The sequence below is a fragment of the Ruditapes philippinarum genome, unplaced genomic scaffold (genome assembly GCF_026571515.1).
Source record: "Ruditapes philippinarum isolate M1 unplaced genomic scaffold, ASM2657151v2 ctg382_1_1_1_1, whole genome shotgun sequence".
Lineage (NCBI taxonomy): Eukaryota > Metazoa > Mollusca > Bivalvia > Venerida > Veneridae > Ruditapes > Ruditapes philippinarum.
This window is the reverse complement of record NW_026864643.1, coordinates 54,110-198,288: the sequence shown is the minus strand read 5'-3', so window position 1 is coordinate 198,288 and position 144,179 is coordinate 54,110. Positions and strand designations below refer to the sequence as shown.

The 144,179-nt window shown below is 32.0% G+C and overlaps 6 protein-coding genes across 12 annotated transcripts; 4 read left to right on the top strand and 2 right to left on the bottom strand.

Moving 5' to 3' along the window:
• Window positions 1-31,615: 31,615 nt before the first annotated feature.
• Window positions 31,616-40,608, top strand: LOC132726372 (uncharacterized). Its single transcript, XM_060711693.1, has 4 exons — window positions 31,616-31,862; window positions 37,562-37,804; window positions 38,816-39,286; window positions 39,744-40,608. Exons 1-4 carry the CDS (start codon window positions 31,622-31,624, stop codon window positions 40,529-40,531), a joined length of 1,743 nt encoding a protein of 580 aa, XP_060567676.1. The 5' UTR covers window positions 31,616-31,621; the 3' UTR covers window positions 40,532-40,608.
• Window positions 32,445-35,200, bottom strand: LOC132726371 (serine/threonine-protein kinase PAK 1-like). Its single transcript, XM_060711692.1, has 6 exons — window positions 35,106-35,200; window positions 34,782-34,845; window positions 34,428-34,509; window positions 33,825-33,888; window positions 33,014-33,490; window positions 32,445-32,624 (listed from the first exon to the last, which is right to left on the bottom strand). The coding sequence occupies exons 3-6, from the start codon at window positions 34,447-34,449 to the stop codon at window positions 32,606-32,608; spliced, it is 582 nt and encodes a 193-aa protein (XP_060567675.1). The 5' UTR covers window positions 34,450-34,509; window positions 34,782-34,845; window positions 35,106-35,200; the 3' UTR covers window positions 32,445-32,605.
• A 378-nt stretch (window positions 40,609-40,986) lies between the features above and the next one.
• On the bottom strand, window positions 40,987-47,023 carry LOC132726373 (dnaJ homolog subfamily C member 22-like). The gene is made up of 6 exons (XM_060711694.1): window positions 46,812-47,023; window positions 44,925-45,062; window positions 44,332-44,442; window positions 43,661-43,971; window positions 41,997-42,176; window positions 40,987-41,576 (listed from the first exon to the last, which is right to left on the bottom strand). Exons 1-6 carry the CDS (start codon window positions 46,945-46,947, stop codon window positions 41,109-41,111), a joined length of 1,344 nt encoding a protein of 447 aa, XP_060567677.1. The 5' UTR covers window positions 46,948-47,023; the 3' UTR covers window positions 40,987-41,108.
• Window positions 47,024-54,272: 7,249 nt separating this feature from the next.
• On the top strand, window positions 54,273-57,482 carry LOC132726365 (uncharacterized). The gene is made up of 2 exons (XM_060711676.1): window positions 54,273-54,651; window positions 55,773-57,482. The coding sequence occupies exons 1-2, from the start codon at window positions 54,323-54,325 to the stop codon at window positions 57,127-57,129; spliced, it is 1,686 nt and encodes a 561-aa protein (XP_060567659.1). The 5' UTR covers window positions 54,273-54,322; the 3' UTR covers window positions 57,130-57,482.
• A 6,946-nt stretch (window positions 57,483-64,428) lies between these two features.
• On the top strand, window positions 64,429-96,030 carry LOC132726368 (WD repeat-containing protein 87-like). Of its 2 annotated transcripts, XM_060711683.1 has the most exons (20): window positions 64,429-64,536; window positions 67,816-67,851; window positions 68,821-68,930; window positions 71,179-71,342; window positions 75,336-75,491; window positions 75,759-75,840; window positions 76,660-76,716; window positions 77,570-77,653; window positions 79,523-79,575; window positions 81,080-81,140; window positions 81,590-81,653; window positions 82,306-82,394; window positions 87,643-87,750; window positions 88,556-88,651; window positions 89,649-89,723; window positions 92,174-92,240; window positions 92,914-93,014; window positions 93,839-93,904; window positions 94,582-94,815; window positions 95,305-96,030. In XM_060711683.1, exons 2-20 carry the CDS (start codon window positions 67,830-67,832, stop codon window positions 95,599-95,601), a joined length of 1,986 nt encoding a protein of 661 aa, XP_060567666.1. In that variant the 5' UTR covers window positions 64,429-64,536; window positions 67,816-67,829; the 3' UTR covers window positions 95,602-96,030. The 2 variants fall into 2 exon arrangements, 1 of the variants encoding a protein (XP_060567666.1); XR_009625183.1 differs by lacking the exons at window positions 92,914-93,014; window positions 95,305-96,030 and having other exon boundaries at window positions 94,582-94,720.
• A 2,155-nt stretch (window positions 96,031-98,185) lies between these two features.
• Window positions 98,186-140,496, top strand: LOC132726366 (uncharacterized). Of its 6 annotated transcripts, none has more exons than XM_060711679.1 (22): window positions 98,186-98,245; window positions 98,553-98,668; window positions 112,847-112,922; window positions 113,620-113,669; window positions 114,468-114,721; window positions 118,077-118,133; window positions 118,888-119,100; window positions 119,896-119,993; window positions 120,429-120,503; window positions 121,165-121,449; window positions 122,943-123,081; window positions 123,938-123,985; window positions 128,343-128,491; window positions 128,862-129,061; window positions 130,882-131,053; window positions 131,581-131,709; window positions 133,215-133,328; window positions 133,854-133,926; window positions 134,407-135,102; window positions 136,363-136,405; window positions 137,338-137,430; window positions 139,762-140,496. In XM_060711679.1, exons 1-22 carry the CDS (start codon window positions 98,204-98,206, stop codon window positions 140,357-140,359), a joined length of 3,720 nt encoding a protein of 1,239 aa, XP_060567662.1. In that variant the 5' UTR covers window positions 98,186-98,203; the 3' UTR covers window positions 140,360-140,496. The 6 variants fall into 6 exon arrangements, with proteins under 6 accessions (XP_060567662.1, XP_060567661.1, XP_060567660.1 ...); XM_060711678.1 differs by lacking the exon at window positions 123,938-123,985 and adding an exon at window positions 124,991-125,035 and having other exon boundaries at window positions 139,759-140,495; XM_060711677.1 differs by having other exon boundaries at window positions 139,759-140,495.
• Window positions 140,497-144,179: the final 3,683 nt, after the last annotated feature.

Genomic DNA, 144,179 nt, shown 5'->3' with positions numbered 1-144,179 from the left:
TTCAGTCACTAGCCAGTAGAAGTAAGAAACAGAATGTTCAGTCACTAGACAGTAGAAGTAAGAAACAGAATGTTCAGTCACTAGCCAGTAGAAGTAAGAAACAGAATGTTCAGTCACTAGACAGTAGAAGTAAGAAACAGAATGTTCAGTCACTAGCCAGTAGAAGTAAGAAACAGAATGTTCAGTCACTAGACAGTAGAAGTAAGAAACAGAATGTTCAGTAACTAGCAGGTAGGGGAAGTATCACAATAAGGGGAACTCGCCGAGTGAATTATTTTTTTCAGAGACTTTTACTCTGTTCCTTGAGAATAAACTGACAAAACAAATTAAGTTCAAGAGGGCAGACATTATGTTTATTTGTTTTCATGCTATATTCATTCAATAATTGATAACAATATGCAACAGCGTATGCATGACAATGCAAATTAGACATCTATCGTCAGTTACGAATTAAACCAAACAAATATGATTTTTAATACAAATAATCAAACTTCACTATACAAACAAAACGTCTCCAGTCCGATAAATTGCTATCCGATTAATCAACTTTGTTTAATTTACACATTTTTCGTAGTACCCAATTAGAAATGTTGTGTTTGACCCAAGATATGAAAACGGAACACCTCAAGAACGCCCAAAACAACAATACCGAGCTCTTAAACACAAATGGGTAAAGAAAACCATATCACTGTTAAACAAGTTAAATATATAATTAAAATACATGTCAAAGGTTATATTAAGAGTTATCAGTATCAGTGAATAGTGCAGTGCTAAAAGTTGTTTAACAGTATTGCAAATTGAACAATTACAATAACTAGAGACCTTAAAGGCCGCTTTATATTTAACATATTGCGGTTTCTGTTGGATTAACGTAGGTCAGTGATAAAGCTCATATTCGTTTCATATGTAATTATAACGCCATACTTATTGTTTGTTGACAGATATTTTCTGTACAGATATATCATATTAAGTACTCATAATTCTAAACTTGAATAAAATGTCCTGAATATTTACACTAATATCAAATTATAAAAAGTGCGAATCATTATTTAAAGGTATCTAAATTTTGAGGGCTATGGTTATTTTTTATAACTTTCAGTAATAGTGCTGATGAATTAGAGAAAACATATAAAAGTACAAACAGACAGTACAAATGGAGAATCAGTAAGACAACAGGAATACCTAATTGATTACTAATTAAATAACAGGTAACAAGATACAGTAAGACAAACAAACATACAGGCAGACGAAAAGACAAACAGACAAACAAGCAGACATACAAAAGTAGAAACAGACAGTACAAACGGAGAATGTGGAATACAACAGGGAATTTTCTGAAACATATAGACTGATGCACAATATAATAAGTATTCAAAACAACTTAAAATTAACGGAAGCAAACATGTCTTTTTACCCGTGTGAAAAATCAGATGTTTTATATTTTACACTTACGTATCCGTCAAAACAAATATTACTAAATGACATGTTACCACAAATTGATAAATTAGAGAAAGACAATGCTTTGTAACAAAGAATTAATTTTCAATATTGATTTAGACAAATTATAGTGTCTTTCCAATTAGTTCAATTAAGTGATAAATCTTATTTGTCATTCATATCTGGAAATAGTTTGTGTTCCTATTCCAATGTTAATTTTTACTGATCATTTAAAAATAAGTAGTCATTATAAAAGAAATGGTAAAGGTAAAAACGTTTATTCTTTAGCTTTATTTAGTACTCAGATTCCTAAATTACAAATAAAATCATGCGTTGTTTTAAATAACATGTCTAATACTATTAAGACAAAAAGTTATTTTTAAGCACCACACCTCCAGATTTATGGTTATTTTTCATGACAAATTCGGAAATGTATTTAAAAGTAAAATATTGTGAAATAAACAAAGAAATTAATTTACTAATTGTAAATGGCACTTACAGTCCATGTAAATTATCAAAAAGATGTCAAAATATGCAACAAATAGCCTTTACTGCGTTGGTCACGCAGTAGCAATATGGTGATAAATACTTCATAATCAGTCAATAATCTAGCAAAACATGTAAATTATCTTTACTGGATATAAAAAATATTCTTACTTTTCTTAAAATTCTTACATTTTTCTCAAGTTTGATTTTCTTGAAATATTTTGGATCATCCTGAAGCATGCTGCTACAATACTCTGTAATTTTTTAATTCACAACTGGTAACTCGGTAACCCAATACTCGAGGAATATAACAGAAACTAAACCTCGGTATAAGGTTGCAAATAAGCATTGCTTGTAAAAAGGGTATTTTGAAAACTGTGTTTTATTCTTTAAAGCGACACACCGCCAAAAAAATAATAATACATGTTCAATATTTTTACTGAATATTATCCATTTCACGAACTACTTATCATTGCATGCAAGTCTCAGTGCACACATCGGTCAATCATAGTTACTTTGTATAATGTTCTACTCCATGAAAAATTTCTTTTTATAAAATGTTGATAATGCAAATATGCTTAAGGCGATTCCGCATTGTCAGCCATGATTGATTTTCAGTAAGTGGGTCCAAAACAAATGTAGGCCACTTTGCATATAAAGACAATGTAAAATGACGAATAAATTCCAAAAACACTTCAACGGCTATGTGATAAGGACTTATATATTAAAAACTGAAAATTATAACACTATGAATATTTACTTTGAATGTGCTTAATTTCTGATAACAAAGTATAATTTGATAATAAAACACTATTTTGGTTGATAAATCAATGCCCTACATTTTTGTCATCATGTTACTAATTTGCTTATTTTCATTAATTACATTACTGCATAATACAGTCATTCACACTTAGTATCATTTTCCCGTGAGTGACTGGCACGAGATAAACTTGCAATTTTTACGCTAAATAACCCGTTAGTTTTTGAAAGACAAACAAATGTCAATTATAAATACATGCATTTGTATATAGCTTGTATATGAATATTTCGACGCTTATGTTTTCTCAATAACTTCTGATAAAATATTACAGTCATGTAGATTATTTTACGACCTAATTGTACAATTATGACTATATCTTCAAAATCTCTAAGTTTCTACATGAAAATTTTAGTCTCTGACTGGGACAGTTAAATGAGAGGTTAAATTGGAGACTAACTGTTAATTAAGAGGTTATATTAGAGATAACATTAAAGGTAATATGAACGGTTTTATGAAAGGTTTTATGAGTGGCAATATAGTGGGTCATATTAGAATTAATATAAAGGTTATATGAGAGATTGTAAGGGAGGTTATATGAGAGGCTATATAAGCAAATAAATGAAAGGTTACAAGAAACATTATTATATGTGCAAAAAAAATTCAATCTCCCACCCTCCAGCTCACGTTCAAATGTGTGAAATCTATTGCTGTTAATTACCTCTAACCCAAAGGCACATCAAAAGTGTGGAAAAAAATATGTAAATGAATATAAATGGCCAATAAATAAAGACAGGAAGTATCAATCATGATTCACTTACTGCAAGCGTCCAACAAAATGGACTTTACGTTCTCAGATAGATGCTTGGAAAAAAGATTTTTCTAAATTATATAGTATTATACTATACTTTTTATTTCCACATCAGAAAATGTTAATAAGGAATAGATAAATATGACTAATTGGATTTGTCATCTTAGATATAAGAACAACGTGACTTGAGTAAAGAAGTAAGTATCTTCAGACACCAACAAAATTGAATTGAATGAACAATAAATAGCTTTTGTAGGGAATAAAAGCAGATGAAATGTTATGAAAAAGGACTAAAGCACTTCTGTGTACAGAAAGTATATAGTAAATATTTTGTCGTACGTTTACAAGTACAATGTATACATAATGTTTTCAAATAGTCTAATTCAATTAAATAAAAACAATGTTATGCAAAATTGTATCATGATTGAAACCTATGACTAAAACCTTCTCACCCTAGCCATTACACCAGAATACAAATAGTGAAATTCTTCATCTACATCATCGAAAATGACAATATTTTCCTCAAGGGAAATTAAAATTCGTATGTTTTCGCAAACGCATGAATTTTATGCTTCATTATAATGTAATTACTGTTCTTGTCACTGGAATTAAAGAAAGTATAGCGTCTTAACATGCACAAATGACGTGTAAATTGTCCCTTTTGGAATTTAGTTTCAATGTATAAAATTATGATATTTTAGTATAGGTTTTTCTTTTAAAATTTGAAACAGGTTAAGTACATGAATGTTATGTAAAAGGAGTTAATATATTTTACAAAACTGTGATTACATAATATTCATTTTAAAGCCACTTTGTTTATAATGATTTATGAGAATGAATTGTATGTAAAAATAAATCACTAGATAATCAAACTTCTAATATGAATATCTCTTTTACAATGTACATACCGCAATTTGGTTAACGTTTTACATAAAAGAATAAAATAGTTTCATAATCAATGTTGTCTTTTATTTATATACTTGTCTGCATCTGATATGTAATTAAGCAAACATTTCTTGAACCGAAATGATATCTAGCCAATCGGGTATGTACACAAGAGTACTCAAACAAAGATAATATTTGCTAAATCTGATTTATGTTTATTTTTTAAAAGCAAGTTATTATGGTCTTTTAAATGTGTCTGCAATAAAGTATAAAACATGAATATTATGGAACTTGTATGCTAGATATTGGTTTATTAATTTACAGTTCTTTTATGTCATCTGATAAATGATTAAGTTAATTGTGAAGATCAAAGATAGAAAATGAGTTTATAATATGTTTATGAACACAATATTAAGCTACTTTATTCATATTTTTAAAAAAATGTAAAACAAACGAATACATATTTTGATTCAAATAAAACTACATTAAGCGTGTTTCAAGCTGCTACCTCACTGAATATTTTTGCTCTTGTATATGTTAAGATCTGTTTTTTTTTATCTTCACATTTTGCCTTTTCTGGTGGGCTATACAAAAAATATGTGTGCAATAATTTACATCATCCGCTCACTCCATTTTTTACCACAAAAACATTTATCTCTGAGTATATATCAATAGTATCTTTAGGAGCCCAGTTTATCTATGTAAAATTTTCAGTCTTTTTGACATAAGCAGTTTCTTATCTTATTTCTTCAATTTACGATCTAATCAATGGTATACATCTAATGCCCCTTTGCGTGTTTTTAAGGAAATGCTGATGATCAAATTAACTTATGCTGAGTTTTGACATAAGTAATATAATTTTAAGACAAACTCGTCTATGATATAATTATATAAGTAAATTATTTTCACATTAGATGACAGACAAAATAAGAAAAAATGCATGAAATCGACAATACCTCAGGAAATCGGATATGTTTCGTCTCATATAATTGAATTAAAGTTTAGGATAAATATTTCTTCTCAGAGAAAGTTTATTTTTAAATTATATTATTGCAAATAAAATCTTTAAGAGTTGATGCATTCTTGAATACCCAAGTATTCAGAAAGTGGCACCATGCGTTGACTTTTATGTAGGGTAAATAGTGCGAAAAGGTATTCCTTAAGAACGCCTAAAATCGAAAAGTTGAAGATATTGCTGGGTTGTTGAGCCCGTTCATAGATGGTACTGTAAAGTACATTCTATCGTGCATGCCACAAGTACCGGCGCAGGCAGAAATCGACATTTTAGCTAGTATATTGGCAGTTTTATCCATCTATTGATCTCTTGGGGGGAGATTTTCATCACTCACACTTTGACGGCGTGTAAGTGCATAGCATTTTTATTTCTTAATTACATCTGGTCTATGTGTAGTGATGTACAGAAACACATCTGTTTAATGGCCTTGATATGTCTTAATGTATGGACCTCTATACCTAGACTGACTATCACCACAGCATTGCTCCACGTATAAAGCTTGAATTTTTCAAACATTCTGCAAAATGATGTAATTGCTCGCTTGGAAACATTTAACAAATCATAAAAAGGGATAAAAATTCAATATAAAACAAACTTTCTACAACACATTCTGTAAACAATTGTAATGAAACCGCTACATCACTGACAGGAAATGGCTGACAAGTGGACTAATTGCAAATTCCAATTCAGTGATTGTTAAAACACACACAAAAATAGTTTACGGAAACGTAGAAATTTCATTTGCTGTTAATGGGTGTATTACATATGTGTCATCTATAATTGTAAAAAATGTAAACAGGTTGTTTATTTGAGAAAAAAATGATTTGCATTTTGTTATTCATTGAGTTCAATGTTTGAATCAATGACACATTAATTTGTTATTGGTGTAAATGATATTTTTTTCAGGGAATCGCAAAAAGAAATATTTAAAAGAAGATTTACGGTTTATAACACAACTAGACGGATATACAAAGAAGCGGACAGCCATATAGTAAAAAGAAGCAATTAAACTTTTATCTTGTAAAACCTTTCTGTCCTGAACACATTTCTGTTGGCCATAAAGATATGAAGAAGAAGAAACAAAATCAAGTGAGTTTATCTTATTTTAATTTGAAGGTAGCTGTTTAGATTGTTCAGTGTAAAAATATATAGTATAAATATTTTTCCTGAAAATTTCCGATTTTCGGGATTATCAAATTACTGCAGGTTCAGTTTTATTGAGACTAATGTCGACTTCAGCGGGATTTAAAAATTTTGAAATCAATAAAAATTTGTCACTCACTACGGTCAGTTTGTTTCATAATGGTCACGTGACATTTGCCGGACATAATCGACATATTTTGCCAAAAGGATTTAAGTTAAAGAAAGAAAATAACAGTTGTTAATTATCTCCCTTGTAAAACTTCAATAATGACAACATATGATAAGATATTTGATTACGTGCCTTTATATTAAAGAATAACAGCTATTTAACTGTTATAACTATTCACTTTTTTCTATAAAAGCATAACATGACAGGTACGTGTTCCCGGCTTGTATGATATGATTGATTGGTGAAATTATCCTTTTATTTCAAAATAGTTTTAGAATAACTTCATAACTGTAAATCGGCGTCAATTTGATTTAAACCTACTCAATTAGCTTTCACAGAAGCATATCAAACTCAATTTTTTTCCCTGAAGTGTAACTTAAATGTATTATTATAACCAATGTTAAATCTTATTGAACTATTTACACCAATTAATTCCGTATAACGCACAAGAGAAAATATCATAAACGAATTACATAATTGACTTAATTTGCTTTTAAATTTATGCAATTTTGGATCAATAACAATTAACATTAATAGGCAGCCATAAAATGAGGTTGTTTTCTATAGCAAAAAGAAATATATTAGCTATTTTAGATGCAAATTTAAGCAAATTGGAATAGAAATGTTTTTTTTTAATCTGATTATCGTATCATAGGCTTTGCTAGAAAACAAAAATAGATATCACAAAGGCTTTGTGAATATTATGACATTAACGGCTCTGATACAATTTCAAACTGATTGGATAATGTAATTTCAATGTCAACCAATCAGTGTTTGAAAAACGAATTCGCTTATTTGAGTTGTGTATCACTTCTGCTTTGTGCTTTTACGAGGTTATCCTAAACAAGATTTGTCACAGTTCCACACAATAATTCGCGTTGATCGAGAAATTTGAACTTTTTTTCTTGCAGTGTACATGTATTTATATATATCTGAACTATTTTGTACTATTCATTTGTAATCAAAATCATCGTGTTCAAAAATTTAAAATGATTTAAAAAAACATATTTTATTGTTTTGGTAAGACTACTTATTTAAATTAATTCTTGTGGTGCATGACATTTCATTGTTTCGATGATAATGGTTTGGAATATTTGCTTTCGAATTATAATTTTTAGTATCCTGATATTACGAGTTTGAAAAGAAAATTTATGTCATTTTTAAGGTGCATTTGGCATTTTACAAGGGGTTATAATTAGATTAACATGTAGAGTAAATTATCACCATACAGTACGACATTCTAGCGTAAGTATACAGATAAATTGCCAGCATTAATTCCTGCGTGTGTATTTTTGTCATTTATGTCGCGATGTTGAAGGTATAAGTCACTGTTGTTCACTGATGTCATTTGTGATATCTAAAGCCATTAAAGCCATTCATAAGCTGTAAATTCAAAAATAATTTTTATCTTTATATGCGTTTATTTAGTTTTAGCGCTGAATTTGACAAAATCACTTTGCAGCGAATTGAGACCAATTTTGTTTTTAAATGTAACGCAAATTAAACAACCTAGCATAGCTAATCTACTTACAATAATTTCTAATATAGAGAAAGAAGAATACCTAAAGAATGCCCAAAACGGCAAAATTGAAAATGCTTCAGGCTCGGTTTGATTTAGCTTGTTCAATGTTTTAACTGGAAAGTACAAGCTACCGATTTAGACAGAATTCAACTTTTTAACACAAATGGTGAAATTATGAATTTTAAAAACATCCGTAGATGTGTTCATATGGCGGTTAGACACATTTTCTGCTTTACCCAACAGTAAAAATGATTTGTTTGTTAGCTTTTTTGTTGTTTTTTTGTTGTTTTTTTTTTTGTTGTTTTTTTTTCATTGAAATGTTTGTATGCACAAATCAAATCGGATCTCTTAAATACCATTGGTATATATGGATAGCATGCCTCTTAAATATCATTTGACACCATGCCAACATTTAACACAGTTTTTATTTCGATATATGTTCAGGGTAACGTGAAGATTGATAAAAATTCGAGTTCTATGGCGTTTATTTTAGAACGTTCAATGTGACACTTCAATGCCATTCCATGAACAACGCCTTTATTTCACAACAACAGTAATTTGCGTTCCCTAAACGAGACAACAATGGGCAAAATTTAACAACAAAAGATTAATTTTGACAAGCAATCAATAATTAAATTAAATGTTCACGTATGTTACATGACTTTTTTCTAACCTTTTTACTAAAATGATTCTAGCATATATTTTTCTTTGATATTTTTTTCATTTAGTTTGCCTTAAAGTAACTTTAAGATTTATTCAGAATCCTTTCATTTAATTTTGATAATGCATTTGAATCAGTTATTGTGTTTTATTCATATGACCAATTCAAATTGAATTTTCTTAAGTCTAGAAATAATAACCTTCGGAACGTTGCATTTCCATTTAAATGTTAAATCTAATCAGACATTTTTTCCTCGAGAAATTATCTTCCTAATACAAGTCAAATCCTTTACAATTGACCCACAATGTGTAATAGACAAAAGTATTTAAATTTTGCTAAGTGCCTTAGAAATAGAGTGTCTAAGAAAATATACAGACTTCTTAAAGTACACAAGTTTTTGTTTTATAAATGCAAACGTTTATGGTTAATTGCACTTTAATATGGAATGGCGAGACAAGCCGAGGCTTATTTCTTGTGTAACTTTCGGCGAATAAGATTCATTTATTTCTTCTGACTAGAATTATTTATTCTTGTATAATTATATAAACTCTTTCCTAATATGTCACTTACCTCTTTCATTAATTGATTCAATGTTACAAAGATCTTATCATAACTCAAACTCAAGTCTTGTGTAATTGATTGGTAAGAAACAGCAGGATCACCATAAGGGGAACTCGCCGAGTGTATTTTCCACAGAATTTTACTCTGTTTCTTGAGAATAAACTGACACAACAAATTAAGTTCAAGAGGGCAGACATAATGTTCATTTGTTTTCGTTCTATGTTAATTCAATAACTGTTAACAATTTAAAATAATATCAAATTATAAAAGGTGCGAATCATTATTTAACGGTATCTTAATTTTGAGGGCTATGGTTATTTTTTATAACTTTCAGTAAGAGTGCTGATGAATTAGAGAAAACATAAAAAAAGTACAAACAGGCAGTACAAATGGAGAATCAGTAAGACAACATGAATACCTAATTGATTACTAAATTAATAACAGGTAACAAGATACAGTAAGACAAACAAACATACAGGCAGACGAAAAGACAAACAGACAAACAAGCAGACATACAAAAGTAGAAACAGACAGTACAAACGGAGAATGTGGGCTACAACAGGGAATTTTCTGAAACATATAGACTAGTGCACAATAAAATAAGTATTCATATAAACTTAAAATTAACGGAAGCAAACATGTCTTTTTACCCGTGTGAAAAATTAGATGTTTTATATTTTACACTAACCTTTCCGTCAAAACAAGTATTACTAAATGACATGTTACCACCAAATTGATAAATTAAAGTAAGACAATGCTATTTTTGTAAACAAAGAATTAATTTTCAATATTTATTTAGACTAATTATAGTATATTTTCAATTAGTTCAATTAATTAATTATATGTCATTCATATCTGGAAAAAGTTTGCTTTCCTGTTCCAGTGACTATTTCTACTGATCACATTAAAATAAGTTGTCACTATAAAAGAAATGTTAAAGGTAAAAACGTTTATTGTTTACTAGCTTTATTTAGTACTCAGATTCCTAAATTACAAATAAAATCATAGGTTGTTGTAAATAACATGTCTAATACTATTAAGACAAAAAGTTATTTTTAAGCCTCCACATTTATGGTTATTTTTCATGACAAATTCGGAAATGTGATTAAAAGAGGAATATTGTGAAATAAACAAAGAAATTAATTTACGTATTGTAAATGGCACTTACAGTCCATATAAATTATCAAAAGGAGGTCAAAATATGCAACAAATAGCCTTTACTGCGTTGGTCACGCAGTAGCAATATGGTGATAAATACTTCATAATCAGTCAATAGTCTAGCACAACATGTAAATTATCTTTACTGGATATAAAAATATTCTAACTTTTCTTAAAATTCTTACATTTTTCTCAAGTTTGATTTTCTTGAAATATTTTGGATCATCCGGAAGCATACTGCTACAATACTCTGTACATTTTTTAATTCACAATTGGTACTTAGGTAACCCAATACTTGAGGAATATTACAGTAACTAAACTGCGACATAAGTTTGCAAATAAGCTTTGCTTGTAAAAAGGGTATTTTGAAAACTGTGTTTTATTCTTTAAAGCGATACAGCACTAAAAAATAAAAATACATGTTCAATATTTTTACTGTTCATTATCCATGTCGAGAACTACTTATCATGCCATGCAAGTCTCAGTGCACACATCGGTCAATCATAGTTACTTTGTATTATGATTACTCCATTTAAAATTTCTTTTTATAATATGTTGATAATGCAAATTTGCTTAAGGCGATTCCGCATTGTCAGCCATGATTGATTTTCAGTAAGTGGGACCAACACGAATATAGGCCACTTTGCATATAAAGACAATGTCAAATTATGGACAAATTCGAAAAACACTTCAACGGCCATGTGATAAGGACTTATATATTAAAAACTTAAAATTATAACAATATGAATATTTACTTTGAATGTGCTTAATTTCTGATAACCAAGTATAATTTGTTATTTATTATTTATGGGGAGGGTCAAATGACGTATATGACTGTTTGTAGATGGGTTGGTCGATTTAAGTAGGGACACCAGCAGCTGAAAGATGCTGCTCACACAGGCCGCCCTGCAACAACAACGACAAAACATAACATTGAAAGAATTCGACATATCCTGAAGAAAGACGCAAGGTACACTGTCAGGCAGTTAGCTAAACTTTAGCACGGGTTCATTGTATTTTGAAGAAACATCTTGGGCCTAGTAAGATTAATGCTAGGTGATTATCACATTTACTAACTGACGACCAAAAGAGTTCTTCCCGAGTTGAAAAGGCCAACCTTTGTTGAAAAAATACCCGAAATGCAGCAAAAAGGCTTCTCACAAACTTCTCACCCTAGTCATTACACCAGAAGACAAATAGTGAAATTCTTCATCAACATCATCGAAAATAACAATATTTTCCTCAAGGGAAATTAAAATTCGTATGTTTTCGCAAACGCATGAATTTTATGCCTCATTATATAGAGGATATTTGTTTAGTTCAGTGTGAGATCGAAATATATTTCACCGAGTGAGCAGCAAAAGGTATATTTCACGAGTGGCGCAGCCACGAGTGACATATGAACTTTTGGTGTTCACAAGGTGAAATATATTTCGATCTTACACTAAACTAAACAAATTTTCTTTTTATTATATGCATTGAAACGTTTTTAAAAGACATTAAACCTAATACTGAATGAAAAGCGCGCCAAATAATAATACAACGTGACGTCATTTACGACGTCACGTCATTAAGTTGGTACCCAGTACTGTGCACGCTTGTATTTCACTGAAACAACGTAAGGGGCTTAAATTCAAAACAGTGAAATTATCAAAGTGGTAATTTCACTGTTTCAAACAGTGAAATTACCAGTTTTATATCACTGATATATTTCTATAAACCACCGAAAAGCATGTAATAAAATATAATAACTGTTCTTGTCACTGGAATGTAAGAAAGTATAGCGTCTTAACATGCACAAATTTCGTGTAAATTGTCCCTTTTGGAACTTAGTTTCAATGTATAAAATTATGATATTTTAGTATAGATTTTTGTTTTAAAATTTGTAACATGTTAAGTACATGAATGTTATGTAAAAGGAGTTAATATATTTTACAAAACCTTGATTACATAATATTCATTTTAAAGCCACTTTGTTTATAATGAGAATGAATTGTATGTAAAAATAAATCACTAGATAATCAAACTTCTAATATGAATATCTGTTTTACAATGTACATACCGCAATTTGGTTAACGCTTTACATAAAAGGATAAAATAGTTTCATAATCAATGTTGTCTTTTATTTATATATTTGTCTGCATCTGATATGTAATTAAGTAAACATTTCTTGAACCGAAATGATATCTAGCCAATCGGGTATGTACACAAGAGTACTCAAACAAAGATAATATTTGCTGAATCTGATTTATGTTTATTTTTTAAAAGCAAGTTATTATGGTCTTTTAAATATGTCTGCAATAAAGTATAAAACATGAATATTATGGAACTTGTATGCTAGATATTGATTTATTATTTACAGTTTTTTTATGTCATCTGATAAATGATTAAGTTAATTGTGAAGATCAAAGATAGAAAATGAGTTTATAATATGTTTATGAACACAATGTTTAGCTATATTATTCATATTAAAAAAAAAATGTAAAACAAACAAATACATATTTTGATTCAAATAAAACTACATTTAAGCGTGTTTCAAGCTGCTACCTCACTAAATATTTTGCTCTTGTATATGTTTAGATCTGTATTTTTTATCTTCTTTTTTTTTTTTTTTTTTTTTTTTTGTCTCTACATTTTGCCTTTTCTGGTGGACAATACAAATAATATGTGATCAATAATTCACATCATTCGCTCACTCCATTTTTGACCACAAAAATCATTTATCTCTGAGTATATATCAATAATATTATTAGGGGCCCAGTTAATCTATGTAAAATTTTCAAATTTAATGTTTTCAGTCTTTTTGACATAAGCAGTTTCTTATCTTATTGTGTAAATTTTCGATATAATCAATGGTATATATCTAATGCAACTTTTCCGTGTTTTTAGGAAATGATAATCAAATTACATTATGTTGAGCTTTGACATATGTAATTTAATTTTAAGACATACTCGTCTATTATATGATTATATAATTGAATTATTTTCGAATTAAATGACAGACAAAATAAGAAAACACTGCATGAAATCGACAAAACAGCCAAGACAATACCTCAGGCAATCGGATATGAAACGTTTTGTCTCATATAATTGAATTAAAGTTTATGATAAATATTTCTTCTCGGACAAAGTTTATTTTAGAATTATATTATTGCAAATAAAATCCCCCTTCTGCCTGAGGTGTTGTCTTTTAGAGTTGATGCATTGTTGAATATCCAAGAAGTATTAAGAATCTGGCACCATGCGTTGACATTTATGTAGGGTAAATAGTGCAAAAAGTATTCCTTAAGAACGCCTAAAATCGAAAAGTTGAAGATATTGCTGAGTTGTTGAGCCCGTTCATAGATGGTACTGGAAAGTGCATTCTATCGTGCATGCCCCAAGCTCCGGCGCAGGCAGAAATCGACATTTTAGCTAGTACATTGGCAGTGTTTTACCCATCTATCGATCTCTTGGGGATAGATTTTCACCACTCACACTTTGACGGCGTGTAAGTGCATAGCATTTTGATTTCTTAATTACATCTGGTCTATGTGTAGTGATGTACAAAACCACATCATTTTAATATCCTTTATATGACTTAATGCCTGAACCTCTATACCTATTACAACTGAATCATTGGTCCACATGTAAAGCTTGAATTTCTCAAACATTCTGCAAAATGATATAAGTGCTTGCTTGAAAACATTTAACAAATCATAAAAAGGAATAAAAATACAAAGTGAAAAATGGTTTGCAACACACATTTTGTAAACAATTGTAATGAAACCACTAGCATGTTTTCCGAATCGCTACATCACAGACAGGAAATGGCTGACAAGTGGACTAATTGCAAATTCCAATTCAGTGATTGTTAAAGCACACACAAAAATATAGTTTACGGAAACGTAGAAATTTCATTTGCTGTAAATGGGTGTATTACAAATGTTCCATCTATTGTAAAAATGTAAACATGTTGTTTATTTGAGAAGATATTGATTTGCACTTTTGTTATACATTGACTTCAATGTTTGCATTAATAATACATCAATTTGTTATTGATATTAATGACATTTTTTTTCTCAGGGAATCGCAAGAAAATCATTTAATTTAATTATAATAAAAGAAGATTGACGGTTTATTACACAACTAGACCGATATACAAAGGAGTGGACAACCACATAGTAAACAAAGGAGGTATCAAACTTTTAGTTTTGTAAAACAATACCGTCCTGAACACATTTCTTTTCGCCATAAATATATGGAAAAATATATTAAGTGACTTTATGTTCTTTTAATTTGAAGGTAGCTGTTTAGGCTGCTCTGAGCAAAAATATATTTTCCTAAAATATTCCGAATTTCATGATTATAAGAATGTTGCAGGTTCAGTTTGATTGAGTCAAATACCGCTTTCAGCGGGATTTTAAAATTTGGAAAGCATTAAAAGCCACACATATTAATTAGTACGTTACGTAATGGCCATGTGACATTTGTCGGACATATATTAATTAATCAAAAGTATCTTCATGTTAAAGCATTTGTTTTGCCGTCCAAATTCGCTTTCATAATCGACACATTTTACCGAAACGATTTAATGCAGTATTCTTTTTTAAAGATTGTTATTACCTTTCTCGAATAACGTCAATATTGACAACATATTATGGCTTCATATTGAAGGAAGTGATCACAGATTTTATGACGTGTCTTTATATTATAGTATAAACTGCTATCATACTGATATATCTATTTACTTTTTTCTATAAAAGCATAAAGTGACAGGTGCGTGTTTCCGGCTTGTATGATATGATTGATTTGGTTAAAAAAGTAATGAATATTATTAGAATTATTCATAACTTCATAACTGTTACAGTCAAATATATAATTATAATTGATGACTATATTTTTATAATTTATAATGTACAAAAAGCATATATGTTACTGTGTATTTTTCACAACCCTCATTTCCAAGAAAACACGATGTAAATTATTATTTGCTTTCTTATGGCATTACGTTTGACATCGTTGTCAATTTGAAATTTTAACCTACTCAATTAGCTTTCACGGAAACACATCAAACTCAAATTAGTTTCCCTGAAGTCTAACTTAGATGTGTTAAATGTATTATTACAAGCAATGTTAAATCTTAATGAACTATTTACACCAATCAATTCTGTATTACGCACAAGAGAAAATATTAGAAACGGATAACATGATTGACATAATTTGCTTTTCAACTTATGCAATTTTGGATAAATAACGATTAATATTAATAGGCAGTCGTAAAACTTTGTTGTTTTCTATAGCAAAAAGAAAAAAATAGCTATTTTGAAACTCAAATTGGAATAGAAATGTTTATCCTATCATAGGCTTTGCTAGAAAACAAAAATAGATATCACAAAGGCTTTGTGAATATCATAACATTAACGGCTCTGATCTAATTTCAAATTGATTGGTTAATGCAATTTCAATATCAACCAATCAGTGTTTGAGTTGCATATCACTTCCGCTTTGTGGTTTTACGAGGTTATCTTCAACAAGATTTGTCACAGTTCCACACAAAAATTCGCGTTGATCGAGAAATTTGAACTTTTTTTCCTGCAATGTACATGTATTTCTATATATCTAAAATATTGTACTATTCATTTGTAATCAAACGCATCGTTTTCAAAAGCTTAAAATGATTTAAAAGAACATATTTTATTGTTTTGTTAAGAATACTTATTTAAATTAACTTATGTGGTGCATGACATTTCAATATTTCGATGATAATTGTTCGGAATATTTGCTTTGGAATCTATAATTTTTAGTATCCTGATATTACCAGTTTGCCAAGAAAATGTATGTTATTTTAAGGTGCATATGACACTTTACTATAGCTATGTGGAGTAAAATATCAGCATACAGCACGACATTCTAGCGTAAGTATACAAATAAAGTGACAGTATCATTTCCTTCATGTGTATTTTTGTCACTTATGTCGTGATGTTGAAGGTGTTAGTCACTGTTGTTCCCTGATGACATTTGCGATATCTAAAGCCATTCATAAGATGTAAATTCAAAAATATTTTCTTATATGCGTTTATTTAATTTTAGCGCTGAAATTGACAAAATTACTTTGTTTGCAGCAAATTGAGCCAATTTTGGTTTCCTTAAGGTAAAACAAATCAAATAACCTAAGCTATAGTTTATGTAAAAGTAATTACAAGATTATTCAGAATATTTTTGTATGTTTTATTTCACTTTTTGTGTTGCAATTGACACAGTTATTATATTTAATTCCAATGATCTATTCCAGCGAATACAAATTGGATTTTCAGCAGGAACAACCGTCGGAACGTTGCATTTCCATTTTAACAATAAATCTAATCGGACATTTTTCCCGGAGAAATTATTTACTTAACACCAGTCAAATTCTTTACGATGGACTTAGCAATATTGTGAAATAGACAAAAGTTATTCCATTTCGCTAAGCCCCTTAGAAATAAAGTGTCTAAGAAAACTACCAAACTTCTTAAATTATACAAGTGTATTTTAACAAATGCAAGCGCTTAAGGGACTTTGCACTTTATTTTTAAAATGGATGGCGGAGCTATATTTTCTTGCGTTACTGTCGGCGAATGAGATTCATTTCTTTTTCTGACTAGGAATTAATTGTACTTATATCTCAATAAGTTTAATGATAAAAAGCGTGACAACGATTCATAATTCGCGAAATCTATATGCATTATTATGATACGGGTTTTTTATAACAAATAATACAAACATCATTATAAACCCTTTAAACCATATCATAGTGCTAAGTATTTGAGGCATATTGGAGTAGTGTCCTTTCAAAAACTCTTTTGCAAGGAAAAAAGACCTTGCCAAGCACCGAAATTAAACTAAAGAAATTACGAAGTTTTATTTTTCATAGTTATCATGAATTAGTTCAGCCTTCATTACGATATAAACTGTCAATGACACGCTCGTCCTTAAAACTGTGAATATTAGACACATGTGAGTTATTAATAGATTATAGAATTTAGAATATTTTCTCTTTTTTTTCTTTCAAAGCATTGATTGAATTGTAGCCTTACAATGTGGCGTCATTATTTTGTTTGCAACGAATTTAATTCAATTTAAATAACACTTCTTGAAAATTATGCAAATTTCATGGTCAAGAAACAAATTATCTCTGGTTCAATAAATAGCTAACCTATTTACCAACTTTGCATAAATACATTTTCTGCTTGACCCTATCTGAAATTGATGTGTTTTTCTCTATTGAAATGTCTGTTGGCACAACAAAATGCGGAGCTCTCAATGCCATTGGTATCGTAGACCAGTTTTCATGCACATGCGCACCACGTTGGAGATATGCTTTTGACTTATGTGATATTTGAGAAATGGAAATTTTAGATTTAGTTCTAAATAACAAAAATACTTTGGAAGAATGAATAAGACTTTAAAATAATTTTTATATAGTTCATTATATATACGCACAAGTAAGCCAATCAGTTAAAACATGACAAGAAGATATCAAGTTGACACATTTGAAGAGAAAAGGGAATAACATTACATGTTTAATGGATATGTAATTGAAGATATGAAAATTATTTCTTAAGGGCCTAAAATCCCTTGATCATATAAAAACTAGTAAAAACAGCATAAACATTTTTATATTGATCTTTATGCAGGATATATGAAATTCTCATTTTAATCTGTAGATTAAATTAAAATTGTCATTTCAGTTTGACATTAAAATGTAAATAATGATAACAATAATTAGAGTACAAAATTAAATGAATAATAAAACAATTTTAAATGAAAAAAAATCATTTAGAATTACATGTAATACAAAATTAAAATAATGATATTTGCGCAATGAATGTTATCAATGCAAAAATATACAGATGAAATTAGATTATAACAATTGTCCAGTTCTCGTAACGTTGGACCCCAAAGTTAAAAGAAAATACAAGTACAATTAAAGTAAAATGAAAACTTAAGAATACACACAGATAGAAAACAGTAGTATTAATACATGTACAAAATACATTAATTATATTTTCGCAATAATTTTTATGAACATTAAGCAAACATATTTAAGATAAATTTAGATTTAACAGTATATTCAAACCATCTGAATATTAAACAAAGTCAATCATGTATATAATAAAGATATATGTTCAAAACCAGTTTTCGAATTTGATACATGAAACCATTTTTTTCAATTTGAACATATGAAATAGTTTTAAAAAAAGGAAATATCAAAGGTCGCTTTATATGTGAAATTTGTGCCCTTTCCTGTTTTTGTTTGGTGTCCACCTGGGCTCCTTGTCGTTGGTCATTGTTGCTGGGTCGTGTGGGGGTTGTGTTCGTTGTACGCCGCCTTTTCTTGTTGCTCTTTTTTGTCATATTTGAACCTGTTGCCGCCTCGTTTGGAGGATTAAACTTGTCTATGTTTCCTGAGATAGATAAATGCAAGCTACCATTCATACACCCTAGCACCGACCTAAGCAAAACTTAAAACGTAAACAAAAAGAAATTATGTTTGATTGAGAATTTAGATACATTTCGCAGATGGCGGTTGTGTTTGAACGTTCAATGTAACACTTTTGTGTTATTCTTTACAAGTGGCGTCCGTGGCCGAGTGGTTAAGGTCGTTGACTTCAAACCACTTGCCCCTAACCGTTGTGGGCTCGAATCCCGACAGGGAATTTGGATTTTTTCATGTGAGGAAGCTATCCAGCTAGCCTACGGAACGTCAGTGGTTCTACTCAGGTACCGTTCGTGCCTAAAATAATACACGGAAAGGCACCTGAGGTCTTCCTCCACCAGTAAAGCTGGAAAGTCGCCATATCAACTATACTGTGTCGATGTGACATAAAACACAATAAAACAAACAAACAATCATTTTATTACAACAGCAGTATTGGCTCCGAGTAAAAGAGTTTGTGCTCAAAACGCGACAATAATTTGCAATAAAATTCAAGAATTGATCCATAACGAAGCAAGACACCTATAAATTGGATTAGCTTAAATCCAACAGAAACAACTTTTGAAATGTTGTATTTCAATTTCAACGTTTAATTTAATAAAACATTTTTACCAGAAGATTATCATTATCTGCTTAATGCAAGTCAACTTTGCTGTAGACTAACGAATATTGTGTAATAGTCATCAAGTAATTCGTTAATAATCTATCTAAGAAACAGAGAGTCTAAGGGAATTCCTAAGCTTCTTTTATTACGTAATTTAACAAATGCAAGATATAATTTTACAAATGAAAGAACCTATGGAAAAATTGCACTTTAATTTTGGTGAGGCTTTAATTCCTGCGTAACTGTCGCTGAACAAAATTGATGATTTATTTACTCATTTTTTATAAATACTCACTAACCTGTTTCATAACATATCAAAATAACAGGAGCCCACCGGTTTTAGTATCAAGAAAACAGGGGTCCACCGAATTTAGAATGAGACTGATGGCAAACGATATACCATGCTTCCATTTCATAAGCCATTATATGGTTTTAGGAGAATGAAATGAGGGAAACAAATTCAATTCCAGATGGGTGTCTTTATGGTGAGTTGGTGTCATTTTACGCTAATTCAATGACTAGAGCCACCATAAGTATTCTGTGTTGGTCACTGACAAATGTCTTTGAAATTTACCGTTAATTAGATGATGTATAGTGTTGCCTTATATAAATTAACTGTACTCCGGTGTCTAGAACAATCAATCTTTTCCTATCCTATTTCTCTTAAGAAAACTGTTGCCATAATTCAATATGTTTCAAAAATAAAAAAACAAATAAATATGTAAAAATATTTTGCCGTCGGCCTAATAACCAAGCATTCTACTGTTTTATTAACCTTATTAACAGTATTGTTGTAAATGTCATCAAATATTGTTCATAAATTAACATTTTAAACGGAAAACCCCACGGTAACGCTAAAGTTCGTATACGAATTTTAACATGCAAATGAAGACTATAATCAGTTCATGTATGTGCTACGTCACAGTGTTATAGTTGATATACAGAACACAGCAAATACGATATTTTCATGTGCATACACACTTTAACCGTTTCAGCTTCACGGTGCACTTGGCATAGCGTTCAGGAAAGAGTAATCATCTCGTAAAAATATTAAATTTGTATAAAAACAACCGTTACAAAGCGTAAATATACCGTTATATTAGGACTGACAAAATAACAGACAAAATAATTCAATTTCGTTAATTAGAAACAGAGTATCTAAGAGAGTTTCCAAGCTTCTTTTATTGCATAATGCTAGTTTTACAAATGCAAGATTCAAGAACCTATGGAAATGTGCACTTTAATTTAAAATGGCGACGCTTAAATTCTTGCGTAACTGTCGCCGAATAAAATTGATGATTTATTTTTACTCAAGTATACGAGTATACTCAAAAGCACTTTCACAATATGTCACTAACCTGTTTCATTACATATCAAGATAATAGGTGCCCACCGGTTTTAGAATGAGACTAATGGCAAACGATATACCATGCTTCCATTTCATAAGCCATTATAGGGTTTTAGGAGATTGAAATGAAGGAAACAAATTCAATTCAAGATTGGTGTCTTAATGGTGAGTTGTTGTTATTTTACGCTAATTCAATGACTAGATCCAACATAAGTATTCTGTGTTGGTCACTGACAAATGTCTCTCTAACTTATCATTAATTAAATGATGGTGTTGCCTTATATAAATAAACTGTACTCCGGTGTCTAGATCAATCAACCTTTCCCTATCCTATTTCTCTTTAAAAAAAACTGTTGCCATAATTCAATATGTTTCAAAAATAAAAAAAAATTTAATCGGAATCGGTGATTCAAAATGGCAACAGATAAGAAAGATGATTTCTTTGTTTGTCTCATTTGACCATACTTTAAATGTGTTTATTTAGAAGGAACTACGTACGATATTATTATAGAACCAAATACATGCTTTAAATGTATTTTTTTTATTTATTTTTTTTTTCACATTGCTTCACGTCTACAGATCATTTGTATTGTTGTTGCTTCTGTTGCTGTTATTATTATTGTTTATTCATTTATCATTATAATTATTACTTACATAATTTAATTATATGTTTTGATATTAACTGAGCTTTAGATAAGTATAGAAATAAATAATATAAATTTTAAGTATTCGAGTAAAAGTTAAATAAAACATTATGAAGAACGTCTTCAAGCACTACATATTCCTTTATTCTTTGTCACAACTATTGAGTTAGTGTGCTTTTGTTTGTTTGATTTTTTGAGGGAGGGGTTGTTGTTGTTGTTGTTTTTTTTTTGTTTTTTGTTTTTTGTTTTTGTTTTTTTGTTAATATACATGTAATTTTTATGTTCTTTTTTGTCTTTTTGTAGTTTTTTTTTCTTTTTCTTGGGGGTGATTTTTTATTTTTTTTGTGATTTTCATTTACTGACATCGCAAAGTTGTAAATGAGCCAAATTGTTTTCAAGTATTTGTTGATAAGATATTTTCCACAAGTTCAGTTTTACATCAGCAGATACACAGTTCAATCAATACCAATTTACGACCAAATAATTATTATGCTGAATACAAATTTCTTACAGTGGTCAACAACCCAAAAGTGGTATGTCCAATGAATAATCAATTTATTTCTTAACTTTGCGTAAACGCATTGTCTGCTTGACCCGTTGAAAAGGGTGCTTGTTCTTTTTTCTTCACTGATATGTATGCATATTTGATTTGCATATGTTTTTGTAAATTATACAAACTGAGTGTTATTGTCAATAAATTGAATTGAATTGCATTGACGTTTTGGCACGAGTAGTAGGGCATGGACGCATGACTGATTTTAAAAAAGCAAACGTAAATATGCGTAAGAAAAAACTGTGGTTATAAAATGTGAACAAATAATTTATAGCATTTATTAAACAACACAGTTTTCAGGCTTGTATAAATCTTCAAAGTGTGCGTCTGCTTAAAAGCTATGTTGATTTCTGGTAGCAAATATGATGGTTAATACACAGCAGAATAGTTGAACGATAATTGCTAATTGAAAATATGCTACCGTACATAAACATAACAATTTTTACCGAAGGATCTGTCGGTAATGCATATGAAGTTGCTGGGTGTGAACATTATTGTTAATTTCTTGTTCTTACATTATTCATTTAACATTAAACATACAAAAGAAAGATACACGGTATTGATGGACTTGCAGAAGCCGAAAACATAAGACTATTTCCAGAAGTGCACAATATCATCAAAAGTAGTAGAAGATTTACCTTATTTTGTTTACACATGAACTATATTTATTTTCATATTTAGATGCTGCAAATCGAGGTGTGGTGCGTTTATTCTAGTGGCAAATTGTTAATGGCATATATTTTTTTCAATTTTATCTTATTCAGTCATTTTGTAATTTCCTTTGTTTTTTTAGATTAAGCGATTTCTTTTTACCAGTTAAAATACATGAAACTAATATCGCTTATCATATAAATATCTCAGAATTTCTAAAAACCACAGTTACTAACTATGTTACCATTAAGCCAACAATCTAGACCTTTAGGGGAGGACCCTAGATAATGTTGGTATAACTTTTGGTCCAACCCTTTTGTATGTACATTACATTAATGCTTATGATAATGATGTTAGATTGTGTAAATTTATCATGTACTAAATATACAATTAAATATTATTAAACATAAAAAGGAGAGAAAGATACCTAAAATCTATATTCAAGGTAATCAGTGGTAAATTTTCAAAAAAAATTTAAAGTGTTTTCAAAAATCCGATGAACACTGTTTCGTTGGATTTCAGTATTATACTCAGTGACTCGGTGAACAGTGAGACCTGTAAACAAAGGCCATAAAAAGGTACCAAATATGGTCATTATAGACAAGTGGGCTTTATTTGGAGGTTACTTTTTTATTTTTAAATTATTGAAGGGTTGTAACAGAGTGATCTTTATTTACCGGGCGACCTTTATTAGGGATGGTCTGACAGTACAGGTTTTTCATTGGTATTTGACAAAACTGTGACAGGTATCAGGAATGATATTTGGAGGAACAGTTTTGACTACTGTTCCGCAAATACCAATGAAAGAACTGTTTTATTACTTAAATTGCTTTGCAACCAAACTATAATTTATATTGCAAAAATATACTAATAACATTTTTGCAACTGTTTTCATTGTAAACTGTTTACAACTGAATCCTATAGACGTTTGATTTTCTAAACAAAAACACTACCGTACTTATGCTGAGCGACGTTCGATTACCGAAATGTGGCGGGTGGCTTATGAATACATGAATCTGCGGATGTTTCAAAATTCAAAATTGTACCAGTTCATAGTAAATGTTGAATTTTGCTTAAGCCGGTGCTAGGAGGGCGTGGACGGTAGTTTGCACTTAACAATACCGTCTATGAACAGGCTCAATCAAACCGAGCCTGCAACATTTTCAATTATGCCGTGTCGGGTTCTTATTTTCTCTATTTTATCGGAAATACCCGTTGACAGGGGTAAAACAGTTGGTCAACACTTCATTTTATCTCTGCGCATGCACAATATTTCAGCGGTTCAAATTAACAGTTGTAAATAAGGAATTAATTTCTAAATAAGAATTTAGATAATAATGAACATTGTTACGGGCGGTCTAAGTAAAAATCAGTGAACATTTCTCAGAGTGATGCGAAGGTTACCAGTTATTCAGTGTAGCGAATATAGAAAAGTTACTTCCCCTTAATGAGTAAACACCATTTGTATACAATCAAAACAAATTGTTCCAGACGTGAATTCTTGTAAATTGTACCTGTAAGTTGATATCAAATATGTTTGATGATGTTGCTTGATTTAATTACCTTTTGCTTTTCAATCTGGAGTTCTTAGAAGTTGTCGGTTATGTTATTAATGTATAAAAAGGTAAGATTATCTTTATTTTGGCGATGGTTCCCGAGTCATGTAATTATGTACAAAAGTAACGCATATTGAAAAGGTAAGCAGTATTTGATTCAATGATAGTAATATATTCAAGCGTTTACAAGATATGGAAGACGACAGAGGGCGCAAGCAGTCCCGAGCCAATATATAAGGCAGGTGAATGTGAGAAATTGAGCCGAGTGGTTAAAGTCGTTGACTTGAGATCACAGGGCCCTCACCACTGTAGGTTCGATCCTCACTCGGGTCGAAATCTTTCATGTGAGGAAGCCATCCAGCTGGCTTACGGAAGGTCGGTGGTTCTACCCAGGTGCCCGCTCGTGCCTGAAATAATGCCCGGAGGGGCACCTGGGGTCTTCCTCCACCAATAAAGCTGGAAAAAAATCGACGAAAAATCTCGGCGGGACACTCTAGGATGACCCGACTTGAGTGTACGGTCGCCCATATGGGCTTTCCGGCGGCGACCTTAAATAAACGCATCAAAAAAAAAAATTGAGAGTTGGTGTTTTGGCAGCGTGTTGAACAGTCGACAATCCTAAATGCTATACCTACTTTTTATATTCTTAGTTGCACAGTGCATAGCGCTGTGATAAGGCTGAGAAATATTAAGTAGAAAGAAAGCAAGGATTAAAGATTAATAAAGGAAGATTAAGAATTATTTTATTAGTAGAGATATAGAGATCGAGAAAGAGAGAACGTATATATATAAATAGTATTTCAAAGGATATTAATTTAATAAATTGTTTAATAGGTATAGAAATCATTATTCGTTTTTCAATTAAAAGACAAGGTAGTCTCGAGGAAAATTATATCTTTATATTTAATTCAATTTGGTAATTCATGCACATTTATTAAGCAATATAAATCGTTGGCCTTCAATCAAATAATCATAAGGAAAAGAAGCCAGAGGAAAATTTAGTATCATACAGGTATAAGCTCGGTGCACGTTACACCAGATATTCAGTATAGTGAGTGATACAATATTCAACGAAATTTTTTGCACAATCTATCATTAACCATTCGACCTTATCAAACATTAAAGACATAGAAAAATGACAATTCGACTTCATGCAGGCATCACGTTTGGGCCTCCTCTTTTCGAAAAGAGGAAAAAAGAATGCCCTCCTGTAAACTCCTAATTTCTTAGGGTCTTGCAGTCCTGACATGTTCCACCTGCATATCTACAACAAAGAACAAGCTTCTGTCAATATAACAATGACGAACTAATCATCTATTACATAAGTTAAAAAAAAACAATTTATATCTTCACATTTATCGTAACAGGCATCTAATATTCTCTCCATTATTTTAAACGTTACAAAATTCATGTTTGCCCTTTCTAGAGAAGTATTTAGTATTTAATATTTATTCATTTCTGTGTCCTTAAGTACTGATTATTGATACTACTGATTTCATTGAATTTGACCAATTCCTCCAGAAATCCAAGGCCTACAGATCAGGAAGGGCGACGGAATGCATTAAAGAATATCAAATTTAGTATAAAACATTACTGATGGACAAATCTAATTACCCTATAACCCTTGTAACTAAAAGGTTCCATTTAACCAGAACAAAAAAAACGAAAATGGTCAGTCAATATGTGTTGTGAAATGGGCACTATAGTATAATGTTATTAAACATGTTTAAGATAAAAGGATGTCCTCATGTTGAGAGCTGATAGTTTGACTTACTTATTCTTAATTATTGAACAAAATTCTCAAAATGCTTTGCAGGTTTGAAAGAAATGAAATGCTTGTCAGAGAATACGAGTCGTATCTGACTCGTCAAAATAGTTTTTCTCAAAATCAAACAGAAATGTCAAAATGCTTGCGTATTACATTTAGTCAGGAAACGGGGATGCTTAAGGTTTGTAATGTCATTTCAATAAGCTTTTCAAACATTTAGTGAATTTTTCTGTTGTGCGGTTACTTTAAAAAAAAATATTCGCTACAGTTTGATATGTGTTGTTGGTGTTGGTGGTGTTGTTGTTGTTGTTGTTGTTGTTGTTGTTGTTGTTCGATAACTCATTTTGATGTTTCTTTTAATTTATTCAAAATTTTGTTGCATAGTAAATATTTGTTGAAAAAAATACATGTTGAAATTGTGTCAGATTATTCAGAAGATGTCTCTGTTATCTTATTAATTAATATTATTACCCCTCACTATTTTGTAATGTCATTTTCCCATAGACCACTGGGAGTTATTCTTACTGTTCCACATGACCAGGAAATTTGTATTGTAACATAGGTATCAGTACTTTTTAACAGTATAAAATTTGGTCAAATGTTTTTGTGTGTGTGTTGTTTTTGTTTTTGTTTTTTAAATGAATGGCCGCCAATTTGTCTTCTCGATTCAGCCTCTTTTTTTTTTCTAAGTTCACCACGAAGGGAGATTCGTGGGGCATCCTCAGAGTGATTAAAACTACCAGAAAATGTAGTTGTTTAGCACTCTACAGAATGCTTTTCGCTTCCAAAATATCTTTTGGTTGAATAGCCAAAAAGCAAAAATCAGTTTTCATCGAAGCTATTGCAATGTAATAATTAAATGTATGTGTCGGAACAACCAGACGATTAAAGCATGCAACAATTGATTATTTAACGAAATTTATCCGGAAAACATGACAGAAATCAGTGTAAGAATCGCACAAAAATTAATATTGAGCCGCGTCACGACAAAACTAACATAATGCGTTGTCGACATGCATGGATCCAGACCAGCCTGCGCTTCCGCATGCTGTTCGCTTACCAACTCTATTACAAGTAGAGAAACAGCGAACAGCATGGATCCTGATCAGACTGCGCGGATGCGCAGGCTGGTCTGGATCCATGCTGGTGGCAAACGCACTATGTTGGTTTTGTCGTGACGCGACTCATATTCAATTTAATTTTGAGTCTCTTTTATCATTAACTTTTGCAATTTTTTATCATTAGTGTTTCTTTTGATTTATATAAGAAATTCAAATAATATATTTTTATGATTCTTGACGTAAGTGGAGTTCCTTTAAACCTTCCCACAAGAATTCATTTCCATGATTAGTAATCATGATGAATTGTTACGGCTAATTCGCATTTCCAAACTGACAAATGAACAAAGACACGTTGCCATATACTGTCCCCAATCCTCCTGTTGAAATATGAAACAAAACAGCTCAAGTGATTAATCAAGGCACGTCAACACGTCACAATTATTTCATTATTTGTTGATATAATATTTTTCAGTGGCATGTGTGGCTCTCTCAAAGGACTTGCATGTAATTCACTACACATCTATACCACTGATGATGCTATATATTAGTTGTCATGAGAAACGTCGTTGTATATATCGTCTTGCATTCTGAATGAGCTAATCGTGTAATGGGATGTCCAGAATGTCATGAAATATTGTTGATGGTGTATTTTGTTTTTATATTGTAGTTTTATTTACTGGGGGTTTTGTTTCTTTTTCTTTCTTTTTTTTGTTCGGCCGAAGGCCGTCTGTCTAATATTAGTTTGACTCCCTGTAAAATTTACAGGGAAGAACTGAATATAAGATTTTTTTTCGTTTTTCGTTTTGATTACTTGTTGTCGTTTTGTTGGGGTTTTTTTGTGTTGTTATTATTTGCTGTTGTTGTTGTTGTTGCTGCTGTTGTTGTTTTGTTGTTCTTGTCGTTGTTGTTTTTAAAATGGTTTTGTTTTGTTTTTATTGTGTGGGGGGAGGTGTTTGTTTTGTTTTTTTGATTTTATTTTTTTTTTTTTTTTTTTTTTTTGGGGGGGGGTGTTTTTGCTGAGTTTTTTTTTTGTTTTTATACTTATCAAAAAACGACATAAAAAATTAATTTTGAATGGCAAAACTATTCTACCGACGAACAAAGACAACAAAGTGGCTTATGGAGAGTAAAAAAATATCGGAGGTTCGATTCTAAAGCACATACTTATACACTACTACACTTGAAGAAATAATCATTATTCCTCAGCCTTGTTCAAATGAATGTTTAATTAATTGATTAATTAATTAATTAATTAATTAATTAATTAATTAATTATCAATTATGTAAAAAAAATTGCCATCTAGTCTACAGTCCGCATACTGAAAAAAGAGTCAATTATTTCCTCAACGTTGTTCAACTAAATTTTCATCTAGAACAGATAAACCAAATTTGTTGTACTCGTATGCCTCAATCAGTCTTTAACAGAATTTCTAACATTTCGTAAGCTAGCATATACATAAATTGAAACGCGGATTCGAACCAAAGGTTATTGGACAACTTGTTTTTAAAAAGTTTGAGATAAAAAAATTCTAAATCCCCCTTTGTTAAAAAGAAAACAAGCCCATTTTTATAATGTTTTAGTTTTACAATTATATAAACTTTATTCAAAAAATTATAAATAATTTAAAACACCGGCCCTTCGGCCTATAATCGCTTTACCACAGTGCACTTTTTTTCAACGTATTCATGTACATATGGACACTTTTTGAACTCTTTTAAGTTAGAAGGGTATTTTCTGTCCGGTAAAAACTTGAAATTCGCCCTTTTTAGAGATTTTAGCATACAGATTGTGCAAGTCACCAATAATTGTCGTATTTGTACTTTCAAAACCAGTGACTAAAACCACCTCAAGAATATAGCGACAACTATCAGACCAAACCTTACATTTTTAGTTGTTTTACATCCGAACAAATAAAAAGTAAAATATCTTGTTTGGCCCCTTTGTTAGTGGAATGCCTGCTTTTAATAACTGTTTAAATTTGTCTGTTACTGTTGTTACTTCTTATATTTCTTTTTGGGGGGTGGGGCGGTGTGTGGTTGATTTTGTTGTTGTTGTTGGTGGTGGTGGTGGGGGTGGGGGTGGTGATGGTGTTGTTGTTGTTAATCAGTGTTCAATCCAGTTCTTTAAAATGGGGAATTCATGTTCTTTGTTAGAATTTTTTTCATTATTTTTCATTGATTACTTTTGGGTGACCCTTGGCAGAACACTGGGAGGTTGATGATAAGCAAATACAACAGAATTATTCCTCGGGTATTTGCCTTCTATCTATACTCTAGGAAAATAATAAATATACAAGTACACTGTATTAGCTGTGTGGCTTCTTCCAACCTCCGGGGCACCGTCAAGGGATGTTTGTTTGATATAAAATACCGACTCAATTTACTGAATTGTCAAACCAATTGCTTTATATGTCTTTTATAGCGTCCACATGGATTTGTTATATATCAACGATATATAAAATGGTCGTTTAAAAAAGCAATTGTATCAAGAAGAGGACAAGCGTTAGCATGATTGGGAGTTAAGCGTCTGATTTTTTTTTTAATATAGGAATTCATTTATCAAATTTGATTGATTGTTACTGACCCCTGTGGTCATCTGTCAAAGTATAAGCATTGAAATAATACAGAGAAAAAGAATGCCCATTTGCCAAAGTAATTTGTGAACCAAGTGCCACTTTCATACCAAGGATAGCTAAAGACGTACCAAGGTAAATAAATCTTGCTCCATTCAGAAATGAACCTGAAGTAGAGTTTTCTCCCATTTTAAGATTAAAGCTCTGGTACAGATGCTTGGTTTTGGTTATTACAAATGTTCTGCATTTTACTTATCAGGTTATAGCTTTTAACAAGATTCAAGATTTTATTCAATCAAACCAGAAGGTCATAAACCCATGTGGTACATATATTACAAATAAATTTTGAACAATATATAATATTACAAAATATACATGCATAATATCTGAACATACCTCTACATGTATCTAGTATATGTACACAATCATTTTAGTCTCTCATAAATTATCAAAGTATCTCCTGTTATAATCATTTGAAGTTATAAATACCTGGATTACCTGGTTATGGTGTTATTTTATTACTCTCTAGTAAGTTTTAAAAATTTTAAAAAAAACATTGATTGTAAAAAACATTTGAAAAAGAAGTATGAATTTAAAAATTTAAATTAAAATAAAAAAGGTTCACTTCTTATATTTCCCATATGGGGTTTTTGGCAAAGTTTTGGGGTTTAATTCCCAAAAAAAAATTCCCACGCCAAAACATCAAACATCAATACAGGCCCACAAAGCTTTTTGGGGGGTTCATCCCAAATTAAAAAGAAGGTACAGCCCCTTTTGTACAACCCCCTTAGATTTTCACCCCCCTGCCCTAACCCCTTTACCAACCCCATACCACCCTCCCCGCCGCCATGCCTCGCCCCAAAAGGATTAAACACAATATTAATGAAAAAAAAAACTATGGGTTTTAAAAGAAAAGGGATATTATTCAAACTTTTGGGTCCGCATGTGAATAATATAAGAAAGAATACGAATAACACTAAAATACCTTATTTAATGCTCTGATTCACGTTAATTAAAAAGTTTTAAATCGAAAACTTTAAAGAAAAAAAAATACAAAAATAAATCAAAGTTCATAGGTGTTGTCTACCTTAGTTCAATGATTACGTTAAATAAGTGGTACGCTTCCTAATCAGCACGATTTTCACGTGTGAATGGCCACATTGTTCTTATTTCAAATACGTGAAACCAAATAGCATTGTACATTACATTTTAGCCTATACTTCATTCATATAGAATTTAATTTATGGCCTAGTTCTTTTACTTTTAGTACATATATTGTTTCAAATATTTGGGAATTTGGAACAGGTATTTAAAAGGAACGTAAGTGTTCTTTTATCTTTTATAGATATTCAAAACGATAAGAAGTATTATCTTATTGCTATTGATATTTTTGGATTTTTTAAAAGGTCAATTTATTTTATTTTAAAGTGAAGAATAATAAGAATCATTTTAAGTTTTATGCTTTTATCTTAAACTGTATATGGAATAAGTGAATTCTTTTCCATTTTTTAATGTATTTTGCACTAAAAAAGTTGTGAACCTTTATAAAAGAAAATAATTTGAGCTGTTTAATGGCGAATACAATTATTTATTGACCTAGGAAAAATTAAAAAGCGAATCGCTAGATCGGATAATGAAATGTTATATACAAATTGAAACTATTTTAAACAGTTTAACCTTAAACTAAATTTACATCTTCACACATAGAGGACATGTTTAACTTTACTTCATACTTTTATATTTGATAGATATTAGAAATCGAAAAAAAAAACAAAGAATATATTTTAGAAAAAAAGTGTCATGGCGGCACGTAAGAAGCTTTCGTCACGAAAGGAGCCACGTCTGCATACTATTCAACCGACTGACAGGACGGCAGAGTCTACCGCCAAATTCTTGGCAAAATGGCCGACACGGTGTTTGGATCATGAAGAGGTTATCTCCCGTTATTGTCTTGACCACGATCAGCTGCTATGTGACGTCTGCTCTATGAGTGTACACAATAGATGTAACGAAGTTATGAGTCTGGATGAAGCGTCAAAAGGTAGGGCATAATTTCATTGTGTCCGTCTATACGTGTATATTCATGTGATAATTGTTACATCAACTTTTTATATCACAGTACGTTGTAACGTCGTTTTTTAATTGGATAATCGTGACATTAATATAGTTTTATACACACGCCTGTTGTCATTTTATGAAGAAATCTCAGATGCCTGCTGTGTTATAAGTTCGTTTTTAAATATTTCTGACAGGTTATATGGCCGTATATAAATGGTTGTTTGCAATATTTCCAAACATAGAACAACGAGTAACATTATCTAATTTTAGATTTATGATTACGTACAGTGTCATCAAGAAAATAAGAAAATAGTGAAAACAACGATCTGTATATTTCAGGCATTTATAACGTTTGTGAAAAACATCATTCACAATAAAAAAACAACATATATATAATGCTTGTGTCTATCAATTATAAATGTATCAACATATCTAAGAAGATGACTTGGTATTTTTCTTAACGATCTCAGCAATTACTGGAACTGAGTGAACGTTTAAGAACACGTGGTTCAAAAGGTCACGTGCTGTGGCTCGATCACTTGCATCAACAACAAGACACGCGCCCAGGAAAGATTTCAGTTCGTCAGATAGTTGTTCATACTTCTGTATACTTGGTCCTTCGTTTCTTGCAATAAGTTTAAATATCTGGTTTGGTTCCTCATTTATGTAGGGTGCTTCCCCGTCAATCATTTCAATCAAGGTGATTCCCAAGCTCCATATGTCGATTTAAAAATCGTACGGTTTCCTGCAAAATAAGGGAGGTAACTCTATTAGAAACTCAGACAACTGCGAATAATTCTCAGCAAAGTTCAATTTGATATTGTTTTTTTTTTATACAGACCTTATGTTTGGTTATCTGGTGTGAATATTATGTTTACATGCGCGGATTTTCTATGATTTTTTGTAAGTTGCTAATAAAATTGTTCTATATGCATGAATATGCTGTGATAACTTCTTCGGTGCATTTTTTCTATTTTAATTTAAATTAAAGATTTTCTTTTATTTTAAATGTCCATTACTAAAACTCTATAGAAAGTAAACTGAACAAAAGAAATTTTGAATATCATCGTTTAAATTTTAAAAGTAGGTATATTGTGTACAAGTAAAGTAAAATTCTAATAGTCCAATTTTTACCTTGTTACAACTTCCGGTGCCATCCATCGAGGTGTGCCAACCCTATCATTTTTCTTGTCATCCTGATCATAGATAAAACTGGTACCAAAGTCGGCAATTTTAACAATTCCAAAGATATCCACCATAATATTGCTGCTCTTCAGATCCCTGTGCACCATGTTCTCGCCGTGTAAATAATCCAAACCTTTCACGAACTGCTTAGATATGTAACAAATATGTTCCTCCTTCAAAGAGACGCTTTTCGTAATCTTTTTCAGTGTACATCCTTGTACGTACTCCATAACTAACCAGAACTTGTTCACCGCTTCCACATAGATGGCATCTAAGGCCATTACTACATTCTCATGATTGATTTTCTTCATTATGGTGATCTCGTTGACAAGCATTGTAAAAGCTTGCTTTTCTACCTCCATAACCTTAATAGCTACCTTGCACGAGAACAGGTTTGCCCTGGCCAGAATCACGTGACCAAAAGATCTGCAAAATATTACATGAAAATTGTATATATAAAATATGCGGTAAAGCCGCTGCACTAGAAGGACCTAAATTTCCGATTGCACTCGCATTTCACACATATGTATATTAATGTAATTAGTGAGGTATTTGTAAAAAGTAAAATAGCCCATGTATCTTCGAGTAGTGCATGTAAACCGTGATATCTATAGAAACGACATGGTCTTGTCCTCAAAATACTTTAAGCTATACTTCCTTGCTTTTAGTACATTTAACCCACAAAAAGACAGACAGACAGACAAACAAACAGACAGACATATTTGCTCTCATAATGCATTAATATGATGACGGTACTTACCCGGAGCCTAACAGCTTGATTGGTGTATATTTTTCTTTAGGATCCCCGCCACACGACAAATATCCTAACAATAAATAATGTATATTAATGATGATAATGACACTGATGATTTTAACAAATATACATGTATATATTTGAATACCACAAGGGATTTATCAGGCAAATTTATTACTGAAAAAAAAATTGTAAACTTATTTAGATAAATTTTATAAGCTCTTTAATAGAGCAATCGTTTTCGACATTCATTATTATTATTATTATTATTATTATTGTTATTATTATTATTATTATTATTATTATTATTATTATTATTATTATTATTATTATCATTATTGTTATTATTATTATTATTATATAAATCTTAGAGCGACCAATGACATTCCAAGATGTCTGAAATTCTGAAAACGGCCAATAAAAAATCCAGCTTTTATTCATTTCTTTTCATTGTATTTCACCGGAAGTCAGGGTGAAAACAAACAGTGTCTGGCCGAAAAGAAATATATTCAACTTCTTGTCATGTTCAAATGATTTGTATTTGTTATATCTTTTTTGGAAACAATAATCTTTCAGTGTGATAATATAGAATATATATTGCTAACTTACTTAACATTTTACGACATAGCATGTCAGCAGCTCCTAGCTGTACGTGTGACTTTGATTTCTTAGAAGATGCTGTTGTAATGTCCTAAAATCAAATTAACATATAAACTATATATATTATTATACTATAAATCAGTATTTATTTTTTAAAATACCGGCTGACGTTTTGAGTTGGTCGAAATAGCATTCAATGGTGATATATACAAAGAGAATTGTACATTTATATGCATATTATCACAACAAATAATATATTATATTTAACCACCAGAATTACGATTTATTATATGAAAAAAAGAATTATTTAATATATGCAATATAATTGTTTGATTAAAAATAGCAATCTATCGAAAATTGTACCTTTGTTTGTATGTGGGAAGTGTTCTTCGTTGAAACTTGCTTGTCATCCAACTTTGCTGAATGGCTGAAAAATAGCCCAAAAAAATCATATCTCATTATTTTGTTCGATTTGATTTGATGTACTCTTTGAAATATTATAGAAACAAATTTGCAACTAAATGTACATTATTTATTTTAGATTTATATTATTTATTTTTGCGAGGAGGAAGGGCGTGTTGTTAGTTGGATTATTAGGTTGTTATTATTGTTATAGTTGTTGTTGTTGTTATGTTGTTGTTGTTGTTGTTGTTGTTGTTGTTGTTGTTGTAACAATTATTTCATTACCTTGTATGTAAAGATGACCGCTGGTAGACATTGAGGATTCCGAAAATGGAATCATCATCGTCATCATCTAAATGGTCTAAGGCTGGTAACTCTGTAATGAAACCAAAGTTTTAGTAAATTATAACATCTTAGTTTGGTGAAGGTCCTCAGAACATACATGTACACTGTAGAGACAAACCTGTGTTAAACACATCCATTCAATTACTTAAACAAACTAACCTCCAAATAACGACCACTTATCTATAAAGACCATGTTCAGCCCTTCCTTTGGATAGCCTTATCTACAGGTTTGACTGTATATTCTTTTCACTCATGCTTTCAATAAACAATAATAATTCTAACACTCATGTGATTTTGTCACTATAGACATAGAAGGTAAAAAACTGGTGTTAAACTGCCAATAAACACCGGATAGGGACTACTTGGATATGCGCTGTTATGTTTTCACCCTCGATTGTATAGTTTGCAAAGCATTTTAAAGCAACAATAAAAAGCATTTTTATTTATATTTTCAGTTCGTATAATGCTTTCTTTTCATACAATACCGAAATAATATCTCACATACACTCATGCCACGTATTAGATCCATATCAGTTAATAAATATTTTGACAAAACGGCGCCAATCCGTTTAAGCAGCGTAATGACGTCATCCTAAGTATAAACGGCCTTCGTGGTCGTGGCCTTCGTGGTCAATTCCTACGCATCAAAACTCCAAACCGGTGTTAAATAGCCGATATACACCTCTCAGGCCGATGTTATTTCTTAAATATATCTTTCTCCAAAATATATATATAAAGATTCAAACGTTATATAATGATTATAATAGTAGTAATAATAATAATAATAATCATAATAATAATAAAAATAATATCTTTATTTAAAGATGGTAACATAATTATGAAGATATAACATCGTAAAAAAACAAAACATATCTTAATTTTTAATGTGGCCTTCTAAACAATATATGAAGGTAAACATATGAAGATATACTATCATCAAACAATTACAACTTTTTCATTTGTCAGTTAAGATTTGGTCCCATAACAAACATAATTTGATTGTTTTGACAAACGATCCTTTTAGATATTTAATATGATTCATACACATTTCATTTACACATAATTTAACAAATGTACATGCATACTTAGTAATATAACATCATGACAGAGTTATGGAGATATTAATTTGATCTGCAAGATATGTTTGTTTTTTTGTTTTGTTTGTTGTTGTTGTTTTTTTTCATTTATTATAAAAGTTTCAGAGAAATAGAAGAACGGATATTTAGTGATATTCTATTCAAAATCTTGCAACAAAAAGTCTTTTTACCATAGTTTATGAGGTGTTTAGGTATAACTGTGTCATTATGTGATTCAGATCTTATATTGTGAATTTTATTGCTGGAGAAAGTCAAAATTTAAGATATATAAGAAGGGGCTAGGTTATTTCAAACTTTATGAATCAGAATCTCATGAAATCACATCGGTCATTGAACGACATCCACCCAAGATCTTTCAGTATATCTTGATTTCTTATTCAAGGTGTTTTCGTTTAAAATAATCTTTGCAGCTCTTATTTGTATTTTACCTATTTTATTTAAAGACATTAAATTTTCTTTGCTCCTGCACATTTACAGGGGCAGTGACCGATATTCTTCATTTAATTAAATAACTTTTACATATACTCATCATTTATATGAATTCATGGTTTAACAATATATATCCCAGAAATTTCTTAACCTCACGGGGGCGTACACATAATGTAAAATTTTATTATTTAACAATTTAAATTTGTTTTCGCTTTAGTTTTAACTTATAAATCGTTTAATAACTTACCTTTTGTACAGCCTCTATCCATATTTCTATTGTTTGGTTGAAAATATAACCAACCGTAACATTTCTGAATACATCTTTTGTCCTATAAATACTTTGTAATATTTTCTTTGACTTCAAATTTGACTGCCCCGTTCTGTATACTGATGCGCTTTGTTTTGACGTCGTTTCTATTCACAGTCCTTAACGTCAATGACGTCATAAACGTTCGGCGTCACAAACGTCTACTTGCTTTTGTACTCAAAGAGTTTCGTTCACATATCTCATGTGGGACAAAACAAAACATAGAATCTTCAAACAAATAATCTTGGAATCGTTTTAGCCAAAAATATGTGTTGTCATTTTGGCAATTGGGCCATATACTATGTTTCATTGGCTAATCTTTTAATTATTTGAAACAATAATGTAAAGTTTTGAAATCTAAAACCAATTAATATCTGTTGTAAATGTTCTTTTGCAGTCGCCGTGTGCTTTTTTAATACATGAAAGGTTAGGAAAGTCACCGAGTTTTCACATTACAGTAAGGACGGAATCTTTCCTTATGTGACTTCCAAATTTCACGGAAAGTGCCGACTATTGCAGAGTTTTCACGAACATGATTGGTACATATCTCTTATATTTAACAGGTATCAGGGGAGGTAGAGAGTGTACACTTATAGAAGCAGGGATCAAAAAATTGGTGACAAAATACGAGCAGATGCATAAGGAACAGTCTGATATCCTGAGTAATTTGGCCGCACAAGAGAAGGAATTCATACGCGATGTGAAGTTGTTTAGAAATGAGCTGAATGCAATGTTAGATCGTCTGGAGAATGCAGTGATGGCCAAGAAAGACAACTACACAACGAGGAGACGAGATACTGTAAAAGGTGGGGGTTATAATCTCAAAATTATCTAAATGTCCACACCAAGTGTTTTTATTTCGTGTGGGTGCGTGCGCGCAATCGTACGTGCGTGGATGCGTGCTCGTGTGCGTGCTTGTCTATATTTTATTAACTGAAAACATAATGATTGTAATTATTTGAAAACATTATTATTGTAATTTTCATATCTCAAATATTCGGAGGCTTATGTATAATATCAGTTCTATAAAAAGTTTAGTTTTACAGTATAAATTCCGCAAAGCAAAACAAAACTTTTTTGTTATTGTTAAAAGGTGTCGCTCTGAAAAAGGTCAAAATTGTTGTTTTCTTTTGGACGAATTGAGGGGTTGTTTATATACAGAGTGTCTCTCTGCAGAGAGTACACTATGTTTTTAACAAAAATTAAGTTAATCACAAGGGCGTGACCATTTTGTATATGGGAGTTTATTTGTTGTGTGTTTATATTCATACACAAATTTAATAAGACAGTTTTAATTATTGTTTTAGCACAGCGCTTATGATCATCCACGAAATTGAACCTTAAGAAACTTTGAAATTGGATGAACATCTTTGAGTTTTATTCTATCAGAATAGTGGACCATGTCTATGTCCAAATATGTTACAGCCGAGGAAAAGGCAACAACATCAAATACATATAGAAAGATAAGAAACAAAATCATAAAATTATTGTAGCTGATTTGTGTCATTTCGTATTAACGCTCCTTGTTGTGAATTGCGAAAACACAATAAAACGACAGCGAAATTAGAACTTATTGTTGACTTTTTCATACGGCACCCCGCGGAGTGTAAATACAACATGGCACAACATAGCACAAATCAGCCGTTAAAAAATGCCGTTCTTTCAAGTTGTTCAAATGGACTTTTATTTGAATTTCCCTGAACAAAGTTAAAACATTTTATGTCATTTGTGAATCATATCTAATTTTCTTTTATAGATATTTTCATATGTTTATCTGAGTACAAGTGTATTATTTTTTGTTCTGACTTCGTATACAGAGCACAAGCAGATATGTAAGACGGCGATGACAACGCTAGACAACTACAAGAAAGATTTAGACCGTACCTACCTTGGCCCAGACGAGGAAAACTTATTTGTTGCCTTGAAAAAATCAAAGGTTGTCTTGAGCAAATACGAAGAACAGCTCAAAACCATAGCGTCAGCACCGAAGAAAGTGTTCTTGACATTTGAACCGAATAAAATAATCGGGAAATTCTTCCTCTCCCTGAAAGACTTCGGTGAAATGAAAGCAGACCAGTCTGCAAAAGAACCACTTCCGGTAGTCGAATCGAAGCCAGCTGAACGTAGAGCAAGCGTCGCAAGTGTTCAGTTTAGTGACAGAAATAGTGCAACTGCAGGAGATAGGTCTGAAAGAGGGAGAACTCGACTAAGTTTACCAAATATAGAATCGACCTTCCAAGAAATCGAACTTCACCCGCATATGAAGACGCGGAAACCGATCTTTGTAGGTAAGGAAAATACGAAATGAAATGCTTACGTTGGTTACTTTTTCTATGGCCTTCAAAGGCGGCTTTTCAGTAAAATTGTGTTTCACTCAAATACCGATATTCCGTTTTAGTTTTGAATAATGGCTTCTATCTAAATTAATATCAAACCTTTTTTTACATTGATTTATATCTGTTTTAAAATTGATTTCATTTGGAGTTTAAAAAAATTTTACCACAAAAATATGAGATTATGGACGTATTACATTTTTAACGAAACAAGGGCGATGGCATGTGACACCAGTACTGGTGGGTTCCAGGAAGCAGTCTCGAAATAAACTTAAATTAGCTGAAATAACTTGTTTTACATTCGAGCAAAACTTAACGTGTTCAAACAAATTTAAGCAAAAAAACACAATACGGTTCATCGCATACAGTAATAGCTTAAGCTTTTATTAAGATATCATTTATTGTTTTCTAGGTGAAATTTCTGTTCAGTTAGATACGGATTCAGAACTGCCCTATATTACCGGATGTTCATTTATGGCAGACGACAACGTTGTTTTAGTGGATGAAGCTAATAAAAATGTCAAGTTCTTTAACCCTGCCCTAAAACCTATTTCGGTATATAAGCTTCCAGCCCCGCCACATGACGTAGCACCAATCAAAATCCAGCAGATTGTCGTGACCATTCCAACAGAACGAAGCTTGCAATTTATGGAAGTAGGAAAAACGCTTGTTCTCAGGAAGAAAGTACCTTTGGATATAGAGTGTTACGGAATCACGTGCTATAATCATGAACTATTCGTCACTTCCGGTTTTTCAAGCGATCGGGAGATACAAATTGTGTCCTTGAATGGTGAAGTCCGGAAGAGGGTACGGCCGGGTATAGCGGATTTGAGATACCCTTTATACATTGTCGTAGATCCTAGATTTCGGACAGTTTTTGTCTCGGATTACAACCACGGAGTTGTCGGTCTTGATGTCAACACAGGGGAGGTTAAATTCAAGTGCAAAGACACTGATGTTCATGGTTACTATAAAGGAGTGACCGTTGGACACAAAGGTTATATTTATGTTTGCACGTGGAATTTACATGGGGTTAGTAGGACACACCTTGATGGGCGTGGTTTAGAGACGATTATTCCAATGCCGGGAAAAGATGGACGGAAACCTCATGCGATAGCTTTTAGTAAGAAATCCGAACGTGTGCTTATAACAATGTGTGGTGGTAAACGAGGATGTCTACTAGTATACAGATATCAGTAAAATAGTTGTGACAAACAAAAACGAATATCTTGATATAGACCTCTTAAGACCGATAAAATTGACCTCAGGGTAGAATAAGAAAATATACATGGAAGAAACGAAATCAACAATCTGAGCCCTATTCAGATAATATGATAAATTATATTTGTCAGCCTATTAAAGAAAAATCTGCTTAATAATGATATTTTGCTCTGATTTTTTTTTAATGATTCAGTTTTGTTAAATTGTTTTCGTTCATAATAGAGAATTTAAATCGAAATAGGTAATGAATATTTCTGAAGATTTTACATACTCCGGTGCCCATTTATGTATGACATTACGTTTGGAGAGGCATTTCGGGGTCTTCATATGAAAAAGTCCATGATCGAGATAGACGGCTTTAAACTACTAAAGGTTTTATAGCCAATACCAAACTGTTAATCTATATTTGAAATACCTATATTCACCTGACGCTTTTATTTACATATCGTTTTATTCAGTTAAAACATAAAATGTATAATAAATATAATAAATAACTGTTAAGTACAATTCTATAGTTCAATAGGTGCAAATCTTTGGACTAGATGTTTTATTTGCTCTACAATTCCCCGCAATCATCACGATCACATGCTGATTCATTTTGGACATCATCTTCATCATTATTATTGTAATCTTTACCATCTTTACTTGTGTCAATTACATTACTATCTACGTCATCATAATCTTCATATTCTCTCTGTTCACTATCCCCATTGTAATAATCTTGACTATCATCGACATTGTCTTCTGTGTTTATGTCATCATTGTCTGTGTCGACGTCACTAGTTTCTGTAACAATTATAGTTTCTGATTGGTCAGAATCAGACCACGTGTTTTTCCGTTCTCGTCTGCTTTTCAATTTACTCAGCATACCGCATGCTTTCTGTATATCAATGAACTTCTTTTCGGCTGCCTCTTTTTCGGTTTCGTTTGCTCTCGTAAAGCGGTCTGGGTGCCATTTACTTGATATTTTACGACAATGCGAGTTTACCTCTTTCTGTGAAGGATACTTTTCAAATCCAAGGACCTGTGGGAATAAAATATTTATGTATTTAAAATAGATGTTACTACATTTGTTATACTCTCTATACTGTAATATATAGTTTTACTTCCTTTAACCAAAGTGATGCCCTTTCTCACTAAACGAGTAGAACCATAGATTTTCTTAAATTTTCTTTAACATTATTAAAAAGTGACTGCTTAAACAAATGATACATTTATTGTGATTTTTTTTAAATGAAAGTAAATATTGGATAGCTGTAGACAGAATTGTGAGTGTCGTAACAGAATGAGATTTTCATAACTGGAAATGACCCACGAACCGCCATGTTACAAAGCGGTTACGCGTACTTCCTTTTTTCTAGCTATGGTTTACCAACGTCACAAATACAAGATTACGTCATAACTTATATAATTATATTATATAATTCAAGACGGTTAAACTTACTTCAAACGCCCAGGAATCTCTCTGGGGATCGGATATTTCCGCCAACCTGCTCAGCATCTGGTATTGGCACACATCCATACTGTATACCTTCAAACATGGCAGAAGATCCTGTGCTACTTCGCGTGCCTCGTCCCACGGCTGAGTTCGAGCAAAATTGTACACAGCTTCACGTAAATGTATCTGAAAACATATGTACATTTATTAAATGCTTATTAATGAAATAATCAGAAATATTGATGAAATAAACTGCGTATTTTCATTTTCCGTATTTTCACTGTAAACATTTATTTTTTCACTGCAGTGAATCATATTTTCCGTATAATCACTAGTGTCTTTCAAATTGTAATGTCAAAAAGGAGAGAAAATGTATATAAAATAAAAAAACAAGCTTTTTTTCTATAAAAACAGGATTTAATTTCATCTTTTGCAATGAAATATGATAATTTTCACTCGATGAAAATAAATCCTTTATCTATAAAAAAAAATCTTAAATATTGATTGTTTGTTAGTTTGAGTATTTTTATTGCTAATGTCGTTATATAATTGTGGCTAGTTAGCAAAAAATAGTAACATAATGACTGAAAAAAATACTACATTTTATCATTTTTCTACTTTAAAAATACATTTTATTTACATTGATGATGCTACAATTATCGTTATTGTTGTTCTGTTCTTTTTTTAACAATGAAACTGTTGTTTTTATTGTCGTTGTTCTTTGTTATTAAGTTTGTAGAAATGCTACAAGAAGTACACATTTTATTGGTCATTTTTATGAACATTTCATGAGTATATTCACGCTTCGACTTTCAAGTTTGTTATATTTCTCTTTTTTATGTGCAACTTACAAAATGCAAACTCATTAAAGTTATCTACCTTTATGAATATACAAAACATTGTTATTATTGCCACAGAGATAGACATGCATCTACATTTATATGTCTCTATTATTAAGAAGTAGTAAAACGTTCAATCTTGTCAGAAATTAACAACTTAACAAGTTTTTTCTTCAAGATAAAAGACATTTTGTGACCAGTACGTAAAAATTCTGGCAAACCGGACAATCGAATTATGATTTTCTTTTTCGTTCCCATCTCACGTAAGAGTTTAATCAAGACTAGAGTCTTCTGGACAACAAAGCGTAGAAAACCTGCTTACAAATAACAAACTGTATTTCTCAGATATTTACGAAAGGAATTGACACGTTATTAAGAAATGTAATAGTAATTAATTTGAAGACATAAGAAAAGACTTCATATTATACGTCATATTTTTGCATGCCAGCATCTCTTTTTATAAAAAAAAATGTTTAATTTCTTGCAGAATGATTCGCGATTGAACCTTATATTTGCATGATATAATCAATACAGAATCTCTTGTGAGTGGTCGCCGTGTTCCGTTTATTCTCGTGCTTATATCGATCAGATAAGCGTCTTTGAGATCGAGAACAACGAAATATTTTGTTAACTGAACGTTTCCCTGATAAAAATAAGATACGGAAAAAAAGACAAAGCAGACCAAACTTAAGACTTAAGCTCCATATTGCTTATTCAGAACACCTCATTGATTACTCGAAGTCCTTCACTTTAATATGTCGGAACGGGTCGAAAGATTGCTTTCGATTAGATTTCATTGAAATGGATAGGAAAGGTTTTATATTGACTTACTCTTGTCCCATTCAATGTATTCACCGTCACGTTGTGGTACATGTTGGACGTCCATAAACTAAGATATAGCAGGAGACCCAATCCAACACAAGCACCTGTTTTCAAATAGCCAATCAGCGTCCTCGGTTTTGACTTCGTAACCCATCGGGAATACTCGGAACTTACATACGACGCTACGATAACGCAGAGCATGGTATAGAGCGTTCGTCGGTTATACAGAAAGAAAGCAGTTGGAAATGTTGCAACTGCGGCTACAAGTGGCTGCAATAATGGTGCTTCTTGTGGCCCTATGTTTGAAGCAAGATGTACGCCTGAAAATGAGAAAATAATAACGTTTAAAATGAGCAAAATATATTCATAGTATGTCCTGTCATTAACATTTAGTTCAGAAAATTTAAGGACACAAAATCGTTGAGAAAAGCATGTTAATAATTCTCTTATATAAACAACTATATTTCCGAATTAATTACATGCTCTTTTAACATAGATCAAACTTCTTTTGAAAAGTTACATTCTTGCAATTTTTATATTTTTTGATATTCCGTTTAATATGTGTAAAAAGTGTGATTTTTTTATGGATCGGTTTAGTTACATGATAATATAAGCTATATAATTTATTTTCAATCTAAACATATCAATGCAAGGTTAAATAGAAGTTTACTTCTACTTACCCACAGAAGCCCCTATTGCCGCTAAAATGTGTGAGAGATAAGGACCGTACCATGCCTCTACCGTGTAATACTCCGGTACAGAATTTATCATAAGCCCACCAAGCTGGTGACCTGAAATGTGCAATTAAATACTTCTATAAATTCCTTTTGAACATATGTTTAAACACCAATTCAGTAGCAAAATAGAAAAAATTATACTTCAATTTGTTATATACTTATAAATGAAATATTGATAAATACTCATGAAATAAAATGCGTATTTTCATTTTCCGTATTTTCACAGTAAAAATTTATTTTTCACTGCAGTGAAACATATTTTCCGTATTTTCACTGGTGTCTTGCCGGACTACTTTCTGGAAAATGCAAATTACCGACAATGCCCCCTACCTAGCACCAGCTTAAGCAGAATTCAACATTTAAACATGAAAATGGTGAAATTTTGAATTTCGAAACATCCGCAGATGTGCTCATATACGGCGGTTATCATGGAACCTTTAAAGTGACACAGTAGTGCCATTCCACGAAAAGCGGCGTATGGCTCCCAAGTAATAGAAAACTTAGAATATAACAATGGATCTATATAACAGACATACCTATCATAAGCTGACTTCCTAGAACAACCAGATTGAAGCTCGGCTTCGGATTATGCGTTCTCACAACTTTCATACGTTCCTTGTAAAATTTCCCCTCGTTGGCCTCATCAACGTACTCCTTCAATCTTGTTGCCTCGGCTGAAAAACAACATTATAACAGACATGTAGAAATTAGTTTAATGAATTCATGCCTCATTCTTGTTATTAAAGGGACTCCACCATGGCTATTTGACATGCAGGGACTGGAATTATTTTTCCGAGATTTGTTTTACATTTGGTATAGGTCAGTACCAATAACGTGTGTGCGAAATTTGCAGATTTTTCCATTTTAAGTGCTTTACTTGTGATATTAAGAACTTCATTTCAAAGTTTATGTTTTTAGGCTTTGTGACCTCCGTGAAGATATTTTTGATAATCAACGTACACAGAGTAGTGGTGGGCGGCGATTTTCGAAGGCAAAAATGTTTGGTTATTTTTTTGTTGTTGTTTTTTTTTTTTTCAAGAAATAAGTTACTTTAAACATATATCTAAAAATCATTTGCTAATACTTAAATGGCAACGAACTATTTTATAACGTGTGCATACACACTTATATTGTTGTTGTTGTTGCTGCTGTTGTTCTTGTTGTTCTTGTTGTTGGGCACGTGCAAGAGGAACAAACGACATCAGACGACTTATCGCCATCCCAAAAATAGCACAGTTGCTTGCCCGCAAATATGTTACATGTTCATGAATGATGTCATTTATAAAATTACTCTAATAAAGAATAAATAAAGACACCAATGCATAAGGGATCAGTAGATAAAATGACACTAAATCACTCATGAAACGTGTAATTTTTTTTTTTTAAGTTTTTTTTTTTTGCAAAACCTTATTATAAATGTCCTTTGCATAAGATTGTTTTGGCTTTTCATATCTTAATCTATATACAAATATTTTTTCAGGAATATGACTGTTATAAGTTAGTATAACAAGTTAAGAAAACTGAAATTAATATAATATATGAGCCGCGTCACGACAAAACGAACATAATGGGTTTGCGACCAGCATGGATCCAGACCAGCCTGCGCATCCGCGCAGTCTGATCAGGATCCATGCTGTTCGCTTACAAACCCTATAGCAAGCAGAAAAACTGATAGCGAACAGCATTGATCCTGATCAGACTGCGCGGATGCCCAGGCTTGTCTGGATCCATGCTGGTCGCAAACCCATTATGTTGGTTTTGTCGAGACGCGGCTCATATAATTAAATGAAACAGTTTCGTTTAAGAAATTGAATTTATTTATTTCATTTCCAATAGGCTAATAAGCCCATGAGGACAACATATTACAAACATACTATATATGACATGACAGAGTAATGCATGATAATGATAATAATACATCTCTTTTTCAAATATTTGAAATATAGGAGAAGGTTGAAACTAAACCTTAAAATAACTTCTCCAATAGAGGAGAAACAATTATTCAATACAATACATTATAATATATATGCAATCATGGGAATAGTACTCCAATTTTTAGTCAACCTTTATCGAAATCGAAAACAAAAATAGAAATAGAAGTGAAAGAAGAAAAAACATGTACATGTAGTATATTAATTAAGGATAACTTGGGACCTAGCCTCTTTCCATTCAGTTTATACTATTATATGTTCAGAAAAGCATTGACTTACGTAATCGAGTGACATTTGAGTATAATAAATATGTGAAATACAAACTGTAATGTATTTTGCGAATACGAAAATTGAATGAATTATTGCGCTGTTTTCTACATACATTTCGTAATACTCTGAACTACAAGTTTTCTTTCGCTCTGTATGTGTTTTCTGGTCATAAATTCCCTCTAAAAAGGCACGAACAAAATGAATATATTCTGAAATACTCACTTAACCATCCGATCACCATTCCACCCCATGTAACTAGCCATATAAAACAATGTTGTGGCCGGTTTAGGTATAGATGATGTAAGCCAAATATTCCACCGAAAAACCATAGTATATAAGTAATTGTTAAATTTGCCATTTTATTTCTTCAATTTTAACACTTTTTCCGTTTTTATTTAAAAAATTACAAAACTTTTAATACAAAAATCACGTGATACACCGTGTCTCATTCAATCGTTTATTAACAAGTTTAACACGGTAAAGGTTGAAACACGGAAGCATTTCGGGAAAATCCTTAGATGTCTTGCCCGGGGTGATTTTGAAAGGTTAAATTTATTGCACACACCGGTTTGATAAATTTGTCAACTTTTGACAGTTTACCGGTTGATATTGTTTTAAATCACATGAGCTAAAGACTGTTACCATTCTTTTCCGCAACTAGCCAGATTTATGTCTTAAATACAAAAGAAAAATATATTGGAATCGTTCTTTTTAGAAAATATATTATATTGCTTATATTTGAGTCTGTACGCGCACTTAAAGCAGCACGCCTCCAGATTCATGCTAATTTTCATGAACAATTTGAAATTGTATTTGAATGTGTAATATCGTGAAGAAACCAAAAGGAAGCAATTTAAACATTATCAATGGCACTTACAAACCACGTAAATTACCAAAAAGTGGTCAAAATATGCATAAGTGAACGCAGTAGAAATGTAGTTGTAAATACTGAAAAATCAGTCATTAATGGCACATAATAATTATGTAAAATATTACTTGCATCTTGAAACTTTTTACTTTTCCTCACATCTTAGTACATTTTCTCAAGTTTGATTTTATTGAAATATTTTGACTCATCTGGAGGCATGTAGCTTTAACAGTTCAGTGAGTACACTTCCATTACTTCTTACATGAAAGTGAGCGATTGTGAAACATTCGACCGATAATCAGCTCATCTATGTACACATATTTTAAATATTTAATCTTACAAATGCTTACAAACATAAAATATGAAACTTAGTCATTCTTTAAAGAGACGCCACTGAGGCTGTTTTTACATGAAGGGACCGAAGAAACGTGTATTGTTGTATAACTGGATTTAGGTCTGGGCCAATAACTCGTGCACACAATATCAGATCATTCACTCGTTCCGTTTACTAGGGCATACATGTGATATCTCCCTATTTACGAGGAAGACTCCCTATTTTGGTTGTCAAATTTTCAGATATTTTTTTCTAAAATAAGGGGTGTTTTCACAAAATTATAAGATCTCCCTCTTTTTCATTTCAAAATTTCCTTTTATATCTATTGTAAATTCTAAAATCTCCCTCTTTTTGAAGTAAATTCTCCCACTTGAAAAAATATCACATGTATGCTAGGGATAATGAATTTTATTGCGGAAATTGAACACAAAATGAAAAACGTTTCAAAGCTTTTCACTCAAGTCGGCCCAAACATTCGCAAAATAAATCGATAATAGATATAGATTTCGGGTATTTTTCATATATGTTATCTTTTGCATAGTTTTTCATTTTGCGCGTGATTGTGTATCAGTTGATTTGTGAAAGAATTTATTCTTTTATCATTTTAGGCTATTGCACTTTAGAACTATTCTTATTTTTCTTTAGCTGTTAGACTGCTAGGCTGCAAGGCTGCCAACTCCAGGCTGTTAGACTGCTAGGCTGCAAGGCTGCCAACTCCAGGCTGTTAGACTGCTAGGCTGCAAGGCTGCCAACTCCAGGCTGTTAGACTGCTAGGCTGCAAGGCTGCCAACTCCAGGCTGTTAGACTGCTAGGCTGCAAGGCTGCCAACTCCAGGCTGTTAGACTGCTAGGCTGCAAGGCTGCCAACTCCAGGCTGTTAGACTGCTAGGCTGCAAGGCTGCCAACTCCAGGCTGTTAGACTGCTAGGCTGCAAGGCTGCCAACTCCAGGCTGTTAGACTGCTAGGCTGCCAACTCCAGGCTGTTAGACTGCTAGGCTGCCAACTCCAGGCTGTTAGACTGCTAGGCTGCCAACTCCAGGCTGTTAGACTGCTAGGCTGCCAACTCCAGGCTGTTAGACTGCTAGGCTGCCAACTCCAGGCTGTTAGACTGCTAGGCTGCCAACTCCAGGCTGTTAGACTGCTAGGCTGCCAACTCCAGGCTGTTAGACTGCTAGGCTGCCAACTCCAGGCTGTTAGACTGCTAGGTGCCAACTCCAGGCTGTTAGACTGCTAGGCTGCCAACTCCAGACTGTTAGACTGCTAGGCTGCCAACTCCAGACTGTTAGACTGCTAGGCTGCAAACTTCACGAACATTGATCGATTTGGGTAAAACTCTTCATGTATTAATGAAAGTTCGATGGTTTGTTTGGTTTTTTTTTGTTTTTTTGTTTTTTTTTGTTTTTTTTTTTTATTTGTTTTTTTTTTCTTATATGGATGTGTGCAACATAAGAACGGAGCATACGAATTATAAACGAGAAAGAACTTTATTAAATAGCCTGTATGATAATACGGTATTTTTTTAGACAAAGGGAAGTAATCCGTATAAAAATGTTATTGATATATTTTCTAGATTTCTTTCCCTTGAGGTTTATAAATTGATCTTTTGGTTGTATATTCTTTAATCGCTTTATGTTTTCCCATAAAAATGTAAGTCATGGTAATTCAACCCACGATGAAGCATAACAATACAATAACCAGTGTCATCTCATGTATCAATTATTTAATACACTTTTATTTACTTTGTTTAACAATTTTTGATTTCTTTGCCATTATCAACATTTAGTTGTCAATTGAAGACGGCATGAATTCCGTGATTTCATGAATTTTTGTTGAGAGAAATAGACAAAGTCGTCCATAATGCTATACTATAACTCTAATACATTGTTTCTCAAATGTTTTCAATATCAACTAAATTTATTCATATCACTTTATTTATAACATTTTTAAAGGCACCAAATATATTCCTCCACCAACACAGATAAAAACGCAATAGCGCTATTCCTCCGCCATTGCACATTATTTATTTTTATTTTATACAGAATTTATTTTTGCTCGATTATCTGGGAAGTTACAAGCTTATGGACACACTCTCGAACTTGTTAAGACTTAGCAATGAGTGCAAAGTTGCTTGCTCAAGGAAATAACAGATTTGTCCCTGACGGAGTTTGAAACCACGACGAGCAATCAGTAGAGGCGTTAACCACTCGGCCACACCGCCATTTTAACGAAAACTTTAACGAAATGTTTTCTTTATCACAAAAACGGACGAATTCGGCATTAATGGTAATCCTCCTGGTAAATTCCCGGATGTTCTTACAATAATGCCTTGATTGTCTGGTACCCTGTTCGTACACCATATGCCATGATCGACCCCTCTACTAATACCCAACCTTCCAAAAGATGACATAATACTTTGTCTTTTAATATTTTTCGGCATGCTATCTTTGTCTAACAACGTGTGATTTCTTGAGGCTTTGTTCCTGGAATGGCTCTTGAAACAACTTCCACACAAGTAGTCCCCGCACTCATTACAGTATCCATGGGCTTCTTCCTCAACGTCCTCAAGTCCACAAGGGTCACAATAAATCATTTCCTTCGTTGGCATACTGTCTTTATCCAGTAACCTATGGTTCCGCGAGGCTTTATTCTTAGGGTGATTTTTGTAACAGTCACTACATAGATATTCTTCACAGTTAACGCAATAACCAGTTACTTCTGCCTCGTCTCCCGCGGTGCTGCACGGGTCACATTTGTACTGAACGTCTTCCTCCGAATCCTTACAAACTGAAGAACTGCGACTGATATCAACACGGTCGCCGCACGCGCTTGCTAGGTTACCCCTCGCGCCACTCTCTTCCTCTGAGCTCTTAAAGAATGATGGTTCCCTGCTTATTGAGTTGCTTTCCGTAACTTCCGTAAAATTCTGATTACCGGCCATTTTATATAACTTTTAGAGCGACGTTAAGCTCTAGTATTCGCGTTCCTATATTTATGTCACTTAATTCTAAACTTCAAAACGTTTGGATTTTTCCCCTGTTCTATAACATGTACTTGGTATATAAGAATTAAGGTTTAAACATGTAAAATCGTTTGATCAATATATTCTCCACTTAAACGATTGTTCAATACTTTCAAACATGTAGTTCTATGTTTAAACAAATCAGTACATCTCAGCGAACCGTATGATTTGACCGTTTCAAATTATGAAGAGAAAAATACAATACATTATATATGCAAAAATCGATTGTAAAAAATAAAACTTCGGTTATTTCCGTGGTCTTCGTCAAGTATACAACCGTAAAACTTCGGCTATTTACGTGTGTTCTATGTAATTGCTTTATATACAGGTACTATAGCAAGCACAATATGTTACAATTTATCTCTTATATACATATATATGATCATATATTCTTTTTTTTGAAAGTTATATTGTAGGAGTTATCTAGATTAGTTTTACCATAATATTAAAAAAAGATGAAAATAAAATAATGACAGGGATTTGCAGCCAGTGATCCAGTGGATGCAGAATCTGTTTATTTAAAGGTAATAATTCAGGGTGTCCAAGCACTTGTTAAAGATGTCCAATCGACAGACTGTTGAACGCGTTAAAATCCAAATAAATTGTATATTTGTTATTCCCAGCACATATACTAAAAATATATATCAATAAGACTTAACGAACTTTTGAGCAATATGAGATTTCAGCGTCTATAATACTATGCATATTGTATTTTAATTGTTGTTTTACTATAATAATGAAAAAATCACCCACAATTCTGTTCAATGAATTCATTTATAAAGTTTTTTCATGATAATATTCATTCATTCGTTCATTCACGCATGTTGTTCGTTCGTTCACTCACTCACTCACTCACTCACTCAGTCACTCATTTATTTCACTATAAATAAACATGCATTTGTACTTTTGATTAATGTAAAATTGCTTAAGATTTTTCTCGTTTGAAAAGTTCCGTAACCATTTTTGCTTATATTGATTAAGACCGTCTGTTTACACGTGCTTTACGTGGCTCGTTCAGAACGTACCAGTGCACATGTTCCGACAGTATTTGCGCACGGAGTTTTCGTGCAGGCTGTATCAACTGTTTTTTAAATCCTTCATGTATACACGATGTAATCTCCTGGCAGAATCGTTGCAAGTTCATATTCAAATATCAAATACATTTGTACATTTGTAAATAAAAGAGAGTTTCGCCATGTTGCGATTTCGAAAACATCCTTAAACTAGAAAAGTTTTAAGTAATACATTACACTGTATTATTAGTTTACATATTATAAAAATAATATATGTGTATTAACAGAGAGATGTTATGCACGAGACGGAGTATAAATAAAAGCTTTGTTATTATTATTATTATTATTATTGTTATTTTTATTACTTTTAATATTATTATTATTATTATTATTTTATAAAAAGTTATTTAAATGACCTTTGATATATAATCATAACTTTCTACAAAAATAACAGTAGCGGTTTATGTAACCAAAGGAATTCATGCATTATCCATGAAGAGCAGACATAGCTATGTGTAGGACGCATATTTTAAACGATTTTAAAAACTTAAAGTACAAATATAAGAATTAAATAATTCTTGTGTCATCATATTCTCTGGGGAATTTTCAAACAGTTCACTATTTAAAAAATACTAACACATTGGAACACTGCTTGCTTATTATTATGTTTTAATTGTCTCTAATAATATTTAGTCATCTCAAATTAAGTAATTAGTTTTTACCGATACTTTTATATTTGAATTCTAAAGATATTTCGGGAGGATCTTCAACAACGAAAATATCTTATTTCACGTGCTGCACGGGACTTGATCAGAACGATCCGGAACACGTGTTCACCTCTGGTATCGTATTTTTTTTATAGCTTTCCCAGCATTTCACGCTATTTAATCCGTTATTTGAATATGATTCGGCATGATAATTTTACGAATATTTGCATGATCACAAAATAAAGAAATTTGTGAAAAGGGAAATACTATTTACTATACTTGCTATTCGAGTTTTGTTTTGTTTTATTATTATTATTATTATTATTATTATTATTATTATTATTATTATTATTATTATTATTATTATTATTATGTTTGGCTGGTTTGTTGGTTTGTTATTGTTGTTGTTTGTTTGTTGTTGTTTGTTTGCTGTTTTTGTAGCTGTTTTTTTTTCTTTAATTTTTTTTTTGTTATTTTTTTATTTTGGGTGGGGGGAATGGGCAGTCTTGCCATATCTAATCAGAGACATAGATAACAGAGATAGGCAACTTCCTAACCAGTAAAAATATCACGCGTTTCTGCTAAACTTAAAACTTGTAGCAAGTAAAACTTATTAACCAGATATCAAAATCAGGAAAATAATACATTTTCTGGAAGCTTATGCATTTGTCTATGACTGCAGGTAAAAATATTTACAGTTCCCATTTAAATAAATGATACATCAATTTTTAAAGAGCACTACCTATTAATTTTTGTTACAAAACTATTCATTTGACAAAAAAAACAGGCTCAGTGTGTATGTTCTGCTATGTTTTTCTAAGTGAAAGGCATGGAAAGTTACCAATATTTTAACATGCAGCAATAGATAAAAGATTTACCTTTCAAATGGAATATAATATTAAAGGATCAAATGTACATCTATTACCTTTCAAATGGAATATAATATTAAAGGATCAAATGTACATCTATTAAGTTTTATTTGCTACAAAATGCCTATTTTTTCACTTTTTTGATAGGCATGAGTGATATTTCAATGGAATATATAGGAGCTGCTTATCTCTGTTATCTATGTCTCTGATTTAATCATCCAGGCAAAAATCATTTCTGTAGTAAACTGTAAAGTTTTGTTTGTGTTTTTTTTTTAAAGATTGGTCAGTAATATAACCGTATAGGTATAATGTATGTGGGGGCGTCGAGGTAGGGTTTTGTTATAGTCATTTATATAATTACACCAGAGTTAAAATGGTAGAGAAATATACCATATGCATGCATTACGTTCCATAAAATAACAGTGATGAGGAAATTCTAGCTTTGTCAAAGACCATGTTACTTTTTTTAATGGTACCTCATCATTTTATTGTTGCTATTTTAAATGTTGTTAAATGTTGCTGTTGTTGTTGTTGTTGCTGCTGCTGCTGCTGTTGTTGTTGTTGTTGTTGTTGCTGCTGCTGCTGTCGTCGTCGTCGTCGTTGTAGGATTTCTCCTTCTTCTTATCATTACCATCATCAACATTAATATTACAGTATTTTAAACCATACCATAAAATGCATGTATATCTATACATATAACTATAGAATACATTTATAATTCAATAAATGTTAATTTAATACGGATACTCTGTACTAAGTGGATTTTCATGCGACACTCGACGCAGGTTAACCGCCACTTTAGTTTTATAATGTTCAATAAAGCGCTATGATATAATAAAAACGTATCTAATTTTAAACGGACAGAGTTTATCCAGATATCTCCGTAATCAGGAAGTAAACCTTCCTTTAAAAACTGTGTTAAAAATGGAGGTATACGGACGTAAATTAACAGACATGGGTTCGGACGAAGCTTTTGAATATCCGTGCACGTTGTGTGCTAAAGATAAGAAGAATGTGGCTGCCAGTAAATACTGCGTAGAATGTGATGAAAATTTATGTAAAACTTGTTTGGATCACCATAGTAGATTTCCTGTAACAAAAGGTCACCAAATTGTTGAAGTTCAAAGTTTGACTGGTAAGCGACTCGAGCTGCCTAGTCAAAGATGTGAGAAGCATGGTGGTAAAGTTATAGATGAATACTGCCAGGGACATGATAAAGTCGGATGTTCAACTTGTATGAATGTTGACCACAGGTAGCTTCTTGTGTTATCTTTGTTGTTTCTACTTTCGGTTTCATATCATGGCCATTATTTAAAGCAGCATGCCTACAGATGCATACTAATTTTTATGAAAATTTTGAAAATGTATTAAAAACTAAATTATTGTCAAGTAAACAAAATAACATTAATTTTGCAAATTATAAACAGTATTTACAATCCATGTTAATTACCAAAAAGATGTAAAAACATGCAAAAATAGCCCTAACCAGTAGAAACATGGTGATAAATACTGTAAAATCGCACATGACATGTAAATTATTATTTCAATCTTGAATGTATTTACTTTAAAAATCTAAGTACATTTTTTCACAAGTTTGATGTTCTTCAAATGTATTGGCTCATCTGGAGGCATCCACTGTTAAATTCTAAGACTTTTAAATGTTTATTTTTAGTTACCTAATCTTTACAAATCCTTGAATATAAGAAAGACTGGTCAATCTACATGTATTTGACCGGTTTTGTGATTGTCCGTTCAATTATGGTACGGCAAGGTACAGAGTATAGACTGCTGAAGTTAAGTTATGGGAAGTAAACATTGTGCTATTAGTTAAACTCAATATAGCAGTTACTTCCCCTCAGGACCTCTCGATAGTAAACGTCCTAGTTGTAGCTATTGCTTTTTTTGTTTGGTGTTGATTATAATTGGAAGAAAAATAGAAAGAAAAACAAATAGAAAAGGCCTCCGCGATAGACTAGTTACCTCTGCTGACTTTAAAAGTTGCGGATTCGAATCCCGCCAGAGACTTATAAGTCTTTCATGTGCAGTAAGCCTACAGTTTACTCAATTAACCACCCGAGACGACAGAAATAGATCTATATCGAAACCGTCGCAGTTCGAATTTCATAAACTAAAAGTAGTCTTATGCCTTCCTTTCTCCGCTCTGGTGACCTATCCAGTTTACGGTTCGGTTCCCTACTGAGTACCTTGTCAGCGCGACTGGGTCATGTCTGTGACTGCGTTCTATGAACGTCGCGTTGCCTTGTTTATCTCTGTTCTCATTTTTTATGATCTTTACAGTGTCATCCAACCCATATGAATTTCTTAAAAGAGATACACTAGTTAGTAAGTTGTTCAATGTTTCTTTCCATTTCAGTCGCTGTGAAGGAATTAACTTCATACCAAGTTTAGTGAAGAAATTCGAAACATCTCACGAGCTACAAAGGCTTGAGAACGCCATTGAGTCGATACATACTAGCTCTCAAGGTTTAAAAAGCAGGAAACAGAATGATCTTAAAAGAATACAACAAGAAAGAAGTCAATTGCTTCAGGAAATAAAATCAGAACGGCAAAAAATCAATGACAAGTTAGATAAGATGGAAGAAGCACTTCTTCAAAAAGTGCGCAATACATTTGATGTAAAGGAGAAAAATGTTGTATCAACTATTCACGAAATTGATGGGACAATCACGTCGCTGGATGAAAATCTGCAGAGGGTCAAGGCAGCTAGATGTGAAAACGATTCTGAGAAGTATGTTCAGTTGAAAATGGGACTTGAAAGAAAGAAACTGGACGAAAGTAATTTGAAACTTCTCGATAAAACGAAAACAGAGGAGACAATGCGGCTTGAGCCTGCAAATCAAATAACTGAACAAAACATCATAGGGCGGGTTATTAAACATAAGGCAGTCGAATCTGTAAAGCTACATGGTACATTTGATATACATCTCGACGATGATAAGGAGATATGCTGCATTCATGACATGTGCATATGTTCAGATGGAACTATGATCATGCTAGATTACAACAATAAACGCATCAAAAAGGTGGACACATCCTATAAAGTTATTTACGTCCTGAATGTCGCCGATACGCCCGCATGCGTTTGTCAGGTCAACGAATCCTTACTGGCTGTCACTCTAATAAATGAGAAGAAAGTTCAATTCGTGACTCAGAAAAGTCCAATGAAGCTAGAAACATCATTCAGTGTAGGTGACAGATGTAGGGGTATTGCGTTCAAGGACAGGTTACTTTATGTGTCTTGTGGCGGGTCAAAAAATAAATCATACAAAGAAGGTGTTGGTCATCTGGAAGTCTACTCTATATCTGGATCAATTGTGACGTCATTCTACGGAAAGATCGAATATCCTTTATTTATATCAGCACCGAGTTGGAGTCCAGAGTTGTTCATCGGTGACCACAGAAGAGGGATTGTATCATTAGACAGTAACAGAAACTTGAAAGATATTGTTTTATACCAAGCACCTGACTTTCAAGAACCTCAAGGTATTTGCTGGTTGGACAAAGACACGCTGTGTGTTGCCTTCTATGTGTCACATACAGTAGTTCAGATGTCAAGAGACGGGCTGTTCAAGAAAACACTCCTCACAGAAAAAGATGGAATAAAGAAACCATACAGTTTATGCTTTGATGAAAAAACATCACGACTTGTAGTCTCCTTCAACAAAAGCAACACTATTAAAGTTTTCACGTTGGACTTTGGTACAAAATGAAAATCTTAAAAGAAGGGCTAAAATTCTGTTTGGAAATTGATAATGGATTATGGGCGTTACTGTTCAGATGACCTGTGTTTATCATATGTTTCAGACGAAAAAATCTTGTATCACCCATTGTATATTGATAACTGTAATACACTTTTGCCGAACATTTTGTTGATAGTATAATTTAAATTTACTTTTGCTGTGCTTGTATCATTTATAAAAGACTAGTTGACAATTATATATACATGTAGTTGCTGTGCTTCATATTATTCTAAACAGTTTATGTTCAAAAACATTATCCATATAACAGTCAACAATCATTGTTGTAGTCATAGCAGAAATATTAAATAAAATAAATAACCGACCATACATTGTCGTCGATTGTATGCATATTGCATTGTCATATACAGTTGAGTTCACACTAAAGGTTACACAAAGTGCACTAGGAGTGCACTAGATGTGCACTACTAGTGCACTTCAAAGTGCACTAGTAGTGCACTACTAGTGCACTTCATAAGTGCACTTTGTAGTGCACCAGACCTTTTATATTGTATTAGGCATTTACCTTTTATTTCAATGAAAAGCCATTTGACTTATACGAAAAGATGGATAAATATAGATATCTGTATAAAAGTTTTTCATAATAAATTTGAAGTTGTGATTTTGTAAAATATGGCGTAAAATATTAGAACAATAATTTTTCAAAGTCATTAATGTTACTGATTTTGTACTTTAAAACTTAATTGTTAGAATGAGTAAATATAAATAATTGTAACTTTAATGATGATATAAGACAAAATTAATTGATATTTAATATGATTCTATTTTATTATAATCTGGTATTGAAATATGAAACATTGAAATGCTAATTAACCAAAACTCAGACAGTCAGTTTTTGTTGTTGTTGTTTTGGTGTTTTTTTGTTTTTTGTTGTTTTTTTTTGGGGGGGGGGGGGCAAATTATACCAACTAATTATTTTTGATCTTAACTTATGGTTGATTTAGTTAAAGGTAATGATTTTAAACATTAATAGCCTTTAATACATTAAAGAATAATTATGTTTATAATTGGCCTAAATTTTGACAATTTTATCTCATTTATAATCTCCCTTACCTACTCAAACTGAGAATTACCTAAGATTAATATAAATGATATATATTATTCTGAAAATAAATATTTATATATAATGGTGGTATGATATGTGTGGATTAAGTATTGATTTGTACCTGTGGGACACTAGTATACTTTAACTGACATGGATTATTAACAAAAAGATTAGAAAATTTTTCCATTTTTTTTTAGATGACACCAATCTTTTTTTCTTTTTTACATGCATTGTAACATTATTATGCAATGTGATTATTTTTTTTTAGTTTATTATAAAATGCAAATATATTTCAGTTTTCTTTTTGTACTACTTGTAATGAAATTTATTTGCACCAACATCTAGAGAATACAGAATTTTCATTGCCTACTTATATTTATCATCTGCCTTTTGTTATTAACCCTGAGGGGCTCTGTTATCAGCAGGGTACTATATTAAAACACCAATACACAGCATGACATTTGACACTTTAATCTTTGCTCATGTATGATATTTTATTTTTAAAAAAACAGATCTGCAAAAGGAAGTTGCAAAAGTTTTATAATCATGTATTTAAAATTTTTAGAAAATTCCACTTCAAAGACAATAATGACAATAATATCTAAATGCGTTTATGCCGTAATGATTATTTTTTACATTTGATAATACAAAATTATAGTCCTTTATCTATGTCTTACATGTACTTTGGACATTTTAAATAAATATTGCATACATATGCATAGTTGTTATTTACAAAAGTAATCCTTTAAACATTTAATTTTTAATATAGAAATCTTGAATAAAGTTATCAATTTTATTTATTTCATGGACAATTTTTAATAATTTATATTTTTAAAAAGTATGCAAGCATTGCATGGTTGAAAAATATAATACCACAGTGTATGGATTGTTTTAAATCAGTGAATTAATATTCTCTTTCAATCTTGAACATGAGAAATTGCCTCTTAAGTTATATATTATTATGTAGAATGGCAAGAAATGTGGATAAATGGATAAATATAGAAAATTCCGCTTTAGAGACATATAATAATCTAATATGCATTTATGCCATTATGATTTTTTTTTAGTGTTTATGATTAATACAAAAATTATGGTCATTTATCTATAGGACTAACTAGCCTGAGTGCCAACCTCTAATGTATCAAAAGGCTTAAATGTCTAACATGCATTTTGAGAAAACCAGGGAATTTCAATGCATACTTATAATCTGCAAAAATGACTGTTCTTTTGTTATACCCTGAGGCCCTCTTATCAGCAGGAGAGTGGTATAATGAAAACAGTCACTCTCCGAAAATACCAATACACAGCATTGACTTGAGATTTCCCTTTTTCAATAAAAGTATTCCTTTATACATTAAATTTTTAATATTGAAATCATGAATAAAGTTATCAAATTTATTTATTTTATGGATAATATTTTAATTATTTATATTTTTAAATCATATGCAAGCATTACGCAGTTGAAAACTAAATTATCACAGTATATTGATTGTTTTAAAATCAATGTATTAATATTCTCTTTCAATATTGAACACGAGGAATTGTCTCTAAGTTATACATTACAAAAATAATATTTTAGCTCAAATATAAACCTTTCCTTGACTTGTTTGAGCTTATGAAAAAAAGTTTATGTTGTTACAAACTAAATTAATTTTACTGTACACTAGAAAAATTGAAATACATGGCCATTAAAAAAAGCTTTAAAAACACTTATTTAATTATCCATTACGGAGCATATTTAAATTTAACCTTATTAATTATATAAGTTTGATTTTAAGGGGTATTATTTTACACTTAAAGTTACATAATGGTAATAAAAATATGATTACAATAAAAAAAAATAATTTTAAGCTTTAACATGATATCACCTAAAATGTTAAAACTGCTGATTTTAAAATTTACTTCTTTACATTCATGAATAGGTCATATATACCCAAAGTGTTTTTTTCTTACAGCAGCTTAACAATGAATGCCCCCTGTCACTTGATATAAACCATTTAGTTGTCACCTTCCCTGGCCAGACTGGTCATATGGTCTAGTGCACTAGTAGTGCACATGGTGTGCACTTCTAGTTCAGCTCTAGTGCACTAGAAGTGCACAAGGGTGGGAAGTTTAGTGTGAACTCAACTGTATGATATCAAAATTCCAACTATATAATGAGTTATACAGAATTTAAAGAAAAAGCAATATCAAATTTGAAATTAATCATGGTCCGCCTCATCTGGAGTCACGGTCCGCCCTGTCAAAAAATATGGTCCGCCCTGACTAAACATAATGTCCGCCCTAGTACAGTCCGCCCTGTCTCATGGTCCGCACTGTCCTACGACCGTTATACATCCCAAGTGTATTTTATGTTAAATGAAGGTCCATAAAAAAGCAGCTTTCGCTGTCGAGTACGGAACCGTAATTTTAAAGTACAAAGTGGTGTAATTTACCTCCATGCAATTTGCACGGAGTATTAGCCAAAGGTATGAATTTTGAGCCAAAAGTAGGTCACTGTACGGCGGCCAATAAGAACCTTAATGTACAGTAACCTAAGACAATATGAAAAAGAGGAGGTAGCCATGAAAATGGCTGTTGGTGCCAAGCAAAGAGCCTGCCTTTCAAATCGTCGTCAATCTTTGTTTTTTGGGCTCATGCACAATTTTCTCGTAGTCCCTATCTACTTATAGGGCCACACCCCTTGACTTTAGTCAAGACATCGGCAGCTGTTTAAGTTGTATATAGGTTGCGATAAAAACTTATCTCCCTACCGACGAATGGGTTTTTTTTGTCTTTAGGGCCTACCCTTTAATTTATGTACAACAACAGCGCTCGGATCTTAACCAGTCAACATGTCCTTGGTGATAAATCAGCCGAACTCTAAATTTTCTGCCGATGCCCTGTGCTTTCTATGCGACGTGCACGTACCGAGGGGAAGAGAGAGATGTTGTTACACATCCATGTGTGTATGTATGTATTCTGTGTTTAATGAGGTCCATTCTCCCATTAAGACACAAAAATCAGCTTCCGCTGTCGAGTACAGACCCAAGATATGTCACCAGTCATGCCCTTAAATGGTTAATTTTGAAGCAAAAGGTGGTGATAATTTTCCACAGAGTTTAAGTCAAACCAAAAGTAGGTCACTGTACGGCGGCCAATAAGAACCTAATTGCTTAGTAAACATTGACAGTTTGAAAAGGAGGTAGCCCTGAAAAGAGCTGTTTGTACCAAGCAAAAGGTCTGCCTTTTAAGCCGTCGCTCTTTGTGCTAGGGGATCACGCACCCTAGCACACCTTCCTCGTCGTTCTTCCTACTTTGTAGGGCCACTCCCCTCGGCTTTAGTCAGAACATCGGCAGCTGGTCTCAAGTTGGAATATGCTATTTATGAACAATTTATGTATCTAAATTATGTAATTTTAACTCAATTTTATCTAATTCTTCTTTGTGTACATGATTGCTACAATTAGGTCACGCGCATTTCATTAACCAATGAAAACTTACTATTTCATTTGACAGCGTATTGGCGATATTTTTTTTTTAAGTATATTGAAATTTAGTTAAAATGCGTATACATTTGTACATGTGACATTAAATATATGACAATCGTTATTTAATAACTGGAATTCGATGTTTCAACTTGTTTGGAATACTTTCTTACCATTGGCAAGCAGCTAAACGTAAGTTTACTCGTGGTGGATTTTGGAAATTTCGTGGCAAAAAATATGTCGACCTGGGAATGTTAAGGCTATTTTTCACGTTTGATAGTTCATTTATTGTAAATGAGGATAGATGGCTAAAAAAATTAACTGTAACTGAAAGATATATCTTTTTTGCAATGTTTACACGTTCAAATATGAAAATATGTCATATTATAAAAAATGCCAGAGCAAAATGTTGGTCGTGTCAGTGAAATCGCTACGGCAAGTTATATACCTTGTATATATATTTATATAGAAAATTAACGGGTGCTGGATGGTAATTTTGTTCTTGATGATCAGTGGGTGATTATTTTACGATAATTTGACCGTTATTAGCATGGCAAATGTGCTGAACGACTGCAATATATATAAAGTGTTTTTATCATCAATTTTTGTTGTAACTAAATTATGACGCAAATGTCATAAATAAATATAATATAACGTTGTAAGTTTACTAACTCAACTTAAAAAATTTACATTTATTCCAACATAATTCATTACAGTAAGGCACAGAAGGATGAACACTTGTGCAGGACGTGCGAACTTGGGATTATACATGCTTCTACCTTTACTTAAGAGGGAGGCACATGTTGTGGACCTTCAAATTCGTCTCGTTTTTCAGCATCTCTTGACAAGTCTTCTTCGTAAAAGATACGCTTGTATCCATGGAGCCTTATTCCGCGCCTGGGACAAGTACGAAGATGACTTCTTCGCAACTACTGAGACTATGACACATTTCAGGAATAGGATCTAACAACTTTCACGACGGGATTTATGAGGACGATTTTTAAGTTTTATATAGCGTGATAAATATAGAATAAAAATAAATTGTTGTTGTTTATTACGTAGAAATCATGGTGTTTTATCTTTAATACTAAGCATGTGTCAATTGTTTATATAGAGATGAATAAAGTATTTAAAAAGATGTGTTGTTTATTACGTACAAAATCATGGTACAATTTTTTCTAATTTTGGTTTAATATTTTTATATGTTGTTTGCTTGTCTTTTTTGTGTATATACTTTAAATTAATTTGATGATAAAATACATTGCTAATTCTTTCTCTTACAGGCTTTATTTTTCTGTGAATTTATTGTCGATTTTATTCCGAATAAAGCACTGTTCCTTACCATTTGTGAATATAAGATAAGATAAGATAAGATAAGTTTTATTTCAAGTCGGCAAGTTTTCAACATTACAACATAAGCTCTAGGAGCTTTTATAACCGACTGTAAATAACATAAAGTATAAGAATCAACAAAGGATAAAACAGCTACAATAAAAAATGATTAGACATGATATATATATCATCACATGCATAAAATAGACATTTTAGGATATGATTATAAAAACGAATCATATGCTAAAAACTAAAAATGATAGTTTACCACCCAAATCTACATCACTAGCAATGTCTAGTATCTAAAAATTTACTTAAAGTTCAATAATATACGCGAGTAAACAATTAAAAATTTAATGAATTATTTAAATAAATAAATAATAAAAATAGCTAAAAAAAACAACAAAAAAACAACATACATTTTTTATATATAATTTAAATATGAAAGACTATGGGTTATCAGACTACACAAAGACAGAAGGTATTAAACATGTAAGTCATTAGTTGAACTCAATTTAACAGCTAGCTTGAGTCATGCTGGAAAAGATAAGCAATTAACAAAAAAACAAAAGCAAAATCAATACAAAGATCACAAATAAAGCAAAATCCTAATCTAGAAACTAATGATAATATTAACATAAGCAGGGAAGAATAGCAAAAACACATTTAAAGCAAGCAAGAAAAAAACAACTGAAGAAGCTAAATGATAAATGTGACCCAAAAGAAAATGTTCATACCCAGAAAAATAAATAAAAAGTGGAGTAAATCAAGATATAGAAGTTAGCTGCAAGCAATACATTTACACTGTTTACCATTCCAGGATGAAATTAACTTTTTAAACTGGGCAAAATTTGAACATTTTCTAAAATTTTCGGGTAGAGTATTCCATAAATATAGTTTGACATAGATAATAAAAAAATGTTTTCATATTTTACAGGCTTCATAGTATATTTGTGTAAATTTTAAATCATTATTTTTTTCGGGTTTTACTTTCATATGATACGTATTAATATATATATTATTAGGCCTTTCTAAGATGTTTGATTACTGAGATCTTTTGTATTATGTTATACCATTTTTATGTAAATATAGTTATTATACTATAGTAATAATAGATAATAGAAACGTTTAAAATAATTTAATATCTTGTCTTTAATTGCATGAAAATGTGTGATAAACCCAGACAATGTGACATTTCAGATATACGATAATAACGGACCTGCCCATTAGACAATAGATATTTTTGCATTATAAAAAAAATCCACAACCTGTTTTATTATATAAGATTAATTAACCGAACCGGTAGTTCGACGAAACCACTCTCACCCCAGTCGGGCTCTGTGGAACCATACTCAGGGCGATAAAAGGATAATTCAGTGGGATGTACCGGATACATTATGTACGGCATTTAGTGACACTGAGTATCCACGGTGCTTACGTCATGATACAGAAGAAAAATGGCGGTAATTTTTTCAAAGAAAAGACGATGTGTAACTCACTGTTGAAATAAAAAAGGTTTGGTATAAAAATAACGTATAAGAATCCTCTCCACTATTCAAATTCTATTGTACGATAAATGATGTGCCCTTAGCAAGATTGTTTACATTTTCATAGGTGGCGCGATAGCTCAGTTGGCTGTCCACTGGCTTCACTCCTGAGGTCCATGGTTCGAAACTTCGATCGTGGGAAACACACATAAGAAATCCAGGCAGGTTTTTTTCCCCACATGTTGGGGAAGCAGCCCAGCCCTTAATTTTGGGGAAAAATTACATAAAATATTTGCAAAAGGGGAAGAAAAAAACTTGATGTAAATTCAATTTTTGGGCAAAACTGAATGATTTTAAAGAAATTTTCTTTGGGGAGGCAGCCCTATCCCAGCCCCTGTTATTATAAGGAAAAAAGGCCCTGCCAGGTAATTCTCGCATGTATTAGTGCTATATACTGGACATTTAAAAGAACCAAGAGGTCTTTTCAATAAGAGCTAAGCCTAAGGGCTGGTTCCCGGATTCCCTTGTATTTCATAGCTTTCTCTGAACTGACTAGTCTATAGTCATGACTACGTCCCTGCGAGGGGTTTAACATTTATGAAACATAGATAGATTTTTTTGTCTGACTGATCAGATGATGTCATGTGATTGTGTGAACAGATGAACTGCATTCTAAAACATGTAAACTTTGCCCGTTAAAGAGAATAAAATTTTGTTTTTCAATTTATCAACTCTAGTTTATAATATACGTAAGTCACATTGCCATTATTGTGAAAAGACCTTAGGGTGTTTTTATAATGTGACACGATACAAACGGTATGCTGATGACAATGCCATAGTAAAGGGCTATCAATAATTGAGCCAGGATTCTGGCCTGCTCTTATTCAATCATTCATGTAGAATGCCATAGAGTAAACTAAAGATAAGCATATGATTATAAAAAAATATATATTGTCAATGTCTAAAAAATTGGGGTGTATCTCAATTTGCACATTTTGTTTGAACTTGGATGGTCTGATAGAGTACGGTACGACCTTAACAGAAAAAAGTCACTCCATATTCATTTCAGATATGTAATGTTGCCATTTTGTGTTCAAGAAAATGCAAACATAAGTGTCATAGCTTTAATGACACACTAAGGCTCCCACGTTAACAATTTTTTGTAAACGTTTACACGATTGCTAAGAACTGAAACGATACCGTTTAAACAGTGGTATCTCTATGTACTATATACACCATGCATTTGAGTCGCCAAATGATGTCTTACTTTCTATTTTAAATACATGTACAAATAAAGAATGTTCAGGGCTCATCACGATTGAGTCAGCACACATTTTCTGCATTGTATCCCCATTTTTTACCAAAAATGTATTACAGTACTGGACACGCGAAACCCGCAAAAGTCGCGTTATGCCGCGAGTGTAGTCTATGACGCGACGGGACACTACGCGGTAAAACATCGCCGCGTGCAAGTTCGCCGAATTTCATGGCTGTTCACGAAAATGGCCGCGATGTATCGCCGTAATTTACGGCGAATCTTCAGCAATAATTGTAGTAGAAACGTTTACGAATGAAAATCGAAACGAATCCGTTTAAATGTGTAAACGTGGGGGCCTTACTTGTCATACAGTAACAAAGTTAATGTTGAAAATCTAAGGATTTTAGAAGTACGGTCGGTTAAACGTTTACAATGTATCTTGTCTCTGTTTAATCAGTCAGCATTTTTTCTAACCATAACACCCCTATCATGTATCATTATTTTCCAATAAGTAAATAAAAAACATAATTTTACTTATGCCCAAATATTAACCTTGTAAGTAATCCATTTTTATTTACTTAAGAAAATTTGTGCCACAAGATTTTACAAGATTATCCAAGTGTAAACAAAATCTGGGAATTTTATGGAGATGTTAAGGTCAATTGGCCATGCTGTTTTTTATTCCAAAACAAGACTATGAATATCTATTGATCGATTTGGATACCCGTGTCAGCAAATGCAAAAAATTGCTATTTCCTTCGCTTAAAAAGATAATTTGGACTATCATTCAACCTTTTTCTTATTTATCAGTTTAATCGAGTAAATGCCCAAAACTAGGGCTGTCATTGATGGAAAATTTTGTATCGATTTATCGAGAGACAAATATTGACGATACATCGATATATCGACTTTGACAATAGATACAATGAAAAACATTTATATATGTGTTATAAATTGGGATCATGGTGTTATGCATGTTTGTATTACACATTACAAACACTACAATCTACCAGAAGTTTTTTTTTCTCTGTTATTCTTGTCAACGAAAGTTCAAGTTAACCAAGAAAACTAGAAAAAAAAAAGACTTCTCTTATAAGCCAAAATAGAGAGGTATATTAACAAACAGAAATAAAAAATTTTTTTAGCTTGTGTGTATCGATATTGTATCGGATGATGAATATCGATGATATATCGATATCGCGATAATCAATGAGAGCCCTACCCAAAACGGGGAAAATACATGATAAACCAGGGTCTTTGATTTTTATAAAATCATGGATGAATGGGAATTTTGCGACAGTATTTCTGATAATTTCATATTTTCAGGACAAAGGTTTTTTTGAAGCTGAATGTATTAAAATGTGTCTAACAGTCAGGCCATATGCAAAAGACTAAAATAGAAACACTGAGACAGCCTCAATAATTCCTAAGATAGTAAAATTGGTTAAATAGAGTTTCTTGCATTGCACATCAATTGTTCCCAGTCTTCTTATTCATATTGAAGTCGAGTGATGAAACATTACTTTGTACTTTACTTGCATGTGAAATACATGCAACTTATGAATACATGCAAGCATGATGATATTTGTATGAGATACATCAAAAGTTAAACCATCTAAATATATTATGATGTTTCTTTAGAATTGAAAAATTCCTGTTTGAATTAAACTTACATATTAAGTGGTACGTCTCCTTTGTCAGGGGTAACTCAAATTGGAAATTTTTCGTGAGTCTTCAAAGAGAAATGAAGAGGTTGAAAATGTGCATCATTATTTTCAGTCTTTTTTAAAATATAATTATTTATTATATCAATGAGTGAAGAAATTATTAAAAAATTAAAACAAAACATTTTGTTAAATTCTGATTGGCTTCTTCAAATACTAAATATCAAAACAACATGCAGTTTGTACATGTATTATTTATTTATTTCTGTCTTTATTTATTTATCTATATTAATTTATCTTTATAATTATTTGTTTATTTGATTTGATTTCAAATTTTATTTTGTTTTATTTTATTTTTTTATTTTTTTTATCTTATTTATTTCAGATCACAAACAGAAAATGAAACAGTTTGACACTATTGGTAATATTTGCATTTTTTACATTAATCTTTGACCTTTGATGTGAAAATAGACTTTGACTATTATAGAACTAAAAAAAATTATCTTCAATTATATTCTGCAGTGCCTTTTTTCACAAGTAGGGGAAAGGACCTTTCCCTTAAATTTGGGGAATTAAATGGTATATTTGTAAATGTGGGAAAAAAAACCTTGATGTAAATTAAATTACAGGGAAATTGCATGGTTTTAAAGAATTTTCAAGAGGGGGAGTAGCCCATAAAAGGTCCTGTTATAGAAGGAATAAAAGCAGCGTTTTTTTTCTCTACTTTGGGAATGGTGCCTGTACCAGACTGATTGGGGAAAAATGCGTTATTTTGAATTAAATTGGGATTTTTTTCATGCATTTTGTCAGCTACAATTAAGATTAGTCATCATGAATAAAAACAGCTTACAGCTTCCACTGTCCAGGTAGAACTATTGAGTGGTGATTTGTATGAAAATATTGTATTAAAATGATTTCAGAGAAATCACTTGGCCTTGTGGCAATTTTGAACAGCAATTTTGGGAATTTAAACATTGGAAATTGGGAATTTTAATGTCTATTTTCTATTGGGAACAGTACCGTTTTAGGGTAGTAGTTATATAAAGAAAAAAAACACTGAAAAGACACGATTTGTTTTATATTTATTAAGTTTAATAATGCTTAACTAACCAGCATTTAATTATTAAAATTTTTTTTTGTGATTTCTGGTTTAGAAACCTAGGATGCAGTATGTTATATGGCATGACTTTATATTTATGTTATATGGCATGACTTTATAGTGCTATGGTTATGTACCAAAAGTAGGATTTGACATTGATATTGAGAAACTAAAAAAAAAACTTTAGACCACATGACTAGAAACGTACCAGTGTTTAAAACAAATATGCTTTCAAAGAAAGTCTTTTTTTATGCTTTTTGTTTATTAACATCCCTTTGTGTTGGTTTGTAGCAAGATGGGATAAGCTGAAAAGTTGGAGGGTTTTGAGTGACGAGATTGAGGACAAACTAAAGGCAGCGGAAAAGTCTGATCATGGAATGACGCTTGATATTGGACCACAGGTTTGTATTGTTTGGATTTTTTTACTTTTTTTTTCTTTTATTATTTCAGAATATTATAATGATATCATATCATATTTCATGTTTTGTGTTTTCATGTTTTGTGTTTTCATGTTTTGTGTTTTCATGTTTTGTATTTTCATGTATATATTTTGAAAATTACACTGTATAACCATGGTGTAAACTATGTTTATTTTGTAAATTATGTTTTTGAGGCCTACATTGCAGATTGGGTAACCAAATGTGTAGCCTTGTTAAAAAGACTTAAATTACTTACTTACTTTCTTACTTACTTGCAGCTTAATTAGCTTACTTACCTTTAATACTTACAGACAGACATACTTACTGACTGACTGACTTACTTACTGACTAGTAGCAGGGCTCCAGATAAGATGCGTATGTGCCTAAATTACGCATGAAAATCACAGGTTTACGACATACTATCAAAATTTCAAGCGTCAAAAACGCACAAGAATTTGTGATTATGTTATGAACAACATTTCTCCTGCTTAACCAAAACTTAAACTTATTGCTGATCATAAGTGTGAGAGTAAGTTTTGTAGAGTTTGCCTCATTTTTTGCTCTTTGAAAATATCAAAGTGAAATCAATTTTGCCTAAAATACTAAATCCCAAACAGCAGAGGATGAATTAATTTACTACCCACCCATATGTGGCCTGTAAGCCAATCAGAGCGTCTCTATTACGGAAGTGAGAACATACAAAAAGCGTAAACAAAACTGCAAATACTCATGGACTTAAAAAAATTATCTGGAGCCCTGGGGTGCGTTTCATAAAGAATCTTAGGACCGATTTTAGTCGTAAGTGCAAAACTGTGATAAAACTGCGTTTCAAGAAAAGTCCTAAGTACAATCTTAGGACTAAACTTAGGACTATTCCTATAGGTGCCTCAGGGCACTCCTAACTTTTGTCTTAAGTCATAAAAACAAAAACAAGTGCTGAAAAAACATTGCAGCTCCTGTTTTATTCTCAATATGTTAAAATAAAGGGCATTTATAAGTGAAGAAAAGGATTTTAATACCTGTAATATTAAAAAAAAATTTGTTATAAAAATTTTACACTGATTCAATATGAATTATAATAAGTATTGGTTACGTGTATATGACTTAATTAAATATTTTTAAGGTAAATAAAACTTTTGTTAAAATAAACATGTTCATTTTTGCTAACCAGTGTGTTGATATGTTTTATTAATTAGTAAATCTATACTACTCATAGTATATAGGCCTATGACTGACATTGTGACTGATATGGCTTTGCCGGACTTAGTTTGGCGTATGTTTTATTTTCAAGATTCAGTAATTTTTAATACTTACATATTATATATAAAATTCAAACACGCTTCACATTATTCCCCTATATAAACAGATAAAGCAGTCAAGTGCATTAGTCATAAATAATTATGCATGGCATGGAAAAGGAAAGATAACACATAATATAAAGTCAGAAATGACGTCATATAAACCAAATGACGTAAGATAAATTACTTCAATGCATAATAATGTTCAACATGTTTTTATTGATTATCTTTTTTATTACCATGTTAGAATGGAAATAGATATTATCTTTTCTTACATTACAGTAAAATAATATACGGTTAATCGTTCAAATGCTTTGTAATAAATAACTCCGTTATCGGCGTTTGTTAGTACATTTATACTAGAAGCATTATTCTACAATACTTCACTCAAATGTCTCATAAATATTAAGAGGATATTTTACATTTGAGTAAAATATGGAATATTTTTTTCAAGAAAGTATGCAATTTAAGAATGATTTTAAAGGAAAGTAAAAAATTGTTCGTGCTCAAGGTTACAATTATAACATTAATGATATGAAGGAGATTAGAAGTAAGTTAATACATAAGAAATATTAATGTATATTTTTACACAATGTCAATTTTACAGCATTTTTATATTTAATCATCCGCCATTCTATTTCACATGACAATGACATATTCTACAGGATATGGAACAAGTGAATATTTTTATCTCCATTAGGAAGATTTTGTTATAAGTAAAAACTTAGGACTATTCCTAAGTAGAGTTAAGACAGTTTCTTGAAACGCTCCTAAGTGCAATCTTATTCCAGTCCTAACTTTAGTCTTATGTTTTAGACTTACGATTCTTTATGAAACGCACCCCAGTTGTAGTAGGGATTATTTTTACATTTTTTTTTATCTTAAAGTGACTAAAGTCAATACAATACAATACTTTTTTGTTTTCTCCACAGCTTTTGTATACATTGCGTCACCCTAGTTCATTGAAATGTATGCATCACTCATCTTCAAAACTTGGAGAAATGTTCACCTGCCACTATAACAAGGGGGCTGTACAAGGGGTTCGTGTGTGGCTTGTCGAAACAAAGGACAAAGAAGGGGCTTGCAAGAATAAAGGGTAAGTTGTAATGCAGGAAGGATTTAATTCAGACTTAAAAATAATATCCATACACAATTTAATTTTCAACCTTATTTATATAGTTTTTTCAATGCTGGTTACCCCCAGGTATACATTCCGCAGGTAAAAGATAGAAAAGTTTTAGTTTTTTTGTGTGGTGCTGAAATGTGTTTTTTTTTTTTTAAATTCCAAACTGTAATTGTTAAAGCAAAAAAATGTATTTTTCTCCAATTTTCTTAATATGGTTTATAAATTTCTTTGATCTGTAAGTTTTATTTTGTGCTTTGGTAGTATGGATTAGAGCCTTAGTAGTTAAAATAAAATGTAATATCTTAAACCCTTAACCCCGCTGGCTGAATCTGTGCACTGAATTCGCTTTGTCATGAATTTGGAACAGTTTATTTGAAGTTTTAGAGATTTTAGTTGATAAGAGCTGACCATGCTCATGGCAAAGGCCGATCATTCAATGGTTCATTCAGCAGCAATATTTCACCATATATAACAGAGGCCTATAAAGTCTACTTCCCAAATTTTCATTCAAATGTATGTAGTTTTCCCTAACCAGCTTTTTTTGGTTCCCAAATTTGAAATTTTCCCAAAATCAAGAGGCTAAGGCCTCTTCCCTATGAAGTGTGAAAAACTACTGCAGCAGGTTAAAAATACCATAGCAGCATGACATATATATTGTTGCTTTTTCACTAAGGAGACCATAAGCAAATTTTAGCTTTTTGATATTAAACATCATGAAATAACACTGGACAGTTTGAAATACAACTTTTGGCACGAGTATTTAGTTATATAAATCATTTTATCTATTACTATTGAAGATAAACAGTATGAATTAGTTTTGTTCCCAAACTTCCGTGACCAGGTGTCGCGTGAAAATTACACAGGATATTTACTATAACAGTCTTCACGAAAAACTTTAAAAAGCACAGGACATTTGGGCCAGTAAAATTTCAAATCTTACTGGACCTGGTGATTTTTAGCCGGACCAAATACATAGATAGGTAACAAATTGATGGGTAAAGGAAAACACTTTATCATGCTTCCCTTAATAATTTTGAAAGAAGCATAATACTTCTTGTATTCTAGGCCATATGTTGACAGATTTGAAAAATCTATAAGGCTCAAATGTTTAGGCAAAATTGACTAGCATTGAACAAGAACAACACAATTTGCTTCAAACAAATCACTTTCACACAAAATATTAACTTAACTCAATTATCACAAAATCATAGCTAAATAAAGACCATGATAAACAATGGTTTAATTTCTGTAACTGTACGGTGTGGTACGGAAAATATCCAAGAAAAAAAGGACGGCCTCCATTACTCAATACAATTTAGACATCTCTAGCTGTGTTTTGAACAATTAGGACAGAACTGATGGGTTTCATTTGCAATTAAAAGGCTAAAATATCAATCTTTTAGATAACCCTGCCTCATTATTATACCCCCAAAAACAAAGTTTGGGGGGGTATATAGGAGTCACCCGGTGGTCGGTCGGTCGGTTGGTCGGTCGGTCGGTCGGTCCAGACGTCCGTTGCATTTTCCTTGTCCGGAGCATAACTTGAAAACTTATGGTTGGAATTCAATATAACTACATACAATGGTCAAGCACATTGAGAGGAAGTGCAGTGCACAAGAACCATAACTCTATCTTGACTAATTACAGAGTTATTGCCCTTTGTTACTTTTCCTTGTCCGGGGCATAACTTGAAAACTATTGGTTGGAATTCAAAACAACTTGATACAATTGTCAAACACAATAAGGGGAAGTGCAGTGCACAAGAACCATAACTCTATCTAAAGTAATTACAGAGTTATTGCCCTTTGTTGCTTTTCCATTGCTTTTTTTTTTTGTCCGTTGTATTTTCCTTGTCCGGAGCATAACTTGAAGACTAATGGTTCGAATTCAATATAACTACATACAATGGTCAAGCACATTGAGAGGAAGTGCAGTGCGTAAGAAACATAACTCTATCTTGACTTATTACAGAGTTATTGCCCTTTGTTACTTTTCCTTGTCCGTGGCATAACTTGAAAACTACTGGTTGGAATTCAAAACAACTTCATACAATTGTCAAACACAATAAGGGGAAATGCAGTGCACAATAACCATAACTCTATCTAAAGTAATTACAGAGTTATTGCCCTTTGTTGCTTTTCCATTGCTTTTTTTTTTGTCCGTTGTATTTTCCTTGTCCGGAGCATAACTTGAAGACTAATGGTTCGAATTCAATATAACTACATACAATGGTCAAGCACATTGAGAGGAAGTGCAGTGCGTAAGAAACAGAACTCTATCTTGACTTATTACAGAGTTATTGCCCTTTGTTACTTTTCCTTGTCCGTGGCATAACTTGAAAACTACTGGTTGGAATTCAAAACAACTTCATACAATTGTCAAACACAGTAAGGGGAAGTGCAGTGCACAAGAACCATAATTCTATGTAAAGTAATTACAGAGTTATTGCCCTTTGTTGTTTTTCAATTGCCTTCTTTTTATTGTCCGGAGCATAACTTGAAGACTAATGGTTGGAATTTAATATAACTACATACAATGGTCAAGCACATTGAGAGGAAGTGCAGTGCATAAGAACCATAACTCTATCTAAAGTAAGTACAGAGTTATTGCCCTTTATTACTTTTCCATTGCTTTCTTTTGTCCAGACCATAACTTGAAGACTAATTGTTGGAATTCATTATAACTTCATACAATGGTCCAGCACATTGAGAGGAAGTGCAGTGCACAAGAACCATAACTCCTTTTGACTTATTACAGAGTTACTGCCCTTTGTTTCTTTTCCTTGTCCAGAGCATGACTTTTAAACTACTGGTTGGAATTCAAAACAACTTCATACAATGGTCAAGCACAATAAGGGGAAGTGCAGTGCACAATAACCATAACTCCATCTTGACTAATTACAGAGTTATTGCCCTTTGTTACTTTTCCATTGCTTTCTTTTGTCCGGACCATAACTTGAAGACTTACTGTTGGAATTCATTATAACTTCATACAATGGACAAGCACATTGAGAGGAAGTGCAGTGCATAAGAACCATAACTCCATCTTGACTTATTACAGAGTTACTGCCCTTTGTTACTTTTCCTTGTCCAGAGCATGACTTGAAAACTACTGGTTGGAATTCAAAACAATTTCATACAATGGTCAAGCACAATAAGGAAAAGTGCAGTGCACAAGAACCATAACTCCAGCTTGACTAATTACAGAGTTACTGCCCTTTGATACTTTTTCTTGTCCGGAGCATAACTTAAAACGTATTGGTTGGAATTCAAAACAACTTCATACAATGGTCAAGCACAATAAGAGGAAGTGCAGTAATAAGAACTATAACTCTATCTTCAGTATTTGTAGAGTTATTGCCCTTTGTTCTTTTTCTTTGTCTTTCTGGACTTATTACAGAGTAATTCAATTAAACTTCATCAATGGCCAACCACATTGAAAGGAAATGCAACATACATGAACCACAATTATCTTTAATTGCCCACAACCATAACTCTATGTTTCAATTCTTTTACAAGGTATTCTGTAACTAGTAACATCCTCATTTCTGAAGCAGACTTGTGGGGGTATTAATCACATTTAGTGATAGTTCTAGTTTTTGATGAATTTTTCTTATAATATTTTTTCATGGCCAAAAATCTACTGGCCCGTCGGACCACCAACTTTGAAATAATCACTGGACCGATGCTAAATTTAGTGGCCTCGGGCCTCGGACTGGCGTTAATTTCGAAGACTGCTATAATCGCCATTTCTTTTGTTTCCCCTTTTGTAACGACACTCTTAAACATCAAAGGCTTGAAATTTTGTTATTAAATTGAAACTCATTCATGTCAGTCAAAGTTTTTACAGGAGTCCCTTCAACTTAGACTTACTGAAATTCTACTGTATATCATTTTTTCAATATTTCAGGTTCAAATTAAATTATGAGATAACGTGCATGACATAATTATGTGTCTATTTCAGGTTTGAGATAGATTGTGAGATTTTGTGTATGACATACGTGTCTAAACACAGGGTATACCTAGTATTCTCTTCTGATCTGACTCTTCGGGTGTTTACAGACGCTCGCAGTAATTTTGTGGAAATTGATCGTGTAACTTGTATGGCAACAATCTTATGGTGAGTTATTGATATAAACTTTTAATGTCTCAGCTGTGTCTCCATGTCTCTTCCATAGTTTAACAGTTCAGTTCTACCTTGGCACAAATACTAGATTCTAAATCAGTTTGTGTTTTGCTTGGGAATGGTACCCCTTTATATAAAATTCATGACATGCTGCTTTTTGGTGTTAAGCTAATTCTTCAATTATTTCCAGTGTCATACTTTAGAATGAAACATATATGTCAAGTTTAAAATGCACAAGTACCCAATTTTTTATATTACCAGTTTGATATACAACAAATGGGAGGATGAGGTGTATGCAGGAGGTGCAGGTTTTATAGAGGAGTGGAAGGTCGTAGGAGCTGAGGTATGTCCAGTCTCTGCCTTAAATTTTTCTATTTTAAAATAGCTCGACTATTCAAAGGATAGGGAGAGCTATTGTACTCACCCAAGTGCCTGCCTCACACTTTGTTTAAGTTTATGTTTGCCAGTTTTGGTATCTCTAAAACTACTAAATAGAATGGCTTTAAACTACACACACTTATTTCAAAGCATAATAGGAGGGTCCAATGCCGATAACTCTTGCAGTGATTTTTCTCACTTAATTGGAAAGAGGCCTTAGCCTCTTGATTTTGGGAAAAATTATCGCTAAAATTGCTAATTTGGGAAGTAAAAAAGCAGGTTTAAGTTCAGATTTTTGGGAAAACTGCATTATTTTAAAGAAAATTTCAATTGGGAAGAGGCCCTTTTTCTTGACATTGATTTTGACAGATTTATGGCCCCTTTTGAACTTGGAAAATTCTACATAATCAAGTTTTTTTTATCAAGGACTGAGAATAGTCGAGCATGCTGTCCTACATACAGCTCTTGTTACCTATGGTCCTAATGGAGTTATCTATATTGAAGGTTGCTACTTAGCTATAAATTGTTGTATATATTTACACAAGATTTAAACTTTTATCATCTTGCACACAGAACAGTCAAAGCACTAGCTAGTAAGCTAAAACGTACTTTCCTCAAATTTCAAGTTTGACTGAAGTAATGCACTGAGAGATATCTCTGAGGTCCTCCTCCATCCAGTAATACTAGAAAGTTGCTGTTTGACATTGACAATAGTGAAAGAAAATAAAATAAAGAAATGTTGTTTTTGAACCCTCGGTAAGAATTTGTCTCTGTTTGTTTACAGCATGCAGCTTCAGTGGTTCCAGGAAAGAAGTTTTTCACTGATCTTACTATAAATGATGTAAGTAAATTGTTTGATATTGATTGTTAATGTCCCTGTGCACTATAGAAGCTTGATGACCTTGATGTTAATTACCACCTTTTACATAAACATATTAGTTAACAAACTTATTATCAGGTAAAAAGGAACCACTTGTTTGCGACTGTAGGTATAATTTCTTGCACCATTGGTCTGATTACCTTTAATAAGGGGCGTCAGTGGCTGATTGGTTAAGGTTGTTGACATCAAACCGCTGCAGATTCAAGCCACACAAGCATTGTTGCAGTCCTCATGTGAGAACGCTATCCAGGTAGCTTACGAAACGTTGGCGGTTCTACTAAGGTACCCTTTTGTGTCTAAAATAATGTCCAGGGGGGCACATAAGCTCTTCCTCAACCAGTAAAGCTGGAAAATCCCCATATGACCTATACTGTGTTGGTGCGATGTAAAACCAACCAAAAAAAAATAGCTTCCTCGTATCAAAGTCCCTGGTTGAATTTGAACAAAGAACCTTAAGAATCCTGGCATTGCCGAGTGGTAATCCCGTCAGACTGGTATTTATTATCTAACAATTGCTGGCCAGGAGGGTTAAATTATCCTTCATCAGGGGGCAAGTCGTTGTTTCCATGAGCAAGAAACTTTAGATACACTCTTTGCATAGTATTGGTTTGTTCCAGGGATGGATTCAAGACTGTTTCAATAAGTTTATAGCTTCCAAAACAATGGAACTAAAATAAATTTACTAATAACTTTAATACTTATGGCAGGAAATTTCAAATGCTTTACTAACTTTTCTCAAATTGTCTCTTTTTTTAAGTGTTTGATGGATGGGACTTTGAAGTATTTCAGTGTATTAAAATTGCGTTTATTTCAGTGGATACGGAACATCAAAATTTTGAAAGAAAATAATCATATTATAGCACAACATGGTAATGGTTTGTGTGTTATAAACTTTAAGGTAAGCCAGAAATTTTTCTTTGCATTCAAGATATAGGCTTATAATCTATAAGGAGAAATTACAGTGATTTTCTTAAAAATTTTGCTCTGCGGCTTTCTGAAGGGTAAAAATATAGAGCAATCAATAGATCAAAGAAGTGATCTTTGATTCTAATCCAAATAACAGCTTTATACTTATTGATTGATTGTAAATCAGATTACCCTCGGTACTTTTGCTTCTTATTTATGCAGTGATCATGATAAAAAAATACTCATTACTAATGCTTCTAAAAGGCTGAACTGACCATGACAAATTATTGAATTTTTGTCCAATTGTAATAATTTTGTTACTTATGTACAGATTTGATTTATAGCTTGATTCTAAGACATAGACATATGCTTGCATCTGTTACTTAGTTTTTATTGGATACAAAATTACATGTATGATGTATTGGATACAAAATTACATGTATGATATTTTGGATACCAAATTACATTTATGATATATTGGATACAGTATAACATTTATGATATATTGGATACAGTATTACATGTATGATGTATTGGATACAAAATTACATGTATGATATTTTGGATACCAAATTACATTTATGATATATTGGATACCAAATTACATTTATGATATATTGGATACAGTATTACATGTATGATGTATTGGATACAAAATTACATGTATGATATTTTGGATACAAAATTACATGTATGATATATTGGATACAATATTACATTTATGATATATTGGATACCAAATTACATGTATGATATATTGGATACAGTATTACATTTATGATATATTGGATACAGTATTACATTTATGATATATTGGATACAGTATTACATGTATGATATATTGGATACAGTATTACATGTATGATATATTGGATACAGTATTACATTTATGATATATTGGATACAGTATTACATTTATGATATATTGGATACCAAATTACATTTATGATATATTGGATACAGTATTACATGTATGATATATTGGATACAGTATTACATTTATGATATATTGGATACAGTATTACATTTATGATATATTGGATACCAAATTACATTTATGATATATTGGATACAGTATTACATGTATGATATATTGGATACAGTATTACATTTATGATATATTGGATACAGTATTACATGTATGATATATTGGATACAATATTACATTTATGATATATTGGATACCAAATTACATTTATGATATATTGGATACAGTATTACATGAATGATATTTTGGATACCAAATTACATTTATGATATATTGGATACAGTATTACATGTATGATATATTGGATACAGTATTACATGTATGATATATTGGATACAGTATTACATGTATGATATATTGGATACAGTATTACATGTATGATATATTGGATACCAAATTACATTTATGATATATTGGATACAGTATTACATGTATGATATATTGGATACAGTATTACATGTATGATATATTGGATACAGTATTACATTTATGATATATTGGATACAGTATTACATGTATGATATATTGGATACCAAATTACATTTATGATGTATTGGATACAGTATTACATTTATGATATATTGGATACAGTATTACATGTATGATATATTGGATACAGTATTACATTTATGATATATTGGATACAGTATTACATGTATGATATATTGGATACAGTATTACATATATGATATATTGGATACAATATTACATTTATGATATATTGGATACAATATTACATTTATGATATAATAAATATTTGATACAATAATACAATTATGATATATTGGATACAATATGACATTAATTATATTGGATACAATATTATATTTATGATAGTTGGGTTCATTTGCTCACTTGGTATTTATATTGTAGACAAGGAAACAGATGCACAGACTGCCAAACAGACATGATGGTCCACTAACATGGTAAATAGTTTCTGCTTTGTCATTTTGGGTACATCCATTACAACATCTGTTTAATCCTTATCACAATCGATATCTGAAATGAACTTTTCTACTTTCTATATGGACAATATGGACTAATAAAATCTGTCATATGTTGCGGTTTGGATTGGAATATCCATGGGCGGGTTCCCGAGGGACAGATATTCTGATCCAAACCGCAAACAAATATCAGATACTTTTTCTTGCATAAATTTCTACCAATTATTCCATTATATTTTAAACTTTTTACCATAATAATATGGAAATTTATGTCATTACACCCGTAACTATTTTCTTACAACAGCGTATGAAAATACAACTTAAATCATAACATTAAAATTTCGTCATCCTAAGCATGCCATATTGTGCAGCATGCGACTCATCTGGCAGATGAAATGTTTGGCATGGGTGAAACTAATGGAAATGCCAACGTGATATGCAAGAAAAACTGTCAGTTTTTGGGAAAGTTTGTAGAAATTAGATATTGATGGAATGAGAAACAGTGCAGACCATGATAAGGATGTGACGGCTGGTCAGCACTGGTCACACAAAGTAGAATCAGTTGTCACTAGCTAATTAAGAGTGAAATGGTTACAAACCATAATGAGTTGCTAAACATTGACTTGTACTTCAGTGTATTATTTCCTAAATTAAATGATAATTTCATACAGTCTGCAATTAGCTGCTCACTTTAAGCTTTATTACATTAAGGTGATTCCGCATTGTCAGCCATTTTCACTAAGTCATAGTGTGCAAAGTGAAAGTACGCCTATTTGCATATAAAGCAAAACATTACATTCCACTGCACGACAACAAACTTTAAAAGTGATTTTACCATTCATGAAATGGACATAAAACCTTGCCACAGATTTTTACTTGGTCTTAAGAAATTCAGCGCATTCAAGGAAGTTTATCGTTTAACATTGTGAGCTTTGTCTTTATATGAAAAATGGCACTTTCACAGTGATTTTCCTGCTTATATAACAGACTCTGATAAAATGCCTTTTCCCAATTGACATTTTCTTTAAAATCTGGCAGTTTTCCCAGAAATCTGAACTTAAACCTGCTTTTTATTTCCCAAGTGAGCAATTTTAGCGATAATTTTTTTTCACAAAATCAAGAGGCTAAGGCTTCTTTCCAATTAAGTGAGAAACATCACTGTTTCACTTTGCAGTACCCACTTGGTGAAAGTCGAACATAGCTGACAATGCGGCATCACCTTAAAACATAATAAGGTCAATAATGGTATATACCATAGGTATCAAATTTAAAACTTGACAAGTCCATGTTATAAATTAAGCAGTGTTTCTATGAAACGCAGCCCTGGTCATACTAACAATTAGCTGCTCACTTAAAGCTTTTTTTGCATTAAAACATGATAAGGTCAATAATGTATAATGTATCATGTTTAAAACTGTTATACATGTAGATTTAGATTTAAGATTGTAATACTAAAAGATAATATGTGTCTTGTTATCTGTTTCAGTTGTTGTTATTACCATCCAAATGACTTTCTGATAACTGGGGGATCTGACGGTAAAATTAAGGTTAGTATTTCTGTGAAGATGTTAAAGAATTATACAGATTAACATAATTACAATAATCATACTTTCTTACGTAATATCTGTCAAATATTAAGGAGTTTAATGGCTACAATACTGAATATATTTAATCAAAATACTGCATGATTGAAAAATAGGAACAAGTATATGAGACTGTACAGTTGAATTTCATACTATATTAGTGATTAAGTTAGCAATGTGGAAATATGGGCGAACTGACAAAAATTCCTAAGTTTCCTCTAGTGTAAATATCAACCAACCTATCATTAAACTCTACCCTTGCAGGATTCGCTAATATTTCCTCATGTGAAATGTCAGAAATTATAAATTCACTAACTTTTCGACATACGGAAATATCCACTCATACAGTAATTGCCAAATTTTGTTCATTGATATGGTAACAGCTAAGGAAATTTTCACATTGTATTATTCAGGTATTTAATGGAACAGCCTTCAATCTACTGCATGCATTTATAGGGCATAATGGACTTATTTCAGGTAATCTTTACTCATCATTTGTACCCTCCCTTCATATCTTAATAATGCTTTTAACTGCATTAACAAGATATTATACAAGAAATAGATGATTTCAGTTCAGCTCAGTTGATTGGCAATCAGCAACAATTTTTTATGCCTTTGGCCATTTACAATAGTTTAGTTATCGCCCTTTCCTTTTGTTATGCCTTTTGTAACTGGCTTGTAAATTTCCAAGGCTCGAAATTTTGTCACATGCAATGACAGTATGCATATATCTCTGATGAGACCGATTCATGAGTCAAAGTCCTGATGTGTCAAAGTTTTTACGCAAGTCCCTTCAAGTTCAAGTTCTACTGTATTTACATCTTATGGCAACGAAAGTAAATCACATGTAAACCAAGATATAACATTTATAATGAACCTTGTTATTTATTATAAACCAGTCTTTGTATTTAAACTATAAATTTCAACAGTATCTTATGCTAATTGACTTATGACTATTTCAAATATTCAAACTATAAATTTTAACAGTATTTTATGTAAATTGTACCTCTTTGTATTTAAACTATAAATTTCAACAGTATCTTATGCTAATTGACTTATGACTATTTCAAATATTCAAACTATAAATTTTAACAGTATTTTATGGTTAATTGTTTTGTGACTATTTCAGATATTCAGCCGCAGATAAAAGATGCACTACTATTCTCCTCCTCACATGACGGTACTGTAAGGATCTGGCGAGTTGATAGCATGCAACTTGTACGTTACATTTGAATCATTCTGTGTGGGTCCTAAATATATATAAAAGCTACATGCCTCCATATTAGTCAAAATATTTAAAAAAAAAAAAAACTTTAGAAAAATGTACTTAGGTTTTAAAAAAAATAATCAGGTTCAAGTAATTTATATATGTTGCAATTAATGACAGATTGGTAAATAAGATTACCTGGGTTGTATTAAATGCTGTTTGCAATGTGTAAATTACTTTTTTTGTCCCTGGCACAATATTTTACCTTTAAATACATTTTCATGAATATTTGCATGAACATGGAGGCATGCTTCTTTAAAGTCAATTTTGACAGAAAATTGTTTTTTAATTGTTGGTTTAATGTTTGACATGTGTTACATACGCTTAAAAAAATTATTCAACCCTAGAATGGCTAGGAATTTCAGGGTGTAAAAAATTTGCTGACAACCAGTGTAAATTTTAAGGACGTCTTTGAATTGCCCTTTATCACAGGTGCTTGAAACAAACTTTAAAGTTTTATATGGGCTATATACACTATAATAAGATATCTTTATATACATATATAGACCGGTTATGTAAAATATTTGATTATGTGACTAGCCCCTGTGCCCTTTATTAGAGGTGTAATTTAGGCTGCTTGAAATTAAAATGATATGTTGGGAAGGTATCACATTGAGTCTGTATCATGGTAAGTTATAACTGCAGATAAATTGGTGACATCAACTTGCAATCTGTATTGTTTTAGGTTTTTGATTTATGAAATATACTTTCGAACAATTCTTGACGAAGCAGGACAGGTTTGTTAATTTGTTAATATACAAATTTAGTGATGACAAGACTATTATTTTTACATTCTAAAAGGATTCTTAAACTTTTACAAGCCCCCCCCCCCCCCCCCCCCCCCCCCCCCCCCCCCCCCCCCCCGGGTGTAAAAAAGTCCATGCTTTTCCAGGAATTTCCATGGAAAATAAGAGGCTGGAGTATTGGGAACGAAATTTTCACAGCCTTTTCCAGCCTGACGCTGAGAAAAAAATGGGCTCGAAAAAACAGGGAAAAAACATGGAACATTTTCCATGCTGCATGGAATATTTTTCCATGTTTTCCATGGAAAAGCATGGACTTTATTCCATGCTTTTCCATGTACAATGGAGTATTGCGAACAAAAGTATGGATTTTTTTTCCAGGGTATTCCATGTGTCTGCTAACCATAGAGGCTGGACTTTTTACCATGGTAAAATAGTCCAGCCTTGATGGAATAACATGGAAAAAAATCCAGCCTAATTCCAGCATCCCTGAATGTTCTTAAAATGTAAAATTCTCTGATGGAATTCAGCACAGGAATGTTTGAGGTGGAATTTTTATTAGTTTAAAATGATCACATATTTCTTTCACAAAATTTAATACATATCCTTTAGTCCAAATACAGAATAGAACATCCTACATTCACTATAGCACAAACAGTTTTTTTCCAGCTGCAGGTTTGGTAGGTTCTGGTTGTCTTAGAATCCAACACTTTGCTTTTAGCAATTATTTTGCTCTTAATCTGTCAATGAGAAACTGTTTTATCTTAAATTTGTTTAAAGTGTTTCTGATTATTTAAATTACTATTTCTTTTATCGATGTCCATTTTTAGTCCTCTGCCTGTGTTTTCTAGAACTTCTTGTGGTTGTGCTTACCTTTAAAGGTAAAATTCATAATAAATTAAACACAGATGTGGTAATGAACTATGTTTTATTGCATATTATACAAATATGGACTTTTTAGCTGTTGAATATGATGTGATATGTACTGAAAAAATTAATATTGACCGAGGCGATAGCCGAGGTCAATATTAATTTTTCAGTACATATCACATCATATTCAACAGCTAAAAAGTACATATCTGTTTTATTATATAATTTATAAATAGCTTTTATATGGCTTATCACATCTGCCATTGCATACAACGGAAATCATTATTTTTCTCAGCTTGTCTACTGTTTCCATAATTTGGCCCTTTCCATTGGCATGCTAATCCCATTGTTCTTAAAAATGTAAAACGGTAACTAAAATAGACTAATTTGACTCTTATGTACACCCCACTCAACGTTTTTAGTATATAAAATATAGAATAATAACAACAAACTTGGCGTGATGTCACGTCAAAGTCTCGTGTCTTTTTAGGGATTTCCAGAAAATCTATTTTTAGAGAGAAAAAACGGTAAAAAATATACTCTGAGAATCTATTTTCAGGAAAAAATCAGTGAATATATTCTGATATTGACCTGTCATTTTTTTTTTTTACAAAATTTGCTTCTTAGCCAATCATAAAAGGCATTTCAAAGCTATTTATAGATTATATAATAAACACAATTATTATATAGAAATCATTGAATAATTTATATTTTACAGATTATACATGTATAGATTAAAAACAATTATCAGAAAAACAAATGCATGAAGCTGAAAATATAAAAACAACCTTGATCTCTTATAAAGTACAAATGCTTGATATATTATATATATAACCTGTTTTCATGCAATTGATGTAAACTTAAGGTTTATTAAAATACCGTGTATTCTGTTGTATATTGGCATCCTTGTCCCAGGTGATCCTGCATTGTATCATACCAATACTAAACACTTTAAAATCGTTAAAACAAAACAATGTATCCAAAACTGCTAAAATATCAAGTACATCCTCTGTAATTTGCAACATCTTTGCTGACCCAGAATATCTTAGAATTCAAAATTTACAACAGTTTACTGGCACACAGCAGTCTATCATTATGTAAAGCCAGGTTAATCTACTCATCATTTTTAACTTTTATTCTATTGAGCGTTAAAGAAAATATCAAAATAGCTAATAAGATATATAAATTTTTTACAAGATCAATTAACAAATTTTTACAATATTTTTGTACAAAAAAGATTGCAATGTCCATTTCTAGACACATTCTGCATATGAAATTTATAAATGTTATCTCTCCCCAAATAATCACATGGAACAGCCTGATCTGTCGGAATGACCAGGTGGAGTAAATTTAGTCTTGCACAGATGGTGGGCAAATGCTGGCTCAATGAGTTTTTATCAGAGCTCTGATCTGTGTAGTGTAAAATCTCAGTGGATGTAGTATTTATTTTTCCTAAATATTGATCAATTTAATAAAGAATATATGAGATTCTTTCATGCACTGTTTTGTTTTGTTTGTTTATTTTATTTATTTATTTAATTGTTATCCAAAAACATTGAAATTCTTAGAATTTAAAAATAGCAAGCAATGCAAATCCAATCTTGATTTATTATAGTGTGCTGAATGATTTAATCACAGACTTTAATTAATTTATAGTTCAACATTAAAGCCTGTAATTACGTGGATATTATTTCATTGTACATAACTTCATGTAGATTTATTTCAATAATTAAATATGTATTTTGGAGCAATCAATTCATTTACGTCTTTAGCATAGACATTTTTTTCTGAGATCCCTTTTTCCAAAACTACATGAAATGCTATAAAGTGTCAAAATTTCAAACCATTTACAGTTAACTTGCATTAAAATAATGTCATGATTGTATATTTTCTTTCGTAAAATTAACAATATTGACTGAAGATATATAAAGTAAATTTCTTGTTGATAATTTTTTCCAGCCATACTTGGAGAAAGGTTTAAAACACAATTTCCAACGCATCAAAAAAAATCTAAGCTAATCAACCTTTCCTATTGCGATATGGAAGTAAAGTCCATGGTTTTCCAGTCTTTTACCACAAATGTCCAGCCAATTTCCAGCCTATAGCCTTCGATCTGAAGCTAACACTGTTCTAAAAATAGATTTTACCTAATCACCACTACATCACCTGTACTGACTTTCGGACAAGGGATTAAGGAGTACACATTATACATTTGATGTTAATTCAGCGGTATATTTACTGTGTTTACCATGCAATTATTTCAAGAAATTGTAGAATGCAAACAAGTTGGAAATTGAATTTAGTGTGAAAAGATAAGGGACAACTACCAAACCAACCTTTTACTTTTTTTAAAGTTAAATTTAAACAATAATGTCACAATCTGCTCTGGTCTCTATATACATCTTTACACCCTTGTCAAGTAAAACAAACCAGTAATTGGCGATGATTTTAACAACCAAAATATTTTGTTTGTGAGACATAAAAAAAAAAAAACAATGTATTTTTATTGTCTATATAGTAAACAGTGTATGGTAAATCACGGACACTTCAATTGTCAATTCAATTTATAAAATATACATGACAAGCATCATGTACGTATACATTTTTTCTGATAACAAATAAATACTAAAATCTCGGCATTTTTATTAAGGTGAAAAATAGGAAAATGCAGAGTTTTGGCTTATTCTAAAATTATTTACAGACATTAAGATATTAATCAGTTAATCTAATTCACTCATAGCACTTTTGTGGATAGCATTCATGACTTCTCCAATCTGCGTATTGATAAAAACAAATTTTTGTAACGGTAATACCTGGGACAGAAAGATACTCTTTCAATTTTAGTCCAATTTCTTAAAAATCATACCATATTCATAATCACCATTATCATAATTTTTGATAAACAGTGAAAAAAAAAACAAATTGCCAAGCGCCGCATTTTTCTCAATATTGACATCAGCAGGAAAGTATTGCCCCAAAGTTTTATTTCTTTTTCACCATTTCATCTTTATTTTCCTGTATGGTTTTAAACCATCTCAATCATGCTTTACGAAAGTTTAACTTCCAGGAACATCATTTCCATTGAGAGAAATGTGAATAAAAGATCTCTTTAACATTACATGTTGTATAATTCTACATGTAGATTAACCAGTTTTCTTGTCCGAAAGTTATCGATATGTGGCTATTTTTAGCACAGGTCTCTTATCAGTGACGTATACGATGCTTATCTCAGATCGTTCCCTATTCTAGCAATGCTGGAAATGGCTGGACAAAAAAAGTCCATTTAGCATGGAAAAAATACCAATTTTCCATGAATTTCCATGGAATTCCATGCTTTTCCATAGTTTTCCAGGGTTTACCAGCCTCTCTTCCAGGCTTACCCTGGAAAATCTACACCCGGGCATTGCGCCTCAGAAATCATTAGTCAGTATAATTGCCCAGGTTGTCCCACAGCACAGCCTGTTATTCCCAGAATTCACTTTATAAATACCATGACGACATAATAAAGAAAATGCTTCAGTAAAAAAATCAGATTTTCCCAGCCCTTAAGTGTATTTTTACATTTTTTGAATATTTCTATTTACAGTTTATGAGTCTTGACATTGGAGAGAAAGTTTATCACATGGCGTTGCTTAGCAACACAGAATTTTATTTCTATACAGAAAAAAACATTATGATTTACAGCTGTCACCAGGTAAATATGAAATTGTTCAAACACGGTATTTAAAATGACTTTAGCAAAATGTCATTGAGAACTTTATTGAACACCTCTTTCTGTACAATGCAGGGACTTACTTATGATACCCTCACAAATGAAATTTAGGGGGGTATATAGGAGTCAGCTTGTCGGTCAGTCAGTCGGTTGGCTTCATGGTTTTTAGAGTTTTGAATGAGTTAATGTAATCAAACTTGGTATATAGCAACCTTATGTGAAAAACCCCATTGAAATTGCTTTTAGACTTCCTTGGGTCAAGAAAGACCTAAGAATAGTAAAAGAGTTCCCGGACGATAACTAGAGTAAGGAATGAGATATTGTAATAAAACTTGGCATTTTAGCAAGTTTATCAAAAAGAACTAGCTAGGGATTGTTGTTGAACTCCCTAGGTTCAAAGTCAAGGTCACAGTTACTAAAAATAGAAAAACGGTTTCTGGAAGAAAGGCAATTAATTGTAATAATTATTGGTACACTAATGAAACCTCATATGATAAAGGTTGAGTTCAAATTTTGCTTCGTTGTTGGTGGGGGGTATGAATCACCTTTAGTGATAGCTCTAGTTTGATTTGTACTCGGCTATTCAAACCATTGTCTTATGGAGAAGCCAGGTCTTAATTGATACCAGATGTTCATAATAGAGAATGGAAAATGCACTTTAATGTACTTTAATACAGATCCATTAATTTCTTTTTGTAACATAACAATAATGTTACTTCGGAAAATAAAATTGTGTTTAACTTATTATTTATGTCGTAATTTTATGATATATTTTTTTATTGTATAGTTCTATGAATTCTTTGCTCCTGTGGAATCAGAAACTAAAAGGTTAATGTGCTGTAGAGCCAAAGACCGACCTAGCCGAATATTGGCCTCAACTGAGGTACTTGAGTTTCTTTCAATTTTATGTAGCCAGTACTTTTTATTCAGACTTTCTCACAGCCATAATCTTACAAGGGTAAAGTCTGCAAAACAGACTGCAAAAAGGCAAAATTGATACAAAAATTTAAATACTTTTTATTTGCCTAAATGTTCTTTGGGACATATTATTGTATAGCATTGTTTGTCTGTCTGTATGTCTGTAGACATTTTAGTCAGGAGGATAATTATCTTTTGAAGGATATTAATGATTGTGTGTATATTTGCCATGTAAATATGCTGTATCAAAACACAGATTAAGTTGAATATTTGCTGCCATCAACACATTATTGATGCAAGTTATCTCACCTTTTTTTAGTTAATTCAGCCGCGTCACGACAAAACCAACATAATGGGTTTGCCACCAGCATGGATCAAGACCAGCCTGCGCATCCGCGCAGTCTGATCAGGATCCATGCTGTTCCCTTACAAACTCTACAACAAGTAGAGAATTTTGATAGCGAACAGCATGAATCCTGACCAGACTGCGCGAATGCGCAGGCTGGTCTGGATCCATGCTGGTCGCAAACCCATTATGTTGGTTTTGTCATGACGCTGCTCATTATTGTGAAATTGTTGGTTTCCGTTAGATAACTTGAAGTTATTTCACTGACTGTTTCTATATTTAAATGCAAGTGGGTTATGTCAAAACAAAGGCCAACTTTTTTTTCTTTTTGCAATCAATTTATTTATTATTGAGAAAGTTATGCCCCTTAATATGCAAATTTTCTGTGAAATTATATTTTGAAAGGGACTCTACTAAGGTTTTTTTGACATGAAGGCCGGACTGAAAATAATTTTTGAAGATTTATGTTCCATTTGATGTTTTCTTTTTGGCTTTTGGACCTGAGTGGAGTTCCTTTAAATGTGAGTTAATTTTGTTTTTCAGTAATTACTCACTAAATCTTATAACAATTATTGGTATAAAAGGTAAATTTTCTTTGTGATATATTATATTACAGGATGGAAGTGTACGTTTATTCTCACCAATTACTGGTCTGACCTTGACCATCATCTATCCCATGCCATCCTTCCAGGTAACCTTAATTTTATGATAATATCTATTTCATGTTTTGTCAACTTTTTGAGATTAAATGTTTTTTTTTATTAAATACTTATAAATGAAATGTTGAGAAATATTGATGAAATAAAGTGCTTATTTTTATTTTCTGTATTTTACTTGTAAAAAAATATTTTTCACTGCAGTGAAATATATTTTCCATATTTTCACTGGTGTCTTGTCAGACTACACTTACGAACTTTCGCTATACGTGAACGACACTAAGTAACTGGCTTTTTCAAATAAAAAAATTTAGACAAACACATTAAAACAATACACATTTAATTTCATATAGTTTTCCTATATATTTTTTTTAAACTGTGTCAAAAAAATTCTCAAAATTTTTTATGATTTTAAATTTGTTTTCATGATGACAGCAAAGCTGTGGTTTTTTTTTACTTTTGGGTTTAGAAAATTCATTTGTTTCCTAAATTATATGTTTACCTAGAACCATATATTATAGAAAGCAAATTTAAACAAAGGGAAAAAAAAATGTCCGTTTCTGTACAAAAAAACCCAAAAATAAAAACAAATCTTTTTTAAAGTCCCTTTTCCCGGGTTTATTTGAAAGGGGGAATAATTTGGTAATTTTAAAAGGGAAACGGATTATCTTTCACTGGAAGATGGCGAATACTATGCACGTTTGTAATGACTACTTACTAAATTCAGCCAATATACAAAATTGAATTTGAATTTTTCTTCCTTTTCATAAGTTTAAAAAGGAGAAAAACGCTCTGATACTTTGATGTTTTATATTTACTATCTGCCAATAAGAATTCATTTGGTTGAACCAATATGCATGTATTATTAGTTATAAAGATTTTGTTGACAGGTTATATGACCCTATATAGATGGTTGTTTGTATAGTGGAAAGGGAAATATTGCAAACAACCATTTATATATGGCCATCTAATATAACCTGTCAAGAATACTAGTAAACAATTTATCAATTCATAATTCAGCAAATTTTTTAGAGAAAAAGAAAATTTGTTTAAAAAATTGACAGCAGGTGTGTTTATTTAACAAATAAAACATGGCCTTGAGGGCAATATGCAAGTTTACGGACTGATTGGTCAGACTGAGGAAGGTATATGGCCCAAAGTGTAGCTGAGGTATATGGCCCGAAGCGCAGCTGAGGTTTATGGCCCGAAGTGTAGCTGAGGTATATGGCCTGAAGTGCAGCTGAGGTATATGGCCCGAAGTGTAGCTGAGGTATATGGCCCGAAGTGTAGCTGAGGTATATGGCCCGAATTGCAGCTGAGGTATATGGCCCGAAGTGTAGCTGAGGTATATGGCCCGAGGTCTGACCAACCAGTCTGTAAACTTCCATTTTGCGTGAAAGGCCATGTTTTATTTGTTATATTATACCGAATCTAAATCCTTTCATCCCTTTTGTTGCTGTCAGTTTTACTATAATTTGCTTTCAAATAATAATTTATTTGTTCAGTGTGTGAAATATTTCAAACCCTAGTCAGATTTTTTTATTCTTATTTTCAAGAGATACAGCAAAAAAAAAATCATGCTCTTCTTTTGTTTTTCAATTTTTGTTAATCAAATTAAACAGGCGGAAAAAAGCCTGAACTTTAAGATTTTCATAAACTGTATAAATAAAATTTATATTCAATTTAAAGACAATCATGATTTGAGCCGTGTCATGACAAAACCAACATAATGTGTTTGCACCAGCATGGATCCAGACCAGCCTGCGCATCCGCGCAGTCTGATCAGGATCCATGCTGTTCGCTTACAAACCCTATAACATGTAGAAAAACTGATGGCGAACAGCATGGATCCTGATCAGACTGCGCGGATGTGCAGGCTGGTCTTGATCCATGCTGGTCGCAAACCCATTATGTTGGTTTTGTCGTGACGCGGCTCATTTTTCGTCATCATGTAATAAATTTATGTGCAAACATAGCAATAAATTCAGTAAAATGAACCATTTAACAACAAAGTAAAATATTATACCTCATATGCATACGCCCTTCTATATTTAATATGACGTCATCCAGTCCATATAAGAATTATGGACTGCCCCCCGGTCTGTATGCGGTTTATGGACCGGATGACATCATATTAAATATAGAAGGGTGTATGCAATTGAGGTATAATATAAAACTATATAAAAGTTTCGGTTATACGATTTAAAGCGATGTTACAAATGTGCGGTATTATATGGTAACTTACTTCTCATATGTCATACCATTACTACTTTCAAGTTTAAAAATGGTCAAGGGTGCTGTCCACAAGACGAATCTTGTTTCAAATCAGCGGTCAAAATTAGCAAAAAAACTGGAAAATTGCCTGACTTGCTTGTGAATTTCAGTACTGATTTCTATGACTGAACCATGACTTCTGTTTCTATTTTAGTGGTTATAGTTCATTAAAGAATTTGAATAATATGCTTGTAAATCTGTATTTTTCTAGGTGTTAATGTCTTTTGCCTATGACATCCATCAGGAGAAGTTACACACTGTGTTAACAGGGGGAAAAGGTATCTTATATTTATAGTTATAATCAAATTTTACATTAACGCTACTCTGGTTTTAACAGTATCATTATGTTTATAACAGCTATACAAAGATATTTAAATTCTGAGTTTTCTTTCTGTAATTCTTGGACATTCCCCCCCCCCCCACACCCCAAGATGCTTCATTGTTATAGAACAAGCTTTTATATGGAGGAATGAAGTGACAGAATGTTTACCTGAGGGATGAAGGTCCAAGAGTTCATTTCTGTGTGTATTCTATGCTAAATGAGGGTTCAGGCACTGAAAGTACGACCCCAGAGTTCATTTCTTGCATTTTGCTACTTTTTATGCTGGAATCTTTTCTCTTATTCACACTGCTGCCTTCTCACTTTCACCCTCTCTTTCTCTTCTAACATGTATCTTTAACATTAACCCTTTACCTATTGAATTTATAAATTGGATTTGCCTAAATTTGAATTTTCAAACAGTCTATTCAAAATTTAAGGGATTTCAATATCAAAATATAAAAAATAGGCATTCCAACAGTATAGAGCCTGGTCACACTGGTGTGCAGGCTAGCCAGGTTTTATATTTGTGACAAAGGCTACCAACAGGTTAAGGTTTAAAAACAACTATACCTTCTTCTATCTATCTGTTTTTTGTTTCTCACTCTCTCTTTCATTCTTTCCAATATAAGTTATTGTTTACAACACTGCAACAAACCCGTGCAAAGCAGTAGAACTGTGGGTACCTAAAACTGAGGATGAACATGTCAACATCTTACTTCTAGTTACCGTGGTAAGTTAATTCTTCATTCAACTCAGCTGAGATATATACAGTAGAACTTCGGTAAGTCGAAGCTTAAGGGACTTGTGTAAATAAAATTTTGACACATTAGGACCTCTGCTCATGAATGGGTCTCATCTGAGATATAAGCATACTGTCATTTCATATGTCCGTCCGTCTGTCTGTCTGTCTGTCTGTCCTATTCTCTTTGTCTACGTTTTAAGCTCAATATGTAAACCATTGGTAGCTGGTTGAGTGCTCCCGGGATTTCTTTGTGATGATTGATCTTGAACCTTGTGTATTTAAGTGATCATTTGTCTCTGACAACTGATTTAGAAATCAGGTTTAATTAAAAAATAGTGTGACTTCTCCAATGGTTATGTCCCTTTGTTGTCTTTTCACGAAGACTATAATTATATCTCAGTAACCTGAGGCTGAAAGTCATTGAAACCAAAGAAAAGGTTTCACATTTTCAACTTTTAAAGTGCTTTTTGCACACTTTCAGTACAGTCAATATCTTTCAAGAAAGTTTGTTTAAATATGTTGTTTTTTTTTTTTTTTGCTCTTTGTTTTTTTTTTTTGCTTTTTGCAAAACACAGATAAAAAACTGCCCTTTCCGAAAAACGTTAATGTATGTTTAACAAACACTTTAATATGCGCAAAATATATGTTTAGCACACTTATTTTGGCAAGGGCGCTCACCTAGAAGGGCTTAAAGCATTGCTTGTTACCAGCATATTATCATTTTTATTATTATAAATTCTTGGGTGGAAGTACATGTTACATACACACACACAGGCTAAGTTTTCAGATTTTTTTTATGTTTTTTCTTTCAGGAATTTCCATGTGAAGACGGGACGGATGTTGATAATTTGGTGTTTGCTGGGCTCAAAAATGGACAAGTGAGATAATTTTTTAATTATCTAAACTATAACTGCATTAATAAGCAACACTCTTGCCACTGTTATTTGTCTCATGAATATCTTCGGCTTCAAATTTGGATCTCTGCCAGTTTATATTTTAACCTGCTGGAACCAAAAGTGATAAGGCTTTTACAGCAGTTTAGAGTCAGGCCAACCTGCATTATCTGTGCATTCTAAACTGTTGGTAGCTCAGTTTTTATATTTTAATACTGATATCCCTGACACTTGAAACTGACGGTTCAAAATTAGAAGCTGGGCAAATACATTACACAAATTGGAAAGTTTTTAACAGGAGTGAAAGCTGAAAGTATATTATAAGTCTGTTTTAAGCTGTATAGATACGCAAAAAACACATTCTGTTTATATAAAAATGTTGGAATATTACAGAATACAGAAAACAATTTAAACCATTTAAGGTTGTTTTATACATTTCAGCACACATAAGTATGTGAATGATGCTGCATAATCAGGACTTTTTCACAGTCAGAAGAAGGGGTCATTCATAAAATGTGATATTTTGCAAAAGTGAAAGAAAAAACTTTATATTTCAGCACTGTTTTAAAGAGCAGTGAATTAATCTTACTTTTTTTGTAATAATCTATTTTTAGATTTTATTATGAATCTATTTTTAGATTTTATTATGAATCTATTTTTAGATTTTATTATGCGATGCAGTAGTGTGCTCTATGGAAGATCCTGTTCAGGCACACGAGGGCTCTATAGTCTGTCTGCAAAACTGCCTACATTCACCGGACACCGGACATTTTGGTAGCAGTGATACCGTTGGCGTGATTATATCCGGTGGGACAGACAAATATGTTAAAATTTGGAACTTACAGATCATATCGGATGATAGAAGGCCTATCATAAATCTTTGTCAAGTTTTAAAGGTAAAAATGTATCTTACTTACAGTTCTTAATTTAGACAGACATCATGGTTTCACCCCTTTTCCAGATGTTTGTACTTGTCAAGTGTCGTGTGGCAGCTGTAAAAAGTTGCCCCGTGATTTTCTCTGTAAACCTTCATTTCAGATTTAGCTCCCCTAGTTGTTTTTCTCTGTAAACCTTCATTTTAGATTTATCGCCCCTAGGTATATATCTCTGTTTATATTCATTTAGAGTTATCTCCCCTAAGTGTATCTCTGTTAATATTAATTTTAGATTTATCTCCCCTAGGTGTATATCTCTATAATTCATTTATGATTTATCGCCCCTAGGTGTATATCTGTTAATATTCATTTATGATTCATCTCCCCTAGGTGTATATCTCTGTTAATATTCATTTTAGATTTATCTCTCCTGGATGAATATCTCTATAAATATTCATATTAGACTTGTCTCCCTTAGTTAGATATCCCTTATGTTAATGTTTATTTCAGATTTATCTCCCTTCAGTACCATTACACATCAGTATGTACTCAACAAATGTGTGGGTTGCCACACAAACAGTATCAAAAAAGGGACATAACTCTTGTAAACTTGTGATGTACAAGTTGATTCAGATGGGAAGCTCAAAGACAATGGCCAGTAAACAGTTATTACAGAAGAAGTTTGTGCTGATTGCTCATCAAGTAACACACCATGAAGATGAGGATCATACAGGGGAGGTAAGTGTTGGTAAAGATGCAAAGGGAGGTAAATACAAGCAAAACTCATCGGAGGTAAATCTTAGCTAAGGTTCAAGGGAGGTAAATGTCAACAAAAGTCAAGGGAGGTAAATATCAGCAAAAATGTGTAAGGAGAGGTTAATGTGAGCAAAGATGCAAGGGAGGTAAATATCAGCAAAAGTCATGGGATCCAACTGGTACTAAGCTAAGGTGTAAGGGAGGTAAATATGAGCAAAGATGCAAGGGAAGGTAAATTTGAGCATTGTTGCAAGGGAGGTAAATATGAGCAAAGATGCAAGGGAGGTTAATGTGAGCAAAGATGCAAGGGAGGTAAATGTTAGCTATAAAATGCAAGAGGAGGTAAATGTGAGCTATAAGATGCAAGGGGAGGTAAATGTGAGCAAAGATGCAAGGGAGGTAAATGTCAGCAAAAAGTTCAAGGGGAGATAAATGTGAGCAAAGGTGCAAGGGAAGTAAATGTGAGCTTAGGTGCAAGGGAGGTTAATGTGAGCAAAGCTGCAAGGGAGGTAAATGAAAGCAAAGATGCAAGGGGAGGTAAATGTGAGCTTAGGTGCAAGGGAGGTAAATGTAAGAAAAAAGCAGGGGGAGGTAAATGTTAGCTAAGGTGCAACAGGGTTGCCAGCAGACTTGAAAAGTCAGGGAAATCTGATATTTTTTCAAGGTCAGGGAATTTTGAAAATTGGTCAGTGAAGAATAAAAATCCTAAAAAGTCAGGGAAAAGTCAGGGAAAAATAATTTTGAAGAATTTTCCTTATATGTATAAAGTAAAAACTGGAAAAAAAACATGTTCACCTCTTTTAAGAGCTAGAGCTTAGATATTAAGCATGTAACATCTTCAGTGAGTGTCTACCAATTTTGTACAAATAAAGTCATTGGGTCAAAATTTGCCCAGTCAAGGGGGTCATTGATTTTCTTATATGTTTATATAAACTTAAAAATTCTTGTAACAAACCCAAAAGAGCTAGAGTTTAGATATTAAGCATGAAACATTTTCTAGTCTGTGTCTACCAAGTTTGTTCAAATAAAAGTCCTTGGGTCAAAATAAGCGCCACCCCAGGGGGTTACTGATTTTCCTTTTATGTTCATAGTAAAAAAAACAAAACAATATCTTCTTTGAAAACCCCAAAGAGGTAGAGCTGTGATATTTGGCATGAAACATCTTTTAGTAAGTGTCTACCAAGTTTGTTAAAATAAAAGCCCTGGGGTCAAAACTGGTCCAGTCATGGGGGTCATTAATTTTCCTTATATGTATATATATAAAAAACTAAAAAGTCTTCTTTTAAAAAAACAAAAGAGCTAGAGCTTAGATATTTGGCATGAAACATTTTCCAATGGGTGTTAACCAACTTTGTTCAAATAAAAGCCCTGGGGTCAAAATTATTCTTGTTCATGGAGAGTTTTTATATTCAGATGAGTAATTTCAGGGCCATCATGACCCTCTTGTTATTAATTATATTGGCTATGGCAGTATTCTGTAGCTCAAGATAATAGTTTTGCTTCAGACTTGATCTTATCAAAAACATTTTACTGAACACAAAATACCAAACTTAGATGTATAAAGCATATTTTATTGACCATATTGTTAAAAGCATTAAAAAAACCAACAAAAAACTTATGGGTGCAGGGCTTTTATTCACAGGTTGGGGAAGCAGCCCTGCCATTAATTTTGGGGATACATTAATGGTATATTTGCTAAAGGGGAAGAAAAAACTTGATGTAAATTATATTTTGTGGGAAAACTGCATGATTTTATAGAATTTCTTTTTGGGGAAACAGTCCTATAATGGCCCCTGCTATAGAAGGAAAAAAAGCCCTGGGGTGAATTGGACGGCTGTAGGGGAGGTGGAGACTGTTTAAGTTTGGTAGTTTTAGTCATTGAAAAACATAATTTGGTCAGGGAAAAGTCAGGGAATTTTATTTATCTATGATGCTGGCAACCCTGTGCAAGGGATGTAAATGTGAGAAAAGATGCAAGGGGAGGTAAATTTGAGCTATAAGGTGTAAAGGAGGTAAATGTAAGCAAAGATGCGAGGGAAGTAATTGTGATCAAAGATGCAGGGGAAGTAAATGTAAGCTAAGGTGCAAGGGAGGTAAGTGTGAGTAAAGATGCAGGGGAGGTTAATGTGAGCAAAAGGTGCAGGGGAGGTAAATGTTAGCTAAGGTGCAAGGGAGATAAATGTCAGCAAAAGGTGCAGGGGAGGTAAATGTTAGCTAAGGTGCAAGGGAGGTAAGTGGTGGCTAAAATGCAAGGGAGGTAAATGTCGGCAAAAGGTGCAAGGGAGATAAATGTAAGCTAAGGTGCAAGGGAGGTAAGTGTTGGCTAAGATGCAAGGGAGGTAAATGTCAGCAAAAGTCAAGGGAAGTAAATGTCTGCAAAAGTCAATATTAGGTTTTAAAATATAAGTTAGGTCATGCAAAGGGAAAGAAAAGTGTCAACAAAAGGAAAGGAACTAGTTTGGCAAAGGTGAAAGGGGAGATTAGTGCACCCCCACAGAAAGGGGAGAAAAGGGTCTCACTAAAAATTTTTTGAATTCACGTATTTGTTTAAATTCAGATAATGTGTTTTATTCTAAAAAAAAGTTTTTAATTTATTGTTTCTTCTTTTTTTTTCTTTAATTTTCCAGTTACACCCCTTGATTTATGCCCTCTCATGAATGTTGTGATGACGTCGGGGAAAGATGGATATGTCAAGGTAACATAGTATAGTTATAGTATAATCGTAGTCATATTGTATCAAATTCAGTTTTGATAATTAATGCTCTGATACAAAACTTATCTTTTCTTTAACACTAACCTTGCTAAGGGTTTGGGAATGTCCATTGCAAGCACATTTTTGACTAGCTAGTAAGTATACATATAAATAAAAACCCTTTCTTTTCAATGTACCCAGACACGCCCACCTGAAGTTCTTGTAAAAGACAAGTGTCCCAGAAATTGGTGCAAAATATTTGTCATGTAATGTAAAAGATTATTTTTGAAACTATCTGAAATCTTATCAGGTATGGAGCAACCAGAATGAATTAATAAGAGAGATGAATTTTGCCACGCCAATCTACGCATCATGTTTTGCGAATGAACGAGGAGACATTCTGGTTGGATTTGGTACACACATATGGTAAGTTATGATTATAAAACATCAATAGTCTTGCTCCGAAATTAAGATAATTTGGGTTTTCCCAGGGACTCCTGGGGGTACAAACAAACTTTTTTTATTTACATTTACAGCTTTGAAAATAAGTACAACAGGTTGACTTATCTTTTGTGACCAGTAGTGCACCATGATGCTTTAGTGGTAAAAGTTTGTTTGTACTGGGGGAGGGATAACCCGCTGAGTTGCGGATAACATCTATTACATAAGAACAACTGTTACAAATTGAAAGCAGGGCATGTCCATATTACAAAATGTATCATTGCCAGCATTTGATGTTGAACTTTTTTCTTTCACAATGGTCTTTAATTCTTACCCTCTGCTGGAAATGAGGGTGATGATTAAAGGCCCATTATGCCTCAGAAATGCTTTGGATGGAGAAGATAAATTGTTTAGGTAATTGGCCAATGAGTAATTTTTTGGAAAAAATAATAAATGTACACTAAAAATATTATGCTTTTGATAAAATAAAAACAATTTCTTAGGCAAAATGTGACTTTAAAGATTCTGTAACACAAACCATTTATGGTTTTCTATCATAAATATGATGCTCAAATTAAGATTTATCAATATTGTAAGTTCCAAAAATCATTATTTATAAAGATATTACCGAATTTAACATTTCATGTAAATAAAGGGAAGTAATAAGAAATTTATTTTCTATTATAAAGTCTTAGTCAAATTTAATAACAAGCTTATTCTAGCAGTGTAACATAAATCCTGATCAGACTGTTTATTAATATGTAACCTTCTTAACTTTAGTACTTTGATATTCAGAAATCCCTTAAACTCTTCTACACCCAATTTAAGCGTAGCAAGTTTATTATTTTAAATATAGTCGGCTGAGATGTTTAACTTTTATCTATTACAATGGATTTTAATTTAGGGAACATATTCGAACCCACACGAGCGTTTCTGATCTTATTCGGTATCATTTAATATCGGGATTCCCGCAAACAAAAGCATGCATTGTCCACTTAAAATTTTGTAGCTCGGATAAAATGATTAATGTCCATGTAAATTATATAGTTTTGATACTGTTCATTGTCGTTGTTGAGCCATTGAATTGTTCAAGTGCCGTAGATAGGAATATATTTGTGATTTATTAAATTTTGTTGAATAAATATTAAAGGGTACGGCTGAAAATATCTTCACCTAAGTACAGTTATGGGTCATCTCCCATTAAATTTATGTAAGGATTTTCTACACTTAGGAAACAACATCAGATCTGCGCCCTGACAAAACCAAATTAAACGTTTGCACCATATTGATCCAGACCAACTTTTTCACATCCCGCAAAACTGATCAGGGTCCATCGTTTCCCATCAGTTTCTCTACTTGTAATATGGTTGGTAAGCAAACAGCATGGATCCTGATCAGACTGCACAGATGCGCAGGCTGGTCTGGATCTATGCTGGTCGCAAATGCACTATGTTGGTTTTGTCATGGCGCGGCTCATATGGTTTCCAACTTTCTAGTTGTGATTAACTAGATATGATTTATGCAATTATGTTGATTAATAGGGGTGCTCTTGTGTACATTAATGTCATTAGAATTAAATAATAATTATGTTATTCTACTACTATTAATCACAACAAAATTACATGAAAATTGCAGACTAGGTTTGATTGAGTCTGTACATGAGGAATGATGAAAAAGTTGAATAACCCTCACGCCCCCTAGCACCGGCTTAAGTGGTAATCAAACTTTAGCACTTGAAAGTGCTGGAATCCATGATCCCAAAGGACCAGAAAAATACAACAACACTGAAGTGAAGTACGGGAAAAGTCCAGTTTAGATATTTAGCTTGATAACGATTTAAGGAAGTTATATTATTCCATTATTATAATGTGCAATTCACGTTGCATGCAATTTACGTTGCTGAATTGCCTAGAGGTAAAAATTTCTTAAAATGCTTATTTTACAGTAATGTTTTTATGATTTATTTAAAGATAAACAAGTTAAACATTATTATAATTATTTCTCTGATAGAATGGATGTGGTGTAAAAAAGGGAAATTTAAACTCTAAAAAAGGTAACATGCTTTCTTATATGACTAAAAGGTTATTTCTTTCAAAAAAAAATTCCAATTAAGTTGTGTTCAAAACCCTTGATAAGAACTGCAAGATCAAATGAAAAGAAAAAGAAACTTTTAAAAAGCAAAATAAAGATTTTTTTTCCTTTAGATTAAATGATTTTGTTACACTTTAATTAATAATACGTATCAATGCATCAAAATCTTTCATTGATATAATAAAGACAACTTTTACCAGTGAAATATACAATTTTTATTTTCAATGATTTTGTTTTGTATCAAGTTTATTTGAAATTTTGGTACATGCTTTTAATATGTTTGAAAATCAATTAGCGGTAGGCTGAATTGCGTTAGACACTCTACGGTTATGATGTTTACATTTAGTAATAACACCTAAATTATATTTGCTTTTGTCGGGAGGAAAAACACTTTTAGACTCTACTTAATAAAGAAAAAAAAAATCTTTTAAACTCTCCCTGTAAGAAGGGATATCAACTTATCAAGTACTCAAAGGTGTATTTTATATTCGGTCCAGATATGTATTGTCAGATAATGTATTGTTGAAAGCTTAAATTTTGTTGCTTTTTTCCCCGCTTATCTTTCTAATTGACTTAAAATGACTAAACAAAAAAATTCTTTTTTGTAAAAAATTAAGGGAATAAAAAATTATAAATATATACACTACATGTTATTTCCTGATATTATTTCATGAGTATAATTATAAATGCACATGATATTTTGTTACAGGAAGGTTGATTTAAATCATGGAAATAAAGGAACATAAAATTTTATTGTTACAAACTTTTTTTTCTCATTAATTTATCCGCTTTCACTAGACTTGTTTTTTAAAAATCTCTTGACCATGTTCACAGCCATAAAGTCTAACCAGACCCGACTCTTAGGGGGAAAATATTTATGTTTCATCTGATACTTGAAATAATGAACTGAAGGGCACCTGGGGTCTTCCTCCGCCAGTAAAATATGATCTAAACTGTGTTGGTGTGATGTAAAACCCAACAAAAAAATAAAAAAGATTCTTAGCTTCTTCACATGAAAATCCCTGGTTGAATTCGAACCTAGAGCAATTAGCCCCAAAAGAAAGCAATTAATTTAATTTTAATTTAACTAAGGACCAAAGTCTTAAGTAAACAATTCTTCGTGTTTAAAACCCCATTTAATTGGCAAGACACATTCTTAAATATTAAAACAATAAAACAATAAGGAGACACGCAAATCTTTGTTACAGTTGTTTACTATATTTAAATATTTGATGCTAAACAGAAGTATCTCCTGAGTTCTTGGATATAGAGATACAGTAGTTTTGACACAAGTCCATGCAAATTTTCTTCTGATTGACTGGTAGTGATAAAAAATTGATAAATATTGATAAAAAATTACCAAATATCATGTCCAAAAAGGATTGACTCGGGCTCTTCTAAGATTAATTAAAGATACGAGCTTGCAATATACAATAGATAGACATGCCATAATCAACGGTTAATCTCCCACTTGACCCTGATCATGCATATCTAATTGAGACAGATCTTTTTTTTTGTCTATGTTTTTTAATTTACCCATTGTGATTGAAACCACTGTTTCAATATTAAAAGGTTTATGTGATAAGTTAGTTGATGTATTTTAGTATATTCGGAAAGGACTTTATCTTAACAGTGAGTCGATCTACACTAATTGTTCAATTTTTATATCACATATTCTGATAATAGTATTAAATTTTATGATGAAGGGATGTTATATTTGATAAAAAGTAATTCTTTGGTAGTGGAAATGAACTTGCTGTAATTGACAATGATGAAATCATGTGGTAAAGTGAAAATAATAGATTTGGTGAAATTGACTGTGGTAAAGTGAATAGAATAGATTTTGTGAAATTAAATTGCTGAAAGTGATTGGATTTGGTAAAATAACATGTCATTAGGTAAATAAATTTCAAAACAAAATGGGTGTGGTGAATTGAATGATAATAGTGAAATGTTATGTTATTGCTGGTTGGCTGAATTTTTTTTTAGGTAAAAGCTCAATAAACAAATTTAAAAAAAAATAAGAGAGAATCAAAACTAAAATTAGAAAGTCGAAATTTAAAGAAAAATTACTGTATGATTTATATTTTCTATTAGTACAAATTGTGACAATTTACAACACCTTTCTAAACTCATAAAGTTTTAATGCATCAATCAAGAGACGGTGGCTGGCATTTAATTTGGAGGCAAATAATTTAATTTTTGTTTAAATTTTGTTAAGAATAAATACATTAAACCTTTGCAGTATAACATTTGACCCTGGGATGATGTCTGACGTTTGCATATAACCCATAATTATGATCACCTTATCAAATTGCTTAAATATTTATTCTCTAGATTTGTTGCTATTTTTAGGGTTGCACTTTTCCCGTCCAATTCTTCACTTCAAGATTTAACAATCAGGATTTTTCAATCAAAGTTGTCTAAATATTTCTTCAACAAGTGTAAAGGCTGTTTATGTTTGACCAGTTAAAAATTAGAAAGTAACAAAAACATTGATAAAGCTTGGGCGGACGTTCCCATGTCAATATTTACTTAACTTTAAAGTATTAAAATTTATACGTAAGCACCCCTGATGTAACAGAATGATAAATATTAATATAGTTTATACAGTACTTTATAAACTATGAGATTTGTTATATTTTAACTGTAACCAGTAATTTTTTAAGGCTGATTTGGTTGCAGAAATGTACCCCATTTTTGTTTCTGTAAAACATTTACCACCAGAAAAATATCTCACACACAAAAGGGACATTTATTCTTTTGAGAACCCCTTTTTAAAAAAAAAAAAAAATAAGGGCTTGAAATGATAATGTTTAGAGGAACAGTCTCTTACAAGTTACATTGTGATATTACAATTTGAAACTCACTACAAACCCTGCCATCATTATTAATAATCACCTGGGTCAAAGGTAAAGGTATAATGTTGTTGTTAAAGTCTTTGACTTCAAGCTACTTTACCCCCTCCCTCCTGGTTCAAATCTCCCCTGGGGACTTTGAATTCATTCATGTATGGAAGCTAGCTATTCAGATAGCTTATGGAACATTGATGGTTCTACTCAGACGCCTGTTTGTGCCTGAAATAATGCACAGAAGGGCACATGAGGTCTTCCCCCCCCACCAGTAAAGGTGAAAAGTTGCCATATGACCTGTATTGTGTTAGTTTGCCTGCAAAAATGTACTAACTATTTTTATTACATGAATAAGTTTCATTAAAATATACAGTACCTGGGTAGGTATTTTTGAACCTTCATTAAGTTAATAATCAGAAATTTATCAAATGCTAGTTTTATAGTAATTCACAGGTATAGTTATTATGTTATAAATATTTGATTTTTTATACGATATATGAATAAAAGTACTTTAAATATAGAATAAAAAACACTTTAAAATCACTTTTAACATATTTGTTTTGATCTTAAACATTGTAAAATCCATGTACAGTACATAAAAATAAAACTTACATTATAAGTGTATATTAATGTACAATATTTCAACTTTTATTAAACTTTAAAGGCCCACCATGATCAAAATTGATTTAAAGAAATTTTTCGACTAAACTAATTTTAACTGTATTTGGAATTAATATAATAATTATCATTGTTTGGAGTAGAAGAATATACCTACAACCTTTTAAAGACGAAGTGATAAAGGTTGCTGGCCTCACACTTAATGCTGGGTCTTTTATTCTCAGTGCTATTTAGGGCCAATATGGGGCCGAAAGTCCCCTCCTCAATAACTTCCAATAAGTATATATTTTTCTCTATAACTGAAAAATTTCCCATCCAATAATCCATTATATCAATAGTGCAATAGTGAGACATTGAGATGGACATTGTGTTTTAAAAAAATAATGGAAATGTATCACAACTTGACTTTAAAATGGACTGTTTAATCATGTTTGAATTGCCCAATTTTCGGATTTCCCCCGCCACAAAAGCAATTTCTCCCTCTCCATGGGCCCTGCTACTATTCCCCTAAAAGTGGAAAAAAAAAGCACTGGCCCTTGAACCGGAAGTAAGGAGCCTTTGTCACTAAGTATCAAACCACTGGCCAGCCCGACTCTTCCATACAGATGGTACTTCTCCATGTCTTCTTTATAGACTGTCAGAGGGACATAAGACCTTACCACGCTTAATATCCTAAATTGACTTGTCTGTCTTTCAATCTTCACAAAACCATTTATCATTTTTATTGGAAATTTCAAGATGTGTCTATACTGAATGTAGCTAACAGTAACGACCCTGATCAGACCGATGGCAGGGACGTGCAAGTTGGTCTTGGTTTACACTGGTCCCTTTGGTAGAATCTGTTGACCCCCCCCCCCCCCCCCCTAGCAGGCTAAATTAAAGATTAACAATACCCCAAAAAGAAATAAAGATGGATGGATGAATGAATGGATGGATGTGGGTCTTTAAGAACTGTTTGTTAGAGTGATATAATATTGTTATTTGACAAACTTCTTACGGCACGAGTCGAGGAGATGTTATTTATTAGCCGCTTATTTCAAAAGATATGAAGTGATTAAACAGTGTGAATGCATCTAATAAATCAAATTGTTTCAATAAAACTCCTTTACATAGTACAAAATGAAATGGGCCGGGAAGGAAATCAATTTTTCTTTAAAAAAAGAAAAGGGAAGTAATAAAATCAATAAGCTGATTTAAACGAAGCTAGCTATGTATATATATAAGTCTTTGAAGTTTTCTTGTCTCTCTTGTAAACATTGTATCATCATGAATTATAAATGAATTTCCAGACTGAAACATTGCAATAAACATGGGACATATTTCACCAAATGCCTAAAATACCCAATTATATTTATATGGCAATTTTAGTTTTCATTTGGTTCGTTTGATTTTGATGAGTTTTTTTTTCTCTAAATTTTCATTGGCAATGGTGGTATTGGTGGCAGTTTGATTATAGTTGTGTGTTGTTGATCCCTAAGCCTAGTCATACTTAAAACCAGTCACGAAAAAAGGACTTAGCTGGCCCGAGAATTTTGGCCTAGAAATTTGGCATACATATTACTAATGAGATTGCCTGTATTTTCAATAAAACCGTATTTTTCTTAATTTGTTTATCTTTTTGTTCATTTGTTTTTGAACAAAAGACTATAAAATAAATTTAATGATAGTATTAAATTTATTAAATTTTAAATTATAAAAATCATTAAACATTATATTTTATTTTGCATATTTTATAATTTGCAATGTATTTGAAAAATATTTCAATATTTTATTTTCAAGTTCTTAAAATTTCTCGCTCTTTTTTCTTTAAAGTGTGTTTCAGCAGTGTTTATCATAATATTCCTGTACATTAATTACAATACAATGAACTTTTAGCCTTACTCATGAAATTTTCATTTTAGGCCAAGCTAAAAAAAAGAAAAGGTGTGTGTTTCTGATAAAAAAAAAAAAAAAAATTGATCTTTTTTTTTTATTTGTCAGTAATTTTCATTTTTTAGCTCGACTATTCGATAAGAATAAGTAGAGCTGTTGTAGTCACCCGAGAGCGTCGGCGTCGGCGTCGGCGTTGGTGTCCGCGTCGGCGTAACCACTTATGTTAAAGTTTTTGTAATAGTTCAAATATTTTCAAAGTCCATTGACATATGGCTTTGAAACTTGGCACACTTGTTCACCATCATGACCCCAACCTGTAGACAGGAGGAGGTAACTGTATCAAGCATTTTGACAGAATTATGCCCCTTTTTCGACTTAGAATTTACGTTAAAGTTTTTGTAATAGTTCAAATATTTTCAAAGTCCATTGACATATGGCTTTGAAACTTTGCACACTTGTTCACCATCATGACCCAACCTGTAGACAGGAGGAGGTAACCAGGGTTCCCACGGTCAGTGAAAAGTCAGGGAAAAATGAGTTTTTTTCAAGGTCAGGGAAAAGTCAGGGAATTTTGAAATTGGTCAGGGAAATTTGAAAAATAAGCAAAAGTCAGGGAAAAGTCAGGGAATTTTGTAGAAAATAATGTTTGTCAAACAACAAGAAGCAAAATCAGTAAAAGCTAAGGCAGTTTCTTCCATTATTTTGGGTATCTTTATTGTTATTTTTGATTATGAGCATCTGTTTTATTTTTATATTCTGATTATGCTTCTGCCTGAAGATTTTGTCATTAACAGTAACTATCTTTTTAAGAAAGAAGCTTAAAGGAGTTTAAGCATCCCTTGCCTCCTGGGCTGTTTATGGTTTGTTCTTGTGAAAGAGGCTGATAATCTGCTCAAGAGGCTGGAAAAAAGATGAAAATGGACTTGCTTGTGAAGTCAAATGCCAAGTGCAATGCCTTCAGGGTCAAGGTCAAAGAAAAGTAATAAAAGAATCCAGTAAAAAGATATTGAGAAACTTGAGAAAACACTAAGTGGACTTCAATTAAGTACCATTCATTTTAGTGCCATGTTGTGTTTTTGCACACATGCATTAAACCATAACTTTGAGATACTAACTGCCATAGCTAGTTTATTAGTAGTATTATTAGCTTTTACTGCATTTTGCTTTTTCTGTAGCCACTTCATTACCTGTCTTATTGTTTCTTGTTTAACACCAGTTTCTATTGATTACTATCATATATTTTATTTAAATGCAGGCCTGTTTTAGTCAATCCTCCATTGATAACACTGCTTTGTATTTTTAAGAGAATGAAACATCTTTTAGCATGACATGTACTATCAAATACTTTACATTTAGGATAAATGTACTCATACTTGTTGAAAGTAAACAAGTAGCTTATGACAATTGCTCGCTAATATTCATGTATTTTTTATCTTGAATAATTTAAAATAAAGAATTGGAGACAATAGGTTGGCTGTTTGGGGAGGAGGAGGTCGAAATACATGTATAAAAAAATACATTAAATGCTCTAAGATTGTGGAAACTTTACGCTGTTATTGGTCAGGGAAAAATGGTTTTGGTCAGGGAAAAGTCATGGAAAAGTCAGGGAATTTTGATTTCTCTTCTTTGTGGGAACCCTGGTAACTGTATCAAGCATTTTGACAGAATTATGCCCCTTTTTCGACTTAGAATTTACGTTAAAGTTTTTGTAATAGTTCAAATATTTTCAAAGTCCATTGACATATGGCTTTGAAACTTTGCACACTTGTTCACCATCATGACCCCAACCTGTAGACAGGAGGAAGTAACTGTATCAAGAATTTTGACAGAATTATGCCCCTTTTTCGACTTAGAATTTACGTTAAAGTTTTTGTAATAGTTCAAATATTTTCAAAGTCCATTGACATATGGCTTTGAAACTTTGCACACTTGTTCACCATCATGACCCCAACCTGTAAACAGGAGGAGGTAACTGTATCAAGCATTTTGACAGAATTATGCCCCTTTTTCGACTTAGAATTTACGTTAAAGTTTTTGTAATAGTTCAAATATTTTCAAAGTCCATTGACATATGGCTTTGAAACTTTGCACACTTGTTCACCATCATTACCCGAACCTGTAAACAGGAGGAGGTAATTGTATCAAGCATTTTTTTTTACTATCAAGCACTAAGAATAGTCGAGCGTTGCTGTCCTAACGACAGCTCTTGTTATAATTTACAGAAATTAAAAGATAATGGTTGTTTTCTTTCTTTCTTTTCTTTATTAATTTTTTTTTTTTTGATATTGTAATTTTGTTTTATCTGTGAAAAATATTTTTTTAATTTTCTTCACCTTTATTTTAGAGTCATTTGAAATGCAAACTTAAAAACGTTTATGCTTAGAGGAAAGATATTTGGCATTTTTTATCAACCATGAACTGAATGATTTCCCTATGCAAACACATTAAATATCTTTTAACAAGACTAATAAATCTTGCAAGGAATTCTATTAAATTATTCCCCTTTTTAGTGGAATTTAAAAAAAGTTCTTGAAAGTTTTATCTCCATTCACTTTGAAGACATATTACATTTAAACTTTCTGATCACTTTGTACATATCTTAACAAGACCCACAACTCTTGCCTGTTATTTTATTAAATATTACCCTTTTATGAATTTTAAGAAAAAAATCCTGATTTTTTTTTATCTTATCAAACATTGAAAGTATTACATATATTTTTGTGATTACAATTTTTGTACATCAATAATGTACATTGTCTAATACCATAATTCCCTGCGGTCTGGAGACCGGGTATTGGTACACATTTAACTTTTGAGGCATGGAGGAGCACGTGACCTGTTTTCGGTACATGGAGGAGCATGTGATCTGTAAACCGTACATGATTGGTTAATTGACCTTTTCGAAAACCTAGCTAAATACCATTTGCTGGTATGTTACGGATTTAAGTCCGAATTACAGCTTATCAAGAACAAAAAATTATTACGTGATATTTCTAATTTTCTATAATTATTTTACCGTTTAAGGTGAAAAATTTGAATGATGTGTTTGAAAATTATCAATATTTCTTTAATATCTATCTCAAATTTTACAAACAATGAATTGTTTATACTGAAAATTTACAGAATTAAAATATTCGTAGGGGCATCTGCCATAATAAATAAAGATATTTTCTGCGTACACTAAAGTCTTGTGTGTTTACGTTATTTATTTTTTGCTCGGAATTATTCATAAAATGGTAGGCCTATTTAATCATTTTCTTAAAAAGAAATAATTGTTTTATGTTTGACCTTCTCCGGTCTTCAACGGTCACCAGTTTCCAAAGACCTTCTTCTATATTGATCGTTTATTCAATTGTCAACTATATTCCTGATACAAACGTTTATTTATCCCCCCCCCCCCAAAAAAAAATGAAAATAGTTTAATGAATATTATTATATCATTAAAATGTTCACCGCAGGAAACCATTTTACTTGTTCTTGTATGGAATTATACTGAATTATCCCCCTGTATGGACTCAGTAAAGTAAATCAATAATTTATTTCCCTATACCACATGCATGGGCAATAACTTAGACCTATTAATAATAGCTAAAACTGATGCCCCAGTGGTAACTCTTGTTTTGTTTAACTAATTTAATTGTTAAATTAAACACATGGAAAAACATTCAATTATTTTTGACTGGCCTATGTTTTTTTAACTGTATCATCAATATGCAATATAAAGAGGTTTTAGAAGTAGATCTATATTGGTGTGTTTGTTTAAAGTTGGGGTTTTTAGTCTAAAATAAACAGCAATTAATTCAACATATTGTTATAATTTTAGACATTCAAGTCAAATATAGGGAATTTATTTGTAGACAGGTGAAAGTTAAAATAGTATCAATGTTAAAAATGACATTAAAACCTCTCTATGGAAAATAAGTGTGTGTTGAACTAACTATTACTATAGGTGATTATTTATATATTTTTATGGTATAATAAATTAATTGATGGTATTTTGGTATTTATGATAAAGGATTTTATAATAGGAAATTACAAATAATGGTAAGAGTTATTATTGTGATTCAGACAGTAGTAATAATGTTAATGTATTAATGATGGGGTGGCTGAACAAACAAGTGATGATAATGAAAGTAGTATAAGATATACTGGTTGGGGAGATAACTTCGGCTGGTTGATAAACTCGGCTTTTTATAATTAAAGCGAGGTATCTGAATTTTTAATCTAATCAAGCTCACCATCTCATACTATTGCTGGAATTCGACAATATCTGTAAATTTTGGTAAGTTTGGTAGGAAATTTAAAAAATAACACAGACTTTTACCTGTTTTTTTACAAAACATGCCTATAAAAAGTACGGGAATCCCATTGTTGTGCGCATGTGCTGCAGATGCTCATTTTGAGGCCCGCACAGGGGTACTTTTATATATTGATATATACCGACTACCGGTAAAGCAGACGACGTTTACGTATACATTTTGAAGATGAAATTCCGATTTACTTTTGTCTTGCTTACTCAGAAAACGGCTGATTACACAATTGTAATCTTTAAGTGGAATGGATTGAAAGACTGATGTTAAATGCTCCTTTTATATGTTAATGTGTAGGTTGAATACCACTAAATTAATTTCTTCTTCACTCTGTTAAGCTAAGCAAAAATAAATTTGAATCACTAATTCTTTAACTACATATTTCGTTATACGTTAATAAATGATAATGCATGTGTTTTTATGTAAAAATGATTTATGTGTTACATAGTACGTTGCATATAAATATCGTGTTATCATAGATATTCATTATACTAACATAATGCTCAACAATTTTGATAACAAATATTTTTTATTTGACATAAATGAACAGCAAAGAAATAATAAAATGTCTAAACATGTTATTTTACGTTTTAACTTACTCAATTAAGAAGAAAAAACAAAGAGCCAAAATTATCTACTCGCGCGCGTTAAAAATATCCTTTTTACGTACCTCTTCCAGGGCCTCTCAAAATTACCCGTTATGTTTCTAAATATAACTTTTATGGTGATACCGGAAAATCGAAGAGCTGAAGTTTAATATGGTGCAAGATTCATCAGAATACGTAAACAAATAAATGAAATATGCCGCCAAAACACTGATTTTCGGCCGAGTTTATCTCCAAACCAGTATAGAAAAGTAATGATGCTAATGATGATGATGCTAATGATGATGATATTGGTGTTGGTGATAGTCTTGATTATAAAAATGTTTATATTGACATATTATTGTACTGATGATGATGATGATGGAGGTGGTGGTGATGATGATGTTGTTGATGATGATGATGATTGTCTTGGTTATGAAAATGTTGATATCTATGATTATAATGATGATGATTCTGGTAAAGATTTTAATAATATGATAACAATGATAATGATAATTGTACTGATGATAATGATGATAGTAGTGATGATTGTGGTGCTGATGTGACACAATAATTTTTAATGATAATGATAAAAGTAATATGAAAATATATGTATATTTAATGGTGATGATAATGATGATGATTAGATAGTGATGATGTTGTTAAATTATGGTGATAAAAATACAAATTATAATAGTATTAGTAACATTAAAATATATAAAAATTTTGATGATGATGATTACATTGATAAAAATCAAATAGAAATTTAATTAAGAACTAAAGATATCATTCATATGTAGGCTCCCTTTTTCCATGAATTCCTCCTTTTGCCTAGGGTTTTGTTTTGTTTTTTTTTTTAGATTTTTATTATTTATTTTAAAATCCTCCTAGGATTCCAGGTTTATATCATTTTAGTGTGACACTGGTCAAAATAGTTAGTTTAACCTTAAACATTTAGTGCTTCACTACTTCTTGAATAGGGGTGGATTCTTTCATTCCAAAATATATATTTAACCTCTGTACAATTAAAAAAAACGTGCACCTGTTAATTAATCAACAATATCTTAATGAGAAATTTTAAACTTGTCCACAAAAATGTTATATCAATTGCCAAATATTTTAATATAAAACCTAAGCATGATTTATTTGTGTAATATATAGTACTAACGTTTAACTAAAACAATGCAGTTTTTTGTTCCATTATTGTAAAAATTTGTACGCCCAAAGTGACATTTTGATACGGGAGTTAAAATCTTTTGATATTTTCTATTCAAATTTTGGCTGCTGATCAATTTATGATGGTTTAGAGTAGTTAACATTTCTGTACTTTGTTTAAGTATTTTCATAATTTTATAAAAGGATTGTACTAGTCTAACAGGTGTATTATCTAAAATTGGTATTTTTCAGATTTATTTTGGGGAAAAAATTAATTTTTGTATGCATTTTTCAAGATACATTTCTAATTTATTGTATTTTTAATTTTTTTTTTTTTCATTTTTGTGAAAATTCAGCAGAAGAGTCCAAATTTAACATTTTTTTTATAATTTTATACTCTTCAATAGAGGAAGAAAGGATATTCGTTTGTTTTGCATGGAAGATCAAAATATATTTCACTGAGTGGACTCGAGATGTAATATTTTCAATTACAACGTAACAAGAGAGAAACAATAGCCCATTTTTACGCTACCTTTATATCACACAAATTACGTAATGTTACAAAGTTATAACATTAAATAGTGTATTATTGTTTTTATTGAATGGCTTTATTTCATTCTAGTGCTCTACTGGTTTATGCATTGTAAAATTGTTATTGTTGATTTTTTTCTCTCATTTCAGTTCTGTTTCTTTAGTGAATTACCTCCCTTTGGATTACTTGAAGGAAGTCTGCAGCGTTTCAAACTTTTGTACCGAGGTAAATTTTACAATTATTTACAGTTAACAATAAAAAAAGTGTGATACAGATTAATAAATAGTTAGATTCAAAATAAAAAAGATCATTCCATCAATTGTACTAGCAAACCACTTTGGATTATGCTAGTTTGATGTCTGTGTGATGCCCTGCGCCTTGGGGCGTTATTTTTGTCTAGCTGTTTTGGATCAAGATAAATAAATTAATGAAGAAGAAAACATAGAAAGACCTTGCACCTAATTAGAACCACAAACTTAAGTATTTTAGCTGAATAGCCTCATTCTTTAATTAAAGAATTCAATGTCCCAGACAGAATACAAACAAATATCTTTTTTGAAAAGTTTTTTGAAGTTTGTGACCTAAATTGGCTATAATGCTTGATATGGTAGTTATAGTAACTTTATCTGGGGCAACAGATGTGCCAACGAAAAGCACCGTTTTGACCACGGGTCAAGGGGTGGGAGGATATTTTAATTTCCAGGCTGAAAATACAACCAATTTAAGTATTTCAACCAATGCTATATGGATTGCCAGTTTGTTAATATTTAGAAAGGCCTAAAAACTAATTAAGACTTAATCAATTAAGCCCATTATTAATTATACAACTATTATACTAATTATATAGTACTAAATGATTCATTTTAAAACCCATATACTTTTATTCAATTTTTAAAAACCAGTCTTGTTTTGATATTTCTAGGATGATGTGAGAGAACTTCCTGTAAAATTTGATCATTCCAGTGAACCATGGTAAGTTGAATTCCAGTTTTATTAGTCCACTCCACCTGTATGATATTAGTTTAAGATCTTTGACAGAATATATGGCCCTTATATAAACAGGGGGAAAAATTGAAATTATTTCAAGGTTACTGCACATTTAGGCTCTCATTGACGCTGTACAGTGACCTACTTTTGGCTCAAAATTCATATCTTTGGCTAACACTCCGTTGAAATTGCATGACCACTTAATGCTTAAAAATTAACTCTTTAAGGGCATGGCTGAGGTGACATGTCCGGGGTTTGTACTCGACAACAAAAGCTGCATTTTGAGCCTTACCGTGCGGATGGACCCTCATTAAACATTGACTACATACATACATAGGAAATTACTTAAATAGATTTATATGTCCATTACAATGAAACATGATGTAGTTACAAATGTGCACTATTATAATATTAGTTATGAAGGTTTTTTTAACCCCAGCCACACTATGCAATGCTAATTCTAATAATAATGTTCCAGGCTAGAGATCTATAAATTAAATAATGAACTATCTGTATGACTTAACCAGTTAGTAACAGTTTAGTTTGTTCAACTGTTCCAAGTCTTTGTGGAATATTTAGTAAGTAAGTAAGTAAATTATTTATTATAACGACATTGTGCATTATATCAGTTTCACATGATACATGATACGAATACATACAAAGACACCTGGCTCATTGGACCTACAAGTCACCTTATTTATAATATATGTACAAATATACAAAATGTGATCAGTACATAGCTTGAGTTTGAATAATACAAATTTCTGATAATTTCATTTTCAGGCTAGACATTTGTAACTTGGCTCATTATTCCGTGGATATAGTCCAACGTCGTAGACAACGCCTAGAGGAGGAAGTCATCGATAAATTTAAAAAAGCTACAAAAAAAGAGTCGGCAAAGTTTGTCATATTTGTGGACGGAAAAACTACCCGTGTTATACGAAAGGACTTTGCAGACCGATTGTTAGTGTGGGCTAAAGGGAAACAAAAGTTAAAGTTTGGTGTAAAAACTGTAGACACAGCCTCTTTATCTACAGGTATTTACACATATCATGTGTTCTTCAGATGCATGTCTTTCTTGTCTTATACTTAATATAAGATATTTTTTCCCCCTGTTACAGATCATGATATATCTGCTATCTTACATTGCTTTCTGCTGCTTTAATTCCTATCTTCTGTAAATTAAAACTGAAAAAAATGTCAGGGATGCAAAGTACAGAAAATGTCAATGCCCCTTTAAGAATTGCGAGATAAAAGGCAATGCAATGAAAGAGAATTGTTAATGATATTGAATGTGTTAATTATACTTTAATTATTTAAAACATAAAACTAATTTAGCGAGGTTTTTTACATTTTGAGAAGACAAGGAATTTTCATGCTTACAGGCTGTTTAAAATGCAAAGGTTTAATAGGATCAATTATTTTATACCTGATTAAAATTGTAAATTGGTATATTTACAAGTATAGATGGAATGGGAAAGTTATTTTTGGATATGATTATAGAATGCAATACTTTTTTTTAACCTTTTCCCTTATATAAGCGTGTTTCGACGGCTTTTTGCCCCCCCCCCCCCTTTTTGAGGCCTCAAACAGTGAAAAAATGTCCAATTGAGATCCCAAACACTGTTTTTCATTTGAGAAATGTTGTTAAAAAAAGTGACCATTTTTTCGGCGCCGTCCCCCATCCAAATAATACACCAGGGGGTTGCCAGAAGGGGGGCGGAGTCCCCCTCATCTCCAAGAAAATTTTGGACTTGTGAGAGGCTTAAAATGACCCCAGGTTGATCATAAGGTAACGTGTAACCAACGCTGAAAAGCCTTTGACTCTATCTCAATCCCTTGAGAAGTTGAAAAGCACTTTGAAATAAATTTTGATGGAAAAAATCGAGGCAAAATAGTGATTTTTGGCAATTTTGAGATGTCCCCTCGTTGCCATGGTAACAGGAAATTTAAGACTGAGCATGTCGTTACAAAGGCAATGGTCCAGTCAACATTTGTGCCAAGTTTGATTAGTTTGAAGCATTTTTCATAGTTTCATAGCAGTTTGAACTTGTAAGAGGAGACTTTTCAGTGAAAATGGCCATTTTTCACAATATGCTCATGGGGGAAAGGGTTAAAGTGGGAAAATTTACAAAGGATAATAAAGAAATATGTTCAGAATTAGACGGAAAATTAATTTTTTGTGTGATTTTTAGCTCAACTTGAGTAACACTTTTCATGTTTAGGTCATTTTACACTATATTAATGATTATTGTGGAAAAATGGGTTGAAGAATAATTTGTATACAATTTATTGGTCCAAACCTACATCAAATGGTACACAAATATCGGGAAAATATTTCTAGTCATGTCATGCTTGAAAAACCTCAGTTGAGTCCCTTTAATATTTGATTACCTTTAACTTAATATGACCTGCTGGGGATTATCATTACAATACTTACTGATCAATAGTATATTAGTGAAACAGAAGTCAATAGTACTGGTCAAATGTCATGACTAACTGCTGAAACTTTTAATACTTATTGATTTTGACTGACCAGACAAGTTATTTATAGTAACAGTTACTAACAATTCAGTCTCTTGATTTAATACACTTTCCTTCAAAAATTCGGATAAACCTGTATCAAATAGGTGAATTGGCTTTCTGGAAGGTAAAAAAATGTAGTTTTAGACTTTAACAGAAGGATGTTTGTTAATTTCTTAACCTTACTCTTCAGCCCCTGGCAACTGTACATTTGCATCTTCAATTTCCCCTTCAAAACTGGCTGTCTGTTCGAAGTCAGTACACAACATGGTTTCCACTGATAATCTTAAAAACTATTTATCACAAAGTCAGTTTTCACATACTGATTGGTCATAACTAGTAAATGACCCCTATTGATATTGGGGTCACTAGGTCAAAGGTCAAGGTCACAGGGGTCTTAAATGAAATGGTACTTTTCATTGTCTTGAAAACTATTTATTACAAAGTCACATATTGATTGATTATAACTAGTAGATGACCCCTATTGATTTTGGGGTCACTAGGTCAAAGTTCAAGGTCACAGGGGTCTTAAATGTCAGAATGGTGTCTGCTCATTATCTTGAAAACTATTTATTACAAAGTCTTCATATTTCACAATTTGATTAGTCATATGTGGTAGATGACCCCTATTGATTTTGCTGTTTTTAGGTCAAATGTCAAGGTCACAAGGACCTTAAATCTGTCTGTCTGTCTGTTGGTGGACCATATAGTTTCCGCTGAATATCTTAAAAACAATTTATAACAAAATCTCCATATTTCACATACTGATTGGTCGTAACTAGTAAATGACCCCTATTGATTTTGGGGTCACCAGGTCAAAGGTCAAGGTTTCAGGGACCTTAAAAATGTCAGAATTGTTTCTGCTTGTTTTCTTTAAAACTATTTATCTTACTTTTCATTTATTTTCTGGTCATATATTGGTTATTATTTTTCTTTTTCCATAACTGAACACTTTCATGTACCCATTTATTCTAAGCATGTTTCTGTATCAATAACCAATAGTATGAGTCAGGGGCTTGAAATGGGGGCATTTATGTTGTTGGACATTTCTTGTTTCTGCTGCTGTTCTCATATCACTATGTGATAAACTGATGCTACAGTTTTTTGGATGGCAGTTTATATATATATTAACAAAACTGCCTGAAAACCTGTTAATGAGCTGTTAAAATAGTATTGATTTAAAATGGTTGTAACATTGAGGCAGTCAGGGAATCTCAGTAGAATTATAAGTTTTGTGGTACTAGCAGTGTAAATCATGGTAAATTTACAATTTTCTCACTTTTTTTGTTGTTGTCATATCAGGGCTGTTGTTGTTTTGTTTTGTTTTGTCAGTCTGATTTTTAAGAACATAATTGCTGCAATAGTGATTAGATTTAAATTTGGTCTGGTAAACTTTGAAAATTTACCAGACCTACTGTCTGGCAAACATCTTTGGTCTTTCGCATAGACTGAGATATTGATATTACACCTAGCTTGGTTACTCAGAATTTTATCTTTATTTTATTTGTTAAGTTGTAAAACATTTTGGTTGTACTTGTGAAGTTTTGTATTCATATATTTTCTTACTGTTTTATGCCCCCAGTACTTATGGGAGGGGAAGGGGTTGTCCATAGTTATGGGATTTAAATGAAAACTGCAGGTAAATCAAACTTAAAAAAAAATCTGGAAATGTCTCAAGAAAGTCATATATTTAAAACAATTTTGAACCCTCAGGTGTTGCTTTGAAGTGTTGTGACACTTGAGGTCAGCCGAAATTGTTTTCCTTTTTCTGTGCCATATCTGTGTTGGTGCAGCACAACAAACAAACAAAATTTAAAACAATAAATTTATTTTATGACTCAAGCTGTATATTGTTCACATATTTTTCAGATATCAGTTCCAACGTTAAGAGAAAAGCAGCAGACAACGTTTCTCAGAAAAAGAAAAGTAAGTTGTCAATATAGAATAATCCTAGCATGTTATTAGAGTAGGTGTGATATATCTTTTTAAAGGCTCGTTATGCCTCAGAAATGCTACCATTGTTATTTCTCAAAAACTTTTTACAATCTGGCTGTAATTATAAGGTCTTGGTTCAATGAGTGTGTATCTCAAACAAAATAAATAAATAATAGAACATACAAGAGCAATTTGTGACACCTAGTGCAAAGCAGGAAATTGCATTTCTTTGACAAAGAATGGGTTGTCATTAAGAGGTAGCTGAGGGTCTCAAATGAATGTTGGGCCGCCTCAAAATTTAACACTCATTGTCATACATGATCAAAACAAAAATGACGGCCTTATATTCAAGACAAACCTGCAAAAAATGTTAATGACAACCCTGAAGGTTGTATCTGCTGGACAAAAGTCAACATCATATGACTAGAAATAATACTTGAGCTTTGTTGGTATTGATCTAAATATATGCAAAATTCTACAATCAGGTGTCGGGTTTTCTACTCATTTGTCACAAATTCTACAGGTAAATTTAAACTTTCAATTCCTTGCTTGATAGGGTTGAATCTCATATTTGAATATGTATAAAAAAAAAAATGCACAAGAAATTCCATTTTACTCAAAAAGTGCTCTGCACAACCTTTTTGCAAATGAGCATTTTTTTTTGAGCTTTGAAATAAAAAAAAATGGATTTTTTTTTTAATTGGCCTTTTTTTCTACAACTTTAAGGATTCTGTTCTATTTATAGATGATACTCTTAGAAAGCTTTCAAGAACTGGCTCTTCAGTGAAGGAGAGAAAAAAGACGTACTTTGATTCCGGGGGTTCGCTAGAGATTTACCCGTCAGCAGTCGGGAAGGCTCTGAAAGAACTAAACCAGCAAAAACGACTTGGAGCAGAGGAGATGAGGCTGCTTAAAGAACAAGAGCTCCTTAAGAGGGATCCAATTATAGCTCCTGATGGTATTATTGAATAAAATATTTCAATCCTTTTTAGCTACACAATACTTCAGTCCTGTTCTTCTTACGCTTTTAAGCTCCACTTTTTCAAGGCAAAAAAAATGGAGCTATTGTCAACATTGGCAACATTGGCGTTAGCGTCAGCCTGTTTGATGTTTCTTTTTGTTAAAATCTATTAAATTTGTCAGAAATTATTAAAGCTTTTCACTTCAAACTTCATATACACTTAGTTAATTGTCATAAAAGGAAGCCATTTCAAAAGGGCAGATAATCCTTGAATTACTTTTTGCAAAATTATATGCCCCTTTTTCTATTTTTTTTTATTTTAATATATCAAGCACAGAAAAGTGGAGCGCGCTGTCCGTGGACTGGTCTTGGTTTCACCTTTTGTGTAATGAACTTGCACTGTTGATAATTAAGTTGTATAGTTTGTTTAAAATATTCAAATAGGAAAAATATTTGAGACTAAATCCTGAACTAAAAGAAAAATTCTTAATTCTTAACAATTACCAACCTAAATCTCTAAAATGGGCTTGTCCATCCTTTAATCTGGACAAAACCATTCATCATTTTTAGGGAAAATTTCATGATAAGACAGCATTAATGAGCTGGATGATCCTGGTCTGCACTGGTTGACTGATTGGGTAGAATCTATTGCTGCCCGCAGACTAAGAATTAATAATAATATTAAATGATGTAAATATTTTAATACTCTTTTCTTTCAGTATTTGATGTTTTTTGTTTTTCAAGAAGAAGTAGATTGCCAAAGAGACTACATTCAAATATTCTCTTTTTCAGGATATATTCCTAACTCTGTTATAAGGAAGAAATTGAAAACTCACGGTGGGAAGATTGATGATGCATTAAGAAAAGAGAGACCTTTCCAATTAAAACCTGTAAGTAGAACATGAACATTTTGGTTTTTTTTCTACTCTCACAAACATTTTAACTAATTATTAGATCAACTTACTCTGTGCTAAATATTGTAGCTCAACAAGCATAGTATATCTTTAAGTTAATGTTTGCAGGTAGAGCTGGCATCGATAGACGATATTGTTGTATCATCGATATTTTTCTGTTGATCAATAATCGATACACATTTGAAAAAATTGATAATTTTGATTAATCATTTTAACGTCTATGAAAATGAAAATTCACCGAAAACATATACAAAAACAGGTGGCCATGTCTAAATCTAAGCTGTTATATATAATGGACAAATTTCATAGCAGTGATGACAAAGTATGGTTAGGATATAATCATGCAAAGGACATTGATATTGATGTATCATCAGTATGCTTTGCTATGATTATCAATGGCTCTATTTGCAGGTGCCAAAAGCCAATCCACAGCACATGCCAGCCTGGTGGGCTTATGAGGAAGAAGATAAAGAACAATCAACTACTGTAAGTAAAACAAAAACAGATTTTATAGTCATGATATAAGTTTTAACCCTTAACCTGTTGGAACCAAAAATGATCAGCCTTTGCCACCAGTATAGAGCCAGGCCAGCCTGCACAACTGTCTAACCAGGCTCTATACTGTTGGCATCTAAATTTTTGTATTTTCTATATTGAAATCCCTTGAACTTTGAATGGACTGTTTCAAATTCAAAGCTAGACAGATTCATTATAGAAATATAGCAGGTCACGGTTTGATTGTTCCTTCTTTTACAAAATTTTTTCCTATATTGATGAAAAAATTTCTTGTTCAACACATATTGATGAGGGAATATACTGGATGATCTTTGACTCTAAACATGATGTCTTTAATAATGTTGTAATGTGGGAAATCATACATTTGATTTTTCTGTTTTCAAAAAAAATCACACTTTCATTGATTAGGAGGTTGTCAATTTCTTTAAATAAGTTTTCCCTAACATCTACTTTTAATTTTTCTTAAGTTCATAAATTTACTCCAAAGTAGCAAGATAAGTTAAACAAAGCAAATCTTATAATAATGAAGTATAATAATATAGACATTCATTTAGAAAATTCCTAATTTTGAGGCGTTTAACTATTAGAGTTAAAGATTCACATTGTGTTCAGTATTATATTTGATTTGAAGCAACTGGAATATCGTGTAATGAAATGGGATGACACGCCATCTCCAACACCCAGATCAGTTATATCCTCCGTTTCATCAGTGTCATTGAAAAGCTTGATAGAATCTCCTGTGAAAAAATATATTGCTGAAGGAAGAACCAAAACAATAAGTCCGAAGTCGCCAAAATCTAAATCCGACGTAAAAAGTCGGACACAGTCTGTTTCTAAAAGTAGAAACGATACTACACCGGTCGAAAATGTGAAAAAGATGATAAAAGCCAATGATAAAAATAGAAAATCAGGAAAGGTAACTCAGGTGTGACATTCGTGACGAACTAATAGTTTTCCAATTGCGAATTAATACTTTTTTTTAATCTTGCTACCTAAACATGAAATTTTATTTCAGGTAACTCATGTGTGCAGTGCGATAAGATGTGCTAACTGTTTTATTTCTAACCTCAATAACTTATTAATTACATGATAATGATAAAATTTGAATCGCAAGTAACTTGTCAGCCATTTACAATAAATAATGCTTTTCCATAGGCATTTATGATTATTTCTTTGACTTTTGGAAAATGCTTATGATAACATTAAATTATTTGAATTCCCGGGCATAGATTTTCCAAGGTTTTGGAAAAATACCTTTAAAACTGCTTTGAAAACCTAAAAAATTATCCAATTGTACAAGGGTTTTTTTTTTTTTGGTTAAAACTCAGGTTTTCCAAAATTCTTTGGAAGGTTTGTGTATAAAAATCCTTGTGTAAAAAAGGAAAACTTTAGAAACTATCTAGGCCAATTACCCCCCCCAAAAAAAATCCTTGGAAATGAAGAAGTCAAGTAGGGCATTTAATTAATTCCCTGGAAAAGAACTAAGAAGTTTAACGTAAAATGTGTGTAGACACTTAAATTTAACAAAATCCTTGTAACGTCTACAACCAGGTAATGCAGGAAACAGAATTAAAGTGCTGTCGTCATCTGTTTAAGAATGCAAAAATTAAAGTAACAATAGCAATAAATCATTAAGAATCTAACTTTGTAATGATGATTTTCTTCACATAATCTTATTCTTGTTATTTACTTACATAAATACTTTTTAAACTAAATATATTTACTTGAAATCTTGCCTGTAAGGAAAATAATTATCTGTGAAATATTTTGCTTAACTAGAAAAGTTTAACGTTACATATAACTCTTCTGAATAAATTTTACTGTTAATACCAAATTTTGTAACAGAATTGTTAAGGTCTCCATAAAAAATTGTCATTTTAGAAATGTACCTTAATGTTGGCTCTTAAACCAAAACCAGGCAGATAATGTTTCATCAAGTCAACTAGTGGCCTGTTTATTTTCTTACCATATTGTTTATTATTTTCACATTAACTACGACGCAGGATAGTAATAATTTAGCCATTTGATAAAAACGATATAACCCCTAGTGTGATAACACTTTGACGTAATGTCATTTGTGACATTATGTCATTTGCGTTACAGACAAACATAGCATTAAAGCGCACTAATGTTAGCGTTACACTATAGGCACGTCAATGAAAAATATCTCTTTTTATTCAATGTGAATTATTGATCTTATTTCGGATATGTGATAAATAGAATATCATATTCGTGTAGAATCAATACTTAATCTATGAAACAAGTTAAGTAAATTTTTTGACCGAGTTGATTAAAACAATATTGTGCTCGCCAGAGGCTTACATGATATGATTTTATTCTACTCGTTCAATGAACTTACTATTAAAGCCTACACTCATTCAGTATCCTCTATTAAATTTCTATATTTAGTACACTTGGGACAGTACATCGTCAGAAGGGCTGAGCCGCTCCAAACCAACTTCTGGTCAACGATCATACACAAATCTCTCTGAATCTTCGACATTGAAAGCTGGAAAAACAAAGCCAGGCACACCTACAGCTTATAAAAGTAAGTTTAATATATATGTTGTTTTTTGGTATATCTATTTATAAAGCAAAGCAAAGTTTTTTTTTAATTCAATCACTCTTAAAGAGGTCAACCTACCTGTTGAAATGAATCCCTAAATCTTTATAGAGCTGTTTATTTCACTGTTTCACATTTATTGATATCACTTTAACTGTGAAAGAATTTGCAATTTTTATACTGGTAGTTTTCTACAGGAAAAGTTTATTTTCATATGGTTTGTTAATGCCTGTAATTAACCTCTTACCCTTGACATTTGGGTTTTTTTTGGATGGCTTGATCAAGATCACTGATGCTAAAAATAGATTTTTCCGATTGTTAAACCTTGTTTTCAGCTTTTCTTGGTAATTTTGATGAGCATACATGGCTGATACTGATATCAATGTTTATTATATACTTACAAATGAAATATTGAGAAATACTGATGAAATCGTATTTTCATTTTCCTTATTTCCACTTATAAATATTTTTTTATTTTTTTTTATTTTAATAAATATTTTCACTGGTATCTTGCCAGATTACTTACTTTTTAATTCAGCCAATACACAAAATTTAAGAGGAAGTGTTAAAAAAGAGAAAAATGTATATTATAAACAGAAAATTCAAGTTTATTTTTATAAATACTATTATTAGATTTATTTTCATCTTGTGGTATGAAAAAGCATCATATTTCATGAGTGGTACCAGCCGCTCCTGAAATATTTATTTTCATACCAATCGATGAAAATAAATCATGTATCCATTTATTGAAAAAACTTGAATATCCTCTATTTATCCATAAAGTAAATATCACTATATTATATTTTGAATATTGCAAAAAGTTTTTGTTACACATATACAGTGATTTCACCATCATCTCTGAAGATGACCCCTTTAATGAAAGCTGAAGGTATTGAATAAAGAGTTTTGTGTTACTATGGTGATGGGATAGTTGAATTTTCATTTGTTTTTTTTAGCTAAAATTTACATGTTTGTTTATAGCCCTACCAAAAAAAATCCTTGAGGTCCTAGTCTGGTTTAAGTTTGCTGATTTCACAGGCTCCTCATGGTTGTAGTCCCTTAGGGAATAGATTCTTTCATAGAAGAAAGCTATAACAAGCTGGATTGCCAAATGTCTGTAGTTTTACCACCTGTTGTTGGAAATCTTGAAATACTAAATATATAGAAGTTTTCAGGTCCTTTATTATGTGTATAGCTGGAAAATTACTATATGACTGCACCCCAAGGTTTTAGAAGAAATTCTCAAGGTTTTAGAAGAAATTCTCAAGGTTTTAGAAGAAATTCTCAAGGTTTTATAAGAAATTCTCAAGGTTTTAGAAAAAATTCTCAAACTCAGATCTCAGGTATTTGATTGGTCAGAAACAGTCACAGAATTTACACTGACCAATGAAAATCCTGAGATTTGAGACAGAACTCAGAAAAAAAATTTATATTTCATTAAAATCCAAAATATTAACCTTTAGTCTGCTAGCAGCAACTTAATATTATTATTACTTATGTAACCAGTGCGGACCATGATCAGCTTTCATGAATAATGGTCTGCAATGTTTGCTATTCAGTCAGTACGTATGTTGAAATTTTACCCCTGGAAAATAAAGATTGTATGCATGGCTTATTCAAAGGGTTGCAATTTATACGTTTTCATCTCTATCTAAATAAACTTTGGCAGAGTAATGGCCCTTTCTTTTCATGTAGTAGGTAAAACCATTTAAAACCATTTGTCAGTTTGTATGACATGCAATATTGAATTAATCTTATGACATCACATTGTTATGTATTTCTCTTATTTTATTGTTTTCTATGCCTTTTTGCATTAAAAACCGTATTTAACCCCCAAAAAAATCATGTTATTTTGGTGTGATTTACTTATTAACAAGTTAAAACACATTTACAGCTTGTAGTGCGAAAAGTCGAAGTTCTACGTGTACAAACGATACAGGTATATTCTTGCACAATAAGAACATTTGATGCAAAAAAAGGTCGTACTCCCTTGTGTATTTTATGAATTATGAGTTTCGACCAATTTGCACCAAGTGTTCGAAATTTATCTTGTATATTGCTAGAGGTTTTGTAACTAGTCAGTCTGATTCTACCAGTGTAGTTGTATAGAGACAGATAATGTATGGTTTCCAATTAGCTCTACATGGGTGTGCAGTTTCACTGCAAATAAAGCATGTAGCTTATATTTCAACATGTCTGGAGTCTGTCCTTCATCTTCCCCAGGGGTTTGTAAAAAATAGACACTTGAAATATGGGTGAAACAGCCCTTAAATTGCATGTATGTAATGAGAGTAGATGAACAATCTTAATAATTAAATATGCTTGTAATACTAGAGCCCTGAATGTACAATGTATCTTATTTAGCAGTCAATAATCAAGTTTCCAATGTTTTATGACTGTTTTAAAGATACTTATCATGAGTTACATATGAATAAATGTGCAACAAATTGCTTAAAAATAAAGGGGAGGCATGCTTAAAAAGTGCTTGAATTTTGGCATAGGATGTCTTGTCTGTAAGAACCCTGGAACCCATTAGAAAGAGAGCTATAATAGGAAATAGTACAGTACATAGTGTTTACAACCATTATTCTTGTAGGCACTGAAACAAAACTTTGGCTTTTTTCATATAGAATGCTTTAGTTTTCTGTCAGTATTTAGGTTGTTTTCTTCTTAAGTGATTATATAATACACTGATCATAATGGTGGCCAAGGTCTGGGTGAAATATTTTTTATTTTCATATTTTTCTCTGTCGTGGGTTCGATCCCTGGGAGATGCTTTGGTAGTTTAGCGCGGAGGAAGGTAGTCTAGTACTGGTGTAACTCTCCAGGAACGATGATTAGGAAACTACCCGCCTATATGACTGAAATACTGTTCGGAAAAGGCGTAAAATGAAACGAACAAACGTGTAGTGTACAAAGTTTAAGTGGATTGGTCTACAATGGGCACAAGCACTATCTGATATAACATAATTATATTTATGTAACAGATAATGAAATATTCTAGAACAAAACACCTTAGTGCAGTAACAGTTGAGTCCTTCTAATTCTCCACATTTTCCTTATATTTGTCACCAAATATTGATAAAAAATAATAGAAATGTACCATTTGGATATTTGTATAAACAACAGTTGTTTGGGAAAAATGTTGATATAGTTAATTCTAAGTGACTTAAAATGATTTTTTAATATGAATATATGAATATAATTTGTCACCTAAATGCAATAATGAACTGGCTAACTCTTATTAAATTTATGACTTAACCTGTAAATACTGCACTAAGGTGACAATATTTTATTATCCGCCATATATAAATATAATTATGTGATATCGGATCATGTATCTCACACTTGCCAACAACTTCCATATATAGTTCTTTCATGGTTTGTTGTTATGTCTAATACTAAATACTTTTAACATAATTATTCATAGTATTCATTGTATTACAGACCTTCCATTATAGACCAATTCACTTATAAGCCAGTGGTTTTTTCTCACTTAATTTGATAGAGGCCTTAGCCTCGTGTTTTTTTTTGGGTGGGGGGTGAGCTAGTATTTCATGAAAAAAGAAACATACAGTAATCAAGCTTGCAAATGAAATGCTTCAAATTAGATAGAGAAGGCACTTTCATTATTTCCAAAGTTTATAACTTTAATATATTTTTTTTTACTTATCTGCAGTCTGCAGTTTCAAATGTATTAGATATAGCTATGATTTTTTCACCCTTGCTATCATGTTTCTCAGATAAAAAATAAAAAGGTTTTTTATTTTATTATAATTTTTTCTTTAGTTATTTCTTAAAGCTTTAACTTAATTGTTTGTTATATATTCCATTACAAGTTTATGTTAGCTTTTTTTTTTTATGCCCCCACAATGTGGGAGCATATAGCTTTGCACTTGTCCGTCCGTCAATCAGTCAGTCCGTCCGTCCGTCTGTCTGTACGTCCTGAAATCTTGTGAACGCAACTCCTCTTAAACCGGATGGCAGATTTTGCTTAAACTTACAGGGATGAACAACCTTAATGTGTGGATGGTAGTAAAGGAAGGAATTTTTGTTGCGACCAAATTTAACAGAATTATGGCCCTTTGTTGATTTTTTCACTATATACTATGTAGAAATTTTGTGAACGCAACTCCTCTTAAACCGGATGGCAGATTTTGCTTAAACTTACAGGGATGAACAACCTTAAGGTGTAGATGGTAGTAAAGGAAGGAATTTTCACTGCGACCAAATTTTACAGAATTATGGCCCTTTGATTATTTTTTCACTATATACTATGTAGAAAATTTGTGAATGCAACTCTTCTTAAACTGGATGGCAGATTTTGCTTAAACTTCCAGGGATGAACAACCTTAATGTGTAGATGGCAGTAAAGGAAGGAATTTTTGCTGCAACCAAATTTAACAGAATTATGGCCCTTTGTTGATTTTTTCATTATATACTTTGTAGAAATTTTGTAAACGTAACTCCTCTTAAACCAGATGGCAGATTTTGCTTAAACTTCCAGGGATTTACAACCTTAATGTGTAGATGGTAGTAAAGGAAGGAATTTTTGCTGCAACCAAATTTAACAGAATTATGGCCCTTTGTTGATTTTTAGTTTTCAACTTGTGGCACATGTAGTCCAAAAAATATTTGACCTAGAGTCATAAGATTGACAGAACAGTGGTGTGTGGGGGCATCCGTGTCCTATGGACACATTTCTAGTTTTTTTTTTTTGTGAAACATTTTTTTTCTTAAAAGCCCTTGTAAATAAATTACATGTACATATTTAAGTAATAATATATCCAAAACCGTGTTTTTGTCGCTCAATAAGATCGCTGTTTGGAGTTCATATGAGAGGAATTATATATATAATGATGCTCATCCGAATGACAAACAGTGATGTTATCAAGTTTTGGATATATTATTTCGATTCTAACACGACATCAACAAATAAATGCTGCCTTACCTGATATTAAGCAAAATTGCGCCTGATTTGTTTCCGTACTTATTTTCAGCGCGTCACATTTTTAGTGGTTACGTGACATGTATAATGATTATGTCACATGTCTAAATATCGAATGTCAAACAGTGACTTTATAGCATAATAACAAACACTTTCGGTTCTTCTATGTTAAATAGGGAAAAAATGCCGGTCGTGTTAGAATGGATGGTAATGTACATTTCTTAGTTTTTCTCTAATCGTTAAATAAGTTTTGCATAAAATATATACAATATTTTGATCGCTTGATTTTGTTTTCTAGTTAAAAGTAAGAGAATCGAGCTGTCACGTCTGGATTATGACTCAAGAACCTCTGGTCGTAGGTCCGGCGCTCAAAGTGAGGCCAGAGAGAAAAGTTTCAAACTTACAAATTACGCGGTTGATGAAGATTCTTCAGCCATTCATGTTAAGGTCAGTATTGATTTTGTAGCATAAGTACATGTTAAGTTCGATGTTAAGTTGAGAATGAACTTAATCTAAGTTGTCAATAAGTCTTCGAAAATTTCAATAACTTCATACTAAATTGTCAAATAAATCTTTGTAAAGTTAACTTATGAATAAATGCTATATCATGAAAATTCTGCGATACATTAAATTTTACTTGTAGATAAGTCTGCAAAGTTTTTAATAAATTTATACTAAATTGTCAATAAATCTTTGTAATGTTAAAATAAATGCTATATATGAAAATTCTGCTATATATTTTGTAATGTTAACCTATAAAATAAATGCTATATGGAACATACTGTGATATATTAATTGTGATATATTATACTTGTAGGAAAGCAAGTCTGGACGGAGGTTAAAGTCACATATGAGTCATGTGATAATACAACAGCTGTTACAGGAGGAGTGGATGCCGGAAATTGGCAGAGACTTTGAGCTTGGTGACATCATTAACATTCTGGTGAAAGTGCTTAGCGACCAGAACAATTCCGATGTCTATGACAAGGCCTGCACTTATGTTACCAACATGTTCCAGTAAGTTTGACCTTTTCACACTTATGTTACCAACTTGTTCCATTAAGTTAATCTTTTCAAACTTATGTTACCAACATGTTCCAGTAAGTTGACCTTTTCACACATATGTTACCAACTTGTTCCATTAAGTTAATCTTTTCAAACTTATGTTACCAACATGTTCCATTAAGTTAATCTTTTCAAACTTATGTTACCAACATGTTCCAGTATGTTGACCTTTTCACACTTATGTTACCAACTTGTTCCATTAAGTTGACCTTTTCAAACTTATGTTACCAACTTGTTCCAGTAAGTTGACCTTTTCACACATATGTTACCAACTTGTTCCATTAAGTTAATCTTTTCACACATATGTTACCAACTTGTTCCATTAAGTTAATCTTTTCAAACTTATGTTACCAACATGTTCCAGTATGTTGACCTTTTCACACATATGTTACCAACTTGTTCCATTAAGTTGACCTTTCCACACTTGCATTACCAACTTGTTTTAGTCAGTTGACCAACTTGCTCCAGTAAGTTGACCTTTCCACACTTGCATTACCAACTTGTTTTAGTCAGTTGACCTTTTCAAACTTATGTTACCAACTTGTTCCAGTAAGTTGACCTTTTCACACATATGTTACCAACTTGTTCCATTAAGTTAATCTTTTCAAACTTATGTTACCAACATGTTCCAGTAAGTTGACCTTTTCACACTTATGTTACCAACTTGTTCCATTAAGTTAATCTTTTCAAACTTATGTTACCAACATGTTCCAGTAAGTTGACCTTTTCACACTTATGTTACCAACTTGTTTTAGTCAGTTGACCTTTTCAAACTTATGTTACCAACTTGTTCCAGTAAGTTGACCTTTTCACACATATGTTACCAACTTGTTCCAGTAAGTTGACCTTTTCATACTTATGTTACCAACTTGTTCCGTCAAGTTGATTTTTTCAAACTTACATTACCAACTTGTTCCAGTAATTTGACCTTTTCACACTTATGTTACCAACTTCTTCCAGTAAGTTGACCTTTTCAAACTTACATTACCAACTTGTTCCAGTAAGTTGACCTTTTCACACTTATGTTACAAACTTGTTCCAGTAAGTTGACCTTTTAAAACTTACATTACCAACTTGTTCCAGTAAGTTGACCTTTTCAAACTTACATTACCAACTTGTTCCAGTAAGTTGACCTTTTCATACTTATGCTACCAACTTGTTCCGTCAAGTTGATTTTTTCAAACTTATGTTACCAACTTGTTCCAGTAAGTTGTTTTTTTTAAACTTATGTTACCAACTTGTTCCAGTAAGTTGACCTTTTCACACTTATGTTACCAACTTGTTCCAGTAAGTTGACCTTTTCACACTTATATTACCAACTTGTTCCAGTAAGTTGACCTTTTCAAACTTACATTACCAACTTGTTCCAGTAAGTTGACCTTTTCAAACTTATGTTACAAACTTGTTCTAGTAGGTTGACCTTTTCAGTTTAAATAAATTTAGGCCTAAAATAAAATATTGTATGTTTTCCCTTCTGCTACCTACAGCTATCACCAAAATTTTATTGCCTAGCAAAAAAAGAAAGAAAAAAATACAATTTTGCAAATTAATGAAAATTACTAAAATATCCTCTAGCATTAATATCCAATAACCTGTCATTAAATTCTACCCTTGTTATGGTCGACTAATATGTCCTCATGCAAAATGTCTGCAATTTTAAATTCGCTTGCTGTTTGAGACGCAGAATTAGCCACTTATACAGTAAGTTAAAGATTACCTTATTGGTTTAGATATTACATGTACATGTTCATTGTTGCTTTTGGTTTCCATAGTGAACTTGGTTTGACCGAGGAGCAGATGGATCAGATTATCGGCAAACTTGGTGTGAACTTGGACAACAGTAATACAGCCATCAAGAAGTTTACATTACAGACGCTACAGAATATAGGACAGGGTAGAAATGATGTGTTAATGCTCATCCTGCCTAAACTTGTTGATCAAGATGTATGTATTGTCATCATTGAAATCCTGATTACTTTCATTCAGCCATTTCATTATTACTATTTCATAAAGTATTTTACTCAACTATATAAGATTATTTTTTTCTTACAAAATGAGGTTGAAATTTTAAGTCTCAGATTAATTTGAAGGTGGAGGATATAGATCTGCCCTTGTTTATCTGTCACATTATGCATCCGTAGACTGACTTAAAACAGTGGGAATGAGGAGGTATCCATGTCTTGTTGACACATTTTCAGTTGATAACATACAAATATATTGTTACAATTATTTTTAAGACCGGCCATCTAAATTTAAAATATAACAGAATATGATAGATGCAAGAAATAATATCTGACATATGTTTGCGGTTCAGATAGGAATATCCGTCACCAGGGAACCAACCCTTGTGTGGCAACACGGCAAGCCTTGTTACAGCCAATAGGCGGGTCCTTGAGGGACATATATACAGATCTGAATAGCTACAGATGACAAATTTTATAATCTTATCATAATTATTTGTTGTTATATAGGAGAGTATTAAAGGAGCTGCGATCGAGGCTATCCGTGTTCTAACTGGAGCTCATGACAAGGAGACTTTGCTCAATTTTCTAGAATCAGTCGGTATCACATCAGCTGAATACAGGAGCAGAGAGGACCAGGTAAATTTGAGCCGCGCCATGACACAACCAATATAGTGCATTTGCGACCAGCTTGGATCCAGACCAGCCTGTGCATCTGTGCAGTCTGATCAAGATCCATGCTGTTCGCTATCAGTTTCTCTACTTGTAATAGGGTTTGTAAACGAACAGCATGGATCCTGATCAGACTGCGTGTATGCCCAGCCGGGTCTAGATCCATGCTGGTCGCAAAAGCACTATATTGGTTTTTGTTATTTCCCCAAGGTTTTAAAAGGAAGCTATCCTGAGCTAGCTTACAGAACATTGGTAGTTTTACTCGGGTGCCCGTTCTTGCCTGATAAAATGCACCGAAGGACACCTTGAGGTCTTCCTCCACCAGTAAAACTGGAATGGCCATAGAACCTATACTGTGTTGGTGTGACATAAACCCAATTAAACAAACAAAGGTTTTATATATTTTTTTGTTTAAGTTTTGTTTAAACTGTTCATAGCCATTCTTTCAGAAATCCAGTGAGATTATCCTTGTATTTGCATATGAACTTGTGTCTTTGATCTTGTCTGTATACTTTCTATAACTATATTGTATCCAAAACATGTTTTAGACATTATCTCAAGGTGTCACTATTTGTTCAGTTGTTAGTGGACTATAATTATCCATTTTAATTTAGTTTTGAAAGTTTACCTGTTTTAGAGTCCACATTGCAGTAAAAATCCCATTTTTTCTCACCAGCCAAAAAGAAAAATAAGTGCTGAAAAACTTGTTACTGCAGACAGAAGGGAAGTAATACAAGATTTATTGTCTTATGTAAAACATTCTTGAGTTACCTCCCCTGTCAGGATAAATTGAAAAATGCAGACCTTGATATGAATGCAAACAATATTCAGGTCTCCTTGCAGCAAACATGAAACTAAATATCAAAATGTAATGAAAAATTGATGAAGTTTGGCATGTCTTGATTATTTTCATACCGCAAAGAGTCGAATAGTCCTTTGGATTGATTTTTGTTGCTACCATAAAATTAGCTGTAGGGAGTTTTTTCAAATTGGGACATGTTTTTAGGCGTACAAAAACAAATAATTGTGATCTTAAACTTGTCATAATGACCTAAACTTGTCATATTTACTTAAAATTGTCTTGACTTAAAACTGGACTAATGACCTAAACTTGCCATTATGACCTAAAACTGGTCATAATTACCAAAAGCTGATCATAATGACCTAAAATTTGTCACAATGACCTAAAATTTGTCACAATGACCTAAACTTGACATTATGACCTAAAACTTATCATAATGACCATAAACTGGTCATAATGACCTAAAAGTGGTCATAATCTAATACCTTGTCATATTGACCTAAAACTGGTCATAATGATTTAAAACTGGTTATATTGACCTAAAACTTGTCATAATGACCTAAGACTAGTCATGATGACATAAAATTGTCATGATGACATAAAAGTGGTCATAATGACATAAAACTGGTAAAAATGTTCAGGTTCGACTAAAATACTATAAATATTTCAGGAGTACTCGTTAGCGATGCTTGCAGAGAGGTTTGGAGAGCATGAAGACCCAGAGGTGTTTCACCGAATTCAGAATTGGGTGGCGGACACCACTCCAGGACTGTTTGATGAAGACGTAATTATATATTATCTATACTTTATTTTTATTTCAAAACTTGACCCTCTCAATTACCATTACCTAAGCAAGTTCTGGCTCATTATGAGGAAACCAGATTGTGAAGACCCCCAAAAGTGCTCCTATGGGACACCAGCTGGCAATAAGGTCAACAAGTTGGCCATTAATATCATTCTAGTGGCATAGTTTTCTTTTGTTGAAAAGATAAAGTAGTGTCTGAATTCTTATCTGCATAAATAACATGGGTGTTCTTGATAATACTCTTGTACTTGGGATTTATTTTTGTTGCCTTTTTTGCATACAGAACACAGTTCACATAAATGCTAAATACCTTTCTATTCATCTATTGCTGAGTGGTTAAGGTCATCCAGGTTTCAAACCACTTGCCCATCTTACACTGTGGGTTCGAATCCACTTTTGTTAAGGCGAAAATGATATTATTTTTAAAACCAAAATTGCTGTATGACAAAGGGATAACTTACAATAAAGTTGTCTGTAGAAGTGGTTAACATTGTTAAATTTCAGAGAGACGATGATGAGTTGTGGCAAGATTCACGATCTCGTAAGGAACATTCTATCATGTCAGAGGGCAAGTCCGGTAAGTTAAGACTATGCTAGAGAACATAGGGTTCTTGTTCATGAAAATAAAAGTTGTATATACGTTATAAACATATCTTTTTTTGTGGAATACAAGCAACTTGGTATCTGACCTGTAATAAAAGAGTGTATGACAAAAGCTTTCCTGAACAAAGGGTCTCCCGTCCAAAAATCACAAGGTGAACAAAAGCCTTTCCATGGCTTTTGACTGCCCTGTCAATTTTCACCGGAGGGTCTTTGTCAGCCTTGTCATTTTTGGATGGAAGGGCTTTTGTATGGGAGGGCTTTTGCCCATTTTCCAGAATTAAAACCTGGAAGGTCCTGTTAAACATGACTGCATCCAATACAGTAGCTTGTGAACCTTGTTCATAATCAATCTTTTAGTGAACTGTATTTTGTTTGTTGATAAATGGTAAATGATTAATATACAAAATGAGTTATAGTTTTATGAGAGAACAAAATGTACATGATTGAATTTCAGTTATAGATATGTACGACACGAGTGGTCGTAACACTATGTACGCCGACCTCCCCACGACCCCTGGTTCCTATAGCGATAATGATGAACTTGTATTTTCCCGTGATGTCAGCATGCACGGTGCTAAAAGTACAGGGTTAAAATCTGAGAAGAGTCGCTTTAATGCACGTATGGATTTGCTTGATCGTGCAGGGGCGTCGGTTTACCCCGGTGAAAGATTGGAACAGCCGACACCATTGTCTGACTTGATGGGAAATGATGTTGATAACGCTGAATTCATGATGACAAATGACAGTCCTTTCATGCAAGACCCGTTGCTCAATTTCGATGAGGAACCCGTTAAAGATTTTGATGAAGACCTACTTTTTAAAGAGAGAAGTGATGTGAGTAAAGGCTCTGCGAAAAGTAGTCCCAAATCCCTGGATAAATTACTACTCAAGGAGCGCACTTTGACTGATTTGTCACTGGTTGGTCCACTGCCCAATTTTATGCATAGAGACAACACAGGTAGAAATTTTGACGAAATCTCGACAGACAGCGCGTTTGAAAGTGCGATATCGGTCAGCGAATACGATACGTCGCACTTCTCAGAAAAGTGGACCATGTCACACGCAGATCAACATAGCTCGAAACACAGCCAGATTTCCGACGAGAACAACATGTTTGACGTAGAACAGATTTCGAACTTGGACTTTGAAGGTGAAGATACTGAGTCTGGAATTGACCTTAACAGCATGATAAATAGCGCAAATAAGCATGAGGTTGCTCACAGCATGGAAAATTTGGTTGCTTATAACATGGAAAAAATTTATATTAACGAGAATGCTGGTTTTGAAAATGTTGAGAAAAGTAACAGCATGTCTAGTAACGATGAGGACGAGATAGAGAGTGGTAAAATAAGCGTGATTATAACACCGCGGGGCTCGATACTCGGGAAAGATTCCCTTGGTAGTGAGTGTCTACATGTTGAGTGGATTTTTTGAGTGAATTTTTATGTAAATGTTTTGTTTCGGGTGATTGGTTGGTGAAAGAGTATGAAGAGTAATTGATGGGCCTGTAGTCTTAACATGATTTACAAATTAGTGCTTTCTGGTTGTTGTTTTTTTGTTGTGATGTTAACTTGTGTGTTTTTGATTTTCAGTGTTTTTATAAATTTAATATACGTTTTTCATTTGCAGTGCTCTAAGAATTTAACATTGTACGTTCTGTAAATTGTTTAGCTTTTTAATCCACCATGAATTAATCATTAATCATACATGTTTTGTAGATTTTACCAATGTATTTTATTTACAGTATTTTGTGAATTTAACATTAATGTTTTCATTTTACAGTGTTTTGTGAATTTAACATTAATGTTTTCATTTAAGAGTTTTTGAAATTTAACCTATGTTGTTATAATTGACAATGGTAAATTTTTGTAGCCAGTGTATTATGAATTCAACAACTCTCTTACCTTTCTGTGTATTATGAATTTTACAATGTTTATGTTTATTTTATACGTAAACAAGGTCTGTTAGGAGAAACTCCCAGTTATTCCTTTTTTTTCAAAAATTCCATGATTAGTATTAAAATATTTCAATACAAATATCAAATTTTAATCTGAAATCACATACATGTAATTATGATTTAAATTCAGTGTCTATTGTACTGTTCAAATTTAATTGTAATTGATACTTATGTGTACTTAATTCTTAGACATTGATATAACATATTTCTGTGTGACAATTGATGTCGGACATTGACTCTAATGGTCATTTGTCTCTCACAGCTAATTCAGAAATCATGCGTAATAATATTAGTCAATCATTTTGATAAAAAAAATTGGTATTTACTGGTTAGTCACCCAGGAAAGCCAGTAATAGTTTGATCCACCGCCGGTGATGTGGCAAAAATAAGTGTAAATATCTCAACCATTTGCACTTGCATATAATAAATATGATATATTACTTTGTTTCTCAGGTAAAAAGGATGGCCCTCTAACCCCAAGGTCAAAAGGAGCAGCGTAAGTTATATTAACATTTTAATTTATGGAATAGCAAATTATCTCTCTTGTTTTCATTTTAAGTTCTTAAAAAGTAAATTATCTCCCTTGAACCATCATCAGTTCTGAAAAAGTAAGTAATCTCCCTTGTATAATTTTCAGTTCTGAAATAGAAAATTATTTCCCTTGCATCATCTTCATTTTTGGAAAAATGAATTATCTCCCTTGTATTTTTTTCCAGTTCTGAAATAGTAAATTATCTCCCTTGTATTATCTCCAGCTCTGAATTAGTACATTATTTCCCTTGTATTATATCTGGTTCTGAAAAAAAACTATCTAAAATAGTCTATCTTCCTTGTTTTATCTCCGGTTCTGAAATAGTTAATTATCTCCCTTGTACAATCTTCAGTTTTTAAATAGTAAATAATCTCACTTGTATACTATCTCCAGTTCTGAAATAGTAAATTATCTCCCTTGTACTATCTTTAGTTCTGAAATAGTAAATTATCTCCCTTGTACTATCTTCAGTTCTGAAATAGTAAATTATCTCACTTGTATTATCTTTAGTTCTGAAATAGTAAATTATCTCCCTTGTACTATCTTTAGTTCTGAAATAGTAAATTATCTCCATTGTTCTATCCTCATTTCTGAAATATTAAATTATCTCCCTTGTATTTTCTTCATTTCTGAGATAGTAAATTATCTCCCTTGTATTATCTCCAGTTCTGAAATAGTAAATTATCTCCCTTGTACTATCTTCAGTTCTGAAATAGTAAATTATCTCCCTTGTACTATCTTCAGTTCTAAATTGTAAATTATCTCCCTTGTACTATCCTCAGTTCTGAAATAGTTAATTATCTCCCTTGTATTATCTTGAGTTCTGTAATATTAAATTATCTCCCTTGTATTATTAGTGCCGAAATAGTTAATTATCTCCCTTGTTTAATCTTCAGGTCTACATTCAGAAAGAGGATGAAGGAGACAGACGGTTTCTCAACAATTTCTGACCGCAGCTCATCCAGCAGAAAGTCCCGCAGAAGTGGCAGGTAATTATAGTCCTTTATGTCTAATTGATATAATTTCTTTATCTATTAAGTGTAAGGTTTAAAACATAAGATATTAGGGATGTTGACCCCAAATTTTGTTTCCTAAAAATGTTTCTGTTTTCATATTGTAACAACATGCTTATTTAGTTTAAAGACATTCTATTGAACAGACTTGATTTTGCCTATATGTCTATATGAAAACTCCCGAAAACGTCCTTTAGTGATATTGTGTCGAACATTTTATTGAATCTGCTTACTATCTGGAAATGTTTTCCAGTAGATAGGCATGTGCTAGTACACTGTTTATTTTGATAGAAAACTGAATTGAAGGTCCCTGGAGAATAACAGGGAAGTTGTAATGCATATATATTGACTCAGGAGTTATATGCAGGTTTAGATGTACATTTCTAGCACTTGAAAGCTTTCCTTTATCTGTGAAAAAGTATTCTTAAAATTTCTGGATCTATTGTCAGTTTGTAGCCCTTACAGGTTTTAACCCAGACTGACAGTCCATGATTTTCAACTTAAGACTGACCAGTTAAAAAACATGCAAATATATCTTTTTTAAAATCAAAGTTGTTTCTAGGACCATTCCTCGCAATTGAATATTTACATAGAATTTAGTGTAGATCCTGTTTTCTGCAAACAGGTTATATTTTTTTGTTTAGAGTCAATTATCTGATTCCTATTTAGATTTTTGTTTTACACAAAATAAGCCAGCTTTGTTTCAGATTTTAGTTCAATTTTGTTTTTCTACAAATCATCAGTGTTTGAATGTAGCTGGTCAGATTTCAGTTTAAATTCTCTGGCCTGAAAAATCAGCTATGTTTGTTTTGTTCAGGTCCTTTTTACAAAAATAAGCTTTCTTTGTTTTGGGCCAATCAAATTTCAGGTGTGTTTTTTTTGTTTTTTGTTTTTAATTTATTTACTTATTTTATTTTTATCACAAATCCTGCTATGCATGTTTTCAGCCAATCAGATTTCAGTTTAGATCCAGACGATGATGTATTCTATCCACCAAATATGGCCATTCATTTTCGGTATTATGTATAAACTGTTGTATTTGATTTAATGTTTTTAGAAAAAAAAATAAAACAATCATAAGTTTGTCCAATGTCTTATACTTTTATGCGCATCAGCAAGATTTGAATATTAAATGATTCAATTTTGAAACATTCAATATCTAACATAAGACATATAAATTATAATGGTAAACTTCATAGGTATGTTAAAATTTGATGTTAGAACTAATTGGAATGAGTGATAAAACATTTCTAGGTTGATACTGATGTACTGTTTAAATGGATTACTTACTTATTCCCCTTGTGGTTGATGGGTTGGCTGCCTTTAAGGGTGTTGAGGCATCAGAATTTCAGCCACTGTTTAGCATTGTGTGATCGTAAGGCGACTAAATGGGTACAAATTTCTGGTGTCTAAGCATTTCTTAGCTCCAGCAGGTGGGGTGGTTTTGACCTTTGGTGTTGCTTTGGAATTTGTGACACCCAAGGTTTGCCAATATCATCTGTCTTGTTTTGTTGTCATATAACCTAAATTGTTTTAGTGCACTGTAAAACCTTATCAAACAAAACATCACAATCAAGTAACTGCTCTCTTTCCAATGTCCAGTCTTTATGTAAAATCAGTCTGTAAAAAAAACTTTCAAAATTCATTTGCACTACTGACAAAATGCTCTAACATTCAGGCTCAGTAGTCATATATTTCTTCATAAACAATGAAAGTTACCTATAAAAAAAACTTTCTGTATGTTATATATTGTTTGTATGTATATTTGTATAAAATCTTAAAATCTGTTCAATGAAAGCAAAAGCTTTTCCAAGCTTTCCACATAAAATGTATATATATAGTCTTCTTCAGATTTTTTTTATTAACATAATCTTTAAGTTAAATCTTAAAATCCTCTTTCATTATTTAGAAGAAGAAAAAAAAGACATTTTATAAGGCATTCTTTTTATTGGAATAAAGTTTATAAGAGTAATGATCTGGTTAAGTTGCCTATATTGCTCAGTCAGAAGAGGCTTAACTTTAACCTAACCTAAATGAAACACGTTTTTCTCACAAAACTTTTTTCAATTAGTGATTAATACAGACCAATCCATATTTCATCACCTGAGTGCCGCAACGGGTTAACACCTTTTAAATTATATAAAGAGTTAACCAGTTACTGCACTAAGGTAAACTATATAAAGAGTTAATCCGTTACTGCACTAAGGTAAACTATATAAAGAGTTAATCCGTTACTGCACTAAGGTGACAATCTGTTGCCGTTGGTAATATTTTTTTTTTTACATTTTCACGCCCATTATTCAGCAGACAGGACTTGTTTTCTGAGGTACAAAGTAGGGCAAGCACTGAGGGTATGCCACTTCCCTACACGTTGCCGAGCCAGGCCCGAGACTCTGTGCTGTCTAGGACTCCTAGTGGTAAATCACACCTCAAAATCAGCAAGAAAATGTCTCCCAAAGAAGACATGCTAGTGACTTCAGAGGAGCCTGATGAGACATATATAAAATCCCCTGATATCGAAGAAGAACCTGTTGAAATAGAAGCAGAGCTTGGTCAGGTAGTCGAAAAAGCAAAAACAGTTGGCACTGAGCCAACAACTGTGTCAATGGATACAAACACTGGTTCAGTTGATACACAGCTTGTATCCAAAGGCACCCCTGCCAATACTCCTGAAGCTCCTTTTGCCAAAAATGAGATGGATTTGTTCGCACAGGAAGTGGCTGTAACCAATGACAATCCATACTTAGAACCAATCACTGAGGACATAGAGAATGCTTCATTCTTAAAGACACCACGAAATGCTGACTCGGCCATTCCCATGGAAAGCACTGCCATTGATAAAACTGGTATGGGAAGAGCTAATGAAGGGCAAAAACTTTCGAGGTATTTTACATGTGGAATGTGATCTGCTTTGATCTTTGGATTTGCTTTGATCGTTTTTTCACACACGGCAGGCTTTATATGTTGTACTTTATGTTTGTTGTTCAGTCACATTTATCACAATGTCATATCCATCAGTTTTCATATCACATAAACAGGGCAACATTGGTTATTTAAAATGTCAGTCTCCTGTGGAGAAAGCAAACATCCATAAAGATAGATGTGAAAACTTTAAGTCAACATAGTTTGTTTACTTGCATGAAAAAATTTTAATCATGAAAATTTTAAAATAGATTGATTCCAAAATCTTGCAAGGTGAAAATAGAATTCTTTTGAGGGATTATAAGACAAGTAAACTTGGAAAGAATTACACTGAACAATGTCTTTTTACTGTGAGCAAATTACCCCCTACCCCCCCCCCCCCCCCCACACACACACACACACAATAAAATATAAAAATGACATATCCACACCTCTATACAGTTGAATAAAGAATATCTTGTTTTTTCACAGCCAGTTTCAGGGTACAAATAAAAAGCTGTAACAATTACAACTTCATGCTGATGCACTAATTAATGCCAGTAAATATTCTGAAAATAACCATTATCTTTTGATCACTATATTGCAAACCCATTATGTTGGTTTTGTCGTGACGCGGCTAATTTTTCTCATGTTGTACTGTTGTTAAAAAAAGTTAGACTTGGTTAGCATAATTTGTTTTGATGAAAGTTTTCACGTGTTTGAAGTCACTTTATAAATTCTGTGTTGGGTGATAGTTTTCCAATTATTTGTGAAGATTAAATTTATCATAGTTTGCTTTAGTTAAAGTTTTCCATTCACATAGTTGCTTTGATGAAAACTTTTCCATTTGCATATTGCTAAGGTGAAAGTTTTCCATTTGCATACATGTATTTGATTTTGGGTGAAAGTGATCCATTTGCATATTTGCTTTCAGGTGAAAGTTTTCCATTTGCATATTTGCTTTCAGGTGAAAGTTTTCCATTTGCATATTTGCTTTCGGGTGAAAGTTTTCCATTTGCATATTTGCTTTCGGGTGAAAGTTTTCCATTTGCATAAAAAAAATTATTTGCTTCAGGTGAAAGTTTTCCATTTGTATATTTGCTTTGGTGAAAATTTTTCATCTGCATATTAATTTGCTTTGGTGAAAGTGGTGCATTTGCATATTTATTTTTGTGTGAAAGTTTTCCATTTGCATATTTGCTTTTGGGTGAAAGTGGTCCATTTGCATAATTGCTTTGGTGAAAGTTGCCTATTGGCATATTTGCTTTTGGGTGAAAGTTTTCCATTTGCATACGTATATTTGATTTTGGGTGAAAGTTTTCCATTTGCGTATTTGCTGTTGGGTGAAAGTTTTCTATATATCATATTCACCAAATGGTTGAAAGTTTCCTATTAGCATTATTTCCATTGTACTTTGAAGCCTTGGCGATACATAGGCAAAGCTTTCAGTCGACCTAAGCTTTCTAAGAGTATAACTCATAACATGCTAAATTTTCATAATGGTTTTGAAACTGGAAAGATCTGTTTGAAAAAAATTTAGGGATTTTAATATTGAGATACAAAAATTTGAGCTACCAACAGTATAGAGCCTGGTTTGATTGCACTGCATATGTGCAGCCTGGCCTGTATCTCAGCTGGCAGCAAAGCTTAAAATGTTGGGAGTAGCTATCTTTGTTCACATTTTCGTTTTGATAATCAGTAAGATTCCACTACTCCAGCAAGTTATGGGTTAAGCTGGGTAACTTTAACAACTTACTTCAACCCAATTGAGATGACAATATAAACATTTGTCAAATTTGTTTGTTATGTAAACAATAATATTTCCTTATCAATGTGTGTCATCATGTCTTTTTAAAAGATTATCTTTTTGAATAACTTATAAAAAAATCTTTTCAGTAATTGATTACCTTGTTAACAGGATGTGCCATTATCTGTTGTAGGTTTTTCTACATTTTATCTGCTGTTAAATCCATTTACAAAAGAACAGTTTTATGAAGTAACAATTTAGTTCTTTGAAAATTGATAAAACACAAAAATATCAATATGCATGTAATAGTATGATTTTGTCTTTTATTTTGTCTTTTAAAAAATAATGCACTGTTTAGATGTATTTTTTTACCTTGTACTTTTGTGTATGTGTATACAGTTAATTATAACTTCAGGATTAAATATATTTTGATTTCTATAACAAAAAATTTAAAAAATAGCAAATGGATAGATGTGGAAGTGATGTCCCATTCTCGATTAAGTGGTGGTTAGTTTATGGATTTTTGTTTTATTTCAGATTTAAATACGTGAATTGGGAATCATTATAATTAAAAGGTTGTCGTAATAGCGAGTTCGGGTATAGCTAAAGCGTTGTTTCAGAACTTTCGCAAACAGAAAGTGAAAAGCAAGGAGATAAAATAACAACATTTATTTATCCACTATGACTAATCATACATGTTCTTAGTATGTATTAAATTGTTTGAAAGTGTTGTTAAATCCATTCACCCTGCTTTGAATTGAGAATGGATTTTATAAGCCTTTGACACTCAGATTGTGTTGCAGACTTGGCTTGTCTTGATACCAATGGTTAAGGCTAATCACTTTCGGTTCTTGATGGGAAAGGGATATCGGTAATATTGTTACATCAACAATCCCATTTACAGACTCAGTGTTTTGCTGAGGTTGAAATAATTGATTTTTGAAACTTAAAAATTGTTCCTTTTTTATATATTGACTATTTTGGTTATTGCCTGCTCCTCTCACTAGGGAGAGCATCGGATTATAGTAGTCCAGGGGTTACTGGTTTGCGTAATTTCTCAGTGACAGTAAATTTCAGACATTTATTAGTCTAATGGCCATTTGTCTATCCTTGCTGATTCTGAAATCATGTTGGATAAGTAGTTGTTTACTTGTGGAGAAGTTGGTAAGTTATCCAGAAAAAAACAGTTAGATCACTGCCTAGATACAAACAAAAATATGTTAAAATTGGTGTGTGAAAAAAAAAAAGCAACTGAAATTAAACAAAACTCTCAGAAACATAAGTCCAGTTACATTTATTTATTAATTGTTATTGTTTATTTTGACTTATATTGCTATATTTTTAGGTGTGTGAGCACCAGAGGTTGATCCGCCAATAATGTATACACAGTAACTTATGACAGTTTAAGCAAGATGCGTAGGGATCCTAATCTCCGTATGTTCGGTATTAAACAAGAAATCTTCAGTAAGTATAAAGAAAATTAATATAAGTATTTTCTCTCTTTAAATTGCTAATATTCATTGTATTTTTTCCTGTTTTAAATAAGCTATCTATATCAAATGATTAAATCTTCCCTGTAACTAAAGAGAAGACATCTTGTTATACTACATTTTGTCGGATGCTAGTTAATATAGTGTGGAAATATTAAAATAAAATATAAAAAATGAAATTATATTTTACTCAAAAAGATATATTTTTTAATGTGAACACAGCTTTGCAACTTTTCAATAAAAGACTCGCAGTCTCTATTATGATGTTTGTACCGAATGTTGGTCATTCAATGTTGTTTAAATAGTGTCCTACACACCTTTAGAATTTGCTCTTTGTCTATCCAAAAATTTCTGTTCTTACTCACAGATGCTTTAGCTGGTCAAATCCTATGTAGCTGATGGTTGTTTTATACAGATCTGATTGATCAATAATAAATTATCTAGCTCCTAATTCTCTATGGCTCTCAGCCTTATATATAGCATGTCCTCTTTCATCTTAATTATCGGTTTACTGTGCCCACCCTCATCATCTTTAGGTTTACTTTTTAACTGATGAACTATAACTCATGAATTCATCATTCTGGGCT

What these genes read in the sequence shown, in the direction of transcription:
- LOC132726372 (XM_060711693.1), top strand. Translation starts at nt 31,622, where the DNA reads ATGGCGGCACGTAAGAAGCTTTCGTCACGAAAGGAGCCACGTCTGCAT. An exon ending in GAGACGAGATACTGTAAAAG is followed by an intron (nt 37,805 to 38,815) that starts GTGGGGGTTATA and finishes CTTCGTATACAG; the next exon opens with AGCACAAGCAGATATGTAAG. An exon ending in GCGGAAACCGATCTTTGTAG is followed by an intron (nt 39,287 to 39,743) that starts GTAAGGAAAATA and finishes ATTGTTTTCTAG; the next exon opens with GTGAAATTTCTGTTCAGTTA.
- LOC132726366 (XM_060711677.1), top strand. Translation starts at nt 98,204, where the DNA reads ATGAATGTTGTGATGACGTCGGGGAAAGATGGATATGTCAAG. An exon ending in GGAAAGATGGATATGTCAAG is followed by an intron (nt 98,246 to 98,552) that starts GTAACATAGTAT and finishes AAATCTTATCAG; the next exon opens with GTATGGAGCAACCAGAATGA. An exon ending in CGTTTCTCAGAAAAAGAAAA is followed by an intron (nt 118,134 to 118,887) that starts GTAAGTTGTCAA and finishes TTCTATTTATAG; the next exon opens with ATGATACTCTTAGAAAGCTT.
- LOC132726373 (XM_060711694.1), bottom strand. Translation starts at nt 46,947, where the DNA reads ATGGCAAATTTAACAATTACTTATATACTATGGTTTTTCGGTGGAATA. An exon ending in AATGGTGATCGGATGGTTAA is followed by an intron (nt 45,063 to 46,811) that starts GTGAGTATTTCA and finishes GTTGTTTTTCAG; the next exon opens with CCGAGGCAACAAGATTGAAG. An exon ending in ATACATTGAATGGGACAAGA is followed by an intron (nt 42,177 to 43,660) that starts GTAAGTCAATAT and finishes ATATGTTTTCAG; the next exon opens with ATACATTTACGTGAAGCTGT.
- LOC132726371 (XM_060711692.1), bottom strand. Translation starts at nt 34,449, where the DNA reads ATGCTATGTCGTAAAATGTTAA. An exon ending in GCTATGTCGTAAAATGTTAA is followed by an intron (nt 33,889 to 34,427) that starts GTAAGTTAGCAA and finishes ATTTATTGTTAG; the next exon opens with GATATTTGTCGTGTGGCGGG. An exon ending in ATCAAGCTGTTAGGCTCCGG is followed by an intron (nt 33,491 to 33,824) that starts GTAAGTACCGTC and finishes AATATTTTGCAG; the next exon opens with ATCTTTTGGTCACGTGATTC.
- LOC132726365 (XM_060711676.1), top strand. Translation starts at nt 54,323, where the DNA reads ATGGAGGTATACGGACGTAAATTAACAGACATGGGTTCGGACGAAGCT. An exon ending in TGTATGAATGTTGACCACAG is followed by an intron (nt 54,652 to 55,772) that starts GTAGCTTCTTGT and finishes TTTCCATTTCAG; the next exon opens with TCGCTGTGAAGGAATTAACT.
- LOC132726368 (XM_060711683.1), top strand. Translation starts at nt 67,830, where the DNA reads ATGAAACAGTTTGACACTATTG. An exon ending in TGTGTGTTATAAACTTTAAG is followed by an intron (nt 77,654 to 79,522) that starts GTAAGCCAGAAA and finishes TTTATATTGTAG; the next exon opens with ACAAGGAAACAGATGCACAG. An exon ending in TGATTTACAGCTGTCACCAG is followed by an intron (nt 87,751 to 88,555) that starts GTAAATATGAAA and finishes TTTATTGTATAG; the next exon opens with TTCTATGAATTCTTTGCTCC.